Source organism: Arachis ipaensis, chromosome B1 (genome assembly GCF_059453495.1).
Source record: "Arachis ipaensis isolate K30076 ecotype BB chromosome B1, ASM5945349v1, whole genome shotgun sequence".
In the NCBI taxonomy this organism is placed as follows: Eukaryota; Viridiplantae; Streptophyta; class Magnoliopsida; order Fabales; family Fabaceae; genus Arachis; species Arachis ipaensis.
In genome coordinates this window covers 8949041-9081397 of record NC_142436.1, presented here as the reverse complement: position 1 = coordinate 9081397, position 132357 = coordinate 8949041, and the positions used below count along the sequence as shown (strand labels likewise).

General features: G+C 34.4%; 9 protein-coding genes and 2 pseudogenes across 14 annotated transcripts; 5 read left to right on the top strand and 6 right to left on the bottom strand.

The window, feature by feature from the left end:
• Nucleotides 1-21668: 21668 nt before the first annotated feature.
• On the top strand, nucleotides 21669-26596 carry LOC107619104 (uncharacterized). 2 transcript variants are annotated; one of them, XM_016321357.3, is made up of 9 exons: nucleotides 21669-22402; nucleotides 22703-22748; nucleotides 22928-23006; nucleotides 23111-23156; nucleotides 23245-23343; nucleotides 23871-23939; nucleotides 24037-24370; nucleotides 24506-24651; nucleotides 24739-26596. In XM_016321357.3, the coding sequence occupies exons 1-9, from the start codon at nucleotides 21971-21973 to the stop codon at nucleotides 26131-26133; spliced, it is 2646 nt and encodes an 881-aa protein (XP_016176843.1). In that variant the 5' UTR covers nucleotides 21669-21970; the 3' UTR covers nucleotides 26134-26596. The 2 variants fall into 2 exon arrangements, with proteins under 2 accessions (XP_016176843.1, XP_016177038.1); XM_016321552.3 differs by lacking the exon at nucleotides 21669-22402 and adding an exon at nucleotides 22427-22607.
• Nucleotides 26597-27444: 848 nt separating this feature from the next.
• LOC107619015 (cucurbitadienol 11-hydroxylase) lies at nucleotides 27445-49232 on the bottom strand. Its single transcript, XM_016321256.3, has 9 exons — nucleotides 48946-49232; nucleotides 36957-37281; nucleotides 36412-36573; nucleotides 29175-29423; nucleotides 28996-29088; nucleotides 28493-28571; nucleotides 28301-28407; nucleotides 28081-28208; nucleotides 27445-27992 (listed from the first exon to the last, which is right to left on the bottom strand). Exons 1-9 carry the CDS (start codon nucleotides 49152-49154, stop codon nucleotides 27893-27895), a joined length of 1452 nt encoding a protein of 483 aa, XP_016176742.1. The 5' UTR covers nucleotides 49155-49232; the 3' UTR covers nucleotides 27445-27892.
• A 1453-nt stretch (nucleotides 49233-50685) lies between these two features.
• On the top strand, nucleotides 50686-51660 carry LOC148575663 (uncharacterized). Its single transcript, XM_088501931.1, has one exon. It carries the CDS (start codon nucleotides 50686-50688, stop codon nucleotides 51658-51660), a length of 975 nt encoding a protein of 324 aa, XP_088358057.1.
• Nucleotides 51661-58053: 6393 nt separating this feature from the next.
• On the top strand, nucleotides 58054-61102 carry LOC107645725 (cation/H(+) antiporter 15-like). The gene is made up of 2 exons (XM_016349812.3): nucleotides 58054-58941; nucleotides 59831-61102. The coding sequence occupies exons 1-2, from the start codon at nucleotides 58054-58056 to the stop codon at nucleotides 61100-61102; spliced, it is 2160 nt and encodes a 719-aa protein (XP_016205298.3).
• Nucleotides 61103-62515: 1413 nt separating this feature from the next.
• Nucleotides 62516-66086, bottom strand: LOC107618930 (uncharacterized). Of its 4 annotated transcripts, none has more exons than XM_021117098.2 (4): nucleotides 65820-66086; nucleotides 65238-65391; nucleotides 65060-65136; nucleotides 62516-64076 (listed from the first exon to the last, which is right to left on the bottom strand). In XM_021117098.2, exons 3-4 carry the CDS (start codon nucleotides 65070-65072, stop codon nucleotides 63283-63285), a joined length of 807 nt encoding a protein of 268 aa, XP_020972757.1. In that variant the 5' UTR covers nucleotides 65073-65136; nucleotides 65238-65391; nucleotides 65820-66086; the 3' UTR covers nucleotides 62516-63282. The 4 variants fall into 4 exon arrangements, with proteins under 4 accessions (XP_020972757.1, XP_016176639.1, XP_088357100.1 ...); XM_016321153.3 differs by having other exon boundaries at nucleotides 65242-65391; XM_088500974.1 differs by having other exon boundaries at nucleotides 62516-64069; nucleotides 65242-65391; nucleotides 65820-66077.
• A 1071-nt stretch (nucleotides 66087-67157) lies between these two features.
• LOC107618786 (uncharacterized) lies at nucleotides 67158-70081 on the bottom strand. Its single transcript, XM_016320979.3, has 2 exons — nucleotides 68845-70081; nucleotides 67158-67656 (listed from the first exon to the last, which is right to left on the bottom strand). The coding sequence occupies exons 1-2, from the start codon at nucleotides 69791-69793 to the stop codon at nucleotides 67298-67300; spliced, it is 1308 nt and encodes a 435-aa protein (XP_016176465.1). The 5' UTR covers nucleotides 69794-70081; the 3' UTR covers nucleotides 67158-67297.
• Nucleotides 70082-78575: 8494 nt separating this feature from the next.
• Nucleotides 78576-80070, top strand: LOC148575662 (uncharacterized). Its single transcript, XM_088502481.1, has 3 exons — nucleotides 78576-79110; nucleotides 79276-79553; nucleotides 79855-80070. Exons 1-3 carry the CDS (start codon nucleotides 78576-78578, stop codon nucleotides 80068-80070), a joined length of 1029 nt encoding a protein of 342 aa, XP_088358607.1.
• Nucleotides 80071-88697: 8627 nt separating this feature from the next.
• Nucleotides 88698-93141, bottom strand: LOC107616445 (uncharacterized; annotated as a pseudogene). The gene is made up of 5 exons (XR_015902664.1): nucleotides 92209-93141; nucleotides 91208-91296; nucleotides 90393-91125; nucleotides 90219-90306; nucleotides 88698-90143 (listed from the first exon to the last, which is right to left on the bottom strand). The product of XR_015902664.1 is annotated as an uncharacterized LOC107616445 (transcript).
• Nucleotides 93142-116144: 23003 nt separating this feature from the next.
• LOC107645716 (protein FAR1-RELATED SEQUENCE 5-like) lies at nucleotides 116145-118045 on the bottom strand (annotated as a pseudogene).
• A 3661-nt stretch (nucleotides 118046-121706) lies between these two features.
• Nucleotides 121707-122715, bottom strand: LOC107645705 (2-hydroxyacyl-CoA lyase; the record flags this gene model as incomplete). Its single annotated transcript, XM_016349789.3, is given in 5 exon segments — nucleotides 121707-121789; nucleotides 121792-122014; nucleotides 122469-122542; nucleotides 122545-122586; nucleotides 122589-122715. Coding segments are annotated over 5 exon segments (549 nt in total), but the record flags the coding sequence as incomplete, so codon positions are not given.
• Nucleotides 122716-124240: 1525 nt separating this feature from the next.
• Nucleotides 124241-124768, top strand: LOC148575661 (uncharacterized). The gene has a single exon (XM_088502480.1). The coding sequence runs from the start codon at nucleotides 124241-124243 to the stop codon at nucleotides 124766-124768; it is 528 nt and encodes a 175-aa protein (XP_088358606.1).
• The last annotated feature ends 7589 nt before the right edge of the window (nucleotides 124769-132357 follow it).

Sequence of the window (132357 nt, the reverse complement as noted above, 5' to 3'; positions counted from 1 at the left end):
TCATACTTAATAACTATTGACTACGATCCTATTAATAGTATCACCTATAGTTGATTATACAAAGAGAAAGTATAAAAAATAAAGACAAGAATTATAAGGCTATAAAAAGTTCCATTCAAGTTTGACAAGAGTAAGACGGTTTACATAGAAATAGTTCTGATAGATGATAAGATTAATTGATTCATTTACTAAATTTTTTCAAGTAATGCTAAGTTCAATTTATAAATAGAGTTTAATTTTGATGCACTAACAGTGTAAAGCGTTTTACATAGTCGTGCAATCACATTCATTCTTTTGGATGACCATTCACGCGGTCAATGTGAAATGTATTTATTTTTATTGATGTGTCATTACGTAATTGGATACACGTATAAAACTACTTTACACTGTCAGTGCATCAAAATTAAATTCTTATAAATATTTGTAGTTCATATTTTAAGTTAATTTTATAAGTACACCATTTCACAAGTCAAAGACAATTCTTTTTAATAGCTTTGTAAATGCTAATAGCTTTTATATTTAATTTATTTTGCAATACGATAAAATTCATTGTTCAATCAAGTCAAAGATAATTCTTTTTAATAGCTTTGTAAATGCTAATAGCTTTTATATTTAATTTGTTTTGCAATACGATAAAATTCATTGTTCAATCAAGAATTATTTGACAAAAATATTTGAGAATGAATTGGTAGAAAGAAAAATCTATGTCTTCTCAAATTTTGAGATTGAGAAATCAAGCGGAATATATCTTCTGACTGTACACACGTGCAAAATATCTTTTAAGATGGAGTCAGGTATAGTACATTTGGTCGATGATCGTAAAATTCTGGATAATCATTTTAATTTGCTTGCTCATACTGATATATTGAAACAAACAAATGAATGATTCTACTTATTTGGTACGTAATTAATTTATATTAACCCACACAAAATTATTTTCCTTTTGATTTTAAGTTTTGCCAAAAAATTGTATAATAGCATCATTTTATCGATAACAAAAATTTTAACAGTTTATTTATGAAAATATTTGAAATTGTATTGTGACTTTTTTTAAAGGTATATCTTTTTATTAATATACTATTGTTAGTTTTATCGTTTAATATAAAATAAATCAGTAAATTCTTTTTATTTTATACACGTTTGAAGTTATAATTTTTTATATTATTCACTCATTTGTCCTTAATTTGGTACTTTTAATTCAATTTTTTTGTTCAATTAGATGTTATTAGAATCTTGACTAGAAAAGAAAAAACTCATATCATGGTCAAAAATAGAGAGAAGTGACCAGTACATTGTGATTGATCTTCATGATTTGCAGTATGTAAAACTTTAATATGAATATTTCTTTAGGTTATAATTATGTGTTGTGGTGCAAATTTTTTTTTCTTTATATATTACTACTGATGAGTTTGGAAAACTCTATTTCTAATTTAGTGATGATCAAACATTATTAATATGATTTATTTCAAGATTATTATTTTGATTTTCATATGTTGATTAAAATAATTTTGCAATGCAGGTTTTATATTGGGCCAATTTTCAACCTTAGTGTTGAATTGGTGTGACCATGGCTGAAATAAAATTTGTTTCTTGGGCCGAATAGAAAAGAAAATTCTAAGCCCAATAAAATCAAAATTCAGCCTTATGCAATTTTTGTCATATGAATGTTAGCTGAAATGTTTTATTAAATGGCCAGTTTTACTCATTGTTAATACAAGCCCATATTGTTTTGCTTGCTTGATCCGAAACTATTTGAAAAAGAAAGCAAAAATACTTCCAATGGATCTCAACTTTTACCATGTGATGGACTCCAAATTCATTCAATTATCATTAATTGCATGGGAACAATGAGAGAGAAAAAGGCATTTGATTTGATTGCAGCACTCAATGCTACACGCCACTCAGCAAGGGAAGAATCATTTCATTTAATCTCATTCTCTTTCCTAAATTAATGCTGTTCAAAATTCTCTCTTCTCTCTCTAATTGCTTTTCTTCTCTTTCGGTCTTATCACTCAGCAACCATGGAAGCTATAGCAAGCTACCATAGAGAAGAAGAAGCACGCCTAAAGACCATCAAAATGATGGCAAGAAAAAGCAAACTAAAGTATGTAGTGGCTGAGATTCTCACCAAGAATGGTAAGATTTGGTGAGGTAATCTTGAGATCTTCATACCAAAAAAGAAAGAAGAAGATCTCGGCCAGCAAGAAAAAGATCCTTGGAGAGGATGACTTGTCTCTGATTCTGCTCAACCACCACAGGAGGTAGCTACAGTGGCTACGTGATGGAAGAGGCAGAGATTGGAGCAGATGAAGCTATCATCATCATGAAGCATCAAGGGCCAGAAGTTCATCCTGGAGAGCAAGGCAAAGATGAAGGGCTCGGATTGATGAAGAGTGGTGACCAAGGAAGGACTAGAGGTAATTGCATGTTGGGTTTTGCATGAGTTATCTCTTCTCTCTCTCTGGCCGAACCGGTTCTGACTTGAAGAAGAAGAAGAAGATTGGCTTGGTTTGTTTGGTTTCAACCTTGGAGGCTTCTCCTTATAAATATGGGTGAACAGTTAGGTTTGATTAAAGGAGTGAGAGTGCAAAAGCACAGGGTTCTCATAGCTCTCAAAACTGACATAATTTCTTCTCCTTCAATGTTTTCATTTTGTAATTTTTCTGTTTAATTTTGTCATGTCTTGAGTCTCATGGAAAAGGAAAATAGTGAGGTTTGTATGAAAAAGCCATAGAGCAGAAAAAGGCAAAGAGTGCAAAATTAAAAGAAAAAGCCATAGATGTCCTTAGAGTTCCTTTGTACATCTGTGTTGTGTTTCATGATTCTGTGGGAATCCCCTTGTAAGTTGGGTTAGCACTTTACAGTTGAAAGCTTGGCAGTGACCAAGTCAAGTTCAGTTTGGGTTTAGATTCTGGACTTGTCCCGGATAAGAAGGGTAGTTCCTAGGGAGAATTGGTGTTTGTAATCAAGGATGATTATAGTGAAATTCCATCATTGTTGTGATGGAGACTGGATGTAGGCTGCCTTGCACTTAGCAGCTAAACCAGGATATATCTTGGTGTAATTCTTTCTCTCTTCTACTCCATTTCTGTTTCTGCTGTCCAGGAGATAAAACTGAAAATATCTCGTGCTGACTGACGAGACAAAAAGAAAAGTCTCATGGCTGGGGACGAGACAAAAGAAAAAGTCTCGTGGCTAGTTACGAGATAAAAAGACAAAGTTTCCAGAAATGACTTCAAAGGCCAGCAAGTATTATCAAGCAAAAAAAAGGGGCTAAGATTCAACCCCCCATTCTCTTAGCCACTGATAACCATCAATTGGTATCAGAGCTTGGTCTTAAAGAGATCAAGCTTTGTAGCTTGGAGTAAAGATCCTCATGGCAGAAAATAGTGGCTCAAATTTGGTGTCCTACAATATGACCGAAGGACAATCAAGCAACCGACCTCCTCTCTTCAATGGGAAAAACTATACCTATTGGAAGGAGAGAATGAAGATCTTTGTGCAAGCAGTGGACTACAGACTCTGGAAGATCATCCTTGAAGGTCCTCAATATCCAACTGTCACAAGTGCCAAAGGAGTTGTCACTCCTAAACCAGAAGCAAGCTGGACCAAAGAAGACAGAAAGAAAGTTGAACTCAACGCCAAGGTGATCAACTTACTCAACTGTGCTATCAGCTTCGAGGAGTACCGACGGGTATCACGATGCACAACAGCAAAGGAAATCTGGGACAAACTCCTAGTCACTCATGAAGGAACCATCATTGTAAAGAAGACCAGGATAGATATGTTAAACAGAGAGTATGAAATGTTTGCAATGAAGGAAGGAGAATCCATTGATGAGCTGTTTGAGCGCTTCAACACCATTATTGTTGGCTTGGATGCTATGGGAATCAAGTATCCTGAATCTGTGTTAGTGAGAAGAGTGTTGAGATATCTCACAAAAGAGTGGGAAACAAAAGCTTTAATTATTTCTGAGAGTAGTGGCCTTGACTCTATGACTTATGATGATTTGAGAGGAAATTTACTTGCTTTTGAAAACACCTATTTGAAAAAAGATTCAAAAAAGAAAGGAATAGCTTTCTCATCTGTTACTAACCCTCTGGATGATGAATCTAGTGATAACTCATTTGAAAATGAATTTGTGTTGTTTGCAAAAAAATTTAGGAAAGTGGTAAAGCTCAAGGAGAGAGGCAAAAGAGGCAGCTCAAGAAAACAGAAGAGAGATTTCAGCAAGGTGACTTGCTACAACTGTAAAGAAACAGGGCACTTCAAATCCGACTGCCCTAAGTTGAAGAAGGAAGAAAAACCAAAGAAAGGAAAGAAGAAGGGACTGATGGCATCATGGGAAGATCTTGAAAATGACTCTGAAGACGATGAAGAATCTGAAACAAAGTCTCAACCATGCCTTATGGCTGACCATGTTGAGCAGGTAATCATTTCCAACCCTGACACTGAATCTCTTCATCTTATGATAGATCATCTTTCTAAAAAAATAAGATGCTTTTTGCTGGATAATCAAGAACTTGAACAACAAATTATCATCCTTAAAGCAGAAAATGGATTTCTAAAAGAAAAGCTAAGGGAGGACGAAACTGCTTGTGATCTTGTTGAAGAAAATAAGCAGTTAAAAGCCCAACTTAGGAGCTGTGAAAGTGACCATTCGGTTGTTGCATATGTTGATTGTTTTAAAAGGAATGAAGATTTGCTTAAAGAGGTCAAAAGGCTCAAAGAAGACTTAGCCAAGTTCACACAAAGTTCTGAAAACTTAAATCAAATCTTGGCTAGTCAAAAACCTCTCTATGATAAAGCTGGCTTGGGGTTCCATAAATCTGTTGAGAAACCTTGTTTTGAAAACATTGCTTCATCTTCCAATGATACAAGATTTCAAAACCCAAGAAGCTTTAATAAAACAGCAACTCCAATATTTTGTAGGCTATGTAACCGAGATGGACACTTTCCCATACAATACTTTTTTGGTGAAAGGATGATAGCTGATAAAGTCTACAAGGTTGTTTTTTATTATAATGGCTTAGGACATAAGAGATGGTTTAACGTGAAAGGATCCAAGAAAATTTGGATACCTAAGGTCACTTGAGCTTGTTTTGTAGGTGTGCCTAGCATCCAAACGAAAGGAGAATATGTGGTACATGGACAGCGGATGCTCTAGGCATATGACCGGAAAGACACCTTCTTCATAAAGCTTGATGAATATGATGGAGGACTTGTCACTTTTGGTGATGATGCAAAAGGAAAAATAGTAGCTGTTGGGAAAGTTGGTAAAAGCTTTTCATCTTGTATAAATGATGTTCTTCTTGTAAATGGTTTGAAAGATAATTTACTTAGTGTTAGCCAATTGTGTGATTTAGGTTTTGAAGTTATTTTTAGAAAGTTTGTGTGTTTGGTTGTTTGTGAGAAAACTGGGGATATTTCATTTGAAGCTAAAAGGTGCAATAATGTGTATGAATTGACTCTTGAGGACTTAAAAGAACAAAATGTAACATGCTTTACTTCTCTTGAATCTGAAAAATGGCTATGTCATAGAAAGTTGGGTCATGCTAGCATGTACCAAATTTCTAAGCTAGTTAAGAAAAATCTGGTTAGAGGAATTCCAAATATCAAATTTGATAAGGATCTTACTTGTGACGCTTGCCAATTGGGCAAACAAGTAAAATCCTCTTTTAAACCAAAAGATGGAATTTCAACTAAAAGGCCATTAGAGATGTTACACATTGATCTTTTTGGTCCAACGAGAACTCAAAGTTTAGGAGGTAAATACTATGGTCTTGTGGTGGTAGACGATTACTCTAGATTTGGTTGGGTACTTTTTCTTGCTCATAAAAATGATGCTTTTCATGCTTTTTTAACTCTTTGCAAGAAAATTCAAAATGAAAAAGATTTAAAAATTTCTCATTTGAGAAGTGATCACGAAAGAGAATTTGAAAACCAAGATTTTGAAAAGTTCTGTGATGACTTTGGAATTGCTCATAACTTTTCATGCCCTAGAACCCCTCAACAAAATGGGGTAGTTGAGAGAAGGAATAGAAGCCTTCAAGAGATGACTAGGGCCATGCTTTGTGAGAATGAGATTCCTAAATTTCTATGGGCTGAAGCTGTAAATACAGCTTGTTATATTTTGAATAGGACAATTATTAGAAAAGGGTTGAAGAAAACTCCTTATGAGCTATGGAAAGGAACCCCTCCAAATCTTAAGTATTTTCATGTTTTTTGATGCAAATGCTTTGTACTTAACAATAAAGAAAATCTTGGTAAATTTGATCCAAAATCCTATGAAGGAATGTTTGTTGGATACTCCACCACTAGCAAGGCCTATAGGATTTATCTCAAAGAGCATAGGACCATAGAGGAATCCATACATGTTACTTTTTGTGATTCTAATTTAATCCCCAGTACTGTGATAGATAATGATTCAAATTGTGAAGAAGCTGGAACAAGTAAAGAAAATCCCAAATCTGCTCAAAATAAAGAATCTGCCAGTCCAGTTTTGTCTCGTCAGATTGGAGGAGACATTTCCATTTTGTCTCCTGAGCAGACACGAGAAACTGAAACAGTGAGACCACCAGAAACTCATCAAATCTCAACACCACTCTGAAAGCCTAGAGAATGGAAGTCTATGAGGGGTTATCCTCATGACTTTATCATTGGTGATCCCTCTCAAGGAGTAACAACAAGATCCTCAACCAAAAGGCAATCCGAACCAAGCAAATTTGCCCTCTTGTCACAAATGGAGCCCAACAATGTCAAACAAGCTCTTGAAGATCCATCATGGGTCAAAGCAATGCAAGAAGAGCTTGCCCAATTCGACAAGAATAAGGTTTGGACACTAGTAACTCATCTGGATGGTAAGAAAGTTACGGGTACTAAGTGGGTATTTAAAAATAAACTTGGTGACGATGGACAAGTTGTTCGTAACAAGGCTAGATTAGTGGCCTAAGGTTACGATCAAGAAGAGGGTATAGATTTTGATGAGTCTTTTGCTCCGGTAGCTAGAATGGAAGCAATTAGGTTGCTTCTTGCCTATGCTGCCCATAAGGGTTTCAAAATATTTCAAATGGATGTTAAATGTGCTTTCCTTAATGGCTTTATTGATAGAGAAGTGTACGTAGCACAACCCTCCAATTTCGAACATAAAGATTTCCCAAATCATGTTTTTAAACTATCTAAGGCTCTTTATGGTCTTAGACAAGCTCTAAGAGCTTGGTATGAAAGGCTTAGTGCCTTCTTGTTGGAAAATCAATTTCAAAGCGGTACCACTGATACTACTTTATTTATTAAAGCATATAATGATGATATTCTCCTAGTTCAAGTTTATGTGGATGACATTGTATTTGGTTTGACCAATGAATCCTTGTGTGAAGAGTTTGGAAAACTCATGACTAGTGAGTTTGAGATGAGTTTAATGGGAGAGCTTACTTTCTTTCTTGGCCTCCAAATTAAACAAACTCCTAGTGATACCTTTATTCACCAAGGAAAGTATGCAAAAGAACTTATCAAAAAATTTGGCCTAGAAAGTTCCAAACCAATGGGAACACCAATGCATCCTAACACAAAACTTGAAAAGGATGATGATGGACAAGATGTGGATGAAACAAGGTATAGAGGAATGATAGGTTCACTTATGTATCTTACCTCCTCTAGACCGGATATTGTTCAAAGTGTGGGTGTATGCTCAAGATTTCAATCTCACCCAAAAGAATCCCATCTTTCGGCCGTTAAGCGCATCATTAGATATATTAAGGGAACTAGTGATTATGGCTTATGGTATCCTAAATCTGATAACTTTTGTGCAGTAGGGTTTTGTGATGCAGATTATGCGGGAGATAGGGTGGATAGTCGGAGTACATCCGGGATGTGTTGCTTCCTTGGAAGCTCACTCAACATGTGGTCAAGCAAAAAGCAAGCTACAGTGGCTCTATCCACAGCTGAAGCCGAATATATTTCCGCATCTGCATGTTGTTCACAATTAATTTGGTTAAAAACGCAGTTGGAAGATTACAAATTAAAGATCAATAGTATACTCTTATTTTGTGATAATATGAGTGCTATAAACATTTCAAAAAATCCTGTTTTGCACTCAAGAACCAAGCACATTGAGATAAATTATCATTTCATTAGAGAGCATGTGCAAAAGGGTACTATTGAACCATTTAAACCTATGCCCTGGACCATTAAATAGTCCAAACATTATAGGATCCTTGAATCCTTTGCCAATTTACCCATAAAATTTCCTAGATAATAATAGCCAAAGCTTGCACACTTGCCGACAAAGTTATCGTCAAAGATTTATTTTAATTAAATTACATACTGTTTCATTAGGGGTGCCAATTTCAGGGTGACGCCACATATGTCATTGTATTGTTAGAAAACACAGATAGCATTCTTCAACAAGCTTGGTCTATCATCGGCTGTGTCCACGAACACATTCAAGAACTGAGCATGTGAAAGGCAATCACAGGTTGATGGCAGTGAGAGAGTTGGACAAGGAAAGATTTGGATGGTGGTGGTTGTGGTGGTGAAGAATTAGAGAACCTGGATAGGTTAGGTTAGATTAAGAGGATTAATTTAAAAATTTTAAATAATTCTTTATAATTGTAGTTTTGTCAAATAAAATTAATTTTTTATAAATATAAAATTAATTTTTTTAAAATAAATTTGTCAGTATTCTAAATATTCGTATATAAAAATAGTAACTTACTCATTATTAACTTTAGATATTATGTAGAGATGTTTTAAATAGTTACTTATACATAATATAACCATCAGAAATAACTTCAAGAAGATTGGAGTATAAAAATTGTCATAATTTTTATAAAAGATCCGTAAAAGAAGCAGTAAACTTACCTAAATAGAAGACATAGTATACACGAACTTAGTAAAGATTTTGGAAATCAGTAGCATACAAAAAATAACGAAGGTGATGAAAGTGAATCAACTGACCCCGATAATTATATTGATGGAAATGATAATAAAGATGACAATGCTTTGTAAATATGATATTTGGATATTATATAGTTTTTTTTTGTATATTATGTTGTTTGTCTTAGTATAATTTCAATCTAGTTAATGACGTTTTAGACTTTGATACTTATTAAATTTGCCTATTTTAATTTCAGTCTATTGACAAAATGCTTCCGACATTATTTTACTCATTTATTTAGTTAAATATGATCCTCAATGGTTCTTCTAAATTTGAGCAGGTATATATAGATTTATCAAATTAATCATAATAAATAAATAAAAACTACCAACAAATTAATCTATACTTTCACATTTGCCTTTTTATCAATAAAAATAAAAGTTCTGAAAATTGAATAGATCATTGAACCAATGAAGCTAGAAGTTTAAAAATTCAACCATATTGAGTTAAACCAAATATAATAAATAATTGGTTTAATTATTTTGTGAGTCTCTATAATTTTATTGAATTTTTAGTTAAGTCACTATATTTTTTTTAATTGAATTCCTATATCATACTAGATTTTGTAATTAAGTCCCTTCTGTGACAAAAATATTAGAATTAACAGAATATTCTGTTAAACAAAACGAATATACCTAACACTTGACTGAATATTCTATATAATTTAACAGAACATTCCGTTAATTCTAATATTTTTGTTACGGTAGAGACTTAGTTACAAAATTTGATATGGTATAGGGACCCAATTGAAAAGAAAAAAGTATAGAGATATAATTAAAAATTCAGTGAACTACAGAGACCGACAGAATAATTAAACATAATATATTTATATATAAAATATTTTTAAAAAAAATAAATTTATTTTTATTTTATTATTTTAAACCGATTAATTACTAAAAAATTGAACTTATTTGACCAATTAACTAATTTTAACTGACTTTTTCGATTTCTAATCGATTCATTGACAATTGATTTTTTTGCTAATGGGTATTTCAGTCCAGTATTTAGAACCATTAAAAATCAACACCGGAAAGGAAGTATTCCCTACCGATCGGGTTTGTAGACTTGCCATTTCAATTTTCAAAGTAGGACAGAAAGAAATATACAAATCTTAAAAGTTTATATGCGAGTTAATACTCAATTTGATCCTTGAGGTCAGACTCAAATTGACTCCTAAAATTACAATTGACTCAATTTAACCTCCAAAATTTATAATAGTAACTCACGTTAGCTCCTGAGTTAATTTCTGTACTGTTAATTAATCTTAGTGAGTTTACCATAGGTGTACTGATTGGTTTTGAATCCTGCATTCCAACTCTCAAAAGTAAATTGTGAATATAGTTTCATTGACATAAAGAAATTAGGGAAGTGGAATGCTTGATAGCTTTTGTTCACAAAAAAAAAAAAAAAAACTCAGATCCCCTAAATCTTAAATCTTTTAATACGAAAGTGGAATGCAATTTGCTAAGCATAATTTTAATATCAGTTTCATTATCACCAGTAACAAGCATATCATCAACATAGATGAAAATGTAAATAATAGAATTATTATTGCATCTTATAAACAATGAGGGATCAGATTTTGTAACTGTAAAACCAAAAGACTGAAGAGTAGCAGTAATTGTTAAATACCAAACCCTTGGGACTTGTTTAAGATTATATATGGCCTTGTTGAGTTTACAAACTAATTAGGATTGAAGTTAAAGAAACTTGGAGGTTAAGTCATAAAAACAGTTTCATGTAAAGTTCTATTAAAATAGGTATTGTGAAAATTATATTGTTATATTCTCCAACCTTTGGATAAGGCAAAAGCCAGAATTATACGAATTGTAACAGGTTTAATTACAGAAGAGAATACTTGATCGAAATCTATTCCTATAGTTTGGATAAAACCCCCAACAACTTATCTTGCTTTATTCTTATAACCTCCCCTTTTGCATTTCTCTTGACAACAAAAATCCACTTGCAAGTGACGACTTTCTCATTTTTAGGTAATTCTGCTAAGGTCCAATATTATGATGTAATAGAACTTTATATTCAGTAAGCATTGCTTCTTGCCATAAAGGGTTCTTAAGAGAGCTTTAAATACCATTTGGAAGTAATTTAGAATTAGGTATAGAACTTATCAAAAAAGTACTTACCTGAACAAGTGAAAAGTACTTACCTGAAAAGCCTTTGATGATTTGCTACCTATTTTAGACCTTATCTACATAAGATGAATATTGTCCGAAGAATGAGGGATAAGTGGAAGATTCTAAGACAAAGGTAGTGCAACTTCTATAGAGAAAATTGGTATAAAATTTTGTGTGGCTGGAATAGTCATATTTGATTGTGAGCTTGTATTTTATTCTGTGTGAGAGTTGATTACCATCTCTATTAATAATGTTAGCTTGCTTGTCTAAAGAATGAGTGGAATGCATAGGATTTGAATGAGGTAGAGGAATGGCACGATCAATTGATGAAGGTGGAATGGTTGCAATCTGATGCAAAAATTCTGTAATTGTAGTATTACTAACACCAAATTTTTTATCATTATTATTATTAAGAAAAAATGAGAGAGATGAAAAGGTATTTTTTATGAAAATTAACATCTCTAGGGACAATTATTTTTCTATACTTTGTTAAGCATCTATATTCTTTCTGATTTAATGAATAACCAAGAAACAAACAAAGTTCAGATCTATATTCTAGCTTATGCACATTATATGGTCTAGTATGTGAAAAACATAAGCAACCAAATATTTTTAAAGAAGCATAATTAGGTTTGTTGTGAAATAACAATTCAAAAGGTTGATTTATTCCCTGTTACATATGAAGGTATACAATTAATTAAATAAACTAAAGTTGAAAAAGTCTCATTCCACAGAGTTAAAGAAAGGGAGGCAGTAGCCAAAAGAGCTAAAGCAATTTTAACAATATGCCTATTCTTTCTTTTGGCTATCCCATTTTGTTGTGGAGTATGGGGACAAGTAAGCCTATGCATAATACCTTCTTGGGCTAAAAAATCTGTAAAAGTCTTAGACAAATACTCTCTAGCGTTATCATTTTGTAGAGCTTTTATAGAAAGGCCAAGTTGCTTTTCCATTTGAGCTTTATATAGTTTAAACACATTGAAAACTTGTGATTTATTGGTTAAGAAATATATAGTAGTGTGCCTCGAGTATGTGTCAATGAAAAATGTATAATATCTAACACCTGTATGAATAGTTATTGGGGCTGGTCCCCAGATATTAGACACAACTAAAGATAAGAGATAATCATATATAGTAATAGATGGAGAGTAAGGAAGTCTGTGAGATTTAGCTGAACAACATGATTCACACATAACAGTATCAGATTTATTATTATTAATAGGTAGTGAACAACTTGCTACAATTGATTTTGCAATTTGCATAGCTGGATGATCAAATCTCTTGTCATACATATCTAGAAATAAAGTCTTAGCAACAAGAACATGAAAATTAAACTGACTACAATCTATTTTTATTTTTGGAATATAAACTTTTTGAAATTGGTACATGCCATTAGTTGTTGTTCCTTGAAGAAGTACCTCCTTGGTAGCCTTGGATTTTACAAAACATCAGACCAAAAAAAAGAAATAAACTTAATTATCTCTTGAAAATTTTGATACACTAACTAGATTATGAGCAATGGAAGGAACATGCAATAAATCATAAAGATAGTATATTTTCTCAGTTGGTTTATGATGTAAAAAGAATTTTTCAACATGTTGAATCTTCATACCTGAACCATTACCAATATACACCTGATCTTGACCATGGTGTTCTTGTGATTGTTGTAGGTTGGATTGATCTGGAGTATAGTGATGGGAAGCTCCAGAATCAACATACCATGAAAGGTCAGTCATAGTAGTGGGTGTAGCTAACATTGCTTTGGGGTTATGAAAGGAAGGAGGTGGAGATGGTGCATTGTGAATGGAGGATGAATTTGAATTTTGTTGGGCATGTTAGAATTGTTGATTAAATCGAAAATAACAGTAACTAGCAACATGTCCTAGCTTGCTACAAATTTGGCATTGTGGACGATTAGTATTGTTCCATAAACCCCTGCCTCCACGATGCGATCTTCCTCCACGACCTCTTCTACCATAAGTTCCTCTATTAGGCATGTTTGTTGTGTTTCTTTCATAGCTAGAATCAGAATTGTTTTGATTAAAAAGTTGTGACTGAGTAAAATTTACCTGCACCATAGAAAAATCTGTTTTCTTGAATTTCGCTATAATGTCTTTTTGAGCCATCAAGAGAGCTTCAAGATTAGGAATAGATTAGGGTAGATCTTTGACTGTAACATAGGTGATGAAAGATTGATAATCTTTATTTAAGCTATCTAGGATGACATTGGTGTATTCTGCACTAGTTAAGGAAGTTCCAACAGTAGCCAGAGAATCAACCACTTTCTTGGTTTCAAGAAGGTAATCTAATGTTGATCCCACTTTTTTTATTGACTTCAATTGTAATTGAAATTGTCTAATGCGTGCCTTGATTTGGGATGCAAAATTTGTATGAAGGCGGCTCCAAACGAGTAAAGTGACCGCTAAGAACTCGATGTTTAAAGGAGGGATCCATTGATGAAAATAACCATGAAGCAACATTGTTGTCATCAAGTCTCTATTCTCTATATGTCTTTGATTCTTTTTGAGCTTGTGCATTTGCTGTTGAGACATAGCGAACTGGAATATTCTCTTTTTCTAACACTATGTTGGGATCAAAGAAGTTTGGGAAGAAAAAAAATGTAGAGAAGGAAAATAAATGGAAAAATAAGTTTTTCTTTGGTTGGATGAGAAGAGAAATTAGGTGGAAGAGAAAAAAAATGATGTGGGATCCATGTCAAATTTTTTCTCTCAACTATACAAAGAAAATTGATAAAAAGTTAAATTATAAATGTACCCTTTATGTAACATAGAAAAAGCAATAATAAATTATATTTTATATATAATATAGATAAGGGTATTAATGTAATTTTATTTTATTATAATTTTCTCTTTTATTACTTTTCCTTTCATTCAAACAATTTTTTTTTTATTTTCTTTCCATCTATTTTCTCTTCGTTCAAACATCACACAAAAAAAAGTTAAGTGTGATTTTGGTTCCTAAGATATAAACCGAAAATTTTTTCGGTCCCCAACTTTTTTTTTTTGCATACAAAATGGTCCATAATGCTTAACTTAGTTTTAAAATCGTCCCTAAGGTTTAACTTGGTTTTAAATTTTTGGCGGCGGAAGTGATCTTCAAGTTCTTGACCTAAAATTATAAGGTGAAGGATTACCATGTGTTCATAACACGCAGCGGAAGAAAAGAATGTGATCCTAAAGATCTATTTTGTGCTTAAATTTTGTTCTAGAAATAATACATAGATAAGATCTAAATACCTTTAGACGCTTTAGTAAAAATCACTTTTTCCTTCGATGGTACGAAGGTGCTATGCATATCCACACCGAGACCAACCTTTGCTGTCAACTCCTTGACCAATGGACATCTGATCTAAATTGAGAAACCTCTTGCAACTCTTAGCACGCCATAAAATTCTTCTCCAAGAATCAGGCTCACATACGTTTATGTATGTAGAGGTAAAGGAATAAAACCCTTGTGTTTTATTCTCATCTCATTCTCATTTTTCCTCTACTCTTAGCATACATATATATAGTATGAGATTTGTTACTGATTTTAAATTTGATTCTCAATTCAAATTTAAATCATATCTTGTTATTTTAAACTTGAATCTTTCAAATTTATGAATCATATCATAACTCAATTTGAAACAAAATCAGTTAGGATCTCATCCAAATTTAGAATTCAAATTTAGAAATAGAATAACTAATTATTCTCAAATCTCATATAATATTCTCAATCATCATACTATTATTATATTCTTGGTGCTAGCAAAGAATATAATAATATTCCATTTAAATTAATATAATTATTTATTTGATCAAATCAAAATAATAATTAAATAATTCTACAGCAAAGGTTAGAACACTCGTTAGTGTGTGACCCCATAGGTTCAATACTAAGCAGGTAGCAAATTAATCATACTAAATTTACTAATCAAGGTTGGCGTCTAGCAATACTTCTCAACGACCCGATAGTATGAAGTAATATATTTTTACTAAGAACCTCAGAAGAACAAAGTATAATTCCTTTCATCTTTCCAGCTCTTGGTTAACCCTTAGAGTATGGTTTAATTGTCAAACTTTAACTTGTTACCATTATTATAATGAACTGTGAATGACCTAAGAAACTCATTTCTTCATTCATTCAATCCCCTTGGCCAAGGTCTTATTCATCTCATTCATTATAATCATAGAGCTCAAACTCTTTATCGAGAGTTGACGGATTCTTTATTGACTAATTATTAATTCTACAAGTATTTAAATTATACCCAATATCCATTCAACTAGCACTCTAGGGTATTAGGTGTCCGGAATCAAAGTATAATAAATACATTGTTAATTACTATGATAGTCGCAGGTCAAAGGAAACTCTATTACTATATTCATCTTGAGAATATCCTATTAACAAATATGCGGTAATTATAACCATTAGGAATTCTCAGAGTGAGTCAGTTCAATGGTCATATCTCTATATGCACCATATATATATAATTTAATAAATGAGATCTATTAATTTTCATCTAATGAAGACCATTATATATATATTGATCTTTTCGAATTATTAATGTCCTTTTTAATAATCCTATGACCAAGAACAATTTAGATTAAATTATAAAAGATTTATCTCTCAAAATTATGATAACTATCACAATGATAAATCTCTAAATTTAATCAAGGATCTTATTATATTAATATTTTAATATAATAATAATAAATTATTTTACACATGATTGATTGGATTGTGGTCATATTCCTTATTCCCAACATAAGGATTGTAGAATGTCGGCAGCTAAAAAAATTGTCATTGTTGTTGTGATAAGTTCAAAGGACGTGGATTCCCATTCAATATATGGGCAGCTGATTTTCCCTATGAGAAATGAAGCTCCCAAGCCAAAATGAAATTAAATGAAGTTTTGAATGTTTGAACTTTTGTATCTATAAATAGAGGGCAAATCCTCACGTAACATACACACAGCAATAAAACAAAAATCAATTCTCTCTCTTTCTTTACGTTCCAATTTCCTGAATACTTCTTTCTCTCTCTTTATATATATATATATATATATATATATATATATTACAACATATAATATTAGTAAATACATATATGAATTATTATTGAGCTAATTATATTAATACTAGAATTTCTATTTACACTTTCTTATTTTATATTTATTATATCTTCGTTAATTATTTATTTTACAACACGTTATCAGCACGAGACTCTGATCAAATTTTTAGGAAGACTCAAAAAATGGCAAGGATATGTAATGAAGATGTATGCATTGCGGATAGTGCAAGTTCACACACCATTCTCAAAAGTGATATATATTTTACCCATCTTGTGCCAAAAGAAGAATATGTTAATACTATTATTGGCTCAGGTAATGTGATAGAAGGCTCCGGAAGAGCTATAATTTTGTTTCCCGGAAGAACAAAATTAATAATAAATAATGCACTATTGTCTACTAAGTTTCTGAGGAACTTATTGAGTTTCAAAGATATTCGCCGAAATGGATATCATGTTGAGACAATGAATGAGTGAAATCATGAGTATTTATGTATCACAACTCATGATTCAAATAAAAAGATTATATTAGAAAAATTACCCCCACTTTCATTTGGGTTGTATTATACCAAGATTAGTGCAATTGAATCACATGCCATTGTAAACCAGAAATTTATTAGCCCAAATGAATTCATAACTTGGCATGATAGATTGGGTCATCTGGAACAACCATGATGAGGAGAATTATTGAAAACTCCCATGGACATTCACTAAAGAACCAGAAGATTCTTAAAACTAGTGAATTTTGTTGTGCTGGATATTCTCAGGGAAAGTTAATTTTAAGGCCATCAACAGTAAAGATTGGATTTGAGTCCCCTGAATTCCTAGAAAGGATTCAAGGTGATATATGTGGACCTATTCATCCACCATGTGGATCTTTTAGATATTTTATGGTCCTAATAGACGCATTTTCGAGATGGTCACATGTGTGCTTATTATCTTCTCGCAACCTGGCGTTTGCGAGATTACTGGCTCAAATTATTCAATTAAAAGCACAATTTCCAGAAAATTCAATCAAAGTAATTCGTCTTGATAATGCTGGTGAATTTACTTCCCAAGCCTTTGATGCTTATTGTATGGCTAATGGAATAAGTGTTGAACATCCAGTAGCTTATGTTCACACACAAAATGGGTCAGCAGAATCACTTATTAAACGCCTCTAATTAATTACTAGACCCTTGCTTATGAGAACAAATCTCCCAACCTCAGTTTGGGGGCATGCTATTTTACATGCTGCAACACTTATTCGTTTGAGGCCAACGAGTTACCATCAGTTCTCTCCTATGCAATTAGTATTTGGCCAGCAGCCAAATGTTTCCCATTTAAGAATATTTGGGTGTTCGATATATGTTCCCATCGCACCACCTAATCACACCAAAATGGGAACCCAAAGAAAATTGGGGATATATGTTGGATATGATTCTCCCTCTATAGTGAGGTATCTTGAGATACAAACTGGAGATGTATTTAAATCCCGGTTTGCGGATTGTCATTTTGATGAATCAAAATTTTCAACATTAGGGAGAGAGAATAAGCTTCCTGAAAAGGAACTTAATTGGAATCCATCATCCTTGATGTATTTAGATCTTCGATCAGGGCAATGTGAACTAGAAGTTCAAAAGATTATACATTTGCAAAGAATAGCAAATGAATTGCCTGATGCATTTTCCAATACAAAGAGGATAACTAAGTCTTATATACCAGCGGAAAATGCCCCAATTCGAATTGATATCCCAGTTGGACAAATTGCCACCGAAGCAAATACATGCCAGAAGCGTGGCAGGCATGTCGGTTCCAAAGACAAAAATCCTCGAAAGCGAAAAGAGGTAAATACTATTCCTGTTGAAAAAGACATAGTAGAGACACCTGCAGTTGTCCAAAATTCCGATATAGTTTTAACGCCAGAAGACGTTCAGGCACCTGAAAATTGTGAAAATGACGAGATTTTGATAAATTATGTCTTTACAGGAGAGAAATGGGACCGAAATAAGACAATTGTCAATGAAATATTTGCATATAATGTGGCATTAAATATCATGCATGAAAGTAAGGATCTTGAGCCAAGATCAGTCGAAGAATGTCGACAAAGGAATGATTGGCCAAAATGGAAAGAAGCCATGAAGGCTGAATTAGACTCACTTGCAAAACGTGAAGTCTTCGGACCTGTAGTCCGTACACCAGAAGATGTAAAACCTGTTGGATACAGACGGGTATTTGTAAGAAAACAAAATGAGAAAAATGAAGTTGTATGCTACAAAGCCCGACTTGTGGCACAAGGTTTTTCACAAAGGCGCGGTATAGATTATGAAGAAACGTATTCCCATGTAGTGGATGCGATAACATTGCGTTATTTGGTCAGTTTATCTGCATATCATAAACTACATATGCATTTAATGGATGTGGTAATAGCCTATTTATACGGCTCATTAGATCGGGATATCTATATGAAAGTCCCTGAAGGACTAAAGATATCTAAACTATCCAATGAATATTCGCAAGGGTTATACTCAGTCAAATTACAAATATCTTTATATGGTCTGAAGCAATCTGGACGAATGTGGTATAATCGTCTTACTGAGTATCTGGCCAAAAATGGATTCAAGAATGATGATATCGGTCCATGTGTTTTCATAAAGAAAACTGCAGCTGGGTTCATTATAATTGCTGTGTACGTTGATGATTTAAATATCATTGGAACTCTTGAAGAGATTCCAACAATTATAAAAACTCTAAAAGAAGAGTTTGAGATGAAAGATCTTGGAGAGACTAAATTTTGTCTCGGCCTGCAGATCGAGCATACAAAAAATGGGATCTTTATTCATCAAACAACATACACAGAAAAGATCTTGAAGAGATTTTATATGGATAAGTCACATCCATTAAGTACCCCAATGATTGTAAGATCTTTGGATGTGGAAAAGGATCAGTTCCGTCCCAAGGAAGAAAATGAAGATATCCTTGGTCCTGAAGTACCATATCTTAGTGCTATTGGAGCACTAATGTATCTTGCTAATAATACACGACCTGATATATCATTTGCTATGAATTTACTAGTAAGGTATAGTTCCTCTCCAACCAGAAGACATTGGAGTGGAATCAAGCAAATCTTTCGATATCTTCATGGGACGGTTAACATGGGATTGTTTTATTCCTATGGATCAAAGCCACAATTAGTTGGCTATGCAGATGCTGGATACTTGTCTGATCTACATAAAGGGAGATCTCAAATAGGATATCTGTTCACATATGGAGGTACAACTATATCATGGAGGTCCACGAAACAGACAATTGCTGCAACATCCTCTAATCATGCCGAAATACTAGCGATTCATGAAGCTAGTCGCGAGTGTTTTTGGCTCAGAAGTCTGATCCAATATATTCTGTCATCATGTGGACTGATTGATCATAAGATAGCTCCAACTGTCCTGTTTGAAGATAATACAGCATGCATTGCTCAACTTAAAGGCGGATACATCAAAGTCGATAGAACAAAGCATATTTCTCCCAAATTCTTCTTCACTCATGATCTTCAAAATCAAGGGACAATTGATATCCAACAGATCCGCTCAAGTGATAATCTGGCAGATTTATTTACAAAGTCACTCCCAAAATCTTCCTTTGAAAGATTGGTACATGAGATTGTGATGCGCCGATTTCGAGACATTAAATGATGTCGACAAGAGAAGGATACTGTACTCTTTTTTCCTTAGTCAGGTTTTTTTCCATTGGATTTTTCTTGACAAGGTTTTTAATGAGGTAGTCCCCATCACTAAAGGATATTGTACTCTTTTTCCTTCACTAAAGTTTTTTTCCACTGGATTTTTCTTTAGTAAGGTTTTAACGAGGCAATAATCCTAAATGGTCATCCAAGGGGGAGTGCTGTGATAAGTTCAAAGGACGTGGATGCCCATTCAATATATGGGCGGCTGATTTTCCCTATAAAAATGAAGCTCCCAAACAAAAATGAAATTAAATGAAGTTTTGAATGTTTGAACTTTGTATCTATAAATAGAAGACAAATCCTCGCGTAACATAGGCACAACAATAAAACAAAAATCAATTCTCTCTCTTTCTTTACTTTCTAATTTGCTGAATACTTCTTTCTCTCTTTTTATATATATATATATATATATATATATATATATATATATATATATTACAACATATAATATTAGTAAATACATATATAAATTATTATTGAGTTAATTATATTAATACTAGAATTTTTATTTACACTTTCTTATTTTATATTTATTATATCTTTCTTAATTATTTATTTTACAACAATTGTTCAATTTTTCAGGTGAAGAAATAAAAAGTGGTTTTACAATTGTTGCCGTGGGTGTATAAAATGTTTGGGAAATAAAAAGTGATGGATTGTTGATGATTTCTTCTTTTATGAATTTTTATCGCTCTGTGTTACCATATAAAATAATAAAAAAAATATTTAAACTGAAGAATGAAACTATACAGAAAGAATTAGAAAATATTATTCATTGATCATTAGTACATTAGAGTGAAATATATATATGCGCTTCCACTACTAACACCCCTAAGTAACTAATTTTACTCTTTATAACAGAATTATTAAAAAGCTGCTTAATTAATTCTGTTAGCTACAATCTATTTTTATAACAGATTCTTTATATATGTTAATGTGTAATCATTCGGTTAGTGGGTTATATCAATGGGTTAGACCAAATGATTGGAAGAGTAAAAGTTTAAATATTTTATACAATGGCTAAAAAACACGATCGATTCGATATATAATACAATATTACAATTGATTAGATAAGTATTAGAAAGCCTACAACAACTAGTTGATAAAATGATTCATTATCACTAATTTTGTCGCATCTGCAAGATAAATACCTATAAACAGATACTTTCTACAGAACTTTGATTTTTTTTTCTCTCTGAGAATCACAAATTATAAAAAAAAGAGTTGTGTAACTCTTTGTTGATTCTTGAAGATGAAATTACTTCAATGTATATTGTATAATTATAATCGGTGTCTCTAAAAAATTCGGAGGTTAATACACATTTGGAGAAGAATATTGCATGTGTATCAATAGTGCCCATTGTTGTGAAGAAATAGCGTGATATCATTTTCTTGCTTTAAGAATTACTTAGAGCATGCATTCCTAAAAGTTGGGATTCGATACAATATTAGTGAGAAATTTATAAGTGTATAAAGTGTTCATTATTATAGGGTTTGTTGAGTACACGTTTTAAGCTTGATAGATAATTATTTATTATAGATTTACCTATAGGTTTGTCATGTTTTCAAATATTTTAAAAGTATTTTTATTAAAAAATTTTAAAAATATTTTTTGTAAATAATTTAATAATTAAAAATATTTTTATTATAATTTATATTATTTGTAAATTATAAGACTCATTTACCAATAACTCAAATAGTATAATCTTACTATACTCACATAAGAGATAACGGATTTGACTCATCCTATCTTTGATAAAAAAAAAAAAAAACCACTGTAATTAGTAGCCGGTGATTTTAGGTAGATTGTTTTACTTTTTAGTTTTTATTCAAACTCAAGGAATAAAAAAAAGGTTAACTTTTCTTTCTTTTTCTTATTCTTTGATCCAAAACCTATCTGCTGAAAATTAAATAATTAATAATTCACTCAACTTCTTTTGACTGACCCGAGCCTCAGGTTCGGAGCTAGCAAACTTGCGCCTCCATCGAAGAAAAAAAAAAGCAAAGGAAAATGGGAAATGGAGGAGGACAAAGCCAAGCAAGAGAGAGAAAGTAGCACCTTCTAGAGAGAGAAACTAGAGAGAGAAAGTGGGGGACAAGGGAGCGGGTTTTCTGATGGGTCAGATCGGGAAGAGAAAGAAGAAGGGAAGGCCATCGAAGGCGGATCTGGCGCGGCGCTCCGCCGAGTCTCAATCGGCCGAGCAATCGGATATCCGGCGAAGCCTCCGGCGCCGGAATGTGAGGTACAACATCATTGAGTACGATGACGATTACCTCGACGAGGATGAGGACGAGAGGAGGCGCGAGAAGAAGAAGCTTAAGCTCGTTGAGAAGCTCAACAGTGACGACGACGAAGAAGAAGCAGCAGCTCGAGGTGAAGGAGAAGATGACGCTGAAGAAGAAGCCGAAGAAGAAGAAGAGGAAGAGGACACTCGCGCCTATTCACGTGCTGAACACGCGCTTGAAGAAGAAGAAGAAGAAAGAGGTGATTGTGATGAAATTGAAGGACGGGAAGAGAACGAGGATGCAGAAGACGAAGAAGAAATGGTGAGTATAATGTGAAAGTAAAAGTCAAAGTCGGAGAGAGAGAGAGAGAGAGAGAGAGAGAGAGAGAAACTAACAAGTTAACTGTCAAAACTACCATCCACAAAACCTTATTTCTCTCTCTCTCTCTCTCTCTGTGTGTCTCTCTCTCACAGATAGGGCTATGACTGTCTCTGTCTGTGTCTACTCGAACTCCCAAGGCAATTATGTAAGAGTGTGCGTTTTTTTGGTCCTTTGCAGTACGTTTTTTGAATTACATTATTAATTGTGTTTGGTATTTGTGTTTCTTTGTTATGATGACAGGCAAAAGGCAGAAAAGTGGGTTTGAAAGGGCTCCACAGTGCTTCAGGTTTGTGTGATTTCAATTGGGTAATGTTGTTGTTGGAGGGTGCATTTGTTAATTTCTTTTTCTTTTTTAGTTTCAAAGTTTAAGGGATGGTAGGATTGGGTAATAAAAAGGGTTCGATAATGCACATGCTTCTGTTTCTCTCTTGACTTTGCTTTGTTTTTTCCGGTCTTCGTTGTTAGGAACTCCAACGAATTATACATCTGGGATTCCCTTGCCTGATAAGAGGACACTAGAATTGATCCTTGACAAGCTTCAAAAGTATGGGTTCTCGGTGTTCCCACTTCGCGCTTGATCTTTTGTCTGTGTTTTGCTTTATCATATGATTGCGTGGTGATCCTAATTTTGGGTCTGTATGATGGCAGGAAGGACACTTATGGTGTGTTTGCAGAGCCGGTTGATCCAGAAGAGGTGTGTGAGATTTTCTTTCTTTGAATTGGTACTCTTGCTTTTGGAAGACACCCCTGGGTTGGAAGCTCAATTTTTGTTTGTCATGCAGCTCCCCGATTATCATGATGTGATTGAGCATCCCATGGACTTTGCCACTGTAAGGAAGAAGTTGGCAAATGGATCCTATTCTACTTTGGAGCAATTTGAGGTGCATAAGAACTTTTCTTGATTGTTTGTGAATTTGTTATTAGAGGAGCTTTTGTCTTTTGTTTGAGATTTTTATTGTTTTGCAATGTCGTGTGATCATGAGCCTGCTTACAATTCCCGGAATTGAGTGAGAATTGAAATTGAACATCAGGGACTGGCAGACTGCTTTCTCTCTCGGTTTCTTTTTTTATTTGGTTACATTCTCTCTCTTTTCATTTAGTGGATTCTGTAAGATTGGGGAGCTTGTCAGCAATGCGTTGGTAAAATATATTCGGTGTTTGAAATTAGAATGTAAACCCTTTGGACTGGCTTTTTCATAATCAATTATAATGGTTATACATGATATTTTTTTTTGACTGGGTTATACATGATATTCAAGAAACATGATAATGAACTTACTTTTCTACTATGAGATCCCTCTAGGATCTAGTGCATGAAAATCTTGATTTTTTTTCCTGAATGAGTAAAAATTGCAAGACAAAAAATACTGTAACTTCGCTTACTTGTGCATGAAATTGTTGGATGCAGAATGATGTATTTTTAATCTGCTCAAATGCAATGCAATACAATGCACCAGAGACTATATATCACAAACAGGTAAAGAGCGCAATACTTGTTTTCTCTACCAACAAGTGTGGCATCACCGCATCACTAACCGTTTTTGTGTGAACTTTATGACCTGTATCTGTTTCAGGCACGAGCAATACAAGAACAAGGGGGGAAAAAGTTTGAGAAGTTAAGGATAGCCTTTGAACGCTCTCAGGCTGAGCTGAAACTGGAACAAAAATCAAGATCTAATGCTTTGGTTAAGAAGCCAGGAAAGAGGCCACCAGGTCGACCCTCACAGGAACCTATTGGCTCTGATTTCTCCTCAGGGGCAACTCTTGCTACTACTGTTGATCTACAGCCAACATCTTATCCAGTGCAAGGGGGTAGCTGTGAGAGGCCTGGAATCATTGATGGAATTCTAGAGGCTAATGCTTTCATGATTGATGCAACTCAAGAGAAAGCTGAAGATGTTTTTTCAGGTATCTCAAACAGGGGATCTTGTTCTCATCCGTCTGCACTCATACATGATGCCTTCATCTATGATTTCTGAGAGAAGGATAATAGGGTCAAAATTATGTTGCTTTCGCTTAAGTCTATTGCTGTATTTATTTCAGGGAGAGGTCTTCTCTCTAAGATGGGAAGGAGGTCGTTACCGCTTGATGAGGATCGTCGTGCATCTTATAATATGTCAAATCAATCAATTACACGATCAGATTCAATATTTATGACTTTTGAGACTGAACCAAAGCATCTGGTCACTGTATGTATCAATAGCAATGATTTCTAATTTTTGAATTAATTTCTTCAACTCATCATTCTCATATTATTCTTTTCTTTTTGGATATAGGTTGGACTTCATGCAGATTATTCCTATGCTAGGAGTTTGGCTCGATTTAGTGCTAGTCTAGGGCTTATTGCTTGGAAAGTTGCTTCCCAGAAGATTCAGCAGACGCTGCCAGATGGCTATAAATTTGGTCGTGGTTGGGTTGGAGAGTATGAACCACTTTCAACCCCAGTATTAATGTTTAACAACCGTATCCAAAAGGATGATAGTCTGGTTAGGAAGTTGCATTCTAGGAGTGAATTTATAAAAGGTGATAGAAATTGTAAGATTGTGGAACCCACGGTTGAACACCATGGCTATGGGCAAGTTTTTCAGGGAAAGCAGTCTTCAATTTGTCCTCCCAATGGGCTTGCATCAGAGGGAAAACCCTTTTTGTTTGGTTCTGGAGGGATAAGGCCCAATACTTCTGCTGACCTTGACAATCTTGATAATCAGAAACAGAGTGTCCAATCGAAGAGTTTCAGCAAGTCTGAGACTCAAGGTTTCAAACAAGTGGAGTTGAACTCTGCACTTTCAGCTAATCAAAATAATTCCAATTCAGTTGCTAAGTTTCCAAGTAATGCTCCTCCAACTTTGTCTAAGCCCAGAGAAATGGTATCAAGGAACATGAATGCTGCTCCATCTGTATTGTTCAAACAGCCGGACACTAATGGAGTTGTTAGTGGAGAATTGTCGAATGGAAAAGTCATGAATACCAGTTCTACTAGAGAGGTGACTGGTCCATCATCCGAAAGTACATCAAACCAAGCAGGGAGAGCAGCTCCTCCTGTCCATGGCAAGGAGCAGAGTGTCAGTGACCCAGTTCAGTTGATGAGAATGTTTGCTGAAAGGGCTCAAAAACAACAAGCTTCAAATCATTCCCGGGGTAATACTCAGCCAGTCATACCATCAGATCGACCTGGACAGAGAGATGATTCGGCCAATGCTTCAGCAGCAGCTGCTGCTGCTCGTGCATGGATGTCTGTAGGGGCAGGAGGCTTTAAGCAAGTACCTGACAATTCGAGCTCACCCAAAAATCAGATATCTGCATATTCATTGTACAATTCGTCAAGAGAGTTGCAGCAGCATACATCCCAGATTCGGGGGAACTTTCCTTCTGGATCAGTGCCTTTCCAATCTGACAAGAACAATTTTCCATTTCAAGCACTTGCACCACAACCTGCTGCCTTACAATTTCCAAACAGACCTATGGTCATCCCTCAATTGGCATCGGCTGACCTATCTAGATTCCAAATGCAGTCCCATTGGCAAGGTCTAAGTCCTCCTACCCAACCAAGACAAAAGCAGGAAACACTTCCTCCTGACTTGAATATTGGCTTTCAATCTCCAGGATCGCCTGCAAAGCAATCTTCAGGGGTCGTTGACTCACAGCAACCAGACCTAGCTTTGCAGCTATGATGTGGCATTGCTGTCTTGGTGTTTCTAAAGGAATTGAACTTATTAGAACTCGGTTCCTGTCATTGGATGTTGAATTTTCATCCCAGAAGGCCTGCATACATGTGAGAGAGCCAAAGGTCTACCTTGGTTACGATTTGGTGCAAGACTGCAAGGTAGTGCTGATTCAAAAATGTGCTTGCAAGTTCGGAAGACTCATGGTGGATTAAATAACTTCAGAACTTATTGTGGCAGGTCTCTGTTCCATGTTGTTGAAGCCACAGAAGAAAATCTGCTGGTGATTAATTAAGAAAGTAGGCGAAAAATCCTATTGTTGCCTTTGTAAATTGTTTACAAATGAGATCCAATTGGGTAGATATTAGGTCATCTGATTGCTTATGCAAAATGTATCTGAATTGATGGTAGGGCATCTTCTTAGTTTCTCTATTATTTTGTGCAATGAAAGTTACATGTTATTTAGGCAAAACAGCTGCTTCGTTTTCCTTAACTTGATATGGTCACTTCTTTGAATAGATTTAGGTTAAGTGCATTTTCATTCTTCCTGTCTTGTGTGTTACTTTTTGAAAGAGTTTTATAGAAAGAAATTTTTTCCCTCCATATATAGGTTTGAATGAACAAATTTTAACTTTTTATTATATTGCATGGTTGGTATTTATATTGGGATGTGTTGTGACTTTTGACCAATGTCCTTAAATATTAAACTGTTATATAATGATAATTAGTTGTGCACATAAATATTATGTTAATTATATTAATGACAAAAGAATCAATTTATTTATAGTTGTAAAATACAAAAACTGAACTGAACATATTTAAAATTCAAAAATCAAATTACTAAAATATTTTCTAAAATTTAAAAATGGATTTAGCCTTTTTTTTGCTAAAAAGTTATTTTAATAGTATAATAATAATAAATTTTTAAATTTTGATCTTTTGAATGTATTGAAAATATAAAAAATATATCTTTTTAATAACCTTTAGTAAAATATTTACAGAAATGCTATATGAATAAATCATTTTTGTAACCAAGTCTAACAAAGTATCTTTAGGCATGTTTTCTCATTTGCATTATGTGCTCACTTTCAATCCCAGCATATTCGGTACTCTTAAAATATGTTCTTATAACATAAACGCAAATCCCCCTTTAAATATTCTTGTACAAAGTGTGTTTTTACTTTGATCCTAACCGGTTTTATTATAAGGCCTAAGACTATGAAGGGATTATTAACTAAGCTTGTGTGAAGTAAAAAACATCATATTTTATCTTTTAATGTTGTTTCTATTGTTTAGTCCGTTTAAATTTACATAACTTGATTGCAATCTAAGTGTATCAGGCCCTTAACTAACCATATCAAGGCTACAATGGTTCACAATAGACAAAATTAATTTGAAGTTATAAAAACAATTTAAGAGATTTGCATTGCAACAACCACAACAATGATTGTGCAAATTAAACTACAACTTAAAACCTCTCATATATATAGTACTTTTACGAACATTGATAGTGATGACTTTGAATATCGCATTGTACGTGCAGCAACCCTTTGGCCAGTGACAAACCCTTAAATGGAGCTCGGCGAATTAGTCCTTATCTTACCGAGTTGAGAAATACCGTGAAAAAAAAAAAACACCACAATTTCAAATAGAAGGAGAGATCTTTTTAAGCATTGAGTTGACAATTCAAAGCTCATAGTTTATTTATTTAATTTAGCATATTGAATTATTGATGTCTCTTCTCTTCTTTTTGAACTTGAATAAAGCTTTAAGTTTTCTCACGGTTCTCCCAAATCTTGATGTGAATTCTATCACTAAATTCCAAAATAGGATTCCGAACAACTTTTCCTCCCTTGATTTTTGTCCACCTGATGATAATTAACAAAAAGTTGATATATATATATGTTTGTGCATAGCTTTATGAACATTTATGAGAATTATTGTTTAATGTGTTACCTATATTTTGTGACCAAAACATGAAGAAAGGTGGCTATGAAAGCTCTACTTAACTCAGCTCCTGGACATTGTGTCAATCCTCCACCAAAAGGCTTGAAATTTTTGGACACAGTGAAGGAGTCAAGCTCCTTCATTACATTAAAAAAATGTAACAAATTTGTTAGTGATCAAGTTAACAAAGTAATAAGATAAATAAAGGAAATGAAAATTTCATACACACTTTCCAGCGCCATGGATTGAAAGTAAGTGGATCCTCATATATTTCTGAGTTCATATGAAGATTTGGTGTAAAAGCCAGGATGATCCAATTAGCAGGAATTATATATTCTGTAAAATTATAAAAGTTAAACATATTATATCATCATCTTACAGAACTTGGGATATTTAGAGAGAACTGTAGGTAGTAGTATACCTTTAAAGTGAATATCTTTCAATGTTTTCCTTAATATTCCAGGAAGCAAAATTGAGAACCTAAGGGTCTCATTCATTACCTGAAATATGCATAGTAAGAATTACTTATTTACAATGAATAAAACAAACTAATTAATGTTTTCTTTAGATAAATATAGATGATTAAAGTTCCTTTTTTATTTTTGAATTTGTTTGAGTGAGCTTCTAAAAAAATATATATATATAAATATTTAAAAAAAATTAAAAAAAATAAAAATAATTTGATGTATAAATATCTTATTCAAAAATATTTTTTTATTTATCAATTATGTTGGATACAATAAATAAAAATAATTTATTTATATTTGTCTAATATTTTTATTTTTATTATTAAAAATTGATTAAATACATTAAAAATAAAAAATTCATTAAAAAATATTTTTTATCAATTTAATACCACCCAAACAAAATTTCATTAAGTTAAAATTAAAAAGAAGCAATTAAGATTGGTATTTTTTAAACTACATGTTGTGTAAATTTCATGGATTTGTATTCATTCCATGTCAATGATGAAGTTCTTGATTTGTCTCGGCTTCTTAGAATTTGCTCATGTTCTACCTAAGATACATAGAAAAATAATGGTTAGTGAAAAACTCTACTTGCTAGTAGATACAGACATTTGGTATGAACTTATAATTGCATACTCTTAGTTCTTCCACGACTGAAGGATACTCTGATAAAAACTTGAAGATTAATTGTGCCATTGATGAAATTGATGCAGAATTAGCAAACCATATCCCTAATACGAGGTACACAATTTGGTCATCATTCATAATTTTGTCCTTTTCCATGTCATTAATTGCCTGGTCAAGAAAATCTCCTCGATATTTTTCTGGCGAATTGCGCCTTTCCTCCAAAATATTTTTGATAATTTTAAATGCTTTTCTCCATTCCTGAATGAACTCAGTTTCAAAGAAAACATCAGTAACATTTTAACCTTTCTGCTTGGATGTTTAAGGAAAAAAATAGGAGTGCTAGGACAGCAGGTTTTGTGATTTGTAGCTATCAATTAGTCATCATTAGTATATTTAATGGTGTGAGATTATATTTAATGGTGTAAGATTATTTACTTTTCTTTTGTTGATTATATGCTGGCCAAATTTTAATAAAAATACTGGCCTTATACTTTCTCTAAATCTAATATTATAGAAAGTGTTTGTTTTAAAGTTTTACTTTGTATTGAAAATGATTAAAGAAATGATCATGATTTCAGTATAAAGAGATGGTTTTATTTTAGTAAAACACCAATTAAATTTTGCAACCTTGTATAAACTTTAAATTAAATTAAAATTAAATATTAAAATAATAAATTTTAAATTTAATCTTAAATTATTGTTCATAACATAGTTGTCAGAACCGAATCGGTAATCGAACCGGTTAAGCTACTGAGTTACTAGGTTATTGGTTCAACTGGTGGGTCACTGGTTGAACCGGTTAATCTAGTCCTATATAAATAAAAAATAAAAAATAGTAAAAAATTTAAAATTAAAAATTAAAATACATATTTTTACTAACATTTTAAGAATATCTAGTTATTCTAAAATAATATGAAACAGGAATAATAAGTATTTTGTTAATTTTACTCTATCATAAATATTTTATTTTGTTTTTATATTAAAATAATAATTATTTTCAAATTTTAATAATTTATTAATAAATTTATATCTATTATACTATTATATATTACAAGTATTTATTAAAAAATAATATTAATAGATATTATATAATTATGAAAAAAAATTATAATTATTGTTAAATAAAAATATAATTAATTTAAAAATAAGTGAGTTTATAATTAAAATTAAAATAAATTAAATAGAAGTAAATTATTTGATAAAAGATATCTATATATATAATAATTTGTAAATACATTAACTGGAATTGTGATAGCTTGGTGGTTATGACTTGCTCTTTTTTCAACGAGGACAGGGGTTCGAAACCGACCCATTTTGACAAATTTTAACTTTCAGCGGTTCGGTTGAACCGATTTTACCGAATTTGACCGATTTTTATCGATTCATTCCGAGTTTGACCGGTTCACACCGGTTCTCTACCTTGTTCGATTAAATTAGTAAACTGACTTAGGGTCTGGTTCATTGATTTTTCGATCGAACTGGCCGATCCGGTCCAATTTTAACAATACTAGTTCATAACATATAACCTCACAGATTTTAATATTGCATTTTGTGAGACCAAAATAAAATTAAATTGAAATCAAGTATTACTTTGCTCTAAGAATATACGTTAATATTAGGGATAAGTATTGTTTTGGTCCCTAACATTGAGGGTCCGAATCAAAACCGTCCCCATTATAATTTTGGATTTAAAATCATCCTTAACGTTTTTTTTCGTATTAAAATTGTCTTTTTAATTTTTTTTGACAAAAATACCCTCACCACTACCAACACAATTACCTCCTCCACCACCACTACCACCAACACCAACACCACCACCAACACCACCACCACCACCAACACAAACACCACCACCAACACCAACCACCAACACCAAGAACACCAAACAACAGCAACAACACCAAACAACAAGCAGAAACAGAAAACAAGAAAGCAGAAGTAAGAAAGCAAGAAACAGAAAGCAAGAAAGTAGAAGCAAGAAAACAGGCGGCGAGGCAGCGAGGCGGAGGCGGCGAGGCGGAGGCGGCGAGGCGGAGGCGGTGAGGTGGGGGCGGCGAGGCATAGGTGGCAAGGCGGCGAGGTTGCGAGGCGGCCGCCGTCCCCCTCCCCCTTCCCCTTTCCCCTCTCCCCTTCCCCCCACCCCCACCCCGCGTCCTTTCCCCTTCCCCCCACCCCGAACCCGCGTCCCCTTTCTCTTCTTCTCTGGCTTCTTCCACTTCCCCTCCCCTCTCCTCCATCATCACCATCACAGAGCCGCCGTCGCCGTCCCCCTCCCCCCTTCCCCTTCCCCCCTTCCCCCTTTCCCTCCCCTCCCCTTCCCCTTCGTATACCCTTTCCCTCAACCCCCACCCAAACGCGTTTTCTTTTTTTTTTAATTTTATAATTTTTTTTAATATAGTAGGGGTAGTTTAGGAATAAATTAAAAAATTTTATTAGAAAGGACGATTTTAAAATAAAATGCAACATTAAAGACGATTTTAAGTTAAAAATTACATCAGGGACGGTTTCGATTCTGACCCTCAACGTTAGGGATCAAAACAATACTTATCCTTTAATATTATTAATTAAAAAATTTATACAAAAAAAATATACAAAATTTAAAATTTTAATATATTTATTATTCATTTATTAAAGTAAAAATTTTAAAACTTCTACTACCATTAATAACTTTAACGTATGTCTTTAAGGCATATATTACCTAAACCTACAAAATTATTCATGTTTGATTTTACCTTTCTACCATAAGAGCAATGTTATTGTTACATATTAATTTTACTTGCACACAATCATTTTCAATCATTCTCATATCCTCACTCTATAATAATATATTTGTAAAATATTATGGTTGGTTCTTTTTAATAAATAAAAGTACTTATCTTCCATGTTAGATAATAATAGAAATATTTACGTTTTCGCGTAGTATACTACAATTTCACGTTAACCTTATTTCACTAGTTTACTTATAAAATTTAGGGTTAAGTATGATTTTGGTTTTTAAAATAGAAATTATAAATTTTTTTCGTCTTCAACCTTTTTTTTGCTATAAAATAATCCTAAAAGTTTAACTTAATTTTAAAATCATCATTTTTACTAAATTTTTAATTTTTATTCCAAAAATACCCTGACGAAAAAAATAAAAAATAAGAAAAAAAAAAACGGGTTAAGGGAGGAAGGGAGGGGAGGGGTTCCAGATTTCACTCACACTAACGACAAGAGAGGAGAGGGCATAGGGAGAGAGAAAGAGAAGCGGAGAGGAAGAGAAGAGAGGAACGGAGGCGCTGAGGAAGACCGCGTCCAGCCACGCCCTGCTGTCGTCCTCGTCACGAACCGCCGTCATCGGTCGCCATCGAGCCATGTTCCGTCGCCGCCGCTGGAGTGAGGTCATGTCGATGCCAGCAGATCCGCGAGGTTGGACGGTTGTCGATGCTCCTTGCCGGACGCCAACAGATCCATTGGTGTTTCATCGTTGTTGCTTCTGCTTCTGCTTTCTACTTCTGTCTTCTGCTTCTATTTTTGCTTCTGCTTTTGTTTTTGTTGTTGCTGTGATTCTATTATCCATTGTTGTTATTCTGCTTCTGCTTCCTGCTTCTGTTTTTGTTGTTGTTGTGATTCCATTATCCATTGTTGTTGATTTTGCTTCTGTTTCTCCTTCTGCCTTTGCTTCTGCCTATGCTTTTTGGTTGATTTTGGGAAAGAAGGGGGAAGGATATTTTCGTCCGAAGGACGATTTTAAAACTAAGTTAAACTTTCGAGACCATTTTGTAGCAAAAAAAAAGTCGGGAACCAAAAAAAAAAAATTTCAGTCCCTACCTTAAGAATCAAAATCGTACTTAACCCTAAAATTTATTAAGAAAACCGATTTATAGTTACTAGCTACAAAATAAGTAATACTAAATTGGTTTAATCTCTTTATAATTTTATCAATTTTTTAATTAGATTTTTATATATTTTTTTAGTTGAGTCTTTATACTATTTTTAATTTTGTAATTATAGGTCATTTTATGTAAAAAACGTTAAAATTAATAAAATATTTTTTTCAAAAATTATATGGTAAAAGATCTAATTAGGTTCTTAATGATAGAAATATTTAGTTAATTCTAATAATTTTTACAATAGAAAAAACCTAATTACAAAATCATAAATAGGGTAGGTAACTAATTAAAAAAAATATATAAAAACTTAATTACAAATTTGATAAAATTATAAGAATCAACAAAATAATTAAACCTACTAACTTCTGAGACATAATTTCATATCCAAATACAAACTTTTTTCGGCTCAATTTTGCACTCTTTGCAAGCAAACTCGAAGAAGAGAAGGTTGTTTCACTTTTTCATAGTCATAGCTTGCGGAATTAGGTTAGTGTTGTTTATATATAATGTAGATAATGTCCATATATTAGTTCATTTAATTTCATTTCATTTTCATTGTTAGTAAAGAGAAGATTTCATTATTAGTAAAGAGAAGAGGTGGAAGAAAAAGAAGAGAAAAAAAGAAAAGAGAAGAGAAGATACAGAAAAAGAAGGAAACAATACAACGCATTAGCGATACTAATCGTTTGAACGAGAAGACAACATATATATTGAAGGGCATTTGAATAGTTAGGTATAATTGGTTTAGAAATGGAATGGTCTTGTTTGATAATCGAACCGAATTAAACATTAATTTTCGGTTAAACCGATTCGACCATTCAGTTAACCATATATGAAAGCTAAATAAGTAGTCGACTAAATTACATATGCCATCAAATATTAGTTTACCAAACTCAATATTGAGTAATACTTCAAATCAGTGCCTCAAAAAATTTAATCGAAAATTTTAGTTCTTAAAAAATTTTAATCATTAAATCAGTTTTTAATATTTTATTCAATCCTAATGTTAAATTTTAGTAAAAGAATTAAACAAATCAACTGTTTTTATCGTTATTTAATAAAGACATAACAATTTTTAAGAATTTTTAAAATATTCATATCAATTTTTTTATATAAATAAATAATATAATGTAAAAATTAATTTATCCAACGAAATAAAATTTAAAGATCAATTTAATAATTAAAATTTGTTAAAAACTAAAGTACGAAACAAATTTTTTTTAGGAATTGATTCGGAGTATCACTCTTCGATACTAAAGTGCATAATCAAAATAAATAAGCATTCATAATATTATCATTTACCATTATTAACTCAATTAGAAATAAAAGAATAATCTGAATTTTTTTAGGAAAAAAAACAAACATATAAGACATTTTACTACTACATACCTCAATCAATTGATTAGAATACTACTAATACTTGAGTTATCAAGATTTTAAAACACAAAAGTCTGATTGTGAAAATAAATGTGTTTACAATGCAAGTGTAATCATGATTAATTATATAGGAAAATATAAGAATAATTTATGAAAAATCTTTTGAATGAATATGAACCAAAGTGGTAGTAAAAAAAAAGATTAAGTACGATTTTGGTTCTTAAGATATAAGTAAAAAATTTTGTTTGTCTTCCAATTTTTTTTTTATACAAAATCATCTTTTTTACTAAAATTTTAAAATTTTAAACCAAACTACCCAACAAAAAAATTATAAAATAAAAAAAAGAAAAAAAATAAGAGAAAGGAACCATGGGAAAGGGAAGAAGAAAAAGGAAGAAGGGAAGAAGAAGAAGAAGAAGAAGGAGGGGGAGGCGAAGAAAAAGAAGGTGGGGCGACAAAGAAAGGAAACCACGGGAAAGGGAAAAAGAAGAAGAAAGGGACCGTTGCTCTTCGCCGCTCGCCACTCGCTGCTCGCCGCTACCTCTTGTCGCTCGCTGCTGGTTTGCGTCCTCGTCGCTGCTCTTCCCGCTACTCCTCCCTAGGGTTCTAATTTTGCTTCTAATTTGTTGATTTTGTTAATTATATTGTTGATTCTTCTGCTTTTATTTCTTTGGTTAATTACATTGTTGATTTGTTAATTTTGTTAATTACACTGGTTCTGATTTTGATTCCATTGTTGTTGTTGATTTTGATTCCATTCTGATTCCATTGTTCTTCTATTTTTGTTTTTTCTATTTCTTCTGTTTTTTCTGATTTTGAATATAGAATAAAAATGTTTTTGCTTCTGCTTTTGTTTTTGCTTTTTTATGTTTATTATATTGTTTTTGTTCATTTTTATTGTTGCTGATGCTTTGATGAAGAAGAAGAAAAAGAAGAAGAGATGCTGTTGTAATGGAGAAGAAAAAGAACAGAAACTGAGTATTTTGGTGAAGAAAGAGAATAGTATTTTGGTCCAAATGACTATTTTAAAATTTAGCTGAATCTTAGGGATGATTTTGTATGCAAAAAAAGGTTAGGGACAAAAAAAATTTTCGGCCTATACCTTAGAGAACAAAATCTTACTTAACCCTAAAAAAAAAAAAAGATAGAAAAACAACTATATACATGTAATGTTTAAGATAAAAATATAAGAAATTTAGAAAGAACAAAAAAGCAAAAAGTAAAGAAAAAAAATTGAAAATCTAGAATATTATTATACTATGGCCAAGTTGGTAAAACTCATATGACTAGAAAATATATTTTTGTTTAATTGGATTAGTTAGTTTTGTTGACATACCTATAAAAATTAGGTTTAATTATTCTGTTGGTCTCTATAATTTTAGTTAGGTCACAATATTTTTTTTAATTGGATCTATACACTGCTTTTAATTTTGTAATTAAGTTTTTTTCATATCAAATACGTTAAAATTAACAGAATATTTTTTTTTAAAATACAAGCAGTCAAAAATCTAATTAGGTTTTTAGTTATGAATATCTTCAATTTATGAAGAAATATTCAGTTAACTCTAATATTTTTTATACTAGAAAACACCTAATTATAAAATAAAAAATTCAAAAGCAGTGTAATGACCCAATTGAAAGAAAAAAAATATAAGAATTTAATTAAAAATTTGATAAAATTATAGAAACTAACAGAATAATTAAACCTAAAAATTAAAATACATGTCAATTAAAAAAAAATAATTTTAATTTGATTACATGAAAAATTGAATAAACAAAAAATTAACAATTTTTAATAAGAATTAGACTTAATTAATAATAATATATTGTAATTATTTTTTTATTATCTTATAATTAATATGTTCTATGTTGGGGAAAAATGTGTAAAAAAGAGTATGTCACTTTATTCATATAAACTTAGTTAATATATATATATATATATATAGTGGATAAGATATAGAAGTCAAATTTGGTATTTAATTTTTAAGATTTCATACCTTCAAACATTTGTGGTAATTTGTTCCTGGAATATTTAATGGAATTGTCTTCAACCTTTCTGTAAAATCTGTGAATAATTCTTCTGATATCCTTTCAAAATTGCTAGATAAATTTTCAATATCATATCCAAAATAATGCTTTGCAAAGAAGCGAAAGTTCATCTGCAACACAAGAATAATAAGATGGATCAATAATTTAGTTTTTCCGAAATAGTTTTAGCTAGCAAAATAATATATATGAAAAATTTTCTAAAATAAAAAATAAAAATTTTAAATTTTAAAATAAATTAGTTTAATTTTATTTATCTAAATATATTTTTTTGGAGTTGTATGCAAAATCGGATTACTCTAAGACATTCTTTGTATGCAAATTGGAGTACTCTCTTTCGATATGCTTTTATTTTGTATGCAGATCATCCTAGAGTGTTTTGATTTTTCATATAACTATAAAAAATATTTTAATAAATAAAGCTGAATTCATTTGTTTTAAATTTTAAAATTTTTCTTTATTTTATTTTGAAAGAATTGCTCAATAATGTATATACCTTTGTTATAGATTGTTTAACATCAATTGATGTTTGAGTTGACCATTGATGCAAAGTCTTTATAAACATTTCTTCAAATTGAGAAATCAACTTTTCTCTTATGCATTCAGCACCAATATGATTTAAAGTGATGCTTCGAATGTACTTGTGGATGTTAGAGAAAGGTATTCTAAATCCATCAGATTGTCGAAAAATCTTAGTAGCAGGACCTGCCCATAATTCAACTAATTTACCTTCTTGCTGCATCAAGTAACTATTGAATTCAGAATCTGTTGATATCACAATTGGTTGACCAAATAAACTAGTTCGAAATATGGAACCAAATCTGTTGACAAAAAAATAATAAATAATTGTTGTAAATGGTGGATGTCCTCTGTAAAATTTAAAAAAATAATAAATAATTTATTAATAAATTAAATATGAATAAAAAAGATTAAAAAATTAGAATTTATAATTTGAAAAAATAAAAATATTTAGAATATAAATTAAGAAGACTAATATTAAAGGTTTTGGTTTTAAATTAGGCCAATGGGCTAAAACAATTAAATTAAACCCGTGTTTAACCTAAGCCCAAGGTATATAACCCCCAAACTTAGTGAATTCAGCATCTTCCCCCTTCAATAGAGAGAGACACGGTAGAGACACGGTAGAGGAAGAGAAAAGAGATGTGAGAGCTCAAAACCCTTGGCACTATTATCATCATTTTCATTTGTTCATAACTTTTGATCCAGAACTTCGATTGACAAGTCGTTTGCAGCCATTTGTCTCAAATCCCTCTTTAATTCTATCTAGGTATTATGGTAAGTAAACATGAAATCACTGTTCAGTTTTCCATTTCCTTTCAATTTGCAATTTTGGATTGAGTTGTTGAGGAATTTCGATTTTTTAAATGTTTAGGGAAGGTTCAACCTTGAGTTTTGATAGAGTTTCAGCCAAAGATTGCGTGAGATACAGTAAAAAAGCTTAACTCTCTTCATTATCCATAATTTTAAGTAAAACCCTAGCATAAATATTGAATAATTATTGTGATTAGATTGTGTGAATTATCTTGCCTTGTTGGAATTGGCCTTGGGGTTGATTTGTTATGGAGTTGAGTTGCGGATCAGAGTGGTGAGGTTTTGGTGGAGGTTGGAATTGTTGGAGAAGAATTTTTTGAGGTTGAAATCGCTATCATTAAGGTACATATCTTAATTTCGGATAGGCACCATGTAACACTATGTGAAAATCTATGTTAATTATCCCTAGATGGCATTGAATAAAAATAATTATTGTGAATGATTGATTCTTAGTGTGGATTTTGTGTTGGTTGATTATTGAAATGATGATGTGTATTAGCATGAATTTGAGTAATGATGCATATGTATGGTTGAATTAAAAAGTGTTGTGATATGTTCGCCTATGAAAGGCTAAGTGATGAGAATTGGGTCGGGGGTTGAGATAGGGTGTGATATTCCCTATTAGGTAAGTCATGGTAAGTGGTGATTGCCATGTGTAAATTGATTGCTAAACTAATGAGTTTTGGTTGAATTGAGAGTGTTGTATGTTGTTGTTGTGAATGAGTGTGTTTGAAAGAATGTGCTAAATGTGTTATGATTGGGTCGATTCGGCTTGAAATGGATATGGATTGATAAGTGAGTGTTTGAAGTGTTTAGAAATGGTATTGGAGTGAATTGTTGATTTGAATAATGAGGAGTTGGTTATATGATGAATTGTTAATTTGATTATTGATAGAAAACTTGTGAAATTGGAATGATTATGTTAGAACTTATTTGATTAGGTGTTCAATGGTTATAAGATGATGGATGAGTGTTGAAATGCATAGAAGAGGTTTTAGAATGGTTTGAACTAAGTTGGATTTGGAAATTTGTTGAAATGAGCCTTTTGTAAAACTTGGTAAAAATGAGTTTTTAATTAACTTTGACGGGCCATAATTTGGCGCTCAAAGTTTGAATTTCAATAAAATTTATCTAAAATTAAGGTGGTGATGAGACCTTTAAAATGGTTTAAGAATATTGGAAAAATTGAATTTTGTAGAGGAAGTTATGAATGATTAAAAATTTGAGGTTTAAGATCAATTCTAAGATTATACAGAAAACCAGAATTTCTGGTATGGGTGCCCACGCACAGTATGGTGCATGCGCACATGACAATGAGGAAAAATACTTGTGAGTAGCCACGAGAGGTATGTATATGCACGCTCAGGAATTTTTCAAGTTGTGCGTACGCACAAGGGTGATGCGTACGCACAAGTCTTATTTTCTCAATTAAACTCTGTTTTTGACTGTTTGGCTTTCCCAACAAGTTTGTAACTTTTCGTAACCCCCAATTAAGGTCCGATAACTAGTTTTTAGGCCCTGGAATAAGTGAGAGTATATTGAAGGTATTGAATTGAATTATTCTCGGATAAACGCTTGGTTAAATCGGATGACATGGTTACGGGGATGGTGATTCGTTCCACCCGTGATGAGGACGGTGATATTATCCCGCTCACGAGTTAATGAAGTTGATAATTGATAAAAGATAGGGATCAATGAACCTAAGCTTGATAAATTGATAACAAATTAGGAAGGTTGAGGATTCCCTTCAGACTATACATTTATATATGTGAATGGGGATTATAACGAGATTATGATTGAAAAGTGTGATATGCACTATATCCCAAGAGTATGGTGGATACTATATCCCGGAATGAATATGCGAGTTGAGGTTGAGGATTTTCTCTCTCGTGTTACGATTATAATTGAGAAGGCATTATGGTTGACGTTGTGAGGACGGTGGTGTTGTCTTGCTCACGTAAAGGTGAGTTGAGATTGAGAATTCTCTCTCTTACTATGATAGACAAGCTGAGATTGAGGATTTATTCTCTTGTTGCGGTGGACAAGTTTGAGGTTGAGGATTCCCCCTCTTGTTGCACTGGAGAGTTGGATAGAAGGTTGAGAATTCCATTTGATTCAATTCTATATTATTAATTCGAATTTTGGTTATGTTTAATTATGTTGAATTGAAATAAGTTTTGGATTGATATGGTGATGACGGTGGCTTTGTCCCGCTCACGTATAGGCAAGTTGAGATGATGATTTTCTTTCTTGCTGTGATAGATAAGCTGAGGTTGAGGATTTCCTCTCTTGTTGTGGTGGGCAAACAGGGTTGAGGATTCCCTCTCTTATTACATCAGAAAATTGAATGGAAAAAGTTGAGACTTCCTTTCGATTTAATTTCTGGCTGTGGCATGAACAAGCTAGGTTGAGAATTTTCTACCATTACATCACAATCTCTCTCTGATTGCGGAGGTTGAGGATTCCCTCCTGGAAGGTTGAGAATTCTCTTTGTGTAGAGAGACGATGTCCGGGTTAGCTACCGGGTGTGTCGGGTTCTTGCAGTTTATCCGACACGTGAGCTCATGGCTAGTAGGACAGGTATACATCATTTGCATTTATGTATATTTGATTGGGTGTGCATCTTGTATTTGAGTTGCCTTGTTGGTTAATTATGTCTATATGTTACCTGACCTAATTGCTTTATTTGTTCTCTTTACTTGTGTATTTCTTATATTGCTTTGTATGTGTTTGAATAATTGATAAATCTCTTATGCTGGCGGTGGTGATGCTGAGGGTTGTTACTAATGCGATGTATTGATATGGCTTGATGATGAAAATGAATTTAATTGAGATTAGTACTTCTTGGATAGATGCAAGGGTTATGGTTGCCCTACTTGCTCCAAATTAAGACAAAATATAGAGAATAATTGATATGAGATGAATGATGAGATGAGAGTTATAATTTTGAATCATAGCCAAGTTTGGTGAGTTGACAATCATTAGAGATTGAGATGATTAACAGATAAAAAAGAGATTATGGCAGTTTTGATTTAAGGCCGATGAATACATTGTTTAACTTAAAATTCTTTGTCTGTAACTATGAGAGAATTATTATTGTATTAAAGAATTTTATAAGTGAAGAGACAAGTAAAGGATAAACTAAAAGTATCTATTAGAGTTTAGTCTGTTTGGTTTAGAAAAGAACTCTAGGCTTGAACCTTGTGTTGATTGGAGTTTATGATTGCCTAGCGGGTTCATATCTTTTTATATAGTCTTTATTTGGAATTATTATCCTACTGAGAACCTTCGGGTTCTCACCCGTTGTTGGATTTTGTTTTCAGAAGCAGGACATGATGCACCTCTCTGAGTGCGCTGGAATCTTGATGAAGCTAAAACTTTACTTCCGGATTTATTTATATTTATGTAGTACTTTTCTCCACTTTTGATATATGTATATGTATATCCCTCTTAGAGGTTAATCTTTGGAGAAACAGGATTATGTTTTGTTTAACTTCTGGTTCTATAATATACTTTCTAGCCAGTCTTGTCTTCGCAGGTCGAGACTAGTATTGTTATGTATCTCCTTTTGAATCATATATATATATATATACTTGTCTTCGCAGGTCGAGACTAGTATTGTTATGTATCTCCTTTTGAATCATATATATATATATATATATATGTCTCATTCGTTTTGTTTACTGACACTTTATATCTTCAACGTTTCGAGTGTAATGCGATTATTTGTTTTCTCATCTTTTTTCATAGGCTCCTAGCTATATTATTATCTTCCAAATATATGTATGTACTTTTCTGTTTTAGAAGTCATAATATCTCACCACCTTTGATTTACGACTATAGCGTAAGGCTTTGCGTGGTAGGGTGTTACATCCTCTATATTCCTATTGACTGAAAATAGAGGAGACATGCTCAGTTGTATTTATGGGGAAAAAAGTAAACTCAAATATTAACAAATTAGCCTTTTTTTTTTAGGTTTTCTTACAAATGTACCATCTTTTTTCAAAATTCAATACTAAAATGTCATTCTTTTAAAATTATTTACTTAAACAATAAAATTAGGCATCTAAACATATTTTAAACCAAATTTTTAATCAAATTATCGCGTACTTTTTCTCCTTTGTACGTACGTAGATACTATTGCTTTCAAGCATATTTTTCTCATTTGTTATCGTTGTTGTTGTCGTCGTCACTGCTACTACCGCCATCATCATTGTCGCTGCCACCACCATTGTCGTCTTCCTTTTTCTCTTTTTTTCTTTGTTGTTTGATTTTTTTCTCTTCTTTTTTTTTCGACTCATCCTCTTTTATTATTATCATCATCATCATCATCGACTTCATCGTTTTCATTTTTTTCTTCTCTTATATATGTTTAGAAAACTAGAGCACAAAAATTTTAATGCACAATACAAAAATTTTGATACACAACACAGAAGTTTTAGTATACAACACAAATTTTAAAAGGACCACATGTCCAAAATATTGACATTTCTTGTCCATTTTCATGAAGGACAATGGCCCTTTGTCCAAAAAAAAAAAACACTTCGATCCTCAATCTTTTCATTTTAGGATAATACGACTCCTCTATTAAAAAACTTGTTAAATTGTAACAAAAATTAGTTTTGTAGGGATTTTATTTATAATTTGTGGGAGTTTTAAATTGTTTATTCAAGATCGCAGAGGCTTAGCGGGAGCAACGACTTGCCCACGATGTCATTTGGTCAAGGAAGATATTCTTCACGGTTTTAGAGATTGTTTTAAAACTCAGTCAGTTTGGCGTATTTTGGGCATCAGCAGAAGGTCAAGTGATCTGGATAAGGACTTCGTATGTTGGATTAGGTCTAATTTTTTTCAGATGATTAGCAGGATCGTAATAATGATGTATTCAATAGGAATGATTCTTGGAGCGCCTTTAAGGTTGCGCTTTTTATAAAGCATGCAACCAAGAATTTTTCCGTTGTTTTGATGTCGAAAAAACCATAAACTCACTACAAGAAAAAGGCCTGTCGGCACACTTTTGCGAGGGTGGCCACTGATTTGTGATTTGGCCACGCTTTTTTTGCCACGCTTGAAAAGCGTAAGCGTGGCCATAGAGGGAAATCGACACGCTTTTACGAGGGTAGCCACTTATTTGAAATTTGGCCACGCTTTTTTATTGCCACGCTTGAAAAACGTGGCCATAGAGGGAAATCGGCATGCTTTTACAAGGGTGGCCACTGATTTGAAATTTAGCCACACTTTTTTTGTCACGCTTAAAAAGCGTGGCCATAGAGGGAAATCGGCACGCTTTAAAAGCGTGGCTATACTGTGTTTATTTTGACACCGTAAAAAAACATGCCGATAGAGTTCCCTCCCCTAAAATTTAGTTTCCGACTTATTTTTTTCCACACTTTACTTTTTTCTCCAAGTTTTCAAATTTTAACCCTAAAATTAATAACAACAACACACTAGTTTCTTATTGTTACCAAATTCACTTTTAACCCTAAACATACAGCACCGTCACTTCATCTTCACTCTTGAACCCTTAGCTTCCTTCGTCGTTCATCATTGAGCTTCATCGCACCCAGCAGCCTTCATCGCCATCATCGTCATCTTCATCACTGCCCTTCATCTCACCCAGCCTTCATCGCCTTCGTCGCACCCAGCCTTCATCGCCGTAATCGTCATCTTTGCCGTTCATTACAGTGGTCTTCCTCGAGCTTGCCGTCGCCGTCACTGTCAGTAGTCGTTGTCTTCCTCGATGCTACTTTGAATGGCTTTTCCTTGAAAGGTTCAGAAAACCCTAACCTCTATCACGCCGCCATCTATCTCACCGTCGCCACCCTTCGCGCTCAAGATCGCAACCAGGTTCGTCCTTGAATGTCATTCCTCTTGCTGTTTTGCTTGTCGTCCCTCTCGCCGTTCCGCTCGAAAAGCTGCTCGCCTCTGTCTCGCGGTTCTGCTTGCCGTGTTGCTCGAAGGTTAGTGCTCAGTTGTGCTCCATCTTCATTTTTTAAAATGCTCCATTTAGAATCAATCAAGAAAATTGGATGATTATTGAATGTTTTCTGCTGTTAACTTTTTATTGAATTGATTAGTGATTAGCTATTGCTGTGCTGCTGGTTCAATTTGTAAAATAGATGATTATTGAATGTTTTCTGCTGTTTTATTGATTAGTGATTAGCTCTTGCTGTGCTGCTGTTTTAATTTGTAATCAAGAAAAATGGATGATTATTGAATGTTTTCTGTTGTTTTATTGAATTGATTAGTGGGTAGTTCTTGTGATAGTGATAGTAACATATTGAAGGGTTCCAACAACAAATCAAAAGAACTTAAGATCATCAAATTTCTTTGACCTAGTAGAGAGTAATTGTAGTGAAGATATCATAGAAGTAGGCATAGAACTAGCCTTACTCATGCCAAGCTTGGACAACAAATTTTTAATATATTTTGGTTTTGTGAGAGATGAAGCCGTCCAAATTTCATTCTTTGTACCTCTATTCCAAGAAATAAGACAAAACACCATGATCTTTCAAAGTAAAGGTATTATTAAGTTTCTAAATCATTTCTACCAATCTAGCTTTATGTTCTTGTATAGAACCATCAAGTAGTCTTTTGATTATAAAAACCCATTTCCACCCTATTATTTTAGCATTTCCAGGTCTAGGAACCAAGGTCCAGGTGTGAGTTCTCATCAAGGTTTTGAACTCTTCTTGCATTTCTTGTTTCCAATTAAGAATAAGCAAAGCAACAATGATAAATTTTGGTACTTCTAAATTATTAGTAGTGTTAACAATGGTATGTAGAACTCTAGTATTCAAACAACACTCCTTTTATTGGATGATTTTTGCTATTTTCTGCTGTTTTAACTAATGTGCAATATTAGAAAATAGAAAAATAGCTATCATTTATTCCTTTTTATACTATTTTAATATATTTTTTTAACGTCGTGCTGTTGTTCATATTATGCTTTGCATACTACTTGCAATCTAATTGACTTGAAAACTGAACACGATAAACTAATTTTTAGTATTGGATCAGATTTTTTTGGGGTCAATATATGAAAAATTTGGGACATAATGGAGTAGCATTTTTTTTCTTCAAATTAAGAGTGACACTCTTGACGGGGAATATAGGGTTTTTTCCCCTCTATTCATAATCATGAATAAATAGTTCTGTCAATTTAATTTCATCCCTTGTGTAATTCGCTTTAAAAGTAAAGTCCCACATGATTTGATTAGTCTTTTGCATTGTATTTTTTTAATTCTCTTTGCTCTAAGTTAGCTATTTTAGGTTGTTGTATTTATCATGATTCTTCTATTTGGAACTTGTAATGCTATATGCTAGGCAATTATTTGACTTCAAAGAGAAATTTTGTTTTTCTCAAGAGCATAAATGGATCAAGCATTGTTTTGTTTTAGGTTTATGCAATTTATGCATCCTTGCTGAGCCTTTATTTTCATTTACTTCCTTCATTACAGAGTTCACAGGATCAAGGAGACACGGTCGATTTTCAGGACCCTTAATATCTCAAATGCATACCGTCCATGAGATCTTAGAAAGACATGAGCGACACATACGGCGTACTGTCCGGCGATCGTGGTTTCAGAAAGGTATTAATAGCATTTTCAAGCTGATAGTTACAATACAAAACTGCAGTATGTTGTGTAGTTGTGTAGTTGTGCTTAGACTTGTTGAAATCATTATTAAATGAAGATAAAATGGTTGAGTGTGTTTTCATGGCATTTCTTTTAAACTTGTTGCACGTAAGAAGAATGGAAAGTAAAGAATATAAAATCCTCAAGTGCTACAAAAATGATAGAAGTCTTCCAAGAGGGCCATCTTTCTCTAAAGCCCAATGCTGTGAGCTACAAGATTCAGTAGCATGAGTTTTTGCCTATAAACCGCAAAATTCAATATTATGTTTGGATTATTGATATTTATTTTTTAATTTTTTTTATTTTCTACACAAAAAATGACAAAGAGATGGAATAAGTTAATGACTTCTAATAAGTTTTTTATGTATTGATATTTTTTTATCCCAATGTATTTTATAACTACTTTGGTTATAAGAGATTGATATAGCTAATTTGGTTTGAATTTTATTAATGTAATATTAATTTTTGTTAATTAATTTTTTTAAATGATATTCACAAATTTTTGTTAATTTTTTTTATTGTTTTTGGAGTGCATTAGAGTACGTGTAAAAGCACATGTCAGATTTTTTTTTAATTTGATAGGGATATAGCTACGCTTTAAAAGCGTGGCAATAGGTCTATGTTTCTTTGACTATTGGCACGCTTTAAAAGCGACACCATATCTTTTGCTATTGGCACGCTTCAAAAGCGTAGCTATAGCTTTCACTTTTCGGTACGCTTCTAAAGCATGCCGATAGATTAATACATATGACCACGCTTTTAAGCGTGGCAAGAGTTGAAAGCGTGGCAAAAAGCGTGCCGATAGATCTACAAAAGCGTGGCAATAAAGCAACTGGTACGCTAACGGATGTGACCCTTTTAAAAGCGTGCCGATAGCTAAAAAAACATGGCGAAAAGCTGTCAACACCCTTTTTAGCACTTTTCGATACGCTTTAAAAACGTGGCAGAAAACTTATTTTCTTGTAGTGACTCAAATTGTGTCTCTTTTTCACGGAATCTTTCTCTTATTTCTGTGATTAAATTAAACTGCATGCTAGTGTCTTGCATTCCCAGCACCGAGCTAGTTTTGGGATTGAGGTTTTAGAAAAATTATCTGACATGGGCTGTTTAGATGCCTATTGTATTAGGTGAGTTCTATGATGTAGAAAGAAGATTCTTTCTATACCTGTATGTGTTTGTTGTCAAAATTATTATAAGACAAGTGTCGAGAGAGAATATCATTAAAGACATTTTCTGTCATTTAAAGTTCTTATGCAGATTATGTTAAGGCCTACAACACAGGTGATGATTAGATATTTTGACTAATTAATTTTTTCATTATAACTAATTTATAGATATGATACTGGACTGATTGAAATTTTTTTGTAATGGCCCAATAGCTCATTTACAAATTAAACCCTTATTGTACATCATAACTAAAATAATAACCTTTTCACATTTCATATTTCAAATCATTCTTCAATAATAATAATAATAATAATAAGAAGAACGATAAGTTATTTATTAAAATGAATATTGTCACTTTTATATATTAACTAATTAATAAAGATCAACTAGACTATTATCGATATTTATTATTAGATACATTATGATATTATTTATTTATATAATTATTTAGCTCATTTTTCTTGCCACTTTGGTTACAATTTTTTTTGTTTTTGTATTTTTGTATTTTTAATTTTAATTCATTCATAAAATTATAAAATAATAAATATTTTAACAAAAACTGATGTTTTTAAATATAAACTTTATAAAAAGTTCTAATAAATTATTATTTACTTCATATTCCTAATATTTGAATAAAAATTAACATATTAAAATTGGAATATAAACCTTTTAAATTTTATTTTATTTTATTTATTTTAAATTCATGAATAAAATAATTTAGTATTTAGAGTTTAGTGTTATTTAGTTTAGGATTTGATGAAGAATGTTTTACGTTTAAAATTAGATTGATTAGAGTTAGGATTGGATGGTTTAGGATTTATGATTAAGAAATTAAGATTTGTGATTTTTTATTTAGAGTTTAGAGTTAGATGGTTTAAGATTTTGATTTTGATTTTTTGTGATTTTGATGAAATTTTATTTTTCATCATAATATATGTTTTACATGATGATATTAATTTAGTTATTAATTCATTTAATAAATATTAATGAAGTAATTTGTTAACGGAATTTTTCATAATTTTTTTGGTTAATTGTTAATTTACATACATAAATTCAATTATGATATAATTAGTTATGCTAATGTAATTTACGAATTTATGTGTAGATTAGTTGTGAATGTGAAAAAAATATTTAATTAATTATTATTTAATTTGTTATTATTTAGTTTACTAGTAAATAGTATTGAAATAAAGATGGCAAGATCCAGTGAGTAGTTAAAAATTTAAAAATTATTATTTTTTGGATTAGAATGATTATTTAAATATTGTCCAAATCAATTTATAACAAAAAACTATATTTAATGCTTACCACAAATGTTAGATTTATCGGATAATTTTTTTTACGCACATCATCATCATCATCATCATCATCATCATCATTGAAAATATAAAATGTGAAAAAGTTATTTTGGTCATGATGTATGGCAATAGAATTTAATTTGTAGATGAGTTATTGGGCCATTATTAAAACATTTCAACAAGCTCAGTATCATTTTTATAAATTAGTCACAATGAACAAAATTAATTAGTTAAAATACTTAGCTATCATGTGTTGTGGGGCTCCACCTATTCTGCATAAAAGCTTCAAATTGCAGAAAATGTCTTCAATCATACTCTCTTTCTGGACACTTGTCTCATAGTAATGTTGACAACAAAAATATACAGTTATAGAAAGAATCTTCTTTCTACATTATAGAACTCACCATTGTATTATTACCTAAGATGTTTTCCGTGGCAATGCAAATATTATTGATAAAATCTAACAGATTAGAAGCAGGAGATGCACAGTGAGCTTGGCGTTTATCCAGAATGTCTTGGTTTTTTATTATTATTATTATTATTATTATTATTATTATTATTATTATTATTATTATTAGTTGTGTACTACGTGAGAGGCACCTTTGCAGACAGCATATTCAGCACCTTCTTTAATGAAGACGCTTTTTGAATTAATGTAACTTATTATTTTCGCTGCCCGCAAAAATACCTCCCAATCAACATGAAAAAAAGTTGTTTTTTTCCCTTCATCTTTATAATGATAGCGGTATATAACTACATATATAAAAGTAAAGACTGTAGGAGTCTAATAAGACCCATAAAATGCACTGGTAAGAAATCTTAAAACATCATCTAATAAATAAATTTATGTATTTAAATTACAAGTCAAGTAATAAGTTCAAAAAATAGCTACTTCATAAATTTGTATGTGACTGAACATTAGTTTTTACATTCATACTGCCTAAAAACTAAATCCAAACTTTTTGACATTATTATAAAAATATAAAATAAAAACTTTAGCCAACCTACATTTCATTAAGTTGAATTTTGTTCTGAATAAGTTAGTACATACCTCTGGATTCTCTTTGTGATGAAAGGGTGAATGTCCAAAGAATAACTTGGAATCATGAACTGAAGGGTCTCTCCAATGAATGGAAAACCCATTGAACCAGGCGGAAGAGAAGATCTATTTCTGAATTTTGGGTCTGTAAGAATAATAATCCAATGAAATACATAGATCACTAACACAGCCACAATACACAATCCCATCAGTATCCACATTATTCCTTGATTTGTGTCCACGCTTTCTTACAAGATTTAATTGCACTTGTATTTATAAGTGAAAAAATAAGGACCAACATACATGTGCTAAAAATTAAATCTCTTAAATATATACTCTCCTACTAGTACTACAACAAACGGATTTTTTATTTTAATAAATAAAATAAATATAATAATTACTGAAATAAATAATTTAAAAAATATTTATCGAAATAAATATCCTTCTCTTATCTCGTTTACAATAATTTTTCAATTTTTATATGTCTCGTTCGTTTACAGTGTAAACAAGATATATGCATTTATAAATAATTTAATATAATTTTTGAAAATAATAAAAAATATTAATACTTTTAATTTGACCAAACTCTTAGAAATAAAATGTTTCAAATAATAGAAAAAATAAACAGTTCATTTTAAATAAGAAGAAAGATGGACTGTCCATTTATCACGTTAACACGTTTACTTTAAAAATACATAATTTACAGTATAAACGAGATAAGAGAAGGATATTTATTTGGGTAAATATTTTTTAAATTATTTATTTTGATAATTATTATATTTAATTTATTTATTAAAATAAAAAATCCTGCAACAAACACCATTATTACTAATCAATCCTATGTGCCAACCGTTAGCTTAATAGCTAAGCTATAAATGCATGCATGTTTGAAAAGGACAATAGTAAAGAGAAAATAAAGGTTAGGGGAGAGATACTTTTTATAAATATTCATCAATATTTTAGTTTAAATATAAAGATAAAGATAGTTCATTTTTTTAGTTTTATATAGGTGGCTAATCTTTTATGTTTTTTTATGTATGACTCCGTACGTAACGGGATTCAAGAAAGAAACAGACAAGAAAACAAGTCCTACACGGCTACACTAGAGTATTAAATTTTGAAAAAAAAAATTATAAAATTTTGAGTTGTCATGTTAACTTGTTAGCTAATTATATGATATTTGTTGTGATAAGATCACATTAGATGCCCATTAATATAGGCAGTCGAATTCTTTTTTCAATAAGAATTAAGTTGAAAAAGCAAATCTCGTTGGCTTATAAATAGAGAAGCCATCTGAGGGATATAAGACACAAGCAAGTAATAATAAAATCAATTCTCTCTTTATGTTGCAATCAAATACTCTTCTCTTTATATTTCTACTACAATTCTTTCTTTTCTTTTATTTTATTAGTATTCTAAATTCTCTTTTCTATTACTCTTTACATATAATATTAATAGCAATATTAATCATCTTTATTATATTGAGATAGTAACAATAAACATATGCAATTCTCTCTCTCTTTATTTTTAATACTTCTTTCTATCTTTGTATATATATACACATTACAACATATAATATTATTATATATATATATATATAAATTATTATTGAGCTAATTATTTTAATACTAGAGTCTTCTATTTATACATCTTTATATATATATATATATATATATCTTTTATTTCACAATACATTATCAGCACGAGACTCTGATCAAATTTTTAGGAAGACTCAGGTAACAAATTTTCATTATGTCGAAACTCTCTCATCTTGAATTCAATGCTCTTGATATATCTGGAAATAATTATTTATCATGGATACTAGATACTGAAATCCATCTTGATTCAATGGATCTTGGAGATACCATTAAGGCTGAAAATAATGCATCCCAGAAGGATAAAGCTAAAGCCATGATTTTTCTTCGTCGTCATCTTGACGAAGGATTGAAAAATGAATATCTTACATTAAAAGATCCTGCAGATCTTTGGAAAGACCTTGAAGAAAGGTATAATCATCAGAAAACGGTGATACTTCCTCAAGCCCGATATGAATGGACGCATTTGCGTTTACAAGATTTTAAATCTATAAATGAATATAATTCTGCAATGTTTCGAATCACCTCACGAATGAATTTGTGTGGGGAAAAAATAACTGATCATGATATGTTGGAGAAAACTTTCTCAACCTTCCATGCCTCGAATGTGCTCCTGCAGCAGCAGTATCGAGAGAAAGGGTTTAAAAAATATTCTGAGTTAATTTCTTGCCTTCTTGTTGCCAAACGCAACAATGAGTTGTTATTGAAAAATCATGAAGCGCGCCCAGCTGGCGCCGCCCCATTTCCTGAAGTAAATGCGGCAAATCATTACCCCAGAAGAGGTAAATGGCAAGCTTTTAATAACAAGAAAAATTATAGAAGGAAAAAGAATTATGTTCAAAAGAGAGGATCTCACCAGAAGTGGGATAGAGAAAGAAATATCGGGCAGAGTAAATCAACAGAGGATAAGTGTTTCCGTTGTGGTGGAAAGGGCCATTGGTCTCGTACCTGTCGTACCCCAAGGCACCTAGTTGATCTTTACCAGGCATCTTTGAAAAAGGACGATAAGGGAAAAGAGTCGAATTTCGTTTCAAATGATGCAGAAAATTCCACCACTCATTATGATGTATCTGATTTCTTTGAGGACCCTGAAGGAAATATTGGCTATTTAATCAATGATGGAATAGTTTAATATGTGAAATTGTGAAGTATCTATGTAAATAAATAATGTAAAGAATTTATTGTTAAGTTTTATTTTCTATGTATTTAAGTTTCAAATGTGATGTACATAAATAATGAAATATTAATGTTTATGAATTTTGAAATTATTAAATGTGTCAAATTTTAAAATAAAATTTTAGTATATGACATTATTTTATACAGTATTTCTTAGAAAAATAATTCTGATCAAGTATTCAATTTATCTGTGCATACTACTCATTTTATTATTATTTGTTTTTGAAGAGAATGGCAAGGATATGTAATGAAGATGTATGCCTTGCGGATAGTGCAAGTTCGCACACTATTCTCAAAAGTGATATATATTTTACCCATCTTGTGCCAAAAGAGGAATATGTTAATACTATTATTGGCTCAGGCAATGTGATAGAAGGCTCCGGAAGAGCTATAATTTTGTTTCCTAGAGGAACAAAATTTATAATAAATAATGCACTATTATCTACCAAGTCTCTGAGGAACTTGTTGAGTTTCAAAGATATTCGCCGAAATGGATATCATGTTGAGACGATGAATGAGGGAAATCATGAGTATTTATGTATCACAACTCATGATTCAAATAAGAAAGTTATATTAGAAATTACCCTCACTTTCATCTGGGTTGTATTATACCAAGATTAGTGCAATTGAATCACATGCCACTGTAAACCAGAAGTTTATTAGCCCAAATGAATTCATGACTTGGCACGACCGATTGGGTCATCCGAGAACAACCATGATGAGAAGAATTATTGAAAACTCTCATGGACATTCACTAAAGAACCAGAAGATTCTTAAAACTAGTGAATTTTGTTGTGCTGCTGTTCTCAAGGAAAGTTAATTTTAAGGCCATCACCAGTAAAGATTGGATTTGAGTCTCTTGAATTCCTGGAAAGGATTCAAGGTGATATATGTGGACCTATTCATCCACCATCTGGATCTTTTAGATATTTTATGGTCCTAATAGACGCATCTTCGAGATGGTCACATGTGTGCTTATTATCTTCTCGCAACCTGGCGTTTGCGAGATTATTGGCTCAAATTATTCGATTAAAAGCACAATTTCCAGAAAATCCAATCAAAGCAATTCGTCTTGATAATGCTGGTGAATTTACTTCCCAAGCTTTTGATGCTTATTGTATGGCTAATGGAATAAGTGTTGAACATCCAGTAGCTTATGTTCACATGCAAAATGGGTTAGCAGAATCACTTATTAAGCGCCTCCAATTAATTGCTAGACCCTTGCTTATGAGAACAAATCTCCCAACCTCGGTTTGGGGGCATGCTATTTTACATGCCGCAGCACTTATTCGTTTGAGGCCAACGAGTTATCATCAATTCTCTCCTATGCAATTAGCTTTTGGCAAGCAGCCAAATGTTTCCCATTTAAGAATATTTGGGTGTGCGATATATGTTCTCATTGCACCACCTAATCGCACCAAAATGGGACCCCAAAGAAAATTGGGAATATATGTTGGATATGATTCTCCCTCTATAGTGAGGTATCTTGAGATACAAACTGGAGTTGTATTTAAAGCCCGGTTTGCGGATTGTCATTTTGATGAATCAAAATTTCCAACATTAGGGGGAGAGAATAAGCTTCCTGAAAAGGAGCTTAACTGGAATGCATCATCATTGATGCATTTAGATCCTCGATCAGGGCAATGTGAACTGGAAGTTCAAAAGATTATACATTTGCAAAGAATAGCGAATGATTTTCCTGATGCATTTTCCGATACAAAGAGGATAACTAAATCTTATATACCAGTGAAAAATGCCCCAATTCGAATTGATGTCCCAGTAGGACAAGTAGCCACTGAAGCAAATTCACGCCAGAAGTGTGGCAGGCCTGTCGGTTCCAAAGACAAAAATCCTCGAAAAAGAAAAGAGGTAAATAATATTTCTGTTGAAAAAGACATAGTAGAGACACCTGCAGTTGTCCAAAATTCTGATATAACGCCAGAAGATGTTCAGGTACCTGAAAATTGTGAAAATGACGAGATCTCGATAAATTATGTCTTTACAGGAGAGAAATGGGACCGAAATAAGACAATTGTCAATGAAATATTTGCATATAATGTGGCATTAGATATCATGCATGAAAGTAAGGATCTTGAGCCAAGATCAGTTGAATAATGTCGACAAAGAAATGATTGGCCAAAATGGGAAGCAACCATGAAGGCTGAATTAGACTCACTTGCAAAACGTGAAGTCTTTGGACCTGTAGTCCGTACACCTGCAGATGTAAAACCTGTTGAATACAAATGGGTATTTGTGAGAAAACGAAATGAGAAAAATGAAGTTGTGCGCTATAAAGCCCGACTTGTGGCACAAGGCTTTTCACAAAGGCCCGGTATAGATTATGAAGAAACGTATTCCCCTGTAGTGGATGCGATAACATTGCGTTATTTGGTCAGTTTATTTGCATATCATAAACTGCATATGCATTTAATGGATGTAGTAACAGCCTACTTATACGGCTCATTAGATCGGGATATCTATATGAAAGTCCCTGAAGGACTAAAGATATCTAAACCATCTAATGAATATTCGCAAGGGTTATACTCAGTCAAATTGCAAAGATCTTTATATGGTCTAAAGCAATCTGGACGAATGTGGTATAATCGTCTTACTGAGTATCTGGCCAAAAACGGATTCAAGAATGATGATATCTGCCCGTGTATTTTCATAAAGAAATCTGCATCTGGATTCATTATAATTGCTGTGTACGTTGATGATTTAAATATCATTGGGACTCCTGAAGAGATTCCAACAATTATAAAAATTCTAAAAGAAGAGTTTGAGATGAAAGATCTTGGAAAGACTAAATTTTGTCTCGGCCTGCAGATCGAGCATATAAAAAGTGGGATCTTTATTCATCAAACAACATACACAGAAAAGATCTTGAAAAGATTTTATATGGATAAGTCACATCCATTAAGTACCCCAATGATCGTAAGATCTTTGGATGTGAAAAAGGATCAATTCCGTCCTAAAGAAGAAAATGAAGATATCCTTGGTCCTGAAGTACCATATCTTAGTGCCATTGGAGCACTAATGTATCTTGCTAATAATACGCGACCTGACATATCATTCGCGGTGAATTTACTAGCAACCAGAAGACATTGGAGTGGAATCAAACAAATTTTTCGATATCTTCATGGAACGGTTGATATGGGATTGTTTTATCCCTATGGATCCAAGTCACAACTAGTTGGCTATGCAGATGCCGGATACCTGTCTGATCCACATAAAGGGAGATCTCAAACAGGATACCTGTTCACATATGGTGGTACAGCTATATCATGGAGATCCACGAAACAACGATAGCAGCAACGTCCTCTAATCATGCTGAAATACTAGCGATTCATGAAGCTAGTCGCGAGTGTTTTTGGCTGAGGAGTCTGATTCAATATATTCTGTCATCATGTGGACTGATTGATCATAAGATAGCTCCAACTGTCCTGTTTGAAGATAATACAGCATGCATTGCTCAACTTAAAGGTAGATACATCAAAGGTGATAGAACAAAACATATTTCTCCAAAATTCTTCTTCACTCATGACCTTCAAAATCAAGGGACAATTGATGTCCAACAGATCCGTTCAAGTGACAATCTGGCAGATTTATTCACAAAGTCACTCCCAAAATCCTCCTTTGAAAGACTGGTACATGAGATTGGGATGCGCCGACTTCGAGACATTAAATAATGTCAGCAAGAGGGGGAGATTGTACTCTTTTTTTCTTGGTCAAGTTTTTTTCCCATTGGATTTTTCTTGACAAGGTTTTTAATGAGGCAGTTCCCATCACAAAGGATATTGTACTCTTTTTCCTTCACTAAGGTTTTTCCCACAGGATTTTCCTTTAGTAAGGTTTTAACGAGGCAATAATTTTAAATGGGCATCTAAGCGGGAGTGTTGTGATAAGATCACATTAGATGCCCATTAATATGGGCGGTTGAATTCCTTTTCCAATAAGAATTAAGTTGAAAAAGCAAACCTCGTTGGCTTATAAATAGAGAAGCCATCTGAGGGATATAAGACACAAGCAAGTAATAATAAAATCAATTCTCTCTTTATGTTGCAATCAAATACTCTTCTCTTTATATTTCTACTACAATTTTTTCTCTTCTTTTATTTTATTAGTATTCTAAATTCTCTTTTCTATTACTCTTTACATATAATATTAATAGCAATATTAATCATCTTTATTATATTGAGATAGTAACAATAAACATATGCAATTCTCTCTCTCTTTATTTTTAATACTTCTTTCTATCTTTGTATATATATATACACATTACAACATATAATATTATTATATATATATATAAATTATTATTGAGCTAATTATTTTAATACTAGAGTCTTCTATTTATACATCTTTATATATATATATCTTTTATTTCACAACAGTATTAACTTAGAAAGGTTTCATTATATTGGTATTTCTATCGGGAAAAAAAAAGTTACATGCAGATGTTAAAATTCTGATGAATAAAAAACCAATTTAAAATGATTGCGTATGAAAATTTAGCAGCACGTGATTTAAAATGAAAATAATAATTATGTTTATGGTAAAAAAAAAAAAGACAAATTAGATTAGAACCCCAATAATAGTAATGAACTAATTTTAAGAACTAGCTTGAACTATTCTAATAATAGACAAAATAATGAGGAACAAAACTAGTTACCGATTTGTGAACTTGTGAGACAGAGAAACAAAAGTAGAGAAAGTTATTAGGAATCTACACACCATGCTTGATGAAGAGAAGGGTACCAAGAAAACTTATTCCAGCAAAGAAACAAAGCAATTACATTTAATTTTCCTTACAACTTTCCATCTCAATTGCTTTTATTCCTTTTCCCTTGTCATCAAAATCCATCAAAACAAGAAGTTAACACATCAACAGAATTGAAGTTATTATGGGTAACAATGATGATTGTTTTCCAATTTGCTACAATGAAACCGTGAATTATCCCAATTCCATATGGAAATCACAGGACCTGTTAAAGAATTATTTACCTTTATTTATCTATGAAACCATTACCGTTGTTTTTAGCTCGCGTTTGGTATACTACCTCCTCAGACCCTTAAGTCAGCCTCATCTTGTTTCTGATCTTCTTGTAAGTCGCATCATAACAACTTCTTATTTTCTTTTATTTTCTATTTTCTTTTGGGTATTATTCAATTACATGTTAGTTTATTTTGTGACATTATTAGAGTAGCACAAAACCATGGAAAGGAAACATAAATATTGGAGAATACAAATGCATTTTAATGAAATTTAACAAATGAATTTAAAAATATTAGGCTTTGTTTATGTCTTTTCTTCCCGTTTTGGTCGAGTTTATAATTCAACAATAAAAAAAACTAGCATTTATTATCTTTCTTATTTCAGTAATGAGACTAGATCTTGATAGTAAGATTTGGGTACAGATAACAAAAATCACTAAATAATAGTATCATAGAAAAAAAAAAGGGGAGTGCTAGGAGAACAATGAAAATTTTGAACAACATGAATAACCACCAATCAAATGAAAATACACTACACTCTAAATTAATGCTACTAATTAAATTTACTCTTTTAACCCTATTAATTCACATTGTTTACACATTGTTCAAAAATCTTGTTGGTTATCTATACTTTTCCAAAAAAAAATATGATGTTGTTAGAAATTTACAAATCATAATGAAGTAGCAACTTTTTACATATATTTTAGTTTAGCAGTTGAAAAATAAAGATAAGGAAATAGAAACTTTTTGTTTTCAATAGAAACTTCACGTTTATTTTTTTTAAGACAAAAATATATGAGCTTTACATTATTCATGTCTATTTCCGTGTCTATTATACTATCACTAAAAATTAGAACTTGAATTCACTAGAAAGGTGGAGTTTATGGTGTGTATAGCTATAGTGTCTATAAAAGTTTATACAAATACTGTTAAAATTAAAGTAACACCATTATATTTTGATAATATTTTTTCTTTTATTTTCTAAATTAAAATACATTGTTTATCAGTAAAAGATGTTATTTTAATTTTAGTATAACAGTTTTTAAGGTAACATAGCCACTATAACAACCACAGCATTGACATTATAGCATGTATCCACCTAAAAACCCTAATGCATTTGTATCACTACATAATTTTTTTTTCCATTGTAAAGAGAAAAGAAAAGAAAAAACCTTATTTGCCTTCTACTATTTAGGCCAAACTAATTTATATTTTATTGCAATAGGCAGGTATGTTGCTAAGTTCAATATTTCAATTGGGAGGGAGTAATAAGTTATTTCAAGATTTTCTCCCTATACAGATTCTAGTTGCTGTTTCAACCATAGCACAAGTGGGTCTCATCTTCTATGTCTTCATGGCTGGGCTTGAGATGAACTTAGATTTTGTTTTAAGAGCACCTAAGAAGCCCACAATAATTGCAATTTGCAGCACTCTGATTCCAATGATATTGGGAACTGGAATTTATTCTTTGGTAATAATAGTGGACAAGAAATTCTTAAAAAATTATGTTGAAACATACGAGTATAATAGACCCCAATGCTATTTTATATGGTCTATGGTTCTTAGTATCACAGGGTTCCCTGTTCTTGCTAACATTCTTGTGGACCTTAAACTTCTCTACACTAGGCTTGGAAAATTGGCATTAACAGTAGCAACACACAATGACTTCTATAACTGGATTATGTTTGCATTGGTGTTTCCATTTCTTGTTAATGGTTATAGAGCAATTTTCTCAATGCTATGTGTCATAGCTTTTATTCTCTTAAGCCACTTTGTGTTACGCCCTTTGCTAGAGAAGATAGTGGCCAAGAAACCAAACAAGCATGACTGGACCAATTACCAGTTGTCATTTGTGATCATGGGGCTTTTCGCTTGCACGGGGCTTACCGACATCCTCGGCGTGAATCCCCTCGTCGGGGCGTTGATTTACGGACTTGCCATTCCACGAGGAAGCTTCACCGAGATGTTGATGGAGAGATCGGATGATTTTGGATCTAGATACTTAGCACCCTTGTTCTTTTTCAGTGGTGGCTTGAGGTGCAATATAGTTAAGGTTTTGCAGACTGTAGATTTGGGTTTTATTGTTATAGTGATCTTGTCTATCTTCACAAAGATTGTTACAACATTTGCAGTTACTCGCTATTATGGTATGCCTTTCAGAGAGAGTTTGGCTTTTGGGTTGCTTATGAACACCAAAGGCGTCTTGTCACTCATAGTGCTCAACATTGCATGGGATAATAAGGTGGTTAAATTGATTAGAAAAATGCTCTATATTTTTTCTGTTCATCTAATCTTGAGTATATATAGTATTGTTGGACATAGTTTGAATAACTTAGACTATAAATTATTGTTTCTTATCATGAAAAATTCAAATATTAATGACTCTAATCATGAAAACTATAAACTGATTCATTTTGATAATTGAGCTAGTTCAACAAAACTATCCAAATCATTTGACAAAACTACCCAACCAATGATCTATTTTAAATTAATTTGTTGAACTCATCTATTTTTTAATAGATCTCAAGTCAATTTATATCTTTTATTATTAAAATTTTCAGTGCTTAAATCTTTTATAGTAAAAAACGGTAGTTTATTCTAAGTATATATATAACTCTTGTGGTTTTTTGTCTAAATCCCTCAATGTATAAATGACAAATGGTATCTGAGATTAATGTTTCAAATATATGGAATCACAGTTGTAATAAAAATTAATCCATTTCATTTAATGACGCCAAAGACCTACAAATACTGATATTGGATGTGACAATATCTAAATCTGGATTATCCCATATAACACACTTAATAATATCATCAACTCATTGTTATCTTGTATGTTCATCTAAAACGCCACTTGATTAATGGCGAGAGCATAAAAGATTAATGTGCTCTGTAAATACTTCATAGTTTGTCTTCTCCTCTATATCAGATAAATTATATCTCCCATTACTATTTTAGTTATTTGAAACTAGATAGAGATAATTTTATCACTTTCTATTATCATGGTCATATTTAAATAGCAGTATACTTTAGAAATGACACTTATTTTTATCATTTTTTATATTTTTATAAGACTTTCACTTTCTATTGATCAATACACTGATGCATTTATTCTTTTTTCCCCATTTCAGCTTATAAGTGCGTACGCATTCTCAATCATGACGCTTACTATTCTGATAATGACTTTCATGGTGTCTCCAATAATCAACGTCATTTACAGGCCAAAAACGGCCTATAGGATGAACATGCTAAGGACCATACAAAACCTAGGGTTTCAAACAGAAGTTCGAATCTTGGTTTGTGTGCACAATCCTCGCCATGCCAGCGGAATGGTGAATATCCTAGAAGCCTTAAGTGGTATCAGTGTCTCCTCTTTGCGAGTGACAGCAGTTCAACTCGTTGAGCTCAAAGGTCGTGTCACTAGCCTTGTCTCTGCTCAGCTCGAGCATCAAAGCTCGCTCGGATTCTCACAATCACAATCACAATCACAATCATTTGAGGACATGGAAACGATAGCAAGTCATATCCATTTCTTTGCACAAGTGCATAGCGGCAACCATGCTGAAACCAGCATGATCATGTCACCTTTCGCGACAATTAACCGTGACATATACAATCTAGCAATGGAGAAACAAGCATCATTGGTTCTCCTTCCTTTTCACAAGCACTGGAGCTCCGAAGGCAACTTAGAGGTAACTAAAGAGGTGTTTGGCGAGATAAACCAGAATGTGATGAAAGATGCGCCATGCTCCGTGGGGCTCTTCGTTGATCGCGGCCTTAATTCATTGTTGAATGCCAATTTGCACATCATCATGTTATTCATTGGGGGTCCTGATGATCGCGAAGCCTTGGCTATTGCGTGGAGGATGGCAGGACACCATAGGATACAACTCAGTATGGTGAGGATTATTTTGTGTGGCAAAGCTGCAATGGAGGATCAAAAAAAGGAATCTGGCCATGAGGAACTACTATCAGCAGTGCTAGATAAGAATAAGGAACGAGAGTTGGATGATAGCTGTGTGAATAATTTTAGGATTATGGGAGTGAACAATAAGGATACAATAAAGTATGAAGAGAGATATGTGGAAAGTGATGATGATATCCCTAGAGTGGTTAATGAATTTGATCAAAAGCGTTATGATTTATATGTTTTGGGACAAGGGAAAGGTAGGCACTCAAGGGTGTTGTCCGAAATGTTGGATTGGACTGATTTCCCTGAACTAGGTGTTATTGGGGACTTAGTGGCATCAAATAGCTTTGGTTCCTACTCTTCTGTGCTTGTTGTACAGCAATATGGGTATGGGGGAATGGAATTTGGTAAAAATTATGAGAACAACCCTAATTGTCATCCTCATATTTGCAAACCACCTTCAAGGACAAGATCATTAAGTAGAATGTTTTGAAGAAAGAATAACATCAAGTATGTATAGGTTCTGAATTCTAATTTGGAAGTGAGAGAGATTGAATTGTGTGGACTAATTGCTTGTACTACTAAGCATGTATACAAACCAACCCAGTTTCTTGCTTACATGCATGACCATACAATTTTTAGAGCAAAATCTAAGTAAATACTGACTTACTAATTGATTTGTTTTTATTGAAATTTTATTTCACTCCAAATGATTTGTGTTCAACAATTACCAAATGCACCTAATATATTTAGAGCACGTTTAGGAGATAACAGAAGCTATTTTTTATTTTTTTTACTTTTGAATTATTCCGAAAAATTAATTCACAGCTTTTTTAAGAAGTAGAAATATATTACTTCTTCTCGATGAGTCATTATATCACTTCCGTAAAAAATGTTCTCTGTTTCTACTCGAAATACTGGCCTTCCACCACCATTTTCACGTAATGATTCATTTGCTGAAAATATTGACCCTCCGGTATTTTTTTTTATCATTTTACCACTATTTTTATTATTAAATTTGTATTTAATATTGTGTGTGGTATAAAATCTCAATTTTAATTTTATTTTTTCACATGTGATTTTATTTTTATATAGCTTGCTATTATTTTTATAGTTAGTTATAGCAAGTTCTTGATCCCAATAAAGGAGGAGGGAGTTCTAACAGGAGCGAAAAAAAAAAAACAGCAACAAAATATACATTGACACATATTTTACATTTGTTTTCATTTTCACCTACCATATTATACAGAATAAAACAACAAATACTAACTACACAATAATTTCTTTGACATTGCCATCAAGATTATTGTGAATTAGAATTTTGTTACTATTCACCACATATAAGAACACCGTTATGGGTGAGGTGAAGTAGAAAAACCAGTTTCTAGTACCGAATGCTGAAAGCGCTAGAAAAATGGAACTAATAAGAGAACAAATAAAAAATCAATTGCCTAATCGATTGTAATCTTAGTGACTAGGTTAGGTAAAATCAACATTCAATATTGAAAAGTATTTGTTATCATCGCTATTTTAATATCTATTTTCTTGTATAAAAAAATTGTATTTTTTTAGTTATTTATCCAAACGCTACAACTTTAAAATAAGTACTTCTATAACTAAATATTCAAACACAAAATAATTTATTTATAAGCTGCTATTAATAAAAATCCTTAGTATAGTAGAATACATCAATTATTATCCTAGACATTTGCTATAGTCTAGACTAGGCACACTACTAACATTTGTTTCAGTTTTGACTGCATACTTTTCCTAGCATCGGTACTATAGGTTAGAATTTCAATTTCATAGCATTGGAAACCATAAAATTATATACTCCAAAGAGCTAAAAACTAAGAGAGACATGACTTCAAGACTAATCAAATAAACACATAATACATACTAAATATGACTACTAGAATTCTGCATCACTGTATATATATACACTAAGAATATTCACGCATGGATTAAATAGTGAAATATCTAATACATTGGAATACATCATTCTCATCCAATATAAAAAAGGTTTAACTATAAATTGACTAAACTATGCATTTAATTATGTAGCCGACCCTGCCTAAGTTATGTTTGCGAGCTGGCATTTTGGAGGGATGGGAAGAGTAGGAAAAGAAGGGGATTGTAATGTAAAAAATTTAAAGTTTAACACTATAAGCCTTTTCTTTCCTTCCCTTTTTCCTGTAAAACCCCAACTCAGAAACAACCCTAATAGGATAAGCCTTTGTTGTTCTTGTATTCTAATCTATTAGGCTACGTTTGGAAGGGAAACTGAGACTCAAAAACAGAGACTAAATTAAGTCTTTGCACTGTGTTTGATGTAAAATGTACTGAACTGAGTTTTGTCTCCATATTATATTTAGTTTAACATAAATGGAGATTAAAAAGTAGATTTGGAATTTGAAAAGTTAAATAAGAGTATTTTTGAGAGGAAATGTTATTAAAGTTTCTATCTCCATTCCCAAAAATTTCAACCCCCTGCGTTCCCATTTTTTGGAGGTACTAAAGAGAATTTTGTGTTCTAGGACTAAAATTTTAGTTCTAGTCTTGGGTCACCAAAAACAATACTAAGTCCCAATCCCACTCTCTGGAAACAAACACTACCTTAAAAAAGTAGCATAAGTAGTACAAAGGTAAACTAGAATGTAAGCCCATTGGCTTTTACCTCTTTTGTGCTTTTCTCCTTCTAGCCTGTGCTTTTTGCCATTTTTTTCTCGGGACCAGTTTACTCTTTGGTCTCAATTTCAACTCAGGTGAGAATTTGTAATTTGGATCTCTCATACGTGCTTGTATGTCCTTGAAAAACTGCATATTCAATTGTTTACGCCCTCCTTGTCGAAGCTCTGCATACTCTGGACCTGAAACAACATTCTCAAATGCTCCAATAAGAATGTCCAAGTCACTCATTGCTTCCCATACATTGGTGTACCTCCCATCTGGACCTTTCTTTAGTTTCTTGAGAGCATTCTCAACAGCAATCTTCCGAGCTTGCTTTCCTGGTGACAACTCCTCCGGTTCTTGTTCGGCTTTCAACATCTCTGAGATGGTTCTATATTTCGGCATTTCATCAAACTCAAACAATTTATCTATGTACTTATCACTTTTTTCATTTGGATAAGCTTCTGTAGGAATGTCATCATCACTGTCCATTTCATCACCAGTCCACAGCGTCTTCTCTTCATCGGTGTCAGACCAAACACTTCTTAACTCATCACTGTCATCGGCATCGATCAGATCTGCATGTTCTTTAGCTTGCTGTCTTGCCTTCCTAATCTCTTTATCAAGATGACTCTTTGAGTCCTTTTCTTCATCAGTTTCATCTTCGCTTCCTGTCCATAGAGTGTTATCTTCATCCATCTCCTTCGCCCAGGCTTTCCTGAAATCTGCACTCCCTGGTTTTCTGCTGCTAAAGAGATCATAACCTTTGTGTCCACCTCGAGCATATGTTCTAATTGCTGGAAATACAGATAATTAGTTAAACAGAACAAAGTAATGAATAGATTTATCAATGTAACACAACAAAAAAGAATAATAAATAAATAAATAATCATGGATAAAAAAAGAAACTCATTTCATTTTTCATAAAATCTCATCTAATCATAGTACAACCAGAACCAGTATCAAGGTCCAAGGAGGACCCCTCTTGAGGAATTATTTGTCTTTGTTTTCCATAACACAAAAGGAATATATATATATATATGGATATTCATGCTTTGTCATCTTTTATTTTGGGACATGTTAATATCATGGTCTGAGGAGGAAAACAAATTCCTACGCAAGGGATCAAGTTTAATCCTGCTTACAAATTATTTGGGATTTCTATCATTAAATATGGTAGACACGTTGCCAAAGAAAATAGTATATAAATGCATACAGTATTATCTATTATCTCTCTGTCACTCTTACATAGTTACTATAAGCTATTATTGGAACTTTCAATAATAACTTATAGTCAAGAATTAAGAAGCTCTTCAACATTTGCTAGTGACTTAGTAGGTCATTTAAACAAGTTCGAGATCAAATTGAGCCTTCTAACCAATTTCAGTGAAGTAAAGAAAAGAAAATCAATGTTTTAGGGCAGTCCCTTTTTATTTGTTATGTTTGCACAAGACCTGAATTTAGTCTGCAATTTATCGACTTTCTACCAAAAGATAAAACCTTAAAAGATGCACAATATATAGCAAAATAATGCAAATCTTCCATGGAAATCAATGAGATATGTTCTTAATCACAAAATTCTAAAACTGAAGAAAATAAAGAAGCATTTAGTTAGTGATCCTCCAAATATAAATTTAAAAATTGTAAGCCAGAACTTCTACATTCTTTCAAAAATTTAATCATGAATATACAAATTGCTACATATAGTAATTAACTACTGCCATCCAGTCGAAGTGAACGGGAATTAAGAATTTTATCAGTGGGAGATTGTGAATCTAACCTTGAAAATTCATCACATAGCCATTACTAAAACAACCTTTTAAAACACCCGGAGCTGAATAATAAAATACTTTGGACCTGGAAAGACCAAAAGAGCAACACATATGTGACATTCAACCAATATTTCACCAAAACACAAATATATAAACAATTATCCATAAAAAAAGTCAGAATAATACCCACTTTTGAGAGACTGGCACCGAATGTGACTTCGCAACCCTTACTACTGACAGAAAGAGGCCAGTGTAGGATCTTGATCTCCACCCCATCGGAACAAACTAACTGCTCTAAAGCATTACCACCTCTTTTTCCAAGTTCTTAATAATGCTTCTCCTGATGTTAACAAAAATTAACAATTTCTGTTACTCTACTACACAATTTGGTGCTATATATACATAGGTCTCAAGCATACCAAACTACAATATTCTTACAACTTTTTTCTTTTTAAAAATAAATGAATAAATAAAATTAGTTAATTCTAGAAGAACAATCAACATCACTGAGCTAGATATTCGCAAGGCATCAAAAGGAAGGGAAAACATGAGTGCATTCTATCACTCACCAGACCCATCGTTATTTGGAAGCATAAATGTGGCATTTCATCAAACAGTTTGAGGGCATAGAAATTAAAACCAAAAACAATAATAAAGACAGAGACAAGGAAGCGTGAGTAATAATCAACGGCAAACAAAGCGAACTGGGAAAACGAAGGGCAAGGAAAAAACAAAGAGGAATCAGAATGATTGGAGCAAATAACTCACCCGGCACAAACAAGTCAAGGTCTACCATGTAGTTGGAAAGGATGGTAATTAGAATATCCCCCTCCTATCAATGAAAAGCATTGAAATTTATCATTAAGTAGTTCGAAATTTTGCAAGCTAAATATAACTCCGTAGTTGTGGTTCAATGTAAAGCTGTTTTCATGCACAAATACTCTTGACTCAATGATTGAGAGAGCGAACACTGTTCAGCAGATTGAAAATCACCAGGTTTGTGTGTGTTACTGCTTGGGTTTATGCAGGGGGATCGGTCATGGGATAGGATATTCATTTCATTTGTATTGGCGGTTTGGTCCGGTTCGGTTTGGTGTGATTTGGTTCAATAAAAAAAATGAGAGTAAACCACAAAAATGTCACCAATTATCAAATTGGAGACAAAAAATAACTCTCCAAATAATCTTAAAATAATTTAAAAATCAAGAAAAATATTAAATCGTTAAGTTATATTCTCAAATAAAACTCTAGAAGTTGAATTTTGATGTGATTTTTTATTTTTTCGTAACTATGATAAAAAAAATATTTTTATCTTTATACTTTGGTAATTTTATATTAAGTAAATATTTTTTTGCAATTTTTTGTGAATGGTCAAAAACATTTTTAAAAATGATAAAAAAAATATAAAGATCAAATTTTAGTTCTGGTTTTTGTATGTGCTTTCTAAATAATTAATTAATTATATAACCACTCTTACAAAATTTCGAATCAAATACACTAACAATTTGCTTATAAAGAATTTATATTTTTTGCTTATTCTGTACCATTTGAAAATATTTTAATGATATTTTTGCGGTTAACTTTTTAACGTTAACGTTAAATAACTTAAAAATATCACATAAGGATATAAATTTGTTAGTATAAAACGCATAAATGAATTATGAACTCAGTTCACAATGGGGCAAGAAAACATGGGTTCTCAATGAAAAGCACTTGCAAACTAGTATGAGATCATTATAAATGTAAGCTTTTAGCTATCACATCAGAAACAGACTAGAACATCAAGGAGGTGGTTTTTTAAGTTGTTTTTACATCTATGACTAGATACTTTAGTATAAGATCTTCAACAAGATAGCTTGTGAAGTGAAGTGATAAATACTCGTCCATGTTTAAGAAAGAGAAAGACACTAAATAATAAAGCATATGATCAATAACTATATCGAAATCCTATGAAGAAAATATAGATCTTCATGTAACAAAAAATAAAATAATCTACATGACTACATCTTAAGCAACATATACTCATATAGTGGAAAATATAGTTCTTGCTTTCCCAGAAGAATTGATCTAAGAGACTAGGGGAAGGCTATTAAAATTGAAACAAAATTAAGTACTTTTGGACATTTTCTTTTCAAAGGGGTCGTTTCATTACATTTTGATATAGACAAAACACGAAATGCCCAGCAAAAGCGAATGTATTCAAGACATTCAATATTTCCTACATATATTTCTTATGCACACGCTTGTCACTTACTTTGGTGAAGAGTTCGAACCAAAAGAGTGTCTGGCTCAGTTCTCATTCTCTTTTTACTTGTAAGTGAACTCAAAGGAAGCTGATCCATATCATATAATGAACCAGAAGAACTGCAACTGTTACTGGCAGTATCACAATCTGAGCCATCCAAGACGTCGTTGTTCCTACCGACATCACTTATAGAAGCACTTGGACGCTGCTTTCGCTTGACAGCACCTGAAGAACTCGGAATCTCATTATCCGCCATAACCTTCGGCTTAGTGTCTTTCCTCTGCAATGTTCGCTGTGAATTGCACTCATCTTCATCACTGTCTATGTAGATGAAACCTGCCGTCCCCAAACTTCCCTTTGCTGGAAACAAAGTGATATATGTTAGAGTGCCATGATATTACATTTGCCAACAGAATATGCAAGCTATGAAAATGAAAAGAAATACTCTGAAGCCAAATTGTTAATTTATTATTACAGAATTCATGAAGATCCAGCATCTAGTTAATTTGGTAATTGAGCACATTTAGTTCCACTTTCCACCATAGTTAGACATGCATATGAGAATAGGCATTTCTTTAACATAACGAAAGTACTTAAGGCAACATGACTCAAATAAAACAGAAACCAGTTGCATGTTTCATATCCTCTGCTCAATTCGGTTATGGCTTAATTCATTATCCCTATGTGATACCAGTTCTAACACAAAATGGATTGATCTACTAATGAGATTAATGCTACATTGATCACCGACAAAAACTCTGCGTTAAACAAAATTCACAAAATCTAAGTGGCCAACCAGAAAATATTGGAACTTGTAATTTCATCATAATCACAGTAAATGAACTTCCAAAAAGATTTAAACTGAATGCAAATGTTAATGCCATGGAATAGAAGGTAATGCCATATCTGATTCAAGCAAATGTGGATATCATGCACTCAATAACATGCCTAACAGAAAAAGCAGTATACAACAAAAATGGTTACAAAGGTCTAACCCAACTGAAGACACCAGCATAAGCTTACCTCCAAAACAAAAATGCAAACTTTGATTCTCATCTAATATCAAAAGAACCATGATGCAAATAATTAACTAAACTCTCCTTCCTTAATATCTAAACCTTCCCTTTACTTTTACTTTCCCTTCTTTGAACTATCTCAACATGAAATTCCCAAAATACAAAAGAAAATACAATCACCAATTGATATAGTTCTATGTTTCATATTGACAAAATCAATCACCAAAAACGCCATTGTTTTACTTTTTACAAAACAAATCAGAGTCATGACCTAAACCTCACACAAAAAATTAGTATCGCTATATGAACACTCAATTTTGATCCTCAGATTTTATACCCCACAAGGTTCTCAACTTCCTTTAGTAAAATTTTCCACCATTTTTTTCAAGGAAAAAAAAAAGATATACAAATAGATTCTTCCTATAAATTATACCATACACTATCCACAAAGCTTTGCAAATTACATGCACTCCATCCAGTTCTACCAATTCAGTTAATTTCCAATTAAAATCAAGATTATATATCCAATTACCTGAAGCAGCAGTAACACCAGCACCATTTTTGCTTGGTATGATTAGTGTAGCCGAATCCCTTGAAGAAAGACCAACATTTTCGTTCCTTTCCACAACATCTTTCTCAACATCCGTTTTATTCTCTTCAATGTTGCTCCTATCACCATCATCGCCGCCACCACCACCACCTCCATCATCATCATCACCTCCATCATCATCATCATCATCATCATCATCATCATCCTCATCCTCTGCAGTCTCTCTCTCCAACCTCGAAACCCTCTCACTCAATTCAACGAACTTCCTCTTCCAATACTCAACCGATGCCTCATCGGCACCATGTCTCTCCTCCTCCCTCAACCCATCAATCCCACCCTTAGCATCATCCCATTTCTTCTTCTCCTCCAATAACCCACACTTTTCAGCTTCCAATTCGATGTTCCTTTTCTTAAGATCGTCAACAACACATCTCTGATCATCCCATTTCTTCTTCTCTTCCAAGAGCTCAGACTTTTCAAATTCCAACTGCATGTTCCTATCCCTAAGAGCCTCACTCACACCCTTTTCTTTTTCCAATTCGTTCTCCATCTCCAAACAATGCATGCACTTTCCAGCACCGCTCGTATCAGAATCAACATTCTCCTCCTTCTTAACCTCAACGAGGACCTTTGATCCTCCATTTCTGAACTCCTTGAGCTGTGATTCGAGGTTCAACTTATCCAAGCTGTGGATACTGTCTTTCACTTTTAGGGACGCAATTTCCTGATCCTTCTCTTGAATCGCGGCGACGAGGCGTGATTCCCTCTCAAGCAAGGCGCGTTCGACTCGGTCAAAATCACGAGTGAGGAAGGTGGCTCGCAACTCGGACACGAGGCTGGGGATGGTAGTTTCATTTTGGTTGGTGTGAGCAGCCGAAGCCCCTCGCAGTGAGACGGGAACGGTTTTGGGGGTTTGCGAACGGAGGGACATGTGGAAACCTGGGAAAATGACGAAGCTTGAAAAAGAAAAACAGAGAAAGAGAGAGAGAGAGAGAATGAGAGTGTGTTGTAAACCTAAGAAAATAAATGTATTGAGAATTAGCAGGGAGGTTAATCGTCGTGGAGGTGGTGGTGGTGGAGAAATGTTTCAATTTTATTTCATGGCGCTCAAAAAGACGCTTGTGAAAGGGAGCTGGCAACTGAGAAATGGAAATAGTGGGAAGGTGACTGTTGATCCCTGATTACTGATCAGTGATTACTAAAATTGCATGCTAAAACTACGCATTTAGATTGGGATGAAGTCAATAAGTCATCGTTTACTAATCTTTTCCACTACTTTACAGTTTACACAATCTTTTTTCTTGATTGCATTTTTCCTTTTCTTTTCTGTGTCTCGGATATATTGATAACAAGATTTTTTTTTTTCTTTTTTGATTTTTTCTGAATAACAGGAAAGAAAATTAAGGAGAATGAGATTTTTTAATTAGATAATTATGCCTAATTCATTTTAAGAATAAAGTCACTCCATTTGAGAAATACAATTCCAAGCAGTTTGGTTTGTCAATAAGATTTACAGTGGCATTTGCATTGCAATGCGTAGAATATGCATTTCATTTGCAATGCAATTTCTTGAAAGTATCTCTAATTTTCATGAACAAGTATTTATATTCTCTGAACACCAAGAATGTTTTTTAGGATAATTTAGATTGGCTTTTAAAAAAAAAGTATTTATATTTTTTATTATTTAAAAAATATTTTTTAACAAATAAAAATTATTTTATATTTAGAGTTTTAGATAGATTTTTAAAAAGAATTTATAAATATTAAAAATATTTTTATTTTTGTTTTTTAAAAATAAAGTATTGTTAGTTTAAGAAAAATAATTTATTTTTTTAATAAAAGTACTTTTTTTTAAGATTAAGGACTTGTTTAGGTGAATTTTTAATAAAAGATCTTTTTTTGAGTTATCTTTTTTTAAAAGATCTTATAAAAAAGTAAAATTAATTTTATATTTGGCATCTCATGCAAAAATATCTTTTTATCTATTAATTATATTTCGGTATAACGATATAAAAATACTTTTTTGTTTATTTATTATATGAAAAATAATTTTTAAAAAAAAATGTAAATTACAGCTTTTCAAAAAAATATTTTTTTTAAATTTTTCTAATACTTTTACTTTTACTACTAGAACTTTGCCATGCTAAAAAATAAAAAAGATATTTTTTATTAAAAAAAATTTATTAAAATAATAGCGCCAAAACAAACACTTAATACTAATTTGAATTAGCTTTATTGAGTGAAAAAAATACTTTTATTTAATTTAAAACCTATTTAAATACATCTTTTGAAAAAAAGTATTTTTATTAAGAAAAACAAATTATTTATTTTTTCTAAATCTAACAATACCTTATTTTAAAAAAAAATAAAAGTAGAAGATGTTTTTAATATTTAAAATTCTCTTTAAAAAATATTTAAATATAAAATAATTTTTGTCCGTTAAAAATTTTTTTTTTTAAAATAAAAAATAAATAATTTTTTTAAAAAAATCAAAATTGGCTCTTAGTTAAATAGATTTTAAATTAAATAAAAATATTTTATTTAAAAAAAAAACTTTTTTCGTTAAAAAAACTAATCCAAACCAATACTTACTGGTCTAAAAGAAAAATTTTTAAACCAACCATTTTACAGATGACATTCTTACCATTATATTTTTAAACTAATAAAAGACCGCACTAAATAGTAAAAAGCTCGGATTTTTTATTTTTAACTATACATTATTAATATATTTATTTCTTCCGTATTCACTTATTTTTTTTCGTTTGTTATACGGGAGTACATATAAATTTTATTTGTTGCATATGAGTACATAAAAATTTAAAATATAATTTAAGTAAAAAAAATTTTATATTATATACCAATAGAGTAATGATATGTATTACTTAGGTCATTAAATAAATCACGTGTATTTAAATTATATTTTAAAATTTTAAACCGTGGATAGTTAGAAAAGAAGTAACCGTGTTAATAGTGGGCAGTTTAATAGTTTTCAAATAAACATGTTAATCCCTATCATTTAAAATGGACTAAAATTAATCAAACATATCCATTTTAATCTCTTCTACTAACTTTTTTATGTACTAATTGCATGACAAAAGTTTGAATTATTGATATTATTAATATTTTTTATTATTTTCAAATTTTATTTAAAAAAATACATATATCTCGTTTACGGTGTAAACAAGATAAATACGTGTCGCATGCATAAGTCTTATCTCCTTTATAAATATTTTAAGGGAGGAGTAATTATTATATTTATTTAATTTATAAAAATAAAAAAATCCTAAAAAGCTCACCTCTAAAAATGCAATCACAACTAATAGAGCCCAAATGGCCTAATAATGTCCAATTTTTTTCAAATTAGAGATTTACACCCTCCAAAGATGGTCCTCAATTCTCAAGCTTGCATCGTAATTTACTTTTGTCATATTTAAAGGAGGGTTGTTATACACTCAAAAGAGAAGAGGGAATCAAATTCTTTTGACCGATTTGAAGTAGAAGAAAATCACTGAGTTGAGTTACGTACGTACAAGATAAATTACATTTTTCTTGTTTCAAGGGTTATTAGAATTGAAAACATAATTATTTTGGTGCTTCCAAACCAACCAAAATCCAACAGTAAAAAATAAGTATTATTCTTTATATACAAATTATTTTTTTATACAAATTATTTATATTCACGCACGCACGTTTTTTTCGTATCATTACTGTACATTCTTCTTCTTCGTTATTTTTTTCTTTCGTTATCGTCGTCGCCAACACCATCTCTTTCTTTTTTCCTTCTTTTTTTTATTGGAATTTCTTTTCCTCCTTCCTTTTCCTCCTTCTCCTTCATCATTAGTTATCTCGTTATTGAAGATAATGAATAATTCAAGTTCAAGAATGAAATTGATTATTGTTTTTGTTTGTGAAAATTGTTGTTCATCGTTGATGGTTTGAATTGAATGTAATGTAAAAGTTCTGCATTAGAGAAAACATTTTTTTTATATTTGCAGCAAATTTAGGTGTAATACGAAGATATTTGAGTGTATTGTTTAAGAATTTTCGGTGTATGTGTGCTAATAAATTCTGCATAATTCAAAATAATTTTTCTTCTTCCTCCTCATCTTCTGATACTTCTTCTTCTTTTTTTTCATAATCATCATCATTTTCTTGTTTTTTTTCTTATTCATCATTTTTTTCTTATTTTATCTTCTCAAATTTCTTCTTGTTTTATTCTCTTAACAAGAATAAAAACAAAAAAATCAAACAAAGAAGAAGAAGAAATAAATAATGGTACAAAATTACTTGAAAAATGATGAACTTATATTAATTCAACTAAAAGAAAGAAAAAAATAAGGAAAAAAAGAAGAAGAAAAAAACGTAGCATTAGAGGAAATATTTTTTTTGTATTTGCAGCAAATTTAGGCGTAACACGAAGATATTTGGGTGTAACACGAAGATATTTGAGTGTATTGTTTAAGAATTTTTGGTGTATGTGTGTTGATAAGTTCTACATAATTCAAAACTCTTCATTTTCCTCCTCCTCATCTTCTGCTGCTTCTTTTATTTTTTCATCATCACCATCTTTTTCTTCTTTTTTTTTCTTATTCATATTTTCTTTTTTGTTTTTCCTTCTCAAGTTTCTTCTTGTTTTACTCTCTTAATAAGAATAAAATAACAAGAATAAAAACAAAAAAATCAAACAAAGAAGAAGAAGAAACATATAATGATGCAAAATTACTTGGAAGAGGATGAACTTACATTCATTCAACTAAAAAAAAGAAAGAAATAAGGAAAAAAGAAGAAGATAAAATGCAGCATTAGAAGGAACATTTTTCTGTATTTGTAGCAAATTTGGGTGTAACACGAAGATATTTGAATGTATTGTTTAAGAATTTTCGGTGTATGTATGCTGATAAGTTCTGCATAATTCAAAACTTTTTCTCGTCCTCCTCCTCATCTTCTGTTGCTTCTTCTTCTTCTTATTTCATATTCTCATAATTTTTTTCGGGAGGAAAAATAAAAAAAATACATAATATTGCAAAATCAATAGAAAGAGGAGGAGGAAAAAAAATGCAGCAACAACAATAGTAATAAAAAAACGACGATGAAGATGAAACACACGAAGAAAAAGGAGAAAAACGCAAAGAAGAAGGAGAAGAAGAAGGAAGAGGAGGAAGAACGCGAGATATAAAAAGGAACGTGATTTTTACGCGCGCGTTATGAAAGTAGATTTTGTTGGATTTGGGTTAAGTTGTATGATTTGTATGCCAAAAAGACTTGTATGTGTAGCAGTACTAAAAAAATAATTCATGATCCTTAGACAATTTGAAGGCCTAATGATACGTGCTTCAAATTTGTGTGATATGAAGAATTCAAGTGTTATTTAGAAGATATTATTTTATATTTTTAGAATGTTTTCATTTGATGTATTTTGATTTTGCTTATTTAATTACTAGATTTGGCCTTATTTTTTTGGGTTTAGGATTTTCTATATTTTAATGTAATAAGAGATTATAAATACCTCGTAAATTAGGATAGTCGCAATACAAAATGATTTAGAGGTTTAAAAACCCTTTTTTTGGTTTCGTGAGGAAACCATGATGTAGACAATTGAGGTTGAGAAGCTCCTCTCTTGTTGCATCGGAGAATTTAGTAGAAGGTTGAGGTCCCTTCGATTCAATTCTCAAACTATGGTGTTGACAAGTTAGGTTGATGAGTCCCTTTCTTCTTGCGTCAAGAAATTGGGTAGGAAGTAGAGTGATTCTCTTTGTACTCAATTTCAACCTATCCTTTTTGTTTTTATTTCAATTACAATTTATCTTTTCTATTCAATTTCAATTTCAATTCTTATCTTGTTTATCCTTTTATTTCTTTATCACCCAACTACGAAAATCCAAACTAGTTCCCAAGAAAAATAATTAAATCTAAGGCTCTCCCAAATTATCTTTCTTGTAATTATTGTCATTTTCATATACTATTTTTCTACTTACAAGATTCGATGACGAATCTTTTTTGAAGAGGAGGAGAATGATACGTGCTTCAAATGTTCGTGATATGAAGAATTCAAGTGTTTAGAAGATATTAGTTTACATTTTTAGAATGTTTTCTTTTGATGTATTTTGATTTTACTTATTTAATTACTAAACTGGGCTTTATGTTTGTAGACTTAGGGTTTTCTATATTTTAACTTAATAAGAGGTTATAAATACCTCATAAACTAGGATAGTCGCAATATAGAATGATTTAAGGGTTTGAAAACCTCTTTTTAGGTTTCGTGATAAAACCATGATGTAGACAATTGAGGTTGAGGAGTCCATCTCTTATTGCATCGGAGAATTGAATAGAAGGTTGCGGAGTCCCTTCGATTCAATTATCAAACTATAACGTTGGCAAGTTAGGTTGATGAGTCCCTTTCTTATTGCGTCAAAAAATTGGATAGAGAGTAGAATGATTCTCTTTGTATTCAATTTCAACCTATCTTTTTTATAATTATTTCAATTACAATTTTTCTATTCAATTTCAATTATTGTCTTGTTTATTCTTTTATTTCTTTATCACCCAACTACAAAAATCCAAACTAGTTTTCAAGAAAAACAATTAAATCTAAGGCTCTCCCAAATTTGTAAAGCCTTCGGACAGAATCTAAGACAATGATCAGTATTTTTTCAAATTGTATTTTGGACAAAGATCAGAGTCGGTCATCTCTCTTTTAAAACGAAGAGAAAAGGACAAATAAGTCCCTGACCTTTGAAAAATACATTTAAATCCCTGACCTCCTTAAAAATAGGACGAATCAGTCCCTGCGTCAAAAAGCCACCGTCAGACCCAACGGAAAAGTCTGACGTGGCTCCCCTTCTGCTTACCTGGCATGACAGCTGCCAACGTGGCACGTTAGGGAGATGGAGCATTTGAAAAGTGGACAAATAAGTCCCTGGAGCCTAGAACGACGTTGTTTACATCGCTGCCCCTTATATACACTATTACTCCTTTACTTATGTACAATGTCCATAACACCCACACAGTTGAGAGAGAATAACATTAAGCCCTAAGAAGACCAACAATCAAACGCAAGACTCTGTTTCTCCCTCCAAAATCACTACCCAGACTGAGAAGTTTCCAGTGCGCATTTGTTGTCGAGGAGGGAGAACCATTCAGTGTTGTCTGATTTGCCGTCTTCATCACCGGAGGTAAGAATCCATTGCGCTGCTTAGTGAGTCGATTTTCAGGTTCAATGGTTATGGAAGTATAAACTGTTTTGTGAAAGGATTGTCTGTGCATGGTGATAGTAGTGGTTAAAAAAGTATGTGCGTGGTTTCCGTGAGAGTGATTGAATGTTAGGGCAAAAAGAACTTCTTGGTTGATTTCTGTTTTCGTATTTTGTTTACGGACATTGCTGTTTGAGTGTACGCTTATTTGATCATTGATTTTTGTGTTTTTGTTTTTGAAGATGGTTGATGTGTTTGTGGTTCCACCATAGAGGTAGTTTTGTTAGAACGAGTAATGGAACCCTTGTTTATCAAAATGGGAAGGTAGAGAAGTTTTCCGAAATGGACATAGATTTTGTGAATTTTGGGGACTTGATCACACTATTCAAAGGCTTGGGGTACCAATCGTACAATGCAGTTTATTGGTATGATCCAATGAGTGCTGATGTTGAGTCGGGACTGCATATTTTGATGGGAGATGCAGGTATTAATGCCATGCGTGAGAACAAAATGAAGAATGCAAAGACGAATGAGTTTTACCTGTACTTTGACCACCATGTTCATGAGCATGAGATTGTGGAGGATGGTGGAAACAAAGGTAAGAGTCCTGTGTTAGAAGAGGTTCAGAGTTCATCTTCGGATGATGGGTATGAGAGTACGGAGGATGAGCCCTACAAACCTCCACCACCCGGATTTGAAAGTGATAGTGATGATAGTGCTGCTGACAGAGGAGGCAAGAGGATTAGTAAGAGAAAGGAAAAATTTGTGTCTCCAAGTAAGGCATCTGGAAAGAAGCCAGCTGCAAAGAAGACAGGTGTGAAAAGGAACAAGAGAAGTTGGGTAAAGAAGGGACAAAACAGTGGAATGGGTGCATCTGAGGTGAAGAGAAGGCAGCAGGGTAGGACTGGGTCCAATGAGAAGCAGGCCAGGACTGGGCCCAATGAGAAGCAGGCCAGGACTGGGCCCAATGAGTAACAGCCCAGAAGTGATGTTGGGCCAGGCCCTAACGAAGAGCCCAACAGAGATGCACAGCCCAACATAGATCCAACTGTGAGGTTTTATGTGAGTGGGTTCCAAGATGATGATGATGATCCCATATATGACTACTATTCTGAGGATTTACACACTCCTATATCATCAGATGATGAATCCAGCAAGCAAATATTTCCTGAGTTTGATGATGAATATGCTTTTAGAGAGGGACGATTTGAATTACGGACTAGGTTTGCAACCATAGACAGATTTAAGGAAGTTGTGAAAGACTCATTCATTGCAGAGGGTAGAGAGCTTAGGTGGATTAAGAATGACAAGGAGAGAGTTAGGGTGGGATGCATGGATGATGAGTGCCCGTGGTTAGTTCATTTGTCATACAACAAGTCATTGCAATGCTATCAGGTGAAGACTTACAAAAACGAGCACACGTGTGCTTGGGACCTGGGTAGTAACGCGGCTGGTCAACATTGGATTAGTAAGAAGGTGGAGAAGAGAATGAGTACACAGCCCCATATGAGAACAAATGAGGCCGTTGACTTTCTGAGAGAGGAATTCTCACTCACTGCACATCCAAAAATGGTCTATAGAGCAGTTAAAGAGGCGAGGGAAAAGATAATGGGCAATGAAAGGGAGCAGTATAATAATGCTAGGGATTATTTGTTTGAGATTCTGAGAAGCAACCCTGGGTCCAGGGCAGAACTCTGTGTAACACCTATTCCTCAATCCCCTCCTGTATTTGATAAGCTTTATATAGGGTTAGAGACATGCAAGCAGGGTTTCAAGAGTGGATGTAGGCCTTTGATCCACCTTGATGGTTGTTTTCTGAAGACATACTATGGTGGACAACTCCTAACAGCAGTGGCCCAAGACGCGAATAATCAATTCTATATTGTTGCTTATGGAGTTGCAAGGTCTGAAACAAAAGAGTCTTGGAAGTGGTTTCTGACTCTTCTTCAGGAGGATTTGGGTGATGTGCAGACTCACGGATGAAATTTTATGTCCGACCAACAGAAGGTAACATTCATAACTCTTTACTTAGTTGGTTAATAATGCAACTAATTAGTTATTACTGGTTTCTGATTAATAATGTTTACTTCTGCTTGCTTTTATGATTTATTCACTGATAGGGTGTGTGCAATAATGCAACTGGAAGTGAAAACTGCTTTCTGATTAATAATGTTTAGTTCTGCTTCCTTTCATGATTTGTTCACTGATAGGGTGTGGTTAATAATGCAACTGAGTAGTGATTACTAGTTTCTGATTCATAATGTTTAGTTCTGATTCCTTTCATGATTTGTTCACTTATAGGGTGTGGTTAATATTGCAACTGATTATTAATTATTGGCTCTGATTAGCAATGTTGAGTTCTGCTTCAGTTGGAGAGTTAGGCACTCATTAGGGTATGATTAATAATGCAACTTATTACTCATTACTGGTTCTGATTAGTGAAGATTTGTTCGTGTATTGTGTTAGGAATTGCTGCCTGCATTGAAAGAAGTTATGCCAAATGCCCATCACCGAAACTGTGTGATGCACATTTGGAAAAACTTTATCAACCGGTTTAAGGATTTGTATATTTGGGAGGTGGCTTGGAAATATGCAAAGTGCACTACCATACCCGAATTCAAAGAACAGAAGGAGAGGCTCAAAGGCATTAATCAGGGGGCATGGGAATACCTATCTAAATTTGATCCAGCTACTTGGGTGAAGGCATATTTCTCACACGGACCAAAGGTGGACAACCTCACAAATAACATGTGTGAGGTGTTCAATGCAAAGATTGTCAACTATAGAAGCAAGCCTATCCTCACAATGTGTGAAGAAATTAGATGCTATCTGATGAGGAGGATGGTTAAGCATAAATATCTGCTTGGCAATTATACTGGAAAGCTCGCACCTGTTCACCAGAAGAGGATGGAGCATCTAATAAGGCCTAGCAATAAATGGCGTGCAGACTGGATTGGTGACGAAGAACGTAAGATGTTCGAAGTAAGTCGTAAAGCTACAAAGGTGGACGTGGACCTCATCACGCAGACTTGCTCGTGCAACAAATGGCAGCTCACTGGTTAGTGTTAATTTATTGTTAGGCATTATATCAATGCATGTCCATTATGCTTTAATTGCTAGCTGAATGACTTATGGTCCATGATGTTAGTTATTTATGGTTGATTCTGTTCTGGTTGTAAGGTTTGGTGATATTCTGTCTTTAATTACTATTATCCTGTGTTAGGCATGCCATGTATCCATGCCATTGCAGCAATAAGGAAGAGGCATGATCATCCGGAGGATTATGTGCATCCATGGTTATGCATGGAGTCAATCCACAAGACGTATGCTCATTGTATTCAGCCTGTCCCAAGTCAGGAGTTCTGGACAAGGACTGAGTATTCAAGGCTGGATCCTCCCATAATAAAGAGACCAATAGGCAGGCCTAAAGTGCACAACAGACAGAAGGATCCAGCTGAGCCAATGATGCAGCAGGGTGAAAAGCTGAAGAGGTCATTCAAAGTTACTTGTAGTAAGTGTGGTGCAATGGGGCATAACTACAAAACTTGCAAGGGGGCTCCATCTGACCCCAACTAAAAACCTAAGGAAAAGAAGGCTAAGAAAGGTTCCACATCTCAGGCATTGACAGTCCTCCCACTGTCACAGTCAGCTCGAACTGATAGTGTAAGTAAACTGCTGAAGGACTAATATGTCTTATTAATTTATTGTCAGGGATTTATGTGTCTTATTTCTTAGTGTTTAGCTATATCATGTGTCTGATTTTTGTATGCTAAGGACTGTCTGTGTCTAAATGTTTGGCCAGGATGCTCCATCTAGTCAGGTTCACAGTATACCTACTCAGCAACCCATGCCTGATGTCACCCCATGTCCTTCTAACCCTGTGGCAGCAACATCAGTAGCACCCCAAGTCAAGCCAGGTTCAGTAACAAGAAGGACACAGTTTAGGCCTCCACTCCAAGTTCCATCCATAACCCACCAAAACGCTCAAGCAACTCCATCAAAGATGAGGCCCAAGTAAAGGTTATTCAGGCCACCAGCTCCACTAAACCCCAGTCCACTCCCACCTCAAAGTCAGCCAAATCCACCTGGCCCACATCCTCCTCAAGTCATCCCAAGACCAAATGCAGCAGCTACCCAGGAGACATTAGCAGCAGCAAGCACGACTACAACTGGCATGTTCAAATTCATCTCTAATCCACCTTCCATGGTGCCAAAGAAGTGAAAAACTATGTGACTTTGGGTATTCTACTATGCCTTGTATTAGCTTTTAGTAAACTTGCTTTTGCATTTTGACTGAGTTTTAAGATGTGTGATGTTATGTTTGTAAGGCCGACTTTTGATTTGTCATGTTCAGCTTCATCTTCATCAAACTCTGTACTTTAGGAGACTATATCATTTTGGAAAGCTTTAGGAAACTCTTTATGTTATTGAACATCAAGTTTCATGGATTATGTATGCTACTTTTAAGCCTAATTCTTCAGCGTTTCATTGTGTATGTACTTATTCAAAACATAATTTGAACATACTCATATTATAACTATAGTTGCATTTAGATTACAGGATACATAACTTGTCAAAATAGCATGATTCAATACACAATAAAAAATTCTGCACATCCCTTTCTCTATCATGATGTCAATACTTCATCTCTCAAGCAACAGATACATAAAAAGCAACAAATACAGCACATATAATCACAGTAATACACCAAGCTAATGGGTTCTTCTTCTTCTCTAAAGCAACAATCTTCTCTTCCAAAATAGCCATTCTATGATCTAATTCCTCTTCCTCTTCTACATCTTCACCATGTTTCCTGTCACAGATGCAACGATTGCTTCCTATTCTGGCAAGATGCTCATCGACCCAAACAAAAAATTTGCAATGACCTTCCTTTCCCTGTCAAAATTCCCAAAATCAGATACTATCTGCAACCATCTCACATCAAACCAAATCCAAAATTCCTTAACTTACCTTATAGAATGGACAACCCAAGAAGATTCTGTTAGGGTTGCTAACAGTCTTTGACATATACATTATTGCATAACTCCGCAGAAACACCTCGGGGCGACAGCGTCGTTTCCATCTCCAGCATGAAGCGCAAATGGAACTGAGCTTGAACCAGACTTCTCTTGTCTAACTCCACTTATGCTTCTTCTTGAGGTTGATGATGCCCCCTTCGTAGCCATTGTTAACATACGTGGAACTCTTCTCCTCATCACTAGCCACCAGCCTGAACGAAGAACCCAAACAAATTTCAGGATTAGGGCAGTGATGTAAACGACGTCGTTCTGGGCTCCAGGGACTTATTTGTCCACTTTCCAAATGCTCCATCTCCCTAACGTGCCACGTTGGCAGCCATCATGCCAGGTAAGTAGAAGGGGAGCCACGTCAGACTTTTCCGTTGGGTCTGACGATGACTTTTTGACGCAGGGATTGATTCGTCCTATTTTTAAGGAGGTCAGGAATTTAAATGTATTTTCCAATAGTCAGGGACGAAAATGTCTGCGGGGTAAAAGGTCAGGGACTTATTTGTCCTTTTCTCTAAAACGAAAGATATTAGTAGGTACTTTGTCATGGAGACAAAGTTACAGAAGACATTTAATCTTTTTAAGAATATTCAGGCGCCATAATAAAAGTGAGTTATCCGTAACAATCCCACTATACTTCTTCCTTGTTAACCAATTATACCCATTTTTGCCTGAATAAATTCGAGTTTCAGAATCAGCTAACTTTTTCACCAAACTGTCTATCAAGATCAAAACTCAAGACATATAATTTGGTATATTTCAAAAGTATTAAAACAAACCTCTTCAAATGCTATTGTCCATTACTTCAAACATCACTCAGAAAGAAAAAAGAATCTAATGTGTGGACAAAAAAGACATCATCAGCAAAAGAATAGTTGGATCGTCAGGGATTAATCAAAGAGATTGGGAAGGAGCACCAACACACTAGATTAATCAAAGAGATTGGGAAGGAGCACCAACACACTAGATTAGCTCTAATAAAGAGATTAAATATAATTTTATTAAATTTTTAATTAAATTTTTATAATACTCATACTCCAGGTCATTCCCTTCTAAATTCTTTTTCCTGCTGCGAGTATTCATTCAAATCGAATAACTCAATACGCAGTGGTGTGAAAAAATAAAGAAGAGCAGCGATCGAAATAATAATAATAATAATAATAATAATAATAATAATAATAATAATAATAATAAAACTCTTTCGAATAATAAATATTATTATTCACATATTAATAATAATATATTATTATTGTCAAAATAAACAGCATTATAAAAATTTAATAATAATAATAATTAATCATATATAACAAAAACACCAATAATAATAATAATAATAATAATAATAATAATAATAATAATAATAATAATAATAATAATAATAATAATAAAACATTAACAGCCGTACCATTTTTTAGTTATTAAAAATAATAATCTGTTAAAAATATTAATATGGATTAATGTTCAAATTGGTCCTCGAAAGATTGCACGATCGTCAATTTTGTCTCCGAAAATTTTTTTTAATTAAATTAATCCTCGAAAGATTTGACATCGATCACGTTTGTCCTTCTGTTTATGGGTTTACAGATTCCGTTAACAGCAGTACACGTGGAATGTTAATTGACACGTAGGTTCATCCAAAACGACGCCATATAGTAAGAATCCCTATTACTGAAGTAACTCTTCCATTCCCCTTCTCCCTTTCACTTTCACTTACACTTTTCCCCCCTTTCACCCAAAACCAACAAAGAGTCACCGAAACAGAGTGACAAGAAGAAGCTACTCTGATCACCCGTGGAAGCAATAACCAGCGACGCCGTTCGCATTGCAATTGGTCCTCCTCGTCACGGTCTGAAGGCCACCAGTCTTCTGTGGTGGTAGGCGCTGTCTCCGGTGAGAGGTAAGTTCTCTTGCATGGCGAATTCCTTCTCTACTTCTTTTTCCTTTTTTTTTTGTATGAATGTGTGGTATCATATTCGATGATTTTGAATATTGGTTGATTTTGGGTTAGGGTTTTTGTGCTGGGGTAGTTGCTGCTAGGGTTTTGTAATGGTTCAAACATTGTGTATGTTGAAAAAATGTGGATGCTCTCTGTTTTGATATGGCCGAGTGCAATGTGCGTAGATAGATTAAATTTTTTGTTTTGTTTAGTTCTTGTAAAAGACAGGGTTTGATTCTTTGCGGTGTTCATTTTAGATGAAAGTAGTAATTGGAATTTTATTGATGAAACATAAATAAATTGTACTAAAAAATAAAAATAAAATAGAGTGCACTCTCATGATTCATTGTTGCTATTTTTAATTTGTCGATAGAAAATCATTCAATGACATTTGTTTTCCATCACGGTGGGAAGTTTAAGAATGATGAAGGTGGATCAAAAATTTATGAACCAGACAATACAAAGGTGTTAACGGGAGTTGAAAGGGGATACGCTAGATGTTTTCTTTGTAAAGGGATATTATAAGGAGTTAGGATATTCAGAGGTAGACGGTTGTTACTGGAAAGTACCCGAAATGTCGCTTGAAGTTGGGTTGAGGAAGTTAGAAGTAGATGCTGATTTGTTGGAAATGGTGAAGGATTGTAGAAGGAATCACAATTCGATCAATATTTATTTTGTGCATAGAGTCTCAGAGCCACACATGGTGGAGTGTATGACTGAGGATGATGATGAGTTAGTTATATTAGAAAACCAAAGCACCTGTAAACCCAAGACCACAAATACTTCCCAGTTGAATAAGAGATACTGTTTAAGGCCCAAATCACAGCCACTGTCCCAACCCAAACCACAGCCCATGTCTACGCCCAACAATACACCACCACAGCCAAAATTCCAGCCCAAATCACAGTCCATGTGTCAACCCAAATCCCAACCCAAATCACAGGTCATGTCTCAACCCAAATCACAGCCTGAAACACAATTTGTTCTTCACAACCAGCCCCTGAAATCCTCATCTCAGCCATCAAGGTCATCTACCCAACCCTTAAAAGCCCAGTCCCAACTATTGAAGACTCAGCCAATCCTCAAGATCTCAGCCTTTCAAGAAGCATGTTGTTGGAGATAAAAAGAAAGAACCAGTGAAGGGAACCAATGTGACAAGGAGTGGTAGAGTTGTTACCCCAGCTCCACGTCAGGGGGATAGTGACTCTCATGATTCGTACGAGAGTACCGAAGATAGTCTGTATAAGCCTCCGAAGATCTTGGGAGATGGATATGAGAGTTCTGGTGATAGTGATAGTGATAGTGGGGTTGTTGCAGGCAAGAATTCAGGTTCAAAGAAATATGGAAACAAGGAGAAGTCTAGGCCTGCATCTCACAAGACCACTGAAAAGGAAATTGATACGGATGACTCTAGTTATGAGGATATTGAAGATGATGAGATATCAGATTCAGGTGACATGCAATTTACTTTGTTATATTATTTATAGTGTTGTGTTAGAAACTTTATTTATGAAACTTTATTTATGAAACTCTATAGTGGTGTGTTGTGTTACTTTGTAAATACTATTTGTTATCAATTTTTCAGGAGGATCATCATGAAGAGCATGATTGAGAATAGGCAAAAGTTATTGCACTATCAGGGAATTCTTACTCCAGTTCAACAAAGCCGGTTAGAGGCAATGACAAAGATGTCAAGAAATTGGTTTTCTCAATGGTCGGGTGATGACAAGGAGGTGTTGTATGAAGTGCAAGGCTCGCCAACAAATATAGTGGTGGATTTGGGAAGTCGCACCTGCACATGTAGATTCTGGCAGCTGACAGGTATAAAGAATGCTCACTATAGCTCCTGAATTCAGGTTGTTAAATTTTGTTGTTATATTATGTTGTCGCTCTCTGTGCATTTAAGATCCTGAAATTTTATATTGTGCATTTAAGATCCTGAAATATTATGATTGAAAATATATTTCTTTACTGTTTGTAAATTATGTTTCTTTACTGTTTGTAAATTATGTTTCTTTGGTGAATTCTTTTATATTTGTAAATTTGTGCTAAAAGATTGTGATGGATGCTGTTGTGCTTTTGTCGTATTATGCAAAGATATGCCCTGCATGCATGCCATTGCTGCAATTCAAGACAAGAATGACAAGAGGCCTGAGGAGTATTGCCACGAATGGTTAACGATGGATGCGTATAGAAGAACATATTGCTTCAATGTGAATCCAATAAAGGAGCAAGATCTATGGGAAAAAACAGGGTCGCCAGCACTGGTTCCGCCTCCAGTTAAGATCAAGCCGGGTAGGCCCACAATGAACACGAGAAAGGACAAAGATGAGCAACCTATTAGTTCAAAGACACGGATGAAAAGAAAGTATAACCCAATACGGTGCCTGTATTGTGGTTAAGTTGGGCACAACAGAAGAACGTGCAAAATGAAGAAACAAGAGGAAGCTGCTTAACAAGCAAGGCTTATGCAACTTCAACTTGCAGTAGTTGTTGACCCTGCTGATGCTAATGCTGAACATGCACCCAATGAAACCCCGATTGATCCTGTTACTCAAGATCCTACCAATCCACCAGCAGCAACTTTAAATGCACCAATTGAGATGATCATTGACCAATCAGAAGGAGTTCCAGTTACACAAGAATCTCAACCTTTATCTGTTTTCAGCCAAGTATAATACTTTATTTGTAATATATCTTTTATTATAAATTATAATGTTCCATAATGTGAACATGATTTGTCAATTGACTTTATCCTTCATGATGATAAAATGCAGGATAAAGTTAGAGCAAGGCCTCCAAAGCTTCATGTTAAAAAAGGAAAAGCAACAATTCCAGCCTCACCACAACCGGCTGCAACTACAACAATTCCAGTTTCAGCTGAAACAATCAAGGGCACCAGTTCTGCTACTGCGAAGAAACTTGCTAGCTTCATGACTTTTGTACCAACTCCCGGATTCAAACACCCGAGGAAGAAAGACAACGATGTTTGAGTTGTGTTTCATTAAGGGCTGAATTATGTATTTTGTAAAGGGCTGCTACTTTAGAATCTTTATGCATTATAGACATATTGAAGTATTTTGTACAACCTTATTCATATTTTGGTATAGTCCAAAATTAAGTAACTTATGTTTGATATTATGAAGACTTCATTAATAGGTTTGGTATTATTGGGAAGACTATATTAGCATGCTTATATGGACATGCAAATGCTTTGATTTTAATACATATGGTTAGACTTAATTTATCTTATGCAAAAATGTTTAGACTTATTTTTTATTCACTTATTTTTAGAATTGTGTAAAAATTTGTTAAGCTAATGTCAAAATATGTAGGTTGCATGATTGTTAACGGATATTCAAAAATGTTCAAACCGATTTATTACATTTCACCAATACTCTTAACAAGATCCAACAAAACAATAATATCACCAATGCTTTTACAAGTTTTTCATTTTCCCATTGATTTGACACAAAATGCTCCAACCACTAATATAAGCATTATTAATAGGACAAACATGAAAAAAAACATCTTCACTACTCTAACTTCAGCTTCCAAACTACCCATTCTCCAACCTAGTTTCACTTTCCAATCTTCATAATCACTTTCAACTTCAAACTCTGCTTCTGCCCCACCATTGGCAACTTCAAAAACTTCATATTCATTATCATCTATCCAACTAAAGTAGTTACGATGGCTGCCTTTCTGCATATTTGAAGTGAAAAATTTGAATCTCATATTAATGGTGAAAGGGGGGGTTCAAGAAACTATGGTTCATACCAATTTAAACTCACTCGATATCTTGGACAAGTGTGAAACAATCTTCCTGAGTTTTCTGGTGTTCCGGATTTCTTGATCATAGTTTTCAGCCCACAGAAACAGGTTCTATCCATCTTCATCCTCCTTTTTCGCATGGAAGAGCTAGAGCCGAAGCTACCAACTGATCGCGGTGATAACCCAGCACTTCGTCCTCCACCGGCGCTCTGCATCTTAGCTTCTAAACCTGGGTGATGTCTTTGCACCACTGCAACACCATTCCTTAATGTTTCCGTTCAATTTGGGGGTTAGAGTATATAAAATGGGAATAGGAATTATTTTGACATAATAAAGAGAACATATCTTGTCAGCTTCCAACTGGGTACACACCTTTTAACACACCTGTCACTTAACGGTCTACGTGTACTGCCGTTAACGGAATATGTGAACCCATAAACAAAAGGACAAACGTGATCGATGTCAAATCTTTTGAGGATTAATTTGATTAAAAAAATTTTCGGGGACAAAATTGACAATCGTGCAATCTTTTAGGGACCAATTTGAACATTAACCCATATTAATATATTAATAATAATTAATAATATATTAAAAAATAATAATACAAATAAAATAATAATATAATAATAATATGTCATTATTGTTATACTTTTGCTACTAACAATATATTCTTAAAATATTTTTATTACTATATTAATAATAATAATAAATTATGATTGTTACAATAAACAGTATTATAAAAAATTAATAATATACTAATGATAATAATAATTACTCATCTTTAACGAAAATAATAATAATAATAATAATAATAATAATAATAATAATAATAATAATAAAACTAACCGTTAAAATACAAATAAATAAATTTATTCATCATAATAATATAAAAAAAATACTTACCCATTAAGAATGATCTAGATATTCAATAATATATTTTTGAGGTAGTGTGAAATTACGAATCATTTTTTTTTTAAAATTTTTTTCCTAATTTTACTCCCTCTCTTTCCTTCTTGCTATTCTTCTTCCCCCTCCCTTGCAACCAAACCAAATGCTGAAACCCTCACCAAAGCGAAACAATCATACTTTTTTCCTACAAACTTGCGTTTTGCATTATATAAAGCCCCCTTTAGATTTTTTCTAAATACGTGTCAGACATGCAGCATCGTCCCCTGCCAATCACAAGATACGATTTGCTTCTGCACACTAGCCAAACACAGGTTGCGTTTGGATAATTTCAAGGTGGTCAAATGCCGGTTTTGTCTGCATGCAAGGGACATGGGACCATGGGACACGTTTCGGCAGTTGCTACTTCCCCTTCCATGCCAAACAAACTTGCGTTTTGCAGCAACCTTTTTTCTTTTTTTTGTTTCATTCAAAATGTGGATTGCGTTTTGTAGCTCACTGAACATGCAAATTTACATATGTAGATAACACACCATGTACCAATATACTTAAATAATACTATTTTTAACTCTATTTTTAAATTAATTTCTATCAAAAAGTTCTATCAAAGTCCAATTATTTGTCTAAAAATATGATTACATGCAAATTGAAGAATGAATGAATGATGGCCACGGTAACTCTTTCGTTAAATGAGTAACATGGGGAATAATTTTGTGGCAACTACTCACATAAAGATATTAAAAATATATTTTCATGATGATTCTTGTTTAAAAAGGTGTAATTTATTTGTTTAACAACACTTTAAATAAAAGTAACACTTTTATTTTAAATAAAAATCAAGCCCTGCAATCTATTATCCAATGGTCAAAATGATGTATCTTCACATGATGACAATCATTAAATCTTCATTGGAGTAGCCACCTAATTTTGTATCCTTAAATATATTAATGACAAAAAATTATTTACACATATTGGACACAACTTTTATTTTGTCCTTGTACAAAAAAATCAATCCCCAATAACAAGGGCCCAACAGCTCCAAACTCCTTTTAACAACACCGTACTTAAGCTACCAAACCGCAGCGGAGGCCCAGCACAGATGTCAGATGGCATATCCATATGCCTCTTGCAAGCTGCACTCGGATTCAAGTCCCAGCTAAGGCTGGATGTTGTTTAAAAACCCATAGTGTGTTATTAGGTGTACATGCCTCGTAAAAAGATCTAGTCATAAATAAATAGGCGTAATAACTAACAACAACTACTTGGCTCCGAGTCCACCACATTTAGGAGGGGGTGGCTCGAGGCAGCTTCCTTCTGCCCTCTGCCCTCTGCCGCGTGGTGCATCAACACTAGTCTTTAAAATATGGTATCATGAAATCCGTAAGACCCACAAGTGAGGAGGTATCTCAGGACGAAGGATCATCCACATGTCGTGAGGCATAAATTGAGGGTGGGGGAGAGGCATGCATCAGTGCAAATCCCTGAACATAATACGCCGGGATACCCCCAGACATGACAACGGGGTATGCTCTACCTGTGGAAGCGATGGTCCTGCTGCACCTGAAAACGACAATCCGACCATAATCTAAAACTGATCCATCATAGGTCCCGGTTGAATACCAAATCCTTGATTCACAAATTCCGATACTAGATCCGGTGACTAGAATTGAGGCACACAACAATAGAATGGATCAGGCTAATCATGAGTAGGCTGACTCAAGCATGACTGCTATATAGGTGGGTCATCTGATGACTTGGATCGGCGAGTCCATCTACAACGGCCTGTGAAGACAGTGTTGGACATGGTGGTCCAAGTGTAAGGTAATCCTCAGGGATAGCACTTGTGAATCCCAAGACCCCGATATCATCATCTCTAGGCTCCTATTCTCTCGGGTGAGCCTCGTGTCTCTGTTTAGCATTGCCTCCGACTCTCCTAAGCCGTCGCCCTCCTCCGGGATGCAACTCTGGTAAATCCCCATCCTTTGGTTGTCGAAGCTCAGGAGCCTGGGGTGTGTAATCTGACAGATCAGGTGGTATGGGTCCAGCCATAGGATCCTGCTGGTCACCGTGCCCAACCAAGACTAGATGTGCCCACCCGACGTACCATTGTATGTACCTCTGCGAGGGACGCAGGTCAATGCTGTGATAAATACGCACCCGACTTAGCCCCCTGTCCCGCCACATGTCGTACCAACCACTCAAGTAGTCAGGGTACCACTCGTTCCTACCAAATCGTCCATCGTGCACGTGCATCTCATCAATGTTCAGTGGACGTGTAGGAATGTGCTGCAAACCACTCAGTTGCCTCACAACACGATCCACTTAATGCCACTCTACAATCGAAAAGCACAACAGTGGACAGACGGCATTCCATGACTCCTCACCCTCAAACACAATCGGTGGCAGAATATGCTGGATATCAGGGTCAGCATACGGGGTCCACTCAACCTACGCAATATCCACATAACACAGTAAATAACAAGGCAACTGGTATACAAAATGACAAATGCAAGGAATACATACATTATGAATATCAAGGTTGTTGAGAAGCCGTCTCCACCACCGAAGTCTAAACTCTTCAGAGTCATTACGCTGCTCATAACCAACCCACCTGCAATGTAATGAGCCATCAAGAATTATACATCCGTACACCGTAAGTTCAAATAATAAAAACAAAAAAACAGATCGCATTATTACCTCTCAACCAACGGAAACCTCCACTGGTCAAATCCCTGGGGGCGACATGAGGGGATACGATGGTAAGCCCACGATAACAAGAAGCTCATGCAACCACCCATGTTATGCTGCGTGTAACATGTTCCCCGGCACAACATGAGGTACAAAAAGGCAAGCACAGCAGAACCCCAACTCAGCTGACCACATTGATCCAGGTCTTCCAAAAGAGGCAGCCACCTGAGGTGAACTCGGGTGTTGGACTGATCCGGAAATAAGAATCCCCCGATAAGTTGCATAATATACCCTCTGGTGTACTGAAGAAGTCGCTCAGGCGTTGCGTCCTCTTCCAAATTCCCGCACACAGTCTCTCTGAACCAGGACAAGTTGATGTTCCATTTCTGTCTATCAGCAGGTCCTGGTACAGCTCCTAGTAACTGCTGACATATGTCAACAATGCTCCGTCCTTCATAAAAAAGCTCCCAGCCGGCCATGCAACCACTAACAGGATCTCCACTAATCCGAAGCCCCAACTGATAAGCCACGTCTTGAAGAGTGATACTCATCTCCCCACATGGCAAATGAAAGTTGGTGTCTCAGGTCGCCATCTCTCAACTAATGCAGAGACCAACGCATAATCATGCTCGAACTGAAGGATGAAGGCCACATGTTCAAAACCTGCTCGTCTAAGGAGTGGCCTGACTAGCTCGCTCGGCCGCGTGGGTATGCGTCGTCGTGTCCGTAAGACTCTGGCAGGCTTAAAAACAAAAAAAGAATAGTCAATTAGATTAAATGTTGCAAAGCTTAAAACACAATAAAATAAAATGTAAGTTCTATACCAATTGCCCAAGCCTTCCTGCGATGTGCTCTACCCTGTCTAGTCTGTACAAGGTGTCTTCGTAATCTCTTCGCAAATCGGGTTCTATCTCTGCACACAATGTACAACTTCAAAAATGAAAAGAAAAAACAACAAATAATTTCCACAATTCAACGACTAAATATTTAAAGCATAATAATCTTAAACTGAGAAATTTAAATTTAAATCACATAATACCAACATAAATATTTATAACATTGCCACTTAAAATAAAATTATAATTTATTTATACTAATCTGAAAGATAATAACACTTAAACCCTAAGCTAAAGTTAGTTATCCTAAATGAAGATTTAAATTACTAAATAAAAGTATATTATGTTAAAAAATTAAAATTATACTAAAATTATCTTATTTCAATTCTTAATTTCTATATTAATTTAATCTAATTTAAATACTAATTTCTATATTAATCTAACTACACTAGTCTAAATATTTATTCTATTCTAAATCTAACTATACAAATCTAAATCTAAAATCAAATAAACCAAATAACATTAAATAGAAGAAGGATGAAAAACATTTCAAATGAGTGAAGAAGCAACCGCTGTAGGTGAAAACACAGAAGGAGAGTGAGAGTAGTAAGTGGTTGGTGCAGTAAAGGAGACCTGTACAGACACCCCAGATCGGGAAAGCTCCTGGAGATCTCCTCCCGAATTGAGGAGACCTGTAGCGATCTGTTGCAGATTGGATTTGCTCCATCCTAAATCCTAAAGCCAACAAGCTTTTCTCAACTTCCTTTAGTTGAATTTTCTAACAAAAATACTATATGTATACTAAATTTTATGAAGAGGAAGTATCTAATTTGAGTGTCCACCTAGCATGATTGATTTTCTAAGAAGATATACAAATAGACTTCCTATAAATTATACCATATACTACCCACAAAGCTTTGCAATTACATTCATTCCAACCAGTTGAGTAAATTTGCAATTAAAATCAAGGCGTATATATATCCAATTACCTGAAGCAGCAGTTACACCAACACCATCTTTGCTTGGTATGATCAGTATAGTTGAATCTCTTAAGAATGACCAACATTTTCATTCCTTTCCACAGCATCTTTCTCAACAATATCATCAATCTGAACCGTTTTATTCTCTTCAGTGTTGCTCCCATCACCGCCATCAGCACCTCCATTGTCATCCAAAGATATCAATTTACCATCCTCAGCAGTCTCTCTCTTCAACCTCGAAACCCTCTCACACAATTCAATGAACTTCCTCTTCCTATACGCCTCATGGGCGCCATGGCCCTCCTCCTTCCTCAATCCATCAACCCCACTCTTGTCAGCATCCCATTTCTTTTTCTCTTCCAATAATCCGCACTTCTCAGCTTCCAATTCAATGATCCTCTTCATAAGATCCTCAACAACCCCTCTCTGATCATCCCATTTCTTCTTCTCTTCCAAGAGCTCAGACTTTTCAAACTCCAACTGCATGTTCCTATCCCTAAGAGACTCACTCACACCCTTTTCTTTCTCCAATTCGTCATTCATCTCCAAACAATGCATGCACTTTCCAGCAATGCTCGAATCAGAACCGACATTCTCCTCTTTCTTAACCTCAACGACGACCTTTGCTCCTCCATTTCTGAACTCCCTGAGATGTGATTCGGGGTTCAACTTATCCGAGCTTTGGATACTGTCTTTCACTTTGAGGGACGCGATTTCCTTTTCCTTCTGTTGAATCGCCACGATGAGGTGTGATTCCCTTTCGAGCAAGGCGCGTTCGACTCGGTCAAAATCGCGAGTGAGGGTGGCTCGCAACTCGGACACGAGGGTGGGGATGGGTGTGTCGTTTTGGTTGTTGTGAGGGTCGTTTTTGTTGGTTTGAGCAGCCGAAGCCCCTCGCAATGAGACCGAAACGGTTTTTGGCGTTTGGGGTCGGAGAGACATGTGGGATGCCGGAAAAGAAGAAGCTTGAAAACCGAGATGGCGAGATGTATTGAGAATGAGAAGGGAGGTTAAAGGGTGGTGGAGAATTGTTTTCAATTGAATTTGATGGCGCTAAAAAAAAAAAGGCTTGTGGGAAGGCGACTGTTGATTGCTGAATGCTAATTGCTAATTGCTAATTGCTAATTGCTAATCGCTATCCCTGTTAATTGCTAAGTATTAAACGACGCAGTTTGATGGGGATTCATAAACCGATAAAGTCATCCTTCCCTTTATATTTTTACTAATATTTTCCACTACTTTACACCATAGTTATTAGAATTGGACTGAACCGATCAGTTTAATCGAAAACCTAATAAACCAATAATCTAGTCAGTTTGGTTTATGATACAGACCATTTCTATAATTAACTCGGTCAATAATGATTAAATTCGTTAAAAATCATACAGTTTAACACGAACCAGTATGATTAAAGCGCATGACCCGCGTGTCTTCACAGTGCACCGATGGACATGCTGGATTAAATGTAGGCTTTAGCACTAGTTCACATGAAAAATGCTCTAAGCCAGACATTTTTCTTTGACAATTATAGACTAATAATAAAATTATACTAACAAAGTTCACATAAAAATGCTTTAAACCTATAATCATACACTACTTCATGGAATTAGCTATAGTGAAAAAAGTTGAAGAAGGTGCTGCAAAATCTTTTTTAGAAGATGCCTGTTATGTGGTGAAGATGAGAGCTGTACAATAGAAGGTCCAGTTTTCGTTATACTCCTTATTTTTTAATAATTAAAAATATGCCCAAGAGATTAAGTATAAGTATGCTGAAATGGATGGTATTAGTGTATATAGTGAAGATATTGGGCTTTGGTTAAAAAGATAGATTGGGCCGGTAATTTTTTTGTAGCGTCAGTTTCCATGAAATGAAGTAAATGAGAAAAAAAAAAAGTTAACCCTACTAGAGCTTTAGTTTAGGTTTATAGGATTGGGCCCAGTTGGGTGGGATTTGATTGGTTTTCCATTGGAAAAAAAAATAATAGTTTAATTAGTTTATAGTGTGGGATGCATGTGGTATGCCACATCCTTGAAGGTTAAAAAATATTGGGAAGTAAAGTAACTGACTTCATTTACGGATCAATGCATGAACAAAAAAAAAATAAAAAATAAGAATCAATATGTGCGTATGGTATGAATATTGTAGATGTTTATATTTTTGAGGACTACTCAGGTTAAATTTTTATTTTTCTAATTGAAATTTCTTATGTTATGCAAAATTTGAAAGTCTAAATTTCACCAAATCACTCAAACTTAAATGTTAATTATAGTTTCTTTTTTTTTTTTAAATCAAGAACTTAATTATTTACTAACTCCTATAATGTGAACTTCATTGGGTTTAATTGTTAGTCATTTAGTAAACATTAAAATTATAATTTGTCATTTATGTGTTTATATTGATTTGTATAATATTATATTTTTATTTATGTATTTGTAAGTTTAATGTTATTTATTTAAGTTAGTTACGCACATAATAAAATGTCCAAAATTTTATTTATACAAAGTTACATGATACGTATAGAAAATAATAATGATAAAATACTCATAGACTGGGGTTTTGAACTCCAAACTAATTACCATATAATATTTTGTACGCTTGTAGTGCTATTAATAAAAAATAAGTAATAATAATTCTATACATGTATAAGTAGGTTTATATGTTGGCCAGTTTTCTGGTGGCACAAGAAATGGTGTTTAGTGGTGGCCAATTGTTGACCCACCAATAAATGTATGACACTTGGCAAAAAGATTACAAAAGGAAGCTTGCTTAGTACTGAAAATGATAAAATTTGTTTAATTGGATTCTCTTGCTCTTTTTTCTTTTTTTCTTTAGACGTTGATAGTAGATTACTGTACAAGATGTCTCTGGTACGGGTTGAGAGATGGATCGAGAACTTGCGGGTTGAGGCAGATGCCGGATCACTTGCCTGGAGCAATGGGGGGTGGTACCTGCAAAGACACTCCGACGCTCAAGTCAGAATGGATCTAAGAGGTAGAAGGTGTGAGGAATGAATGAATACCTGGAGGGACCTGGGTCCTCTATTTATAGATGATGGTGAATATCTTATCTTATCTTATTTGGCTAAGATAAGGGAGACGTTTGAATTATCTTATCTTATCTTATCTTATTTGGCTAAGATAAGAGAGACGTTTGAATTCGAAAGTTGGTTAGGAGCTCTAGTGGGCTGGTTCCGGGCCTTCTGGAAGGGCGAAGGGGGTCGGACCCTGGTAACCGAGTTCGGGGACCGTTCTGGGTGTAGGATCCGTGGGCCGGATTCGTAACAGTTGCCCCCGGAGCGAGAGAGTGAGGGTGCTCGGTCTCATCGCTGGAGAAACATTTTCCTCGCCATTGTGGTTTGGCAAGGAGATCGTTGTTTGGTTTTTCCGATCAAGGTCAAGGATTTGGGGAGTTCCTAGCCGTTTCATGGTTAGGCCAGGAGCGCGTTGTTTGGGCGTCTCATCACATGCCGGGTTTGATGACCGTTCCTAAGAAGGGCTCGGAGATCGGGTCTGGAACAGTTGCCCCCGGAGCATGAGAGTATGCTTTCTTGGTCTCAATGCTAAGTCATTGGAGAGTCTGATTCTCTGTAGTTCGGGAGACTGTGAGAGGCCTGAAAAAGGCGTGACGTCATCATGTACCAATTGGTAGGATGTTGGTCAATATGGATTTCCGCGAATTGGAAGACCGTCAGCTCATGCTTGTTTTGTGTGGCCTTTTTTGGGCCGTTATTGTGAACTTATTTTAGGCCTCTTGGTGGGCCGATTTCAAGACTTTGTTTATTTAGCTTATTTGGATTCCCGTTTTGTTGGCTTTGCGGGTGATCGATTCACGAGTCACTATTTTTGTTATTTGGATATCCGTTTTATTGGCCTCGGGTGATCGATTCCCGGGTAGCCGTTTACTTATTTGGATATCCGTTTTATTATTTGGATATCCGTTTTATTGGCTTCGGGGTGATCGATTCCTGGGTAGCCGTTTACTTATTTGGATATCCGTTTTATTATTTGGATATCCGTTTTATTGGCTTCGGGGTGATCGATTCCCGGGTAGCCATTTACTTATTTGGATATCCGTTTTATTGGCTTCGGGGTGATCGATTCCCGGGTAGCCGTTTGCTTATTTGGATATCCGGTTTATTATTTGGATATCCGTTTTGTTGGCCTCGGGGTGATCGATTCCCGGGTAGCTGTTTACTTATTTGGATATCCGCTTTATTATTTGGATATCCGTTTTGTTGGCCTCGGGGTGATCGATTCCCGGGTAGCCGTTTGCTTATTTGGATATCCGTTTTATTGGCTTCGGGGTGATCGATTTCCGGGTAGCCGTTTGCTTATTTGGATATCCGGTTTATTATTTGGATATCCGTTTTGTTGGCCTCGGGGTGATCGATTCCCGGGTAGCCGTTTACTTATTTGGATATCCGTTTTATTGGCCTCGGAGTGATCGATCCCCGGGCCGCTATTTTTGTTATTTGGATACCCGTTTTGTTATTTGGATATCCGTTTTATTGGCTTCGGGGTGATCGATTCCCGGGTAGCCGTTTACTTATTTGGATATCTGTTTTATTATTTGTGGGTAGACCGATGTTGTTTGTCATAAGACGAGGTCTCCTGGTCCGAAGTCTCGTCGTACCGTGCTGCCATTGTACCTTTGGCTTATTCTCTATTTTAAGACTAGCTCACGTAGGTGTGCTATACTCCTGACCTTGTCTGCAAGGCCCTACTTTGCTTCTTTGTTGTTTCCTCCCATGGTTCTGCGTGGATTTTGGTGTGCATCGAGATCGGAAAGGAAGATTCCTGCTGCGTCTCGGGATCTCTTGCGTAGGGCTAAGCTGATGTTGTCGTATTCTACCGCGGTTTCCCGGTCTCCGTGGATGGTTCCGACGGAGCCATCTTCTGCCGTGAACTTCATTAGAAGGTATTTGGTAAAGATGACGGCGGAGAGGTCGTTGATTGTTTTCCTTCCGAGGATGACGTTATAAGCGGTGGAGTTCTTGAGGACCACGAACTCGGACAGGATTGTCTTCCTCTGGCTTCCCGTCCCTATGGTAAGGGGAAGAATGATGGAACCGTCTGGCTTGAGGAAGTTGTCTCCGAGTTCCGTGACACTGTTGCGGTGTGTTTGGAGATTTTCGTTGCGGAGCCCGAGCTTGTCGAAGGCACCTCGGAAGAGGATGTTGGAGTCTGCGCCGGTGTCCACCAGTATTCTCTGAACTAGTCCTGTTCCGATTCTCGCCGAGATGACGAAAGGTGCGTCTTCGGCCGAGGTGCTGTGCTGGCAATCCTCGGGTAAGAAAGTTATCGTTTTGTCGGCTGTGGTAGCTGGGGCTTGATCTCTGACGGCCAAGACTTTGAGGTCCTTTTTTAGTGTTGATCTTGACTTGCTTGAGACATCCTTGCCCGTGATGACATTTACTACTATGGCCGGGTCGTCTTCTGGACTTTCCTTGGGAGGTTGTTTTTGTGTTCTCAGGTTGCGTCCTTTCCTCTCAGGCGACCTGTCTTTTTCCGCGCGTTTTGGTTCTCTGATGATTTTGGCGAACTCTGGGGGTTTGCCGTCTCTTATAGCTTGTTTGAGGGCGTCTTTAAGGTCGAGACAGTCTTGTGTCCTGTGCCCGTAACCTCGGTGGTAGTCGCAGTAAAGGGTCTTGTTGCTGCCCGTTCTTTCTCTGAGTTGTCGGGCTTTCGGGATAATACCCCGATCCGCTATCTGGTGGTATATCTCGGTAATCGAGGCTGTCAGGGGTGTAGTTTGAGAATTTCCCGATCCTGGGTGGTCGGTTTGTGTTGGTTTGTTTGGGTTGGTCTCTTTGACTTTCTCTGGGCATCGGATTATGGCAGGGAGTCGGGTTGCCGTGTGGGGTGTTGCCGTGTTGCCGTTTATTGGTGGCGACGACCTGGCTGACCTCCTCGTCGTTTATGTAGTCTCTGGCGACGTTTTGGATCTCGTGCATGGTCCATACTGGCTTGGTGGTGAGGTGTTTGCAGAAGTCTTCGTTCATGAGCCCGTTGGTTAAACAGAGGCTTGCGACGGAATCCGTGAGTCCATCAATTGTTAGGCATTCATCGTTGAAGCGGTCCAAGTATTTTCGTGTGGATTCGTCTTGTTTCTGTGTGACCCCTAATAAGCTGATGGGGTGTTTAGCTTTGGTGATTCTAGTGGTGAATTGGGCCATGAACTTCTGTGAGATATCGTGGAAGCCAGTTATGGATCCGTTGGGGAGGGCGTTGAACCATTTGATCGCAGGGTCAGCTAAGGTTATCGAGAAGGCCTTACACCGGATCATGTTGGCGGCTCCTTCCAGGTTCATCCTGGCCTCGAAGGCCGTTAGGTGTTCCCATGGATCGTTGGTCCCGTTGATGGTGTGAAAATGAATTTCAACATCCAATCTAACCGGCAAGTGTACCGGGTCGCATCAAGTAATAATAACTCACATGAGTGAGGTCGATCCCACAGGGATTGAAGGATTGAGCAATTTTAGTTTAGTGGTTGATTTAGTCAAGCGAATCAAGTATTGGTTGAGTGTTTGTGATTAACAGAAACTAAATTGCTTAGAATGTAAAAGGGAAAGGGAGAATTGCAGTAAACTAAAGAGCAGGAAAATAAAGAAGCTGAATCTTAAAGAGCAAGTAAAATAAAGTGCAGAAACTTAGATTGCAAGAAATGTAAATAACAGAAGCTTAAAGTGCAAGAAATGTAAATTGCTTGAATCATAAAAGGAATTGGGGATTGGGATTGCAGAATTTGAACAAGGAACAAGTAAATGGCATTAAACATAAGAGAGAAAATTGAAGTGCAGTGAAGTAGATCTTAACAGAAAAGTAAAATGACTTGAGAATTTAAAGAACTAGAAAGCAGTGCTTAAGTTGCAGCAAATTAAAAGGGGTTGAGATCTCAGGAGTGGAAGAGACTAGATAACAAGTCTAGATCTCAAATCCTTCCTTGATCCAACAAGAGCAATTGCAAAAGAAGTAAAGAAAAGTAAATTGCAGAAACAAAGTAAATGAAGAAGCACTAAACAGTAATCCAAATTCAATTATGCAGAAAGAAAATAAACAAGGATCTCAAAGTGAGATTGAAACAGAATTTCTTCAATTCTCCACTCAAAATCCAAAGCAAGAAAATAAAAGAGAGTTCAAGCAAGAACAGGGAAGAAGAGAATTCAATTCTCCTTCCTAATTCTCCAAGAACAGAAAAAAATGTAGAAGCAAAAGCTCAAAATCAAAATGCAAGTAAAAAAAGAAAATTCAAAATGAAGTCTAAATGTCCTAATTACATCAAACTAACTCCTATTTATACACTTTCTATTCTTGGATATTGGAATTTGGATGGGCTTTTGATTTGGTGAAGAATTGAATTAAATTGGAATTTTAAATCTCAATTTCAGTCCAAATGCATCTCCCAGGGGAGTGCTCAGCTCATAAAGTGAGCTGAGCTTTGACACTTAGTGTGAGGAATGGTAGCGTGCTTGTTGCTGGGTGCATCAGGGGAGAGCTCAGCTCACTTTGTGAGCTGAGCGCTAGTGCTAATGTGTGTGCGTTGTGTGCTGCCCAGGGACCGTGTCTTGTTGCGCGCTCCCCATCCCTTGTCCGTGTCATGCGTGCCTCATTGCTCCAAGGGGTAGCGCTCAGCTCACTTTGTGAGCTGAGCTTTGGTGTATCCAAGGAAGGGTCCTTGGTTCGAAACCCATGGGAAGCATGCGCTACCCCTTTTCTTGGTTGCCTTGCTTCCTTGCTTCCTCAAGGTGTGGGGTTCGAACCCTGGGGAGTGCATTTGGCCAATTTTGGCTTATTTTCCATGTGAGTAGCGCCTCCACCCTTTCCCCTTGGTCATGGGTTCAAGTCTTGGAGCATGCATTTGGAAATCATTTTTCTTGAATTTCTCCTCTAGCGCTCTCGATAATGCTCACTTTGTGAGCTGAGCTTGGTTCCTCATTTCCTTATTTCTTGGTCTTGTGTTGTGCTCAGCTCACAAAGTGAGCTGAGCTTTGTGCCTTTGTCCCTTGGAGGTGAGTGTAGCCTCTCTTAGTGCTTGGTGCTCCTGGAATGAGTTCCATGGTTTGTTGCACCCCACTTTCTCCTTTGTTGGCCACACTTTCTATTCCTTGAACCACGCTTCTTAGGTCACGCTTTTCTTCTTTTCTTCTTTTCTTCACCTACAATTAATCAAAACAACCAATCAAAGAATCACCAAATTCACAGGGTTTACAAATCAAAAAAATGCAATTAAATTTGGCCTAAGCCTCATGATTTAGTATCAATTATATGGTGGTTGTTTGATTAAGAGAAGTTATGCAATTCCATTCCAAATTACTTACTTAGAGTACAAGAAAGTGTATAAAACCAAATGAAAATGAAGGAAAAGACTATTAAAAAGGGTATATGATGACTTGTCATCACACGTCCTATTTCATGTCAGTGGGCTTGTTGAAGTCCTTCAGGAGTTTGGCTCTCAAGGATTTTTCTGTGAATGAGATGGCTTCCATTATCACGTGCATGTTTCCTGCTCGTTTGGCCTCCCGATGGTGCCATCAGTCGTCTTCTCCGCGTCGGTGTTTCGGGTCTAGGGAAACGCTGCGATCGTGCTGTTTGCAGTGTTGTTGCTCAAGGGGCCTGGTGTTCCTGGTATCGCGATGAGATTAGGTCCTGGAGGTCGCTTGGCTTGTATGCTCCGGGTGGTACCGTTCTTTGGGTGTGACTCGGCCTTTGAGGTTTTGCACCCTGAGGCACAACTCTTGGATTATCTGGACCGCCTTCTCTCCCAGGCCATCGGGTGGCCGGGCTTCAGTAGAAGGACGATTGTCCTCTCTTGGTTGTTGCTGGGTTGGGGTTGGTTGGCGATGTGCCGCGTTTATTATCCTCCCATGGGTGGGAGGAGTGTTATCTTGGAGTTCGAGAGTTGGGCTTTGTGGGTTTGAGTTGGGGTGTCGGGTGGAGGATTGCTCCTCGAGGTTCTCCGTCATGCCGCCACGATTTGGCTGTCCCCCGTATCTATGCAAGAACCTTGAGAACTTTCTTGATCTATTGGCTCCTAAGAGGTCTGAGCTTGGCCACGGTGGTAGCATTTAAGGAGGTCGTTCATGATGTCATGGCGACAGAGTTGTCACAGGTGAGGCGGCGGATGACAGAGGTTTGGAACCTAGTATTGAAAGAGGTGACCTCGTGGGTTTGGAGGAAGAGCTTGAAGAGTTCAAAAGAAGAAGCAACCTCAGTGGGCATGGAGCCGAAGTAGAGGGAGAAGATGGGGCCATGACGCTTGGAGAGACGGATGAGGGAGTGGTGAATGAGAGGGTCCAAGAGGTGGAGGTGTTCCACTAAAGGGAGGCGAGACTTTGGGCTCAGAGGATTTAGAATTTCACCGTTGGAGTAGGGCGAGGGTGCATAAAGAGTGTTATCACTAAGAAGGTAATTGCAAGTAACATTTTTCCTTTGGGATTTCGCTGTTGGAATAGGGCGAAGGTGTGTTATCGCTGCAAAGGTGATGTAAGTTAAGGAAACATTATTCCTTTGGGATTTTGCCGTTGGAGTAGGGCGAAAGGGTGCGTAAACATGCAAAGGTGATGCAAGTTAAGGAAACATTATTCCTTTGGGATTTCGCCGTTGGAGTAGGGCGAAGGTGTGTTATCCCTGCAAAGGTGATGCAAGTTAAGGAAACATTATTCCTTTGGGATTTCGCCGTTGGAGTAGGGCGAAAGGGTGCGTAAACATGCAACGGTGATGCAAGTTAAGGAAACATTATTCCTTTGGGATTTCGCCGTTGGAGTAGGGCGAAGGTGTGTTATCCCTGCAAAGATGATGCAAGTTAAGGAAACATTATTCCTTTGGGATTTCGCCGTTGGAGTAGGGCGAAAGGGTGCATAAACCTGCAAAGGTGATGCAAGTTAAGGAAACATTATTCCTTTGGGATTTCGCCGTTTGATGCATAAACATGCAAAGGTGATGCAAGTTAAGGAAACATTATTCCTTTTTGCTCTCAGTTACACGCAAGAAATTTGAGTTTGATAATTGCTCTTCTGGGTTATCCGCCATGCCGCCACAACGTTGCAAAGTCCCCACAGACGGCGCCAATGTACAAGATGTCTCTGGTACGGGTTGAGAGATGGATCGAGAACTTGCGGGTTGAGGCAGATGCCGGATCACTTGCCTGGAGTAATGTGGGGTGGTACCTGCAAAGACACTCCGACGCTCAAGTCAGAATGGATCTAAGAGGTAGAAGGTGTGAGGAATGAATGAATACCTAGAGGGACCTGGGTCCTCTATTTATAGATGATGGTGAATATCTTATCTTATCTTATCTGGCTAAGATAAGGGAGACGTTTGAATTATCTTATCTTATCTTATCTTATTTGGCTAAGATAAGAGAGACGTTTGAATTCGAAAATTGGTTAGGAGTTCTAGTGGGCTGGTTCCGGGCCTTCTGGAAGGGCGAAGGGGGTCGGACCCTGGTAACCGAGTTCGGGGACCGTTCTGGGTGTAGGATCCGTGGGCCGGATCCGTAACAATTACCAAATTTATATTTTTATACATGACTTAAAAAAAAAAAAAGAAAACCCAATTTACAAGAGATAGGGAAAAAATAAAAAAGAAAAAGAAGAGAAAAATTCTATTATTTCTATTAGTATTCATGAACACTAACATATTTTATAAATTATAAATGTTTAATTTAAATATTGTAATATTAATTTAAAATTATATGAAAATTTTAAATTTTAAAATTATAAATTTTAATTATGTAATATATTTTTGAATAATTATCCAAAAATGTCTTCAAAATTTTTAATATTGAAGATTTGAGTCTACTAAGTTTTAAAATGGGCAATTTACCTAATTAAATAAATCCCATGAAACCTTTACCTATATACACAAAACACAAACTTGTTACGTGCTTTATATTATTAGGTAAACCGTGGGAGCCAACCACGGTTTCTACTCTCTACATAAACCGTGGCTGGCAGGGACGGATTACTCATAAAAGAGAATCATCATAAACCGTGGCAAGTTACCACGGTTTATTGAGGGACAAAAATGTACATAAAACCTTGCTACCAGCAACGGTTTATCAAGGACTTAGAATGACCGTTTAATTGAATCACTTTGGGTGTGTTTGGAAAACACGTTGGAAGAGAAGAAGCAAGTTTAGATTTCTTGAAAGCTTCAATCTTTGGTTTGGCAAAATTTTTTTCATAAACGTTTACAAGAAGCAACAATTTTAAGCTTCTGCGTTTCACCAACAGGCTTTTAGCCATCAACATTCAATCTTTATTTACATTTTACCAACTTTATCCTTTATGCATGTTATCATTGTATTATTTATGAAATTCTTAGTATTTTTGTTTATATGAATTCTCTTTTTCTATTATTTATTATTTTTATTTTTTTGTTAATTATTTGTTTGACATTATACATTTTCATAATGGTGATTTTTTTTGTATTATTTTTTTATTATCTTTTTATAATATAATTTATTGATCCTATTAGATAAAACAAATTAAACAAAAAATTAATTATAAATAATAATAAAAAAATTATAACATACTAAAAAAGAGTACTAAAAGTACTAAAAATATACTATATAAAAAATATCATAAAAATTTTTTTGATTTATTTCGATCACTACCAAGATAAATATTTAATTTTTTTATTATTCTTAGTACTATCTAAAATTTATATTTTGTTAGTTTTAATTAAAAATATATTTTATCAATTTTTATGTTATTTTTATTTTAGTATATAAATATTAATTTTATTATAAAATTAATTAATAAGATCTATTCAAATAGGTGAATTACAATGATAAGATAATATACAAAAATTATTTAAGTTGATGTCTATTTTAGTAATTTTTTTATCTAAAAGTGATTTTGAGTAATGTAATCCAAAAATTATGTATTTATACTACTAAAGACGTAAACCGTGGGAAGCAAGGGAGTTACCTTTGAATGCCTCCTCTTCATAAACCGTGGTTGGTAACCACGGTTTATGCCTACCATTTTCCCTTCAAAATTCGTGGGACTCAGCCACGGTTTAGGACCAACTTTTTTCATGAGTAATCCGTCCCTGCCAGCCACGGTTTATGTAAAGAGTAGAAACCGTGGTTGGCTCCCACGATTTACCTACTAATATAAATTGCACATGCACGTAACAAGTTTGTGTTTTGTGTATATGGGTAAAGGATTCATGGGATTTATTTAATTAGGTAAATTGTCCTTTTAAAATACACAAAACAATCCATAATATTTACTTTTTTTGTTAGATAATATAATCTCCTTTTATTTTGATTCTTTTAATCAAAATGACTATTAAATTTTTTAAATATTACTTTTAAATTTTTATAAACAATTTTATATTTAACTTTTCGAATCAAATTTTAGAGAGACCGGATCGTTTAACGAAAATAAATGTTGGAGACGATTTGATCTATTTTAAAATTTAAGAGACTAAAGTCTCTCATTTTAAAATACCCAATGATTGATTTTGATAATTATTCTATATTTTTGTTTATATAATTTTTTTTAAATTATTCATGTTAATTAAATTTAATTATTTTTATTTTTTAAAACCAAATTAATTTTATAAAAGGATTTTTATTTTTTTATTTATTTCTTGTATGAGTTTAAAATTCTAGTGTTTGTGAATTTTTAGTGTTTATAAATGTAAACAAAAATTTACTTTAATTTTTAAATATAATTTAATTTTTATTTGCTATAATGATCTGTCTTTTCAAACCCAGAAAACCTAACTCATGTATATTTGAGCATTTATAGAGGATGTGCTAACATCTATCTTCTCTTTATTTTTCTAGTATAAATAAATTATTTTTCCCAAATTTCCGTTTAAAATATTTACCTTAACTATTAGTTCAAAGTTTCTTTAGAAAAATTAGGTTTGGCACTTCTTTGTAGTCATCATAGGCATAGTAAAGTAATAGATACCACAGAATGCACCTTATATGTTAACTAAGTTTTTTTAGTGGCATGTAATAATTCAGTAAGATGTTCACCTTCCTACAATGAAATAGGTGATAACCTTTTTAATTTGTATACTGTCTATTAATTTTGTTCCTTTTTAATAATAATAATAATTTTTCATCATACATAATTATATTAAAATCAGGTAGCAAATTATAATTTATTCTTAGATTTAACAAAATATATTTTTAGTAAATTATGTATCATAAAAAATATTTTGTGAAAAATATTTTTGCACTAATATTTTTAGTATATATATATAAGTGTGGTCCGTTAAAGAATAAAAAAGTTAACTAACAAAATAAAAAATATTTAAGAATAATAGAAAATAAAATATGATATGATTTTATACATTTAATTATTAATGAATTAATTGGATGATATTAAATATAATAAGTATTTAATTATAAATATTATATATATAAAAGTATAAATATTAAATTTAAAACACGTTTTTAATAAAGTAATTAGTTAATAAATTTTGAATATAATAATCTAATTATTCGTCAGATAATATAAAATAAAAGGCAAGTTAGCTAAATAGAACAATTGGAACCCATGTTTACCAGTTACAATTCTGTAAACACAGCATATGTGATGAGCGGATATTTTATACATTTTTTGACATCATTCTCATATAGTTTTTAGTGTGTTTTATTTAGTTTTTATTAACTTTTTATAGGGTTTAGTGTTAAATCCATATTTTTGGATTCTACTATGAATTTTTGTGTTTCAAGTATTTTATAGCTGAAATTGAAGAGTTGGAGCAGAAGTCTGATTTAGAGACAGAAAAAGCACTGTAGATGCTGTCCATATCTGACCTGCCTGCATTCGGAAGAGCCTTTCTGGGGTTACTGAAATCCAAATATAGCGCTCTCAACGGCTATGGAAAGCTAACTTCCAGAGCTTTCCAGCAATATATGATAGTCTATGCCTTGCTTCGAATTAGAAGGCCCAAAATTGGCATCCAAAATCAGCTTTCTGCCCCCCTTCCAGGCGTCCAGCGCCCAAAGACCAGAGCTCAGCATCCAAAGGCCCAATGAGGACCCCCTAGCCAGCGTTTCACGTCGTAGGAGCCTCATAGCACGTGGATCTCACTAAAGCTCAGCCCAAGCACTCACCAAGTGGGTCCCGGAAGTGGAGTTTAACACTAGATAGACTGTTTTACCCTTACTAGTCATTTGTTTAGTGTTTAAGGAATTTTAATTATGTATTTCAGGGTCCTTCTAACCTTTTACACATTATTCAGGTTTATCATTGTTTTTTACTTTCAGTATGAGTTTCTGAACCTCCTAGGTTGGGAGGAGGAGCCCTGTTGAGTCCAATGAATTGATAAAAGTACTACTATTTCTTCTTCGATCCGTGTTTGATCTATCTCTAAGATATATATTCCGATCTTCATCGTGGTGAATAGGATGATCTAACCAGTTAGCTCTATTAATCACATTAAGACGACTGTGCCTGACAAACACCCGCGTCTACTTGGGTTCGTGTGAATACTCGAAAGGAAAAGCACAAGCCAACAGCTATGTTTATACATCTCTCAGACAGTTAATCCATGACTTCGTTTGGGACTTCTCGAGACACCAGTTCAGCCGATTTCTATGGAAATTAGTGTCTCCGTGGTATAGGCTAGAATCCAAAGAAGCAGCGTTCTCTGATCCGGAAGATTCGACCTTATCTATGGCGTTTTGAGTAGGATCGCCAGAAGAATGACTTGCTAAGCGCTTCACCCTTCGTCAGATTGGATGACCACGGCCAATGGTGTTCAATCTGCAGGAGAGGAGATCAATGACCACGGACAATGGCTTTGATCACATACAGCCTGTCATAGAAGAAGATCATTCACAGGCAAAGAAGACAGTAGTACTGGAGTTAGTTCAGAAAGGCAAAGTAAGTCCGACTCTCAACTCTATTCCTATTATTGCTTTAACTTTATTACAGTTCAGTATTCCTTTCATAGTTTCATGATACTTCATCCAACTCCATATACTTAATCCAACAACCTTCTGATTCCGCCTGACTAAGACCTGCAAGACAACAATAGCTTGCTTCGAGCCACAATCCTCATGGGATCGACCCTGACTCGCTCAGGTATTACTTTGACGACCCAGTGCACTTGCTGGTAATGCTACTATACGGAAAGTGTGGGGGATTGCGTACGCACGCACCAATATGCGTATGGAACATTGTAGTAGATTATGTAGACGTGAAGATTATCTATATTTCTGTAACAATTATACTTGAAGATTATCTTTATTAGCTGTTTATTTTAAGTTATAATTCAGGAAGTTTTAATGCTATTTTAGTGGATTTGGCTTTTAATTATTGTAATTTTTTTTGTTTTAGATTTTTTCATTTACAAGCAAAATCTTTTAGGTCTAGATTTCACTGTTTTTATTTTAGTTTCAAATCAAATTAGGATTAGATATAAAAGGGAAAAGACGCAGCCCTTTGGGTTCTCTTCACTCGTACATACTTCATTCTACATTTTACACTTTTTATTGCCTTAATCTTCTGTCTGAGTCATGAGCTTACGTTCTTTATACCAGAGAATTTAAGTAATGTATTGGTTTTAATTTCAAGAGTTTGCTTACGTTCTTCATACCAGAGATTTGGATATATTCAAAGATAATCGTTTTTCTAGTTGCGTTCTTATTAAACCCTAGAAAAGTAACTCACGTGGACCAAGGTTTGAACCTAAGACAGTTTTTGGTGGCCTCCCCGTCGTTCAATGTGGATCTAATCCCATCTCGTGATAGAGCTAGGGTTGACACTGGGCCGGAGGTTGATGTTGCAAGTGTAATGGCCGGTATTGATGATATGGTACTAGAATCCGGACAGGGTGGAGCTCCGGATGGTGGGAAAGATGTGTTTCAGGATGAGGATGAGGATGATGTGGATCCCTCCATGATTGCTGATTATAACGATAACAAGGATGCGAATCTTCTACTGCCTACATAATTCAAACTTTAAAATAAATTAAATTATTTTATACTCTAGGCCAATCTTCTACTGCCTACATAATCGAAATTATCCTTACACGTAATTTTATATCTTGCCATTGATTTATACCTGTGATTTTCCATTTTGTTTAGGTAAGCTGCCTTAGTATAGAATTTATGTTTACATTTTAATGTTGCAATTTAAAATAATTTTAATATAATTTTTAATGTTTCAAACATTTTGTGCATCATAATTAATTTAAATGAATAAAAAATATATATTTTTGAAATTTAATTATTTTATGTTATGTATCTAAAAATAAAAGATTATGTTATTATTTACAGTATTATATATTAAAGCAGTATATTTTAGATAATAGAATATTATATATTTATTAAAATGCCTACAAAATTTTTATTTTATATTAACGTTTAATTTTTATTCAATAAAAAAATGGTGTATATAAATATAATAAAAGTAATATAAATAAGTACTACATATTTGTGCCCCGTAATCGAAATTAAATTTACAACATAATTATATAAAAATATAGTGATTTTATGTTTATATTTGTAATCAAAATTATATATAGAAGCATGTATAATGACTTCACATTTGTAATTAAACGTTTAACTTGTTTAGTACAAAAGGGTCGAAAGCTTTCATTTATTAAATATAAATATCATTTCTAAATTATATTCACATAATCAAACTTTTAAATGTAACCGTGTCTTGTGAGTTCATCTTATTTATTTTTCTGTTGACCATTTCTTCTCTAAACTATTTATTATTACCTGCACATATACCAACCATTAAATAAAGTTTCAGTTATGATTTCTTGGGATGCTGACGCGTGGGTTTTCAATAATGAAATAGACGGTGAGAGTGTAATCAGTGAGTGAGTGAGGCAAGACACTTCATCTACTAAAACTTCAGTCGTCGTCACTTGGATTTGTTTCTTAAATCTGAAAGTATTTCATACACTAAGTGGAGGAGGGTTTCAAAAAACCACATGTCTCTTCATGTAGAGGGTGAGTGTTACGTTGTATTTAGGGGACGGACACCCGGAATATACAACACCTGGGAGGTGGCAGAGCAACAGGTGAGTGGCTATCCGAGGAATCTGCATCGCCGGTATCGGAGCTTTGAAGCGGGTTGGAGAGCATGGGTTGATTACATGCAGGGGCAGTGTGTGGGTGTTTCAAACAACGGCCAAGGTCTTCAGGTTTTACCACTAGCGGAGGGGGTTCCTGTTGGTGCTGCCTCTGGTTCGGCCAGTGCAAGCGACCCCCCATCTTCATCATGCCGTATACTTCACAGCAGACGTGGAGAGTGGTGGACCGCATCTTTGTTTTAACTCATCCTCACATCAGGTGTCACTGGAGAAACAGCCGACTTCCCCCAATGAAAGTGAATACCACCCCCCGGGTTCAGACAGTATGTCTTTTTTACGATACGGTTGGAATTTTTCTACTTTAGACTGTGAATAAAGAAATTGGGTTTATTTTTGAGTAACTAATCGTTTAATGTGGTGTTGCATTGGCGCAGCAAGTGCTATTACGTGACTTCAACATGCAGTCACCATGCTAGAGGGGCGTGTGTCTCAGCTAGAGGTGGAAAACAGGGAGCTTTTAATGCAGTTAATAGAGGCAATAGATCGGATGTCAAATTTGTTCAGGACGAAGACTCGCAGCAAGTAACAATTTTCCTTGAAAGTCGGTTGATTCTGGTGTATGCTATGTTCGGCGGTTCATAAGTATTTGACTAGTGAAAGCATTGCACATGGCCCCGCTATGTGTGAGTTCTTATTTTGTTGGTCTGTAAAAAGTAGCTGTGTCCGGTTTTCGGTTATGTATTTTACATCATGTGGATGCATATTGTATGTGTCACTGCGTTGTTGTATTGATGGAAATAGGTATTGTTAAGCAGGAATGAATTGGATCTCCTTAACCTTCGTAACTTATTTCCCTCAATGATTCATTCTTGATTATTTTGAATAATACCGATGCAACCAACGAATTGTTGTTTATAAAATATTTGTGTGCCCAAAACAACTGAGCATCCTCCATTGTAATTTTAACCAAATTCGGATAAGAATTTCTGTTTTGAATAAATTTGTTAGATGGAGTAGTCGAAAATTTGAATTCATGATGGTTTTGTTTTTGCCGCTTTAAGCTGTAACTTAAATGTAGTTGATGTTGATGCCATGTTTTTCTCCGGAAAGACAATGCTGGGTTAACTAATATGCGTTGCATAGAAAGTCTTAGACCAAAAAAATCCAATCGAAATTTTCACAAATAATGCGTGTAACTTGAATTTGTAGGTAATTGGCGATTTAATTTTGGTAGTGCTCCGGAGTATCCACGAAGATAAGGTTCTATAAAGCATCCATAAACATTACGCCGGAAGGAACTCATGGAAGCGTATAAGTTGTACTTGAATGAGTGATGGCTGCATCAGTAGTCATTTCACCTGGGAAATAGTGGAAGCAAATGGTGATGTGACACTAAATAGTGACTTATTCAACTGCTCAAGGATGACACTGGTTCAACTAGGGTAAGAGCAGCTCCATTGGTAGTAAATAGATGCAATTCCAATAAAAAGAAACGGAGATTTTATTCTGATACATGGGATCCAAAAGCCACTTGGGTGAATAGTGGAGAGAATTTCTTTACTAACCAAGGCTGAGGATCCCTGTAAAAGGCATATGAACCAGCAACCAATAATTTTTTACCATGTTGTAAATTATTAAACAAAATTATTAAATTTCTATATTACATTACATATACGTTTAATATATGTAATTTCACAGATGGAAAATGATTAAATAATTAAATTATAAATAATTATGTTAACCACTTATTTAATAAATATTAGATTATTAAAAATTATAATAATTAATTATTATAAGTAATTATAATAATATTTAATTAATAATTTTTATTAATTAAATATATCAATTATTTATATTGATTATTTAAATTATAATTTATATAAAAAATTATAAAAAATTAATATTAACTAATATTTATATTGTCATACATTCAGGTAATGCAACTCAATAGGCTAAGGGAGTATTCTCTCACAAGTTCAAGTAGGTAAAAAAATACCGTATCGTGTGAAAAATCTTTATTGTGAATTAGCATCTTCTAATTTTGTTAAGACTATGAACTCCGAAATATCCCTTATGAAAAAAGCACCCATGAAGAGGGGAAGCTACTCTCACCCATGCTTGCTGACAACGAGATTTGATTTTGACAGCTTATGATGAGGTCTGGGTGGAGCTATGAGTGCATACCACTCCCCTATTGCACTAAACGATGGGTGGGAGGATTACCTGCCCCAACGTTAAAAATAAGTAGAGTCAACTCTTGCTATCTCAACAAATTTTTTGCCATATATTGTTTTACAAATTAATCTCTGTGGACGAAGGGTTAAAGTTTGTGGTGTCTGCAACTACAGAGATGGAAACAGAGGTGGTGGACGATATGGACCAACAAGGAGGCAACATTGTGGCTCCGGGTTGGGAAAATGACGGTGAGCTTGATGGAGGCAAGGTTAACGATGCGGATAAGCCAAAGGGAGCGTCCGAACATGCAACCGAGAATATGGATCATGACTCCAAAGATTCGAAGGGCGGAGAGGTACGAGAATTTGCTTTTCTTTTTTTTTTGTGGCTTAAAATGATGTTGGACCTTGATCATAGACTTACAACCAATTTCTTTTAGCGGTCAGGCTGCATGTATCACCGCTGCCCTTCTCCAGGTGAATGGCACGATGAAGGAGCTGAGCCAAAACCTGTTGTTTGTTGAAAGTGCTGGATGTAAGTGCAAATTGTATTCGCATTGATAAGATTCATCTTCGGTCTCTATTGGACTAACCATGCAGTGATGTTTATTTTTTCCAATGCATTAAAATTGTATTTGTCTTCCATGTTTATAGACCCACATGAAGGAAGCCGATCAAGTGGGAAGCCTGGCGGAGGACATGCGGCGGGGGATGGCTTTAGTTGAGGCTTGCATGGAAAGCTTTCTCCGGCCCGGCGACGGTGGTGAATCTGACGTACCAACGACCACTGCTAGAGTAACTCCGACCCGCGAAAAAAGTATTGTTTCGGAGCACACACTGACACTGCTACCACCAAAATCGGGTGTGATGCTCGAAGCGAACTCCATACCTGGCTCTAGCCCCATGGTGTGTGGTCGGACGACACTATAATGCTGGGCTCTATGATCCAGTTGGATGCGGCCAAATCAATGCATCCCACCATGACAACCAGGAGCATGTTGCGGTTGGGTGGCTCTTGGGTTGACCCGCAGGATAACCGTTCAGCCAAAATGAAGGGAACTCAGTTTGCGGTAAGGGTCTTCAAGTCAATCATCTTCTACGATGAACATGTATCTAGTTAAGCTTGTTTGCATGGTTATTGGTTAACTAATGACTATTCGATTTGTTTGGTTAGGCGAGATTTGGAGATGGCATTGTGAGTTCCAGAAGTCCAGGTCGAGGCTACCATAGCCCATCCAAGATCCCTAAGTTGACCCTTTTAACTTCGGAAGAGATGAAGAAATTTGGAAAGATGAGAAGGGAACCCCGTGAGAGCACATCTCCGATGTCATCCACTACGGTCGGTGTGACGTTCCCTTCTGTAAGTCGTTCTTGACTTTGGTTGTCATGTTACCGTTACCAGACGATTTTGATTATATAAACATATGTCGGCTAACCAAGTCTAGTGTGTAATACAGTTTATTCGTGCGAAGTTCAAGATCAACAAAGGAATGAAATATTGTATCGATGAAGTCCAATCCATTGCCTACATATTTGGGGAATCCATGAACCCTAGTGAAATATTGTTCAAGAGAGGTGACATGAAGCCAGAGAGGGAAGATTTCTACTGCCTGCAGCCGGGACAAGAACCATCTGCGTATGTTATGCAGCTCATGGCATACAAAACATCATGGACCCAGTCCCAGCTTCAGCAGCGAACTGTGTGGTCACTCCCGCTACATTTCTCGGTGAGCATCCCGACTTGGTGGTTGGCTATAGTTATCAAGTTACTTATTTGTCCCAGATCTTGTTTTTCAACATTGTTGTCCATTCGACTCCAAGAATTCGTACTGGATCCAGACATAGATGACTCTCAGGTGGCTGCCTTCTTCTTTCGGGATTGGCTACCAAGACCAGCAGCACTAAGATATGTTAGCATTTTGCCTTGAAGCTTATATCCGTCTGCATTCCGAGTGTCAATTTTCTTAGCTGGAACAGGAATAACTTTCTGTATGTTTCTGGCAGATCTATGTCCAAATGGCTGACAAAGTAGATGTTACTGGAGAGGATCACTTCTACCTAGTCGTTGTGGACATCAACGGTGGGAAGATGTGGCTTATAGATTGCTATCCGACTGATGATTCAATCATAAGATGAAAATACGCTGCGAAAGCTGTGGTGAGTTTTCCTAAACCGAGAACTATAGCTGCCTACGTTACTTGCATGTTCAGGGTATCTGCATGTACTAACAATGGGATATGCTTTGGTTGTTTTTTTTTTTTTTGGGTTAGACTTTGGTGTTATCATATCTTGGATGCGATGCGTGTTGGATTTACTGGGTTCAAAAAATCCTCAATTTTTTGTTTGAATAGGTGTGTCCTGATTTGGGCAAAAAAGGAGAGCCCAATTTAGTCTACAAGAAGATAGGGTTACTATAAAACTTGATTGGGCCCACGGTATGAACCCCATTTAATTATGATGTAGTTGGTGTTACTTCTCAACTAGGTTGAGTCAATAAAACTGGACCGAAAACATGGTGACATGCTGTTTCTATAACTTTTGAAGTGGGTTGGGCCAAGTAGAGTGAGTTGGACTATCTAGAGTGAGTACAATCTAGTCAAAACGTCGTTAATGTTGCTTTGCAAAATACGGTTGGGACAATAAAAAGTAAGCCATCTTAAGTGAAATATAATTTATAAACATGGTTTGGGCCATAAAACATTATACCAGTTTACTAACCATGCATTTAGTGTTAATTTTGAGATGTATGGATTTGTTACTCTGCAGGCAAGGACTCTGGATTATATTCTGAAGGATAAATTTCCGGATCTCAATCTCCTGGGCCGCAGGCCTCCACTAGCTGAATGGAACCCCGAGTTTGTACTTGGAATCCCTAACATGGGTAACTGGTAAGGCAGTTCTTCTAGTAAATAATAGACATGTTTTTGTTGGGGTGTATACTGGCTTTAGCACCTGATACTTGTCGTTTTGTTCCAGCTACAAGGACAAGCTCTGGGTACTCCTTTGGCTTTAGATGGAGCAATACTTCACATTAAATCCAATTGGCCAAAAACGAGTACGTATCTAGTATCAATATTCCACAGTTACCTATGTACTAAAACTGCTCTTTTTTTTTTGGGGCAACGGTAACATAACTCTAATCATGTTTGTGACAACGCAGCATAACAATATCGACCTGCTGGCTGACAAAATCCGCATTGACACTGCCCTCAACTTTGCGACTGAGCACTTTAACCAAATGCGGGATGAATTTCTCCAGAGAGCTGTCATCGACTGGAATAGCAAGCGCACCATGGCTGACGTGCTACCTTGAAGGAAATTCGATGCTTTGCATAATATTTGTAGTGGCTGATTATGGTTTAATGTATTCAAATTTCTGTCAATTTTTTGCATCTAGTCTGCTAGGGTGACATATGCTCAGACTAAGTAAACTCAGTTCCTACCATTTTGAATCATGTGTTGTAGGCAATCCCATAACGTTGAAGTGTATGCCGTCGGTACTATGGAAGGCAGTAGTTCCATGTCATGGGATGCCTCCAGGCACTCTTGGTAATGTCGTGTTGCATCAAACTTTGTATTTTGCATGGTTGTATTTTTTGCTCAGTATCCACAAATGGAACTGAATTTGTTGGACACAACCCCTTCCTGAATGGCAAAATTTAAGTACTTGGCTGCACATTTTGCATTTTGATTGACAATAATGTGGTTGCATCCACTGTACCTAGTTGTAATGTTATTGGATTGTCACCTAATGAAAGTACTTTAGTCTAATGTGCTTCATCCATCTACATATACATGTTTGTGCATTTCATAATCGAGGATGTAAACTGAAGATTACATAGCCTTATAGTTAATGCTTCCTGATTTTAAATGTGTATTTCAAACTTATTAGATATTAAATTCTTTCATTAATAACTACACATAATTTGCCTCCATATTATAAAATTTATTTTCTTAAAGTTAATGTTGCCAAAAACCTTATAAATTAAATAACCTCCACACAAATATCCACTATTTTCCCAATGCAAACCCAACCCCACCCATTCGGCACCACTCCATTCTACGTATATAAATCAGGATGGATCCTGCTCTCGATAATACACATCAACAACTTATGTGTAATCACTCTTGAAGGTATATTATTTTCCATTCTTCATAAGAACCAGTATTTACAAATTTAATGTTGTGAACTAACACGGGTTGATAAATGTTAAAGGAGTTTGATGCATACAAATAATTAATTACTTGTTTATAAAATCGACATGTTGTTATATACTTATATATTATTGTCATGCAATTATTAAAAATATAATTAATTATCACAATGATGATATTCAATTCATATGTAAAATGGAAGTGATGACACAACTCCATATAATACCACCATTTTATATTGACAATCCTGTTTGAAGATGTTAAGCAATATGATTTATGAAGCTTGATACAAGTCACATTTGCATACCGTTGATTATAATGCAGTCGAAAATATGTATAAAAAGTTTTCCCAGCTGCAACATGCAAGCATGTCATTGCAAAGAGAGTGGCTGCTAAAATCTTCACACAAAAACCAAACGCCAAACCAAATCATGAATTACATATCAAAAAACTGAACTAAGCATTGAAATTTTCATTACACATCATGCATTTGTAGAAACCAAATCTTCAAATGGGAAACTCATCTTCATCAACCTGAAACGCCAAACGGCACCAGCAAATGGAGGGATTAATACCTAATTCAACAAGCTAGCAGCCATACAATAACGTGTTCTCCCAACCCTCCATCGCTGCGGCCATGCCCCTGCGCCTTTCGCTTCCGAACTCCGCATACTTCCTGGAGTCATGGCCAACTTTGCCACACTTACTGCAACATTGCACACGCTGAGTTTTCCCCTAGCAGTTAACCCTCATCGGCCGCATCCCTTATGTCTCGCCCGCAACGGATCACGAACGGATACCTTTTCTCCGCAATCAACTATGCCAACCCTTAACCGATGCTTCTCTCTCAACGCATTACTTTGGTTTTGTATCATGGATTTCAGTTCAGAGTAGTCTTCAAAGTACTGGCAGGCTAACTTGATTAACTCTCTACAATCATTTAGCAAAGCTGCGTGCATGCTCATATACACAGCATCAGGAATCTCGTCTACCTGTCCAGATGGGTCCACTGCTGCTTGCTTGGCCTTCTTCATTCATCGTTCGCATATGGTCTTCACCGGAAGCTGAGTGATGTTCAGATAAAGAAACACCCCCACCATGTGCACACAAGGAATGCCAAATGATTCCATACGCAAACATGAGCAAGTAAATTCGTCATCCGCCTCGTCCCAAGCCACACTCCAGGACTGGTCCCGGCAGTACATGGTAACCTCAAACAGGGAACACGTGCTAGTTTTCTTGCAAGATACAACTCTTACATTGCTGGACAAAAGGAGGACCTCCCGGAATAGTTCAAAAACCTCTTTGGTGTATACTGTTGCTGCGTAGCTTTCCAAGGCCTCCAACTTCGACTTAACAATGGGTTGCCCATACACAGATCTATAATCGGCGACTAGCTCTCTTCTTCTCATGAACTTGAGATAGTGCTGAAAATGCTCAATAAATTCACGTAGATTGTATCCGTTCCCAATAAATTTCCCAATTTGCATGTTCAATGCCTCATATCGAGACATCGTCTTCAGCCCAGCAAAAAATTTGCCTCTAATATACGCATTAGCCCACATATGCTTGCGTTCATACATATCTAGTATCCACAGGTTTTGTTGCAACCCAAACTCTTCCACAACATCGCTCCATAGGTTCTCAAACTCATCTACCTCTAAGTCACCCATCAGGCAAACTCGGAACTTGCAAAGAAACATGGGCCGGCCAATGCGGGCAGTCGCATTTCGTAGCAGGTGCCAACTGCACAGCCTGTGATGTGCATTTGGAAAGACAGCATTAATTGCATTCTTCATTGCCAAATCTCCATCGGTCAACATAGATTTCGGTTCTTGTCCTTTCATTGCCTCAAGAAATACTCGCAACAACCAGACATAACTTTCCTCTACTTCGTTGCTCAGAATTGCACAACTGAATACCACAGTCTGCATGTGATGATCCAAACCCAAAAATATTACAAGCAGACACTTGTACCTATTCCTCCCATAAGTTGCGTCGAACCCCAGAACATCCCCAAACACACTATAGTCATGTCGGCTAGTACCATCACACCAAAATATATTGTGCAGCCTCCTCTCCTCGTCCAATGAGAATTTCCAAAACATGTTTGCGTCATTCCTCTTTAGGCAACACAAATACTTTAAGGCACACTCCGCATCACTTGCCCCCACTCTTCTTTCATTCTCTATTGCATTGTAGATGTCTTTAATTTCAAATCCAACTGTCTCAAATCCCCCGCATTGGGTGACAAATGCACGAAATATGGTTGGCACACGCATCTCAGCTTTTCTCATCGAGTTAATTTGATGCATGTCCCCTTCCTTGATTACCCTATGAGAACGCAACAACCCCCGAAACCTTGCATCTAGCATCTCATGGTTATGTTCACCACAAAACTTATCTACGAACCAACGGCCAGTGCTTTGATCAACGTGAACCTTTATTTGTGCACCACACCCACATCGTGTAATTGGTCGAGGATCCATTTTCCTTTCTACCCGATGAATATGTTTGGCGTCTCTCTCACCTTGTCTCGAGCAAATAAAAATCTGCCATAAAATTTCTCCCTCCGATCCAATCTTTGTGCTTCTTCCAACCTTTGACCTCCGAATAGAAAACCCTTGAATCTGCGCATACTCATTGTAGAAGTCATAAGTTTTCTACAAGTCCACAAACTCAAACATCCGCATCTCCTCATACGTCAAAGAAGAAAAATCTATTCTATTAAATGACCCAATTCCGTCAACAATCATCCCGGGCTCATGTTGCTGCTCGTAATCCTCCCCATATTCAGCATATTCTTCATCCACACCAATTGTCTCACCTGTCATAACCTACCCAGCCAAAACAAGAACACTCCTGAGTCCAAATCTTACTAAACATGCACTTCACAGCAACTCATTTATCCACTATAGCAAAAAAAAAGAAACTGACACACGTTCACCTGTACTTGGGGTCGTTGTTGAATGTTCGAAGAGACTGTGTAGCTTCCTTCCATCCCCCTAGCCTGATCCTGTAACAACCACAACATTTCAATGTCCTGCGACACAGGTCACCAGCAACATCTCTAGGAATACCCCAAAAAATGGGTATCCAAATTGGTCAACAATAACCCTAAACCCTCCCCCCCCCCCCCAAAAATCTAGATCATCGACAACAGCGACTTCAACCACAAAAAAAGGTCTCGAACATAAACTGGTGCTAGAAGACCTACCTTATCAACAAGTTCTTCCATGGAGTAATTGTGGATGACCGAAATGTATTCAAATGGAAACCTCTCCGTTGCTCCGTCCGCCTTCAAGAAATGTGCCCAGCACCTTTTGTGGCAACTGTGTTTCTCTTCAGATACAAACACCTCACCTAACTCAGTTTTTAATTAAATTTGAGTTGCATTTCTTAGCAATTAATATTATAATTTCTATGCCACATCACCACCAGATAGAACCTAATGCTCAATTGCAAAATTTTCAAATGAGTCCCAAAAATTTTTATAATTCAAATTTTTAACCTGGTCCTTGATGAACCAGAAAATACTTTCCCCAACGTAGAAGCTTCCCTACTTCATGAAATGTGTAAGATTAATTTTATTTATATATAACTTTTTTTAAATTAAACCTATTAAATTAAAGGCTATTTTAAAAATAATTTGATCATTTACAATAAAAAAATTTTTAAAAATAGTTGACATAAAATTAATAAATTTTAAGAAATTTTTTTTAATAATATTTATAAAAAATTATATCAAAATCGGATATATAATTTTTTTTTAGAATATATATTTAATATTTATTTTTTTATTAATGGATTCTGAAAAGCATGGAATATATTAAACAATGTTCAATTAATGAATAAAAAAAAGGAGAATATATTTTTATTCTTTTATAACTTAAAATTATAATAAAAAATGTTATTTATTTTTTAAAATTTAGTTTTTAGTCAATTTTTTAAATATTTATTATTATTTAATTAATTTAAATACCTACTTTTACATAACTGTTGTTCAAAAAATTAAGAAAGTTACTTATTTTTTATTTTTTCTCTTCTCTAGAGATTGAACACAAATTATTAAAGAACTTAAAATTAAGAAAAATTATTATTAAACGACTCTTAATAAAAAAAAATGTTGATCCAAATAAAATCAAATGTAAATTAATTTTCAATTACCTTTTATTAATCATATTTAACATTTTTCTATTCCCTTTATTTTCAATATAACTTACCTTAATTTGATGTGATAACTGATTTTCAAATTTTTTACGACTAATTGTATTTAACATTTTCATGCCCCTATTTTCAATATCATTTATCTTAATTTGATGTTATCAAAGACTGAACATTAGTTATAAATTCATCCATATAATATAAGGACTATTCCTTTCTTCCGCAAGACAATCTTAAAGTAAATGTGAGGAACTAAAAACTTTTTATATACTCTGTTTAAATAAAAGGTTTAATTATTTGGTTGATTTTTATAGTTTCACCAAATTTTTAATTAGGTCTTTATACTTTTTTTTTAATTGGGTCTTTTTATTGTTTTTAATTTTGTAATTATGTCATTTTTATGTTAAAAATGTTAAAATTAATATAATATTTTTACCAAAATATATGCGGTCAAAGATTTAATTAAGTTTTTAATTATAAATACTTTCAATTTTAAACAAATATTCAATTAATTCTAATAATTTTTACACTAAAAAGAACTTAATTATAAAATTAAAATAGTGTAGGAATCTAATTGAAAAAAAAAAGATAAAGACCTAAACAAAAATTTAATAAAACTATAGGACCAACAGATAATTAAATCTAAATAAAATTAGACACATACCCAACACTCTAGACGTATGAGGTATAACCATGTTATAAAATGTGAATTATCATAAAATAAGAATATTAGTTAGTCATAATGTTCAACTTTAGTATTTAGGTTTATAGACAGTAAAAAATAACCATAATTTTTTTCTTAGAAAAAGTACGGGAAATTAATTTTTAATTATTTAAATTTAGTATTTAAATTTAAAATTTAAAATTAAATATTTATAATTTAGAATTTAAATTTTAAAATAAATAAAATAATTTTTAGAAAATGACTGATGTTAATTAAAAAAATTGGTTATCTAATATTATTTTTTATTTTTTTATTAGTCAAAAGTGAGAGATTAGTGATTTTGTCATTTTGATCATATAGTTATTAAATTCAGTTTGAAAAAAACGAGGAAAGGAAAAATTCAGTTCTACATATAAACTATAGAGTGATGTTGTGCAATGATCTCTTTTTCTCAAGAGTTTTCATTTCTTCATCATTTCATTCTCTGAAATAGCTTATATGAATTAGTTTATTCAGGAGAAAAAGAGAACTTAAAAGTGAGAATCAACTAATTGAAAAGGCTGCTAGGATGTAGAACATCTAGGAAAAGCCATGAGTTTTTTAGTGTGTTATTGATTGAGAAATTTGTTTTTGTATTTGGCTTGGATAGCTATTTATAACTTAAAGGTTTAATTATTCTGCAAGTTCTTATAATTTTATCGAATTTTTAATTAGATTTTTATACTTTTTTTTTAATTGGGTCTCTGTATATTATTTTTTTCAATTTAGTTCCTGTTAATGTTAAATATCAAAAACATGTTAGTAAATTGTGAAATTACTTGTATACCCTTAGGGACCTAATTTAAAAAAAAAGTATAAGAACCTAATTGAAAATTTGATAAAACTATAAATATTCAATGAAAGATATTCCTGTAATCCTATTCAATGATTCTATAACATGAAAGATATTCCTATAATCCCTTTTATTTTGTCACTATCATTCATTTGCTTATTTATATACAAATTATACCAAAAATAATTTTTTTTAACTTTTAAAATATCTTATCTTAAGAACATACAGAAAAAAAAAAGAATGGATAAAATAAAACAGAAATAGTAGTAGTAAGTATATATAAAATTTAATTTCCATCATTCAAGTATTCATTATGATTATGTAATATTTTACCTTTATGTGGATTCATAGAATATAGTTTGTGTCCTTATCATATCATGGTACATCATAAAAAACCACAAGATTATGTAATTTGTGTTATTGAAATTTGAAATCTAAAAACGAAAACCATAGAAAACATAGTTTTAATGTAATACAGATAATTTAGAAATCAGTTCTTGTGTTGCAACCTCCCACTCTCTGAACCAGCATAGGGATTAACAATAACATTGATAACGGCCGATTTTCGAAGAATTTTGAAAGAGCAAACTTGAATTCATCAGGTGTCCCAACAAGATAGTCCTTTCCACCAAAAGCTTCAATCAAAGTATGGTAGCCTGCTTTCAGAACAAAGGAAGTCGGAGTAGGATCATCTTTGTGAGGTCCATTCATCTCCTCAAAAATTTTTCGGTTACCACCATATACACTTCCATTTTTGAAAACAATCACTACCACATGTAACTAGTACTGAACCAGTGTCTAGATTGAAAAAAAAGATAAGACATATAAGGCAATACATATTTTCTCAAGTATCGACAAAAGATAAGGAAAACAAGAACAGACAACAAGATTCAGGACAACAAGATTCATTTATAATTTACTTTTATCACTACTCAGTACTCACTAGTAACTAGTAAAAAAATCTCCTAGAACTTGGAATTTTGGGTTGTGGCATAGTAATTACGCTAACTTATGTAATCCTATCTATTACAGAACTACTAGCTATGAACAGAAACATAGAAGAGCTTATGGAAGATCCTAATTTAAAACAATGGCAGTAAATATTTCTGCTAGCGTTTTACAATTTGTGGTTTGACCTTAAGTTGTTTCTATAAACATGTATTTGAGACATCCATGAATCAACAGAATCAGTCATCATATTCTCAATTTCATACACTTTTCAAAATCAGTCATCATATTCTCAATTTCATACACTAAATTCGAATCCAAAATCCCCTTCAACCGTAACAACAAGTCAATTGGGACAAGCCACTGCAGCTGCAATGCCCTGAGGCCAACCCCTATGGTCCCCCAAGTCCCTACATCCAACTAGTCATGGGCTCTATTTGAACCAACACAGCCCTACTTACATCTATAGTGTTTGCACCCTCGGACACCACTACCAGAGCCGGGCTTCAGACTCCAAGAATTGCATCTCTTATGATTCTCATTGGTGTCAAGAAATAGTAGTAATAAGTATATATAAAATTTAGTTTCCATCATTCAACAAAATAGTAGTAATAAATATATAAAATAGTAGTAATAGAGTGCTGATCTAAACATCTAAACATATAGCAGAACTTCTATACAAGCAATTTCAATTCCGATGTTCATAAACGGTCCCCTTTCAAAAACCAAGAGATTAAAATGGGACGCCAAGATGAAGAAGCAAGGTTGGAATATCATCATATCTAGAATATCATTAACTTTGTTGATCAATTAGCTGGCTACACAAAAGATAAGAAAATATAACAAACACCACAAGTAAACAGCAATTACAGTTAATTCTTAAATACTTGATATTAGTCCTTTGAAGATCTCACATGTTCTCTGACCCATCAGCCAGATAAGCTCCATAGCTCCCCACTGAATCTGAGATTAGAATAGGGCATTTCTTCAAGATTCTACCATCAGCATCGATACCTGAAGAGCAGAGCAGCAAGGTGAGGTGCGGCCAGGCAAGGAAACGCAACGGAAGTGACACACCACCAGCGCAGAGCAGACCAAGGATGACCAGCAAGGAGGAGAAATGCCACTGACTTCAGAGAACAAGCGCTGACTAGGGTTCTTTACTTTTGAGACAAAATGCTAAGGGTTAGTTTTGATATTTTAAAAAAAATAGGGTGGATTCAATTAGCAATTCTAACCTAATTAGGAGAATATTCGATTTTTGAACAGAATATTTTTTTTATCTCAAACGGTTTTGTCACGGTAGGGACTAAATTGAAAAAAAAATTAACGTCTAGAAACCCAATTGAAAAGAAAAAAAAAGTATAGGGACCTAATTGAAAATTCGGTGAAACTACAGGGACCTACAGAATAATTAAACCTAACTTAAATCAAATTATAATTAAAAATTTCATCATTGTTATGGTAGAAACGGAGATAGATTTCACTTTGAAACTGAACCAAGATATCTCGTAGTATTTATCTTTTCTGCTGCATCTATCACTCACAATATTATTAAATTTTTCATCTGCATAAAATCTCATATTTTCTATCTATATGTATATGAAATAAAGTCCAGAAAATTTTGAGAAACCTTTATTCAAATTCTCCCTCCTCTATGTAAGTGTGCACAAGTGAACCACTCCAGAGCCAGAAAGCAAAAGCAGTTAGAAGGTGTTAAACTGCCAATGACAGCTCAGCAGTCAGTTAGCAATTCAGTTAGTTAGCAACACAGTTAGTTACACTAATTAGTTGTTAAGCTGTTAGCAGCTCACACTATAAATACTTGTACTGTAACCCATGAAACTAACTAATTCTCATTTTTTCAATCTCAGAAACACACAAACACACTTTCTCTCAACTCTCAATTTCCCTTTTCTCTATTCGTGCATTTCTCATCTCACCTTCAGCATCTGATATCTCACATGTTATCAGAGCACCAGTTCTGATCCATGGACTAACCCTCTTCCAGATCGCAGAATCGCTTGGCTCCACCTATGGCTTCAATTGCCAATTTTTCTGCAACAATCAAGTTAGATGAGGACAACTACAAAGCCTGGAAGTGCCAAGCCGTTGCTTGCATCAAAGCAAATTGGTTTCAAAAATCACATCACAACAGGTTCAATGCCAAGAAAGTTCAATTCAGTAGAAGAACAAGTGACAGAAAAGGTCTCACAGGATTTTGAAGAGTGGGAGAAAAGAGATGAATGTCTTATAGCATGGATGTTATTAGCTATGGATGAATCTTTCGTAAACAAAGTGGTTAAATATGAGTATGCCTTCAAGATCTGGGAAGTCCTTGAAGAACACTTTGTAGCAAGAATGAAATCCAAGGTAAAATTGCTAAAGGCACAACTGAAGACAGTCAAGAAGCATGGATCATCAGTCTCAGAATTCATCACGAAAATCAACAAGGTAGCGAATTTCCTTTCTGCTATTGGAGCTCCTCTAACCAAAGATGAATATTTTGAATGTACACTAGGAGGACTAGATGAAGAATTTAGTGCCTTTATCACCATGGTTAATGCAAGATCCGATCACATGTCCATAAACGATTTAGAGTAATAGCTATTAGCTCAGGAAGATGTGAATGAGAGGTTTCGCAAAACTAACCCAAACATGGTGCATGCCAACTTAGCACACAAGAAACCAGATTCAAGCAAAGAAGATGTAGAATACCAAACTGAAACACCCTATGACAGCTATTCAAGAGACTATGGCAGAGGACAAAGTGGCCGAAGAGGTAGAGGAAGAAGCTTCTCCTGGTGGCAGAACAACAAACCTCAGTGCCAACTATGTGGCAGTGCTATCACAGATTTAAGCAAAACTATTAGAACCCAGAGCTCCAACACCAGAATAGTGGACCTCCACCACCCAAACTCCACAAACCTAGACGTACAGATCACAAAATCAACAAACACAGCAAGCCAACCAAAACCCCTAAGCACTGCTCACCATTCCAAGCTCAGATTCAGGATGGTACCCCAATTCAGACCACATCACATTCGAACAAATGAAACTAATCAACAGTTCAGAATATCAGGGACCTGAACAGGTGTTTGGAGGTAATAGAAAAGGTACGAGCATTGCTAATATTGGAAGGTCTATCATTCATGCATCTATGTCAAACAAAATTTTCAAACTTCAAAATTTGCTTCATGTCCCTACCATTTCCAAAAATCTAATTAGTGTATCAAAGTTTGCATTAGATAATGGAGTATTTTTTGAATTCTGGCTTTACCTGTGTGTTGTAAAATGCCAGGAATCTAAGAAGATTATACTCCAAGGCAGACTTAGGAATGGATTGTATAAATTTGATGATATCCAAATTTAAAGGCCAATCTGAAAAGTTGAAAAAGAAAAAGCAGCCAATGTTGAAAAGAGAGCTTATGCAAATGTTAGTGTCAAAAGCTTAACAAATGAAAAAGAAAAAAAAAATTCAAGTAGCCCATTGTGATATGCCAAAAGAACAAAAAGAAAAGCAAGAACAGAGTAGCACCAGTAGCTTGTAGCAGTAGGCCTGCAAATGAAAGCATGACTAGGACTAGTGTAAAAAACAGTGTCAATAAGAATGTTGCAGATACAAATGTAATCAATGCTACAGATACAAATGTAATCGCACACATTGACAGTGCAAACTTTGATACAGCTACCTCTCAACTCAATAAAAGTGCATCTTTTAGTACTCATGCTCATTCTGCTAATGATCCTTCCTTGAACTGTGTTATTAATGGAACTTTGACCAATTCTACTTGTAACTCAAGTACCAAAGTGAGCAAAGCCTGCGCCTCAAAAAATTCAAATCCCTGTACTATGATACCCAATCCACGTCCTGCACAAAAGCCTTGACCAAAATTCAAATTCCCTTTACCAAAATTCAACTAACACTAGTATTACCTGCCCACCTGCAGAAAACCCAACTCAAACCTCAAATAACCAATTGCAGAAACTCCAATTCAAACCTCAAACAACCAATACACACACCGCCAACTCCCTGGAACTGTGGCACAAACGACTTGGCCACCCCTCCTTAAAAATCACCAAAGCCATCCTGACCAATCTCCATAGTCAGCCAGCTTAGACTAATACTCCCTTCAACACATCATGTGAACCTTGCTGCATAAATAAGATCCACCAACTCCTATTTTCTCACTCTCAAAAACAACACACCACACCCTTAGAACTCATTTACTCAGACCTTTGGGGGCCAGCTCCCCTTCCTAGCAAATCTGGCTACAGATATTATGCTTGCTTCATAGATGCTTATAGCAGATACACAGGCACCTACCTGCTGCAAGCAAAGTCCCAGACCCTCTCAGCCATTTTGTCAATTCAAAACAATGATTGAGAACAAAACTGACCATAAAATCAAAGCTCTCCAAAATTGACAATGGTGGGGAATCCCTCTCAAAAGCCTTTAGCCAGTTCCTTGTAGACCAGGGAATACAACATAGACTAACTTGTCCTCACACACACCAAAAAAATGGTTGTGTCGAGCACAAACATAGGCACCTAACTGAAACCTGCCTAACCCTGCTTTCTCAAGCTTCCTTACCTCTCCCATTCTGGGATGAAGCCATCATAACAGCAACATTCCTTATCAATCGTCTACCAACTCAGGTCCTTAACTTCAAACTCCTCTAGAAGCCCTCTTCAACACCACTCCAGATTACCACTACCTAAAACCCTTTGGCTGCACATGCTACCCTCTACTACGACCTTACAACAAACACAAGTTTGATATTTTGATCACAAATCTCAAAAATGCATCTTTTTCGGATACAACCCAGACCACAAAGGCTACAAATGCCTAGCTCCATCTGGCAGGATCTACATGTCTCGAAATGTCATCTTCTGGGAGCATGAATTCCTTTATCCAACCCTGTTCACCGTCCTCTGCACCAGCTTCAACCAGACCGAACCTCACCCCACCCCATATTCACATTTTATGAAAGCCCTCCCCTGTTCCCTGCTCCCCCACCAACAAGCATAGACATAAATGATACGACTTCCACTAATATCAATGCAGTATCCAATTCATTACCAAATGCATCTGTTCAAGTCAATGATATTGTTACAACCACTAACACAATTGATTCTGTAGAATCCTATGACACTGAGCCATTGCAGGTAGCTATTGGACCTGGTGCACAATCAGCTGAGGCTTGTCCACCACCCACAACTCAGAACAATCATGCAATGCAAACTCGAAGCAAACGTGGCATTTACAAGCCCAGAGCCCTGATAGCTACCCTGGCTCCCAACAGTGAACAATGTGCAGAAAAGCCCCTACAAGCGTCTATTGAAGAAACTCTTGCCACCCCACACTGGAGAGCAGCAATGGAAGAAGAATACTCAGCCCTAATAAAGAACAACATCTGGCAATTGGTGGATCCTCCGACTCACTCAGCTCCCATAGGTTGTAAATGGGTGTTCAGAGTAAAAAAAAATCCTGAAGATAGCATCCAAAAATACAAGGCCAGGCTTGTAGCGAATGGGTTTCACCAAAAGCAAGGGGTTGATTATGACCATATATTCAGCCCCATGGTCAGGCCTTCAACGGTCAGGGTCATGTTGAGCATTGCACTTGCAAAAGGGTGGAAAATTCGCTAGTTCGACTTCAACAATGCGTTCTTAAATGGTAACCTCTATGAAGAAGTTTTTATGAAACAACCAGAAAGCTTTATATCCCTCAAAAGTCAGCAAGTTTGCAAGCTCCAAAGATCACTCTATGGACTCAAATAAGCTCCAAGGGCGTGGTTTACAAGGCTAAGTGCTTCCCTTCATCAATCTGGCTTCATAAGCACAAAATTTGATGTGTCCCTGTTCATAAGGCTCACAGCAACTCTGCCACCTACATCCTTGTCTATGTAGATGACATTCTAGTAACTGGTACCTCTGAAAGTGAAATTGCAGCAATTATGGCACAACTGCATAACACGTTCTCCTTAAAAGATCTTAGTGAAGTACACTACTTCTTTGGAATTGAAGTCTGAAAAAGCTCCATAGGGACTGTCACACTGAAGCAGAACAAATATATCAAAGAACTTCTAAAGAAAGCTGATATGAACAATGCAAAATCAACACCAACCCCTATGACCTCATCCCTGAAACTCTCTACCTTTGGTGACACTGCCTTCAACAACCCCACATTATACAGATCCGTTGTTGGTGGCCTTCAGTGTGCCACAATCACCAGACCAGAAATCTCTTTCTCTGTGAACAAAGTAGTTCAATTTCTCCATAACCCTCTTGAATCTCATTGGAAAGCTGTCAAGCGTATACACCTTACAACATGGGCTGATGTTCAACAAATTCACCAACTTCAGAATATATGGGTTTTATGACTCTGATTGGACCAGTGATGTTGATGATCAGAAGTCAACAAATGGCTATGCAATTTACCTGGGTTCAAACTTAGTGTCCTGGGCAAGCAGAAAACAAACTGCAGTCTCAAAAAGCAATACTGAAGCAGAATTCAGAGGCATCTCAGATGCAGTAACTAAGATTATCTGGCTACAAAATTTGTTGGGTGAAATCGAAGTCTCTTGCTCTACCAAACCGATAGTCTATTGTGACAATCAAAGTGTCGTTTTATTGTCAGCTAACCCAATCCTACACAATAAATCCAAATATTTTGCACTAATTTAGTCCTTTGTCAGAGATTATGCCACCAAAAAGAAAATTTTTGTATAGCATATCCCAACTCAGGATCAACTGGCAGATACATTGACAAAGCCTCTTTCAAAAGCAACTTCAAGTTTAGGGACTTATTAAGAGTGTTTGAAGCAGAACCTTAATGCAACTACTTAGAGCAACAGCAGCTGAGAAGCCCTTGGTTTCAGGGGGCATGTAAGTGTGCACAAGTGAACCACTCCAGAGTTAGTAAGCAGAAGCAGTTAGAAGCCCTTGGTTTCAGGGACATGTAAGTGTGCACAAATGAACCACTCCAAGACCAGAGAGCAAAAAGAAAGGTGTTAAGCTGCCAATGACAACTTAGCAGTCAATTAGCAATTCAGTTAGTTAGCAACTCAGTTAGTTACACTGATTAATTGTTAAGCTGTTAGCAGCTCACAGTATAAGTACTTGCATTGTAACCCACAAAACTAATTAATTCTCATTTTTTCAATGTCAGAAACACACAAACATACTTTCTCTTAATTCTCAATCTTTCTTTTCTCTATTCATGTATTTCTCATCTCACCCTTAGCATCTGATATCTCACACTCTAAACTATCTTCTTCTTTTTCTTTTTCTTTTTTCTTTTTCGGCGATGGCTAATTAATTAATCAATGAAGTGATGAATTTCTATAAAAGGCTAATTTGGATAATATATAACGTCAGTGATAATTGTAAACTTTAGATATAGTTATGAACAAAAAAAACTTTAATAGAATAAAGCTGTATTATTGCTATCTACTGCAGTTTAGCCAGTTCTTAACTTCAGAGTGAGCATTGGCTGCTATTTTTCTAAGCAAATAAAGATGCATTGAGAATGTTAACGTGTTAGAAAAAGAAAGTGCAGGGAGCAACAATTCTGAACAAGTAAACACATCATTAATTGGTAGAGCTAGCAAATCTTCACGGGTCATTTTTTTATTAACAGATTAGAGAATGTTATTAGCAAATCTTCACGGAGCTAAGCATCATTGGCTTAAACAGTTAAAGGGTCAATTTTGTAATCTGTATTTCATTCATAACCTTAAACCTTATGAATAATGATTCCATAAACCTTATGTCTTACTAACAACAACCAACACCCTGCGATAACTATGCAATTTACTGTCAGACTCTCAATCATTTTTATGTCACAAAATCACAACATAAGATAGTTTTTAATATTCATAATCTTTTTCCTACTCTTAAACAAGGATAGAATATCTTGCTATGATATGTGAACAGAGTGGTTGTGGGAAAAAGGTGTGTAACCACACACTAGCCCTTTTTCTTTCTCAACTAAAAAAAACTTTATGAGCAATATATTAAAATTTATTAGGCTCTAACACATATATTAAAAGTTTTATTGAAACAATAGATAAACCAATTTGTCTGATATAATTAATTTTCTAAGACGTAAAAAGGAATACCAATCTGTTAGAATAAAAATATTTGATATTAAATTAAAGACCAATTTAAATGTATACTCTAGCTAGAATTTAACTCACTCTATGTGGATGAGTATATAATTTATCCAGGAATGAGTGATATTTAATCATTTAGATATGTTTGATGATTAATATTCGAGATGACAAAAGTTCTTTAGGAGCAAATACAAGAACAAAATAAAAACGAAAAAAATAAGTATACCTGCTTGTAATCGAGAATAAACATTTCGGAGTTTTGATGGTAGTTCAAATGCAGTAAATGAGAATAATTTTGCTAATTTCCATCTTTCATTCATAAAATTTTAAACTAGAAACTAAGAAGTAGAAGCCCGTTTTCTCAAAGTACAATGGAAAGATGCACCATAAGCTAGGAAGGGGTAACACTGTTCACTAAGTCTACGAGTCCAATTTTATTTATTATAGATAGATTTGGCATTTTTTTACAGATTACCATGTTATAAGATGTGAGTTATCATAAATCAAAAGAATATTATTTCGAGTTAATGCTCAAAATGATTCATGAAATTGTATTCGCACCTTAATTTAGTCTTCAAATTTTTAATTTACTAAATTTGATCCCCTAAACTTAACATCCGTAACTCATGTTAGATCTATCCTGGTACTATTTTGATATTTTTGTCACAAAACCGTCAACAACATATTAAGATAGACTAACGGCTGTCATATTAGACTCCCTAATGACTATCTAATATGATAATCTAAATATTTTCTCAAATTTCTCTCTAAGAAGTTTTAAAAGCCTTAAGTAAAATTAGGGTAAGAGTTTTAAAAGTTTCCTAAAGTACAAATTGAGATTAAAAAAAAAAAGTTTTAATTACCACGTTAAAAAATCATTAACTCCATTATTTCATTTGCATTGTGATCCTAATGAGCAGAAGAGTGATGATACACACTAGATATGGACAGTTGAACTGGACTTGTCCGTTATAAGTAGACCACCAATCAGTCGAAGGATGTAGCATCTTGCATATTGACTCAATACTTCGGGTGATGCATCATGTGGCATGTTTCTCAACCACGTCTTCAGCCAAGTCAGCTTAATACAATATGACTCATACTGTGTCTGACCCTCTTGAGCTTCTCGCCGTGGAGGCATCGCTCCAAGTGCACCGATTTTTATGAGTCGCAGCCATACCATCTCTGAAAATCTCTTATGTATCCGCCAACTAGCTGTCCGTCGATGCCTAAGCCAAGATGAAAAGCGACATCTCAAAGGGTGATTGTACACTCACTCCATGGCATGTAGAACGTATGAGTTTCAGGGCGTCATCTCTCTATGAATGCATTGTCAAAAGTAGAGTCTTTGATTTGGACAACATGGGAGAAACTTGCCTCCTCCAGATAGGGGAGAAGTATGTCAGACGAACCCTCAACCAGATCTCTGTTTCTCCTAGGAAACAACACCCTCCATCTCTATTCAAATTAAATGAACTTTTAAACATAATATATTTTCGAAATATTAATCTATTAAATTATATATTCCTAAATCACATATACAAACATCTAACTTCTAACCATTCTATTCACTTAAAACATTAAGCATACTATTATTTGTCACATTCTTATAATTTAATTTTCAACATCGTATCATACAAAAAATACTTAACAAACTCTAAATGAGTCTATTATGTGCATAAGAAGGCCATATTCTTGTGATAATTTTGTTACGCCGCGGTGAGGCATAGAACTAAGTTGGTGTCTGTTCCCTATAAAGGGTAGTTTAGATGGTCCTGGTGGCAATTTTGAGTTTTGTGGCTTTGCTTTTGATCTTGAAAATATCATAAACACCACCATGAACAAGAAAAGAAAGAAGGATAAGGTTGATTGTGAAGAAAAATAGTGGAGAACAAACTTCATGGTTGGGAAGGAAGAATAGCTTTTGGTAAGATATGACAGATTATGGTACTTAAGTATATGTAGGGAAAATTAGTACAAAAACAATAGAATTTGGTTACAGAGAAAAAATTTTGTTGCTCAACATATAAAATACAAAATACAGCACAACAATTATCTACTCTAGCACACAAA

What these genes read in the sequence shown, in the direction of transcription:
- LOC107618930 (XM_016321153.3), bottom strand. Translation starts at nt 65,327, where the DNA reads ATGGGGTGGAGATCAAGATCCTACACTGGCCTCTTTCTGTCAGTAGTA. An exon ending in TCGGTGCCAGTCTCTCAAAA is followed by an intron (nt 65,137 to 65,241) that starts GTGGGTATTATT and finishes TGGTCTTTCCAG; the next exon opens with GTCCAAAGTATTTTATTATT. An exon ending in CTATGTGATGAATTTTCAAG is followed by an intron (nt 64,077 to 65,059) that starts GTTAGATTCACA and finishes CTGTATTTCCAG; the next exon opens with CAATTAGAACATATGCTCGA.
- LOC148575661 (XM_088502480.1), top strand. Translation starts at nt 124,241, where the DNA reads ATGAGGACAACTACAAAGCCTGGAAGTGCCAAGCCGTTGCTTGCATCA.
- LOC107619015 (XM_016321256.3), bottom strand. Translation starts at nt 49,154, where the DNA reads ATGTGGATACTGATGGGATTGTGTATTGTGGCTGTGTTAGTGATCTAT. An exon ending in TTAAACAATCTATAACAAAG is followed by an intron (nt 36,574 to 36,956) that starts GTATATACATTA and finishes CTTGTGTTGCAG; the next exon opens with ATGAACTTTCGCTTCTTTGC. An exon ending in GAAAGATATTCACTTTAAAG is followed by an intron (nt 28,408 to 28,492) that starts GTATACTACTAC and finishes ATAATTTTACAG; the next exon opens with AATATATAATTCCTGCTAAT.
- LOC148575663 (XM_088501931.1), top strand. Translation starts at nt 50,686, where the DNA reads ATGTCGAAACTCTCTCATCTTGAATTCAATGCTCTTGATATATCTGGA.
- LOC107619104 (XM_016321357.3), top strand. Translation starts at nt 21,971, where the DNA reads ATGGGTCAGATCGGGAAGAGAAAGAAGAAGGGAAGGCCATCGAAGGCG. An exon ending in ATCCTTGACAAGCTTCAAAA is followed by an intron (nt 23,007 to 23,110) that starts GTATGGGTTCTC and finishes GTATGATGGCAG; the next exon opens with GAAGGACACTTATGGTGTGT. An exon ending in AACCAAAGCATCTGGTCACT is followed by an intron (nt 24,652 to 24,738) that starts GTATGTATCAAT and finishes TTTTGGATATAG; the next exon opens with GTTGGACTTCATGCAGATTA.
- LOC107645725 (XM_016349812.3), top strand. Translation starts at nt 58,054, where the DNA reads ATGGCTGGGCTTGAGATGAACTTAGATTTTGTTTTAAGAGCACCTAAG. An exon ending in ACATTGCATGGGATAATAAG is followed by an intron (nt 58,942 to 59,830) that starts GTGGTTAAATTG and finishes TCCCCATTTCAG; the next exon opens with CTTATAAGTGCGTACGCATT.
- LOC148575662 (XM_088502481.1), top strand. Translation starts at nt 78,576, where the DNA reads ATGCACATTTGGAAAAACTTTATCAACCGGTTTAAGGATTTGTATATT. An exon ending in CAACAAATGGCAGCTCACTG is followed by an intron (nt 79,111 to 79,275) that starts GTTAGTGTTAAT and finishes ATCCTGTGTTAG; the next exon opens with GCATGCCATGTATCCATGCC. An exon ending in AGCTGAAGAGGTCATTCAAA is followed by an intron (nt 79,554 to 79,854) that starts GTTACTTGTAGT and finishes ATGTTTGGCCAG; the next exon opens with GATGCTCCATCTAGTCAGGT.
- LOC107618786 (XM_016320979.3), bottom strand. Translation starts at nt 69,793, where the DNA reads ATGTCCCTCCGTTCGCAAACCCCCAAAACCGTTCCCGTCTCACTGCGA. An exon ending in TGGTGTTACTGCTGCTTCAG is followed by an intron (nt 67,657 to 68,844) that starts GTAATTGGATAT and finishes CTTTGTTTCCAG; the next exon opens with CAAAGGGAAGTTTGGGGACG.